Genomic DNA, 144,179 nt, shown 5'->3' on the forward strand with positions numbered 1-144,179 from the left:
ATATATAAAACTATACTATATTTGCTAAGTTTATACCCTACATTTGTTTTAATTAGATATAAGGTTTTCATTCAAATTTTTAAAATTTATATTTTTATGCGTTGAATAATATTTTGAATTTCATAATCTTAAAAAGTGTTATTAATGCTTACGAAAATAATTGTTTTTATAAAATATTTACAGTTAAAACATTATTCTAAATTAAATATAAAATATTCAGGTATTTATTTATTAACATATTTTTTCTTTCATTATTATTGATTAGTTTTGTAATGTAAATAATATTTATTTAATTTTTGAATAAATATTTAATTAGTTTAATAAATATGTAATTTAAATTTAATTAACAGATTACATTTTTAAATTGATGTATATAGTTTAAAAACGCTGTGTAGCCAATTTTGTATATTAAAAAGCTAATTATTTAAATCGTTTACTAATATCAAACAAATAAATGTTTATTAATTTGTTTACGTTCATCGCATATTTTTAATTTTTTGTAATTTATATTTTATAATTTAAATTAAATTTTGAATTTTGATAATTCTTTAAATAATGGTACATAACTTGCATTAATTTAAAAAAGTAATTAAGTTAAAAAAATTGTGTTAAAAATATGATTTGATAATAAAAAAAAAGAATAATTTATTGAAAGTGAAATTGATTTTAAAAAGTTAAATTGATTTTAATCTAATGTATTTTAGTATGCATTTAAATTAAGTTATTCATTGATACAGTAAATGTAGTTGTTCATAATTGAGTTTTAATATATTAAGTAGATGTATCAAATAACGAAAATTATGAATAAGATTAATTTTAAATAAGGTAAGATAAAAAATACATGTTTGTACTTAATTATCTTATATATTAATTTTTCATAAATAGATGTTTTTATATATACACATGTAATCAATTATTCAAACTGTCTTTATAAAATTAAAAATATTTGTAAATACGTAATAAGATTTATTGAAAATTCAACCTATGAATTGTTATGTTAATTTAATTAGTCAATTTAAAATGTCTTCACTATATACAATACTAATATAAACATATATCAAGATTTATGATCCAGTGAATTGTATATAATCTATAATATTTATTTATATTTTGAAATACTTTCATCACAAATCAATAGATAAATAATCAAAGATATATAAACTATCCTGCTAAATTGTGTATATAAGTTTATTCGTCATAACGTTGGAATAAAATATAACAGATCACTCTAAATGCTACTTATATAAATAGAATTTGTAATATTATTAAAATTATTAAAAAATTCATTATTTTATGCTTATAATATATTATAAAATTTACAATAAACAATATAAATAAATAATTAAAAATTATTAATAATGAAGAATATATAATTCATTTTAATTAATCGATAGTGTTTCAATTCCATTAAAACTTAAAAAAATTAATATAATATATTTAGAGATAAAATGAATAATAAATATTAATTATTAAATCAAAATGTATGTAGTTTTTCAATAAGAATTCAGGAAAAATAATTGTTATTTTGCTTGAACTTGTATTCTAATTAATGGTTATGCTCTATTTTAAGATTTATTATTTTTTAAAAATTTTACTTTTTTTGATTATATATTATAAAATATTAAAATAAATTGAAAAAAAATATTTATTTACAATATTGGAAATAAAATCAAATCTATATTTTACCAACTCATACAGTGTATTTCATAATAGAGATATTGCTTATATTCAATAAAAACAAGTTATATATATATATATATATGGAAGGATATAAAGATAGTTATACTCTTATATATTATCAAAAATAATTAATTCCCTGGGTGTGTAATTTATAATGTAAATCGTTAATTATTTAAATCATTATATTTAATTCCTTATAAGTTAATTTTTTTAATAATAAAATGTATTCATAAAATATTTCACACTTACATTAAAATATTGTTATTTTAATAATGTATAACAAGAAAAAATATTATTATTAAAAGAAAATCAGAAAAATTAACAAATAATATATTGTTAAGTTTTGTGAATTTTTACGAAATTTAATTACGTTACAAGATATTTTATATTTTTTAATTTATTTTATTATTATACTTAAATATTAATTTTTATTTATTACTTCAATTTTCAGTTAATTATTCATTACTACAAAACTTTTAATATTTTATTATTTAATATATAATATTAATAATTAATATTTGTTTATAGGTTAAAAATAATTAAATTCATGTCCAGTTAAAAAATTGATTTATCTATAAAAGTATTACTCTGTGACATTCTGGCAAAATAAATAGTAAATATTTACAAATTATCAAGTACATTATTTTTATTGTATTGTAAATGGGCTTTTTAATTATAGTATTATTATGCTAGAAATAATTATAATAGATTTTTTTATTCATGATTTTTAAAAATTTTTAAGAATTTTTTTATATGAATTTTTAATAACTCCCTCGACAATATGACAATTAATTCTAGTTTTTAAAAAATTTTATTATAAGTAACAAGTAATTTTTTATAGCTGTTTTTAATAATGATTATATGTTTACAACTTATTTCATCAACATTTTAATTAGATATTAAAAGATTAAATTATGAAGTAGCAATAAAATGGATACAAAATAACAACTTTCAAACACTTTTCAATAAGTTATTTAAATATAAACTATATAAATCAAAATATACAATCAGATATCGTTATTGTTATTATATATATATATATATATATATTATTTAATGGTATAGTGAGAATTAATTACGAACATCATATTTAAAATTTTGATCGCGTTTAATTCTAACATCACAGCTAATTTTAACATTAGCATAAAAAATATATAATAAAAGTAAGTAATAGTATTAAAACCATAAATTCTTAACTACAATTCATTTTGAAGTTTTCAATGAAATTATCAATTCATAACATATCGGATTGAATATGAAACACTATTCCAATTTTTAAAATTTTTAATTTTCTTATAATTAAATATTAAGAGAATACAACTATCAATCTTTATTAATTTTGGTATTTGTAAACACTTGTGTCTATTCACCATTTCAATAATTAATAGATAATTTATTTAACAAACGATGCATTCAAATTCATAAACATTACAAAATAAATTAATGTTTCTAAATTTGATTTTATAAGTATTATAATAGTACTAATCACTTTAAAAATGATTGTATTAAGTAGCTCACCACGTATGTTAATAAATTATTCCCAATTATTTGAGTAATAAATATTAATTAGAATTATTTAAAAATAATTTTAAATAAAATTGAAAAATTGAATTTTGTGTTGTACATAATGTTTTCGTGTATCGATGTATGAATTTTAATACACCATCATGCAATACAGTATAAAAAATTTTAAATAATTTACTTTTAAATAATGAACTTTATATTTAAATATTTATTTTAATTATTTAAAATATTTAAATAGTATAAATATTTTAGTTCTTTTTAATAATTTTACGATCATCGGCATAAATAATTCATCGTACCCGTAAATCAACTATTAAAATATTTAATTAAAATGTAAGAATTTCATCTTGATTATTAAAATCAATGCATTAATTATTGAGTTTTTCTGAAATCAATTCTTACTCCTTGAATATGTTAATAGTAAAATAAAATTGTTAAAATTAATATAATTATAAAAATTAATAAATACAACTTTAATATATGACTACGTGTTTACCAATGATTTCCATCTTTACCTTATATGTAACAGGTCTAATACATCTAGTAATTATTCTCATTATATTATCACCTAAAATATATATTTATTCATGTAATAAAAGGACGAAATAGTATACTGAAGATTATTTGCATTATTTTTGTGGTTTATTTATCGGTTAGTCCTCATAATATTATTGTCAGATTCTGATTAATTTTATTCTTTTTTCTTTACTTATAAATTTCATTTTGAATTTGCAACTATATTGTAGAACTCGTGTGGGTGTCTGAATATATTGAAACGTAATAGAGTATTAAAATTTCCGTTATTAAAAATACATATGAAACAAAATGTCAAGTTACTGTTATAATACATTTATTAAATGTTAAATTAAGTAGGATAAAACTTTGAAGAAATATATAAATATTAATTTAAATATAGATATTTGTTTTACTATCAGAAACGTATTAAAAACTGTATAAAATATATTTAATAGTAGTATCTACAAATTCAAAGAAAAATGCTATGATTTATTGCAAAAAGAAATATTAAATTTAATTCCATTATCCCAAAAAATTGTCTTTTAAATGAGAAAATAACTTCATAATCCTATAAAATTTTAAAGAATTACAGAAAATTACAGAAAAATTTGTTATTCAGTTAAGAGATAAAAATACAATTCATCATATCATTATTGAAACTATCTTATCACTTATAATAATATTAGAATTAATTTTTTTAACTGAAACAATTGGATAATTGAATAAAATTATCTGACACAACTATTCGCATGCATTGCTCTTTTAGTTAACATACTTTTCACAGGAAGATTATTGCGTTTCTTACATTCTAAATATATAGGCACTTTTGTTACGATTATATTATATCATAATAACAGTCAACAAATATAGTTGTGACTATGCATTTCACAATAAATACGTTTATAATCTTGTTATAAAAAAAATATAATTTTTAGGTTATATTTATAATAGTTTTATTAATATAAAATAAATTTAAAAAATAAGAAATATTTAAAATTCTAATAAAGATTATTTATACGGAATTTACAATCAATAATACGATACTTATTTATACTTAATATAATTATTCATTTATCTGTCAATTAAATATTAGTTATTGACAAATAATATTGAATAGAACTTACTCTTATCTAATAAAAAATTTTATTTTAATCAATCATATATTAATATATAATATTCGTTAATTAATCATGTATAAGAAAATCCGTAAAAATAAATTATTTTCCAATTCTTATAATTTCACAAAAAGTGCTGTATTATTAACTATTACGAGTTTTCACGATCATAAACACCACATAAAAAAAAAACATAACAATCTATATCGTATTGTTCAGGATTGACGCAGTTCCACGAATTTAAAAAAAAGTAGGTCATACGCGCTGTACAGCGCACGGCACGCGCTCTCGGACCGGGACGCGTGCTCGGTCAAATGTTTATAAACAAAACTCGACAAGTCCAAGCAAGTTTTACGATCTGAAATATAATATACTATAAGATCTCACAAAGGAAGAACGTCCACGAAACTTCTAGAAGTTTCATTTTCTAATGCCACAAAGAATTTTCGAAGTTAATATATCGATCGCACGAAGACTTATCATCAATTACTCTTGTGTGTGACTAGTCTTTTCTACTGCCCCCATAAATAATTCAAGACATAATTGATTACTGAACAAGTTCCATTAAACATCCAACACCATATCAAGTATAGTTATTCATACATCAAGCATACTTGATTCAAACACCATCTACTCATGCTACCTCATAAGCATGATTGACGGACTACACCAGCTGATATTTACAACAGCATTACCTCAATTACAAGACACGCATACTACAATAGAATACTCCTTTCTCAACAGTCTTGTAGTATTATTATAATTATTAACAAAGAATAAACATTGTTTTACTAAATACATGAGTTTTCAGCCTTGTCACTTATTATTTCCTTTAAAGTTATCCTGCCGAGAGACTAATCCACTGAACTATTGAATTGGTAGTTGGAGCCATAAACTAAACCTTTAAAATCGAACACGTATAATATAAAGTAAACATAATTTATTTATAAATTTCATAATTAATTCAAAATTAATACATTGATTAAAAGTACATTATTTTATCTGATACTTAGTATCAATCAATTAAATAAAATTATTGAATAATCATCATTTAATAAAATTAACCAATTAGACGAGCTTATTACAAACAAAAGCAATAATTCAAATTTTTAAGCAAAGTATACAATTTTTAATAATGGAAGGACAATTTAATACATTTTTTAAGATAAATTAAATTATTTATTTACATATCAAAATTATTGCATATCAGAATGGTAAGATAAATATCATTTTATGAAAAAGTAAACAATTCATATAACTTTGAATAAGTAACGTTAAAACATTATTATTCGTTGGAGTAAAAATATTATAACACATTCAACTATATCAATAATATAATCGTTTCTAAAGAAATAACAATCATTAAAATAAATGGCAGATAAACGTGATAATAACAATATTCATTATGACCTTAATTTATTTAATATTTAATATTTAATGATTTAATATTAAATTTAAAAAATAATTTCATCAAATTAAATAAAATGTAAATGATGCTCGATATCACAAAATGTTTTATTGCAAAATGTAATAACAATCGATTGAACCTGCAATGTATTTCATAAATTCTTTTATTAAATGGATATTATTTGTAACAGTTAACTATATATATAGAACTTTAAAATAGAAGTTTAGGTATTTTCTTCTGTATAAAAATAAGGTCATTTTAAAGATACAAATTAATTAAATATATAAATAGTAGCTTTATTCATTTTATCGAATTTACTGAAAATCGATGAATATCAAATAAAACCATACATTAAAAGATATTTAAAAACATTAACCGTATTAAGTATTTTTATCTACAGATATCTCGAAGTATATCAAATGTTAAAAATATGGGAATTTATTTAAAAACAAATTTTTAATATACATATAATTGCCTATATTTTAAAATTCTAACCTTAAAGGTTAACATATATTCATTAATTTAAATAATAAATATAAAAAGAACTATTGTTCTATTTTATCTGGACCTAATGTTATTTGTAATATAATTTGAACTATCTTCATATACTTTAAATGAATATGTAAATAATTATATAAAAAATTTATTAGAGTTAAAACATCTATAAATTGCATCATATAAATATATCACATTACATATAACACAAAGTATTGTAAACTCTCTAAAATAGAGTACCGGGCGAGGAGGGCCAAACATCTAAAATTAGGTGTAATTTAAATAAGGCAAGTGGACAGAATAGTGCATGTATTCAATAATAAATAGCTTTGGTAGTTGTAGTTTATTGCGATAATTTTATTAGTTGTATTATAATGATTTTTAATTCATGTTTGAATGCCTTCGTTTCTTGAGTTTTGTATTGCTATTGCCACAGAGCGGTAATGTGCGTTTTATGTACAGGTAGAAGGGCGTAACCTTCTGGTCATCTATACGTAATGCACGCGGTGGTAGAGTTATACACGTAGAAGAACAGGGTGTGCTCTTGGTGGCACTTCATCTTAGTCTGCAGATATTGTCGCGTACGGCGCCTCGTAAGTCTATCTTGTAGGAACTAAACTGCCCCTTATAGCATTTACAGATTGTGTGCGCTTGGTCGCTCTACAGTTTTTTACCTTGTGAGGCATATTGTGTATTATTATCGTTATTAAGGAATCGAACTTTTACCTTGTGAGTTCTGCAGATTTTGTGCTCTTGATGGCAGCTAGTGATGTCTGCAGGTTGTGCCTCGTGCGGCAGCTTCTAGTTTATGTTTCGTGTTTTGCTGGCTATACCTCGTATTGTTTGCTGAATTTATGTTATGCTCTGTGAACCACTGTTTTCTTGTTCACTTTTACTTGTCTTGCACTGCGGCGAGTGTATGATTTGATTCGCACTTATTATGAGTTGGGTGTGACTAGCCTTTGCCTCTTAATTCTTGGACTTTACTATGCATGTCTACATCCTTGTTCTTTGGTGTTTCCTTGGAGAAGAAGCCTTGCCGGCTTGTTTTGTGAGAAGAAGCTATTGCGCCTACCGGCGTCTTTCTTAAAGGCATTCTCGGCCACCGCGTAGTCTTTACGAATTGCCTTCTTCTTGGCGTTGCCAATCAGAGCGCCTCTTTCTGGGCGTCTCTAATCGAATTGATTCTTTCATTATTGGCGGCTCCAATCAGAGCACTTCTTACTTGCATCCCACCATGAGAGGGACTTCTTTGGCACGTTCTCGCTTTACTATACGAGCCACATGTAGCTGGGTTTAACAACAGAATATGTGTACAGTGTTGCCTTTAGTATCCCTTTTTCGGATGTCAAACGACATGGTTTTTTTGCTTATATTTTTATGACTTGATTATGCCAGAAGTATAATGACTTGTCGTCGATGAATACTTTATGGCGTGATCGCGTCGAATTTCTCGTCCCATTAGTTTTATGACGTGTTTCGTTAGACACTTGATCGCATATTCTCGCCGGATGGGTTTGAGTTGTTTTTCTTTAGATAATCAAGGATTTGCTTTTTCCGGAACTTTTATCTCGAGTTTTCCAGATGTCTAATGAGCTGGGAGTATTCGTACATTCTCGAACATAAACATAGTTAATATTAATCAATTTTTCTAAAGAAAAAAGGAAAATACATTACCTACTTTTAAAAATAGTAAAAAATATAAAATATACTAATAAAGTATAAATAACAATTGTAAACCTTTCAAGAGGAACTTACAGAAGCTGCATTTCTTTGCTTATCAATATAATAATATTAATTTATGTGATATGAATATATTATACTGCTCTTACTTAAATCAATACAATGAATGAATAGTTTATTTTAAATCATAATAGCTCTCTATCTTTTACTATGAAAACTGAAGATATAACACATAATAGATCAAGTGAAATAATGGAATCGTGCGTTACGCAATAAAAACGTATTTTTCTCTGAAAAGAAATAGGAAATGTATATTTTAACTATATAATATGAAAGGATATATATAAAAATAAACTGATAAAGATAAAATGACAGGAAGAAAAATAGCAAAACATAATCAAATTGAGAAATAAGTTTATCAAAATAAGTACTAAATTAGAATCAAATTTGGTAGACGTTAAAAAATAACAAACTTGTCAAGTACGAATTAGTATTACTATCATAAACTATCATTTCTTTAAAAATAAACTGTTAATACAGAATTTTAATAACTATTATCAAGACTAAATAAAAATTTAGTCTTGATTTAGAAAAAATGAACTAATATATTCTGAAGCTACATTATTTAAATTAAATTATAAGATTAAAGCAAAAACATTATTTTTTAGCTAAATAATTAACATTTTTTATAAAAAAATGATTTGACCAAACAGATATTGTCAAATCTGAAAAAATTATTAAACGATAATAATCTGTAATATTATTAAATTTGAGATATGGTTCTTTGCGTTCGCAATGAAATGAATGTAAGAAATTATAATAATAATGAGAATTACGATTATAAATAATGCAATGACAACAATAATTACCACATCAATCAAAGTAAAAAATAAAAACAATACTGATTAAAAAATGATAAATATCGTTTTCTCAAGTTCATATAATATTATCTATTATTAAAAGTAATGTCTACATATGTCATTTTTTTTAAACTGAATACTAAAGTTAAAAGATGTATAATTTATAATTAATATAAAGATTTAAAATAAAATTTTAAAAAATTTGAAATTAAAAAATTAGTAATTATAAATCAGGCTAAGTTGAAAACAAGCTATAAGTAAAACAGGCTAGACTAAAAATACCAAAAAATGTTTGTCTAATTATCCAATTTAGACTATGAATAAACGAAAGTTAAGAATTACAGTAGAAAAAATTATTTTTCAGTAGAAAAAAATATATAGTTATAAATATATATATTAGCGTCGATATATTAACTTCCAAACCAAACATGAACGATGAATTTAAATATAAAATTATAAAGTAATGAATTTTAGTATTAAAAAGTATTAATAAAATAAATAAAAACCTATTCAAGCATATAACAAATAATAACTTTATTATTTATTGATTCAATAAATAAAAAATCTATTTTTAATTAGTAAAAAATATCTACTTAATGATATGTGTATATACTAAATAAAAATTAATATATATTACAGCTTATTATTATTTTAAATGCCAAACTAATTTTAAATTAGGTTAATTTAGAGCCGAGGTGGATATACGAGTAAGGTATAATTTCGATATTTTTAATTTTCTCATGTCTCTGTTTATCAATATTTTTTATGGCTGTAAAGTATTATAATGGATTAAAATAATATTGAAAGAATAAATTAGGCAAATAGGACAAGGATCATTTTTGCTTGATACAAAAATATTACAAAGGATTTTATACAAAAATAATACTGCTGTCGGTAAAGCTATAAAATAAATACCTGACAAGATATAAATAGCATAATACTTTTCAAACAAAATAAGTAGCATATAATTCTCACTCCAAAAGACTACTATTTTGACATTTATTGCTTTAAAATCAATATGAAAGCTAATAGAAATAATACAAAATATAAATGCCACTACGTTAATAAAACTATAGGAAAATTTTTTTATTTTATACTAAGTGAATGATTAGTACTATATTAAGTTTTGTATTTTATTACAATTGTTTCGAATTGTATGCAAAAAAATGTTTTTAAGAAAACATTAAAAAAGTATTATTTACATATATTAAAAATTATAATTTAATTTAACTTAAAATCGATTAAATATCAAATAAAAAGTTCGTTGGGTATATTGCGATTAATAGAAATACAAAATCTAAATCAGAAATTAATATTAGTTTAATTATATAAATTGTATTAATATAATATTTACAAGATGAGTAAAAATTAAATTCTAGTAGATTTTCAACGAAAACCAAATATCTATTTTGAGCTGTTTGTGTCCCGAAAAATTCTGTAACTTTAATATTTATTAAAAATTTAATAAAACTATTCTTAGCGATATTTTATTTATTGTTATAGACAGGGAAATGCTTGAGATTGTTGCAATATACAAATAAGTAGCTATTGATTGTAGATATTGACTAAATTCAAAATAATCGAATATTTTTTGTATAGTTGCATAATTTATATTGTTTATATTGATGCATCAACTAATAAAAGTTGTTTAAATGAATAAAGAACATATCTATATTATTCAATTTGATCTTCAGTAATGGGAAGAGTAATAGTGATTATATTTAACGGCTTTAATTGTCCTTTATAGCAAACTAGGATCTGAATTCTATTTGGTATCCTATTTTTTATTACCAGTGTTATAATTGCTGGTAAATGGAAGCCAACAGCTATAAAAGGTAATGTTATAACTCTTGGTTTAACTAAAATATTTGCATTTCTACAAACAAGAAAAAATTTGTTAGGTAAATATCTTTCTAATAAACAGGTAACATAAATCTTAATTTTGTACTGTGGCCCAAAACCAAGTATTGAACATTGTAATGCAAGTGGCAGTAATTGAAATTGTTGTTCCACTATCAATATATTTTGCACTTTTGAAGAAATATTTAGGCGTAATCTTAAGAAACCTTGCTGAAAAGTTCTATGAATGTGTGTAGTTTCAGATTTTTCTCTAATGGTTTGTTCAATGGAAAGAGTTGTTTTTTTTGGAATAGTAAATTTAATATTATTTAAAGAATTAAAATTATTATTGAAATATGGACATATGCGAAAGTCCGCCGTACGTTTCAGAATTTTGATATTGAGTCCACCACCGAATGTAATCATTGCCATTGTGTGTTCTTCCTGTCCAAGACGACCGTACTGAAAATCAAAGTAATTTTATTACAATCTACCTATCTTAAAGTATTTTATCTATTCTACAAAGATAAAAAGAACTCTTAGTAAAAATTATAAATAAAATACACTTAACTTTAAAATTATTGTTAAATACTTTAAAATATTTAAATAATATTTACAAAATATAAAGAATATAATATTTATATTAAAAAAGTCATAAAAGATACTATAAGCTTTCTTCTAGAGAAAATGAGCTCTGTTGCAGTCTCTTCTTTCCAGTAACTTGCATAAAAAGAATTTTGTTACATTATTTTCATTGATCACCATCCTTCTTGTGCTATAAGTCTGTTAAATTAATTCTATGACAGTGGAAAATGAACGTATGATTACCTTAAACTATAATATATCAATATCATGGCGGGTTAGTTTATTTTACTTATTTATTCAACTAGTTACTCACAAAGAAACTTTATAGCTATATTATCTGATGTTTTTTAAGATTAAACTGGAAGAGTACAATTGTTTATTAAGCAACTACAAAAACAACGTACTTGTTCATTAATTAAATTATACTTATCGTAATTTAAATATTTTCTAATTACATTTTTAAAAAATTAGGTCATTTCAAATTTTCAAACATTTAAGTCTTATTTAAAATATAATCAAGTAGCGATCGTGATACATGTTTTGATAGTGGTTATGAGATTGCATTGCTGAGGATTTCATATTCAAAACGCATAAGCACTTTAAACTTCAAATATACTTTAATAAAATTATATCTAACAGTAAAATTTTAAAAATTTTAAATCGATTTACCTCATTCTGAGAATATTTAGTAAACTAAATTTTCATATGATTCTTAGATAAATTATAAATGTTATTTTATAGTTATCGATACAAATTATTAAATAAACAGTAGATACAGACAATTTAATTACTTTATTATATTTTAAACATATAAAGTTTAAAAATTACACTTCTATTTGAATAATTAATCTAATATGTTGAATAAAAATTGAGTTGAATGAATTATTATCTTTTATTACTTATATAACTAACAAAATATAACTAACAGACACGATGAAAAAGATAATTAGCGTTTCAGAAAATAAAATCTAGATAAATATACTAAGTGTTCTTGTTATCATTTGGGGAAAAATTCCAACGGCCATCATTTCAAGGAAAATCCTCAACGGTAATCATTTCGCGAAAAAATTCCAACGGTTATAACTTCAGGAAAAACGTCCAAAGCTCGTTGGACATCCGGAAAAGCGATTACATCCTAACAATCAAGTAGACAATCATCTCCATTGTTTCTCGCACTACTGCTTCTAGCACTATGATGGGCCCTTTGTTGTTAGCTAACAAAACTACCGCGTGGTTATTTAGGACAAGCGCACCACGAGGCGCGGCTGTAGACTTTCAATTATTGTTGCAGTCATTGACACTACTTAGCCATGAACTAGTCGACCAAGACGTTACTCAGTCAAGAGTTATTCAGCCAAAACGAGTCACTCGAGCCCTGGCATTCAACAGCTTTATACTAAGCCAGAGTCTCACACATACAGTGCCTCGAGGACGAAACTGTTGCTGGCCTTTCTCATCCTTCCTCGCCAAGAGATAGCTTAGAGGAAACCAGCAATCAAATTACCACCATGTGGCACTACACGAAGAAGTATCAAGAAACTTACGACCTCTCACTTTTCAATATTGTACTTCACCACCAAGCGTACAGCATCAAGAGAATCCGGAGATTTACGACTTCGTACCTCTATATGTAGTGCACGCTGACACCACGTGGCAACAACCAAAAAACTGTAAGATCTCGGCGATTCTCTTCATCAAAGTAGAGTCATTATATCATAGTTGTAAAATAAACGAAATACCAAGCACGAAAAGGAGATGTGTTGAATAATGAATTGAAGCGCTACCCCTTCCACTTGCCCACACTTTTCTCCCACTAGGCAATTGGTGGACATTGTCTAATTCTAAACAGTTCCAAATATTTAAAATATTAAAAATGACAAAATATTAAAAAAAGAAAAAAAGATGATTACATTACATCCAAGTACAATAATTTAAAAAATTTGTATATAGATTTTATAATATACGTTTTATATAGTTAAATAAAAATAAATTTATTGATTTGTATATAAATATAAATGTATATATATTCATTAGGCAATTCTCAAGTTGGAAAAAAACACAAGATTTACTCTCGTCTATTTTAAATGTAAAACATGATTCAAATAGAATACTGAAGTAATGAATATCATGATACATACATAATACATATATAACAAATTGTTTATATCTACATTCGTTGGTAGATATCTTACTAAACATATTTTCGATATTTTTATTTACATATGATATTTTTCTGCTTATCAGATTAAAAAATTTGTATTTTTTTTATTTTTACGTGAGCAATATTCATTCTTAGTAAGATTGTGATCGGAATTGGACCATTTTTCAAGAACGGAAGCTCTCGAAAATGTATGAGCCTTCTAGCTCTCGAATTTTGTAAACAGTTGATTCTGAGAATTCTCGAATATTCTAAAGCTTTACCTTGGAGCGTCCTACAATGTTTATTTAGTCTCCGCATAGCAACGTCGGTTGGAATTCTCCTATTTTCTAAAGGTTTTTCACATAGCAACACCTATGCATTGTTGCCAGCTAAGTAAGCTACCGCGTGGATATTTAAAGAAAGTACATCACAATACGCGGCTTAGTTAGTTAGTCAGTAAGCCAGTTGGTCATGCTAGTCAGCCAGCAAGCTATTCGCTACACACTCTCAAGGCAAGGCCACCGAAGAAGGAAGATGCTATCCCCTTAAAATCAAGAAAGTGCCAGACTACAACCACAGTTAATTCAACCACGCCGAACATCCGGGATGGTGAATCATTCATCACAGAACAATTCAAGGCTACTGTTCCTCTGTTAGTATACTAAGTCTAAGGCATAAATCATTGCTAATCCTTACAAGATTAGCATGATGCTATTATTAATATATCACAAACATACTCACTAATAAGAGTGTGCATAATCGGTTGCTGATTCTTACAAAATTAACAACAACATGAAGGAATATCTTGTGTAGGTAAACTATTCAATACAGACTCAGTTCAAGCAACTGAATCGTGATTGAACATAGTATATACTCTTCCATTACAGAAATCCAACATAACAATAATGTAATTGTGAATAAACCAGAATAATAATTATTGTAAACACCTTCCGCTTGACTCCTTCCCAAGAATCCATTAGGGCGGGCAGCAAATCATAATAAGTTATTGAATTTGGCAGATCGAGCCATGAAGACTTATCATCAATTACTCTTGTGTGTGACTAGTCTTTTCTACTGCCGCCATAAATAATTCAAGACATAATTGATTACTCAACAAGTTCCATTAAACATCCAACACCATATCAAGAATAGTTATTCATACATCAAGCATACTTGATTCAAACACCATCTTCTCATGCTACCTCATAAGCATGATTAATTGTCTACACCTGCTGATATTTACAACATCAGCATAACCTCAACTTTATGATACAGAGTCATATCCATAGAATCTACGATAATCAAGAGTATAAGGACACACCCTCAGTACTACAATAAAATACTTCTTTCTCAACAGTCTTGCAGTATTATTATTATAATTATTAACAAATAATAAACATTGTTTTACTAAATACATGATAGTTTTCAGCCTTGTCACTTATTATTTCCTTTAAAGTTATCCCGCCGAGAGACTTATCCACTGAACTATTGAATTGGTAGTTCGAGCCATAAACTAAACCTTTAAAATCGAACACGTACAATATGATGCAAATACAGTGTTTGAACTTAATTATAATATATTAACAATTCTATTGCCTCTTTTAAATTTATATTAGTCAAACTAAGTCGAAATGATTAATTTACATGCTAAAAATTTCATTTTAATGCGAATCAAAGAATACAACATTTTTTGACAATGGGAGTAAGTGAACTTTTATATAAAGAGCGCAATTTATAACGTCGTTTGGAATTCTCTAAATTTCTTAAGACGTGTTTTTCTTAGAATTCTCGAAACTTCTAGAGTTTAAGTTTTGTGCCTCATGTAAGATTCCAGTATAGCAATACCGATACTTTGTTGCCAGCTAAATAAGCTACCGCGTGGATATTTAAGGGAAGCAAACTATGCCCATACGCTCATTGTAATTTAGTCAGTCAAACAGTTATCAATCATTACGCTATTCAATTACGCTATTCAGCCAGTGCTTTCTGCCATACAACAGTCACTTACGTACACTCGCGCAATGAAGACGTCTCAAGGATACACGTTTTAATCATCGAGTGTGCTACAAATTATAAACAGTCAAGGGTGCTCACTGCATTACGAGAAACTATACGACTACAAGAAGCATAGTCTAAAGGTATTTCTTTACAATCTTTCAGACCACACGTCCTATATACGAGTGTGCGCATATTACTGCTAATCCTTACAACATTAACAGAAGCCACTTTATATTGTATACACTTTCATAAGCTACACGCCATTTTTACTGTATACATTTTCAGGCCACACGTCCTATATAGGAGTGTGCACATATTCCTGCTAATCCTTACGACATCATCACCATCAAAGAGCAACCACGTTAATGTGACAAGACTAAGAAGTCTCTGTAAGAAGACTACACTCTTTTATGAGAGGTGAATACTGTTTATTACTAATGTAATTATTAATAAACTATGAATTAACGAAGTCTGCACATTCTAAATATTTTTACAACCCTTTCACTTGACTTCCACACAAGCATTTGCTAGGGCAGGCGGCAAATTATTAAAGCTATCGAAACATTGGCAGTTCGAGCCAAGAAATCATACCAGTTTCGAACAATATTTGTCATATTAAAAATTACTGAATTTAAAATAGAATGTTTATGTTAATTTGTTAGTCATCTGAAATAGATATAAATAATAATTATATATTTATAGTTGTAATAATTGAAATACAAAGATGTCTAATATGCAACACATGTTCCTACATAATTATGAAATTTATAAAGAAACGATGCCTGAACTATATACTTTGCTATAAATAGTACATGAAAATCGGTTGTTCGAAATTGCAAGAACCCTTCATTACACAACCCGAGTCATTACACATCTGGAAAATCCAGGTCCTTAGGCATCAGGAAATTGGCGTTACTCCTAAAAATAAAAATCTAACAGTACACAGTTGCATACACTATTGTCAAATCTAAACATATTGTCGTTTACATAGTTAAAGCAAGGACACTTCAATCAGGGCCCCCTCTTAACGGAGGACGCCGTAGAAGACAGTCTGCCTTAACAGAAATCATGGAAGAGGTGCCTCTCGTACAAAGGACGCCACCGAGAGCAGATACGTACTCTCCAATGGGTCGTCAAGGAATAAGGAAACACTCTCAGAAGAAGTCACTAGTGCGCTCAGCACGAAGCAATTCAGGTTCGTCTAACACGAAGCAGTCACAGGTCTTTCTCACGCGAAGACTTCGCAGGCGTTCCTCACCCGTCCACACCACAAGACAACTTGGAGGAAACCACAATCAAGTTACCACCATGTGGCACTACAGGAAGAAGTGATTTACGATTTACGACCTCCTACCTCTGCATGTAGTGCATGCTAACGCCATGTGGCAAACACCACGGCACTACAAGATCTCAACGATTCTCATCATCAACACGGAATCATTATAGTGTAGCTTGTAAAATAAATGCATTAGACAGCATGAAAACCAGATGTTTTTAATATTGAATTAATTCGCTTACCTTCCACCTACTCTTAATAGTAACCTGGTCGACTTAGTCTCACTTTCAATTAAAGAAAAGAGAATTCCTCCCTTAGTGAAAATTCCAACATGGATGATATTATTTAACATATTTTGTATTTTGAATATTATATATATTTTTATATATAGTTTTTAAATATTAAATATTAGATAAATAGCTTTTAACATAATTTGCTATAATATGTTTTATAATTAATAGTGATATAAATCTTTCAAAACGTTTCTTTTGTATAATACTTTCAATTACTGATGCAAAAAAAATTTCCATGTAATACTATTACTAACATAATAAAATTGTTGACCCTCGTATAATTTAATAAATATATTCTTTTTTTGTAATATTATTCTTATAACAGTACACATTTATATAAATACTAACAATTAAATATTTTTTAAGACGAAAATAATAAAGAAATACTAAAAATTAAATATATCCTATAACCAAAACAACAAATAAATATTAACAATTAAATACGAAATTGCACTTTACAATGTGTTTCAAATTACTAATTACAATATAATAATGATATTAATTAGTAAATTCTACTCGATCAAAACATTTTGATACGTGGTTTTGGTAATAAATAAATGATTAAATTATAAATATGTGTAATATTAAAGTAAGTATTATATTTATTCTTGCAATATTATTAGCAATTCTGATCATTATATTAATATTTTCACGTGTTAAATTTGTTTAATGAATTGTTTTATTTAATTGCTATCATTTTGCTTATTAAATAAGAGAAACCAATTAGGCCATTAGTTATTAAGGAAAGTTTGCTAAAAATACCATTTGAACTTCAATATTCATTATCAATTATCTTATATCAGAACGTTCAATAAAAAAGTAAATATAACAATAATTTTATAATATTTGATAATATTGTAATAGTATAAAATTCTATATATTCCATTAGTTTATAAATAGTTACAATATAATAAGATTATTTATATCAATATTTGTTAATATATAATGAGGTATAATTCTTTTTACTTCAAAGATGAGCATATTATTTTAAATACCTTTAAAGATGCTACTGACTCCAAAGCTTTAATGGTATCAATATGATGTCTCTGATCATAAATTCGAACTCCAAACCCTGCAATACTAATTGCTAATAAAAATAATCCATTTTGTGGCAAAGGTAAACTAACCATATCTAAAGGATTTCCGGGTAATTGAACTTTCCACAATTTTCTTCCCTGTAATTAATTTTTTAATAGAAATTTAATAAATTAATATATTGATCTGATATTTATATCATCATTATAATTTTTATATAAATATATTGTTTTACTGATCTTATCTAATATTAAACACAAAGAAAGATTATTTTATTATATAGAACTTAAAAAGCAAACTTTTCAAAATAAATTGAAAAAATATCTGTTGAATTAAAATGTAATAAAAAATAAAATTTTATTACTTGTTTGGAGAAAGCAAAAAATGAACTATTCATAGTCACAACAGCAACTCCTTGTGAAGATAATATAGTCATAGCAACCGCTGGAGCAGATAATTTTTCCCAAGTTTTAAGTGTTTTACCTCGTTCTATAACTCCTATTTGACCATCTCGGCCAGTTAAAGCTATTTGTCCATCGCCAGCCCAAAGTCCAGAACTAGTAACAGCAACTGGAGGCCACCCGATGATATATTTTTCAACAATCAAAAAACCTCTGTAATATACCCGTTATTATTAAATACTTTTTTCATTTCTTAAAATTATATTTTTATTTATTAAATAATATAATATAAGAATAATAATATAAAAACAATAAACAATAAATAATAATAATAATTTTTTAATTTATATAGTATTTCAATAGTACATTTCTTCAATATTGTTTTAATTATGGTTTAAAATTACAAATAACTATAAATAAAAAAATTAATATATATAATTAATTGAAATAAAGAAATTAATTCAAAATTTATTTTTATTCTGATAAAATAGAAGTGGTTAAATAATATAACGTACTAATTCAAAAAATAAAAATGTAGATAGAAATTAAAACGTCTTTCACAAAAATCTAATTAAATAGTTATAAAAAAGGTATTATATTAAACAAAAGTAAATTTTAATTATTTTATAATTGCATTATTGTTCACTTCATTCAAAAACAAATCCACTTATATAACTATTAAGAGATCTCTGAATAAATATTTTTTCTTTATTTAGGAATGCTTAAAATAATTACAGTGGGTCATATATCTGCACGATGTTAGATAAAATTACAGATTTGGTAAAACGATTTGCATTTATAATTGATTTTATTAAAAAATGTATTGTATTATTATTTATAATTTGAAAACTGAACAAATTATATAAATTTTTAACGAACTATTCTATTTTCTTTTAACCATTTCATATATTTTATGTGTTTATCTATTCGCTTGTACAATTAAAAATCTTACAATCTGAGTATTTTTTATTAATTTTATTTAATAACATAATTTTAATAGAAAGAATAGAAAACTTTTAATAGAAAGAAATTTATTCATATAAAACTTATATATTATACACTTAACTACTAATAAAAATTGAATGATCTTATATTTATCCACTTACAAATACACGAACTATACTGCACACATTTTAATTAAAATTTCTTTCTAAAATATTTTTTATATTTAATTTATAATATAATTTTTTGTCAGTATATTTTTTACAAATCGACAAAAAGTACAATATTATACAATTTGATATGATTATAGTAATAAATATTTTTATATTATTACATATTTTGTATTTTGAGTCTTGCACTGCTTCGACATATATTGATTTTATCAATTGTCAAGACGTTTATCAAGAAAACATCATCGTAAATCAATGATTTTAATAAATTAGTCACGAGACGAAATGGCAGAGACTTAATCTAAAATTTTTAAAAAGCATTGCTAAAAATTAGCTATTTCACATTATTTCTTGTGAAAATCCGTTTTTAAATATTTAGTAACAAAGAAGATTAGTAACAAAGAATCAGAATCCCTTGAATCATTAATTTTAAGTATTTTAGATTTGAATTTTAATGATCTCATTTTATCATAGATTATATATATTATAGACGGTTATCCTAGAACGTTTTAATAACTTAATAAATTAATCATAAAATTATTTCAATTATTTACATGCTATTTATTATATATATCATATATGGACATGATTAGATACATTATTTATTTTCTTGAAACGCAAAATGAATAATAGATTGATAAGCTCTAAAAATATTTATATATATATATATATGCTTTATAGAATTCTAAATCAAAATAAACTTAATATTTATTTTTGGTTGTATATACTTAAAAATACTAACCTATGATCAAGAATTAGAATTTCTCCACCTTCAGTACCAACAACTAAATAACTAAAAGCAATTTCAGTCCAAGCATCTTTCCGAATTGTACTCATACTGGTAATAACATTAACTTTAAAAAGTGATAATTTTCGATATTGTTCTACAAAATTTTGACGAATTTCTGTTTTAAGTGATAGAAATTTGAGAGTGCGAGAAGAGATAGATGCGGCACCTATTTCCTTTAATAATATCTTTAAATCATCCTTGAGTGTAAATATATTTAATTCAGCATCCATATTAGTTTTATACCATATCTGAATAACATAAATTTAAATATATTTACATAAATCTATGTCAAGAATTTTGTAACAATTAAATAATATAAAATAATTTTACTATCTGGTTTTCTAAAATATAACCCTATTGTATAATTATTACAATTCTACAAAATTATTTGTAATTATAATATTTTTATAATAAAAAAATTATTAATATATACAACAATGTGACTATAATTTACTTGTAAACTTAAAATTTTGTATCAATGGGTGTATTAAATTTAAAAATTTTTTGTCGTAAAAATATTATAGTTAAAAGAAAAAAAGGTCTGTGACGGTGCTTGAATTCAATACTAACAACTTATAATATAAAATTATGCACAAAAAAATATAATCGTCAAATTGTAGGAACTTGATTATAATTCATAATTAACTTATTACACCGGCTATCAGTTGTTATTCGGTAGTAAAGATGTTATTTACAATTACAGATTGTTGATTTGTGTATGAAACATGAATTTATATATATTTACATGTTTAGAAATTCCACATAAGACATTAAGATTTGGTAATAAGTACTTTCTCAGATTCTAAAACCTGTATTTGTTCGAATTTTTATTAATTGTATTTTAATTCTTGTAATAAATTTTTTTTTAAGATATTACTTTTATATTACTACATAAACTATATAAAATTATTATACAGATAAATTACTAGAATTATTACAGTACAAAATATATTAAAATATATTGTAAACCAAATAGCAAATTAAAATGAAAAAACAATTAAAATAATATACGTAAAAAATATAATATCTAACATTTAATTCTTTCGGATGAGCAGGTATTAATGGTAAACAAAATTTAAAATGTGGTTTTAAATTTTTAAATATTAATATACTGGAACAACTTCCAACAGCAAGTACTGCTGATTTGTTGTTATTGTTCTCAGTATGAAAGCCAATAATTGAACTTGGAATATCAACCATTGTATATTCTGCTATTTGATTTGCCCCATTTAAGATCCGTAACTGTAAAAAAATATTATTAATTTATATAGTTTTACAGCTAAAATAGTATGAAAAGGATTATTGCAATACAAATAGGTTTTATAGAACATAATATATGATTTAAAAAAAGGAAAAAAACTAATATCGTACTCTATTTAAATGATTAAAGCTACCTTTATATCCTTCAAAGTACTGCTTCCTAAATCTAGAATAATAAGTTTAGTATCACCATCTCCAGTTAAATCAAGCATGTCCATTCCATTTGGTACATTATGTATTCGCGCATTTGGTTCCCAAATTGCATCCAACCAACGTGATGAATTTAGTCCTCTTCCTGACATCGTCATAAAACACAATTAGTACATCTAGAAATAAAATTAAAAAAAAAATAAAAATTCATAAAGTTCTAAAAAAAATGTTCAAATAAATCAAATTCAATAAATCAAATATTAATTTTATGAATGGTTATTGAAGTGTATCAAATATTTAAACAAATTTATTTATGAAAATAGCACTTTTAAAAAAAAATTCGAAATTTTTAGGGTTCAAGTTAATAAAAAACTATTATAAGTATATATGAACTATTATAAAAAATAAAAAGTTAATAAATAGGTGACAAATAATAATCAATAATTTAAATATTAAAATGAATAAACAATAGTTATTATTACCGTACAAAATACAACTCGTCGTTCCGACTTGTTTTATCAAGGCCGGTTCGACGGATACAATTTGATGCCGTTGACAACTCAGAGACCACGGGTGTTGTGTGGTAGCGATGACAGGTGGAAGGGATATTATAATAATACAAAAAGATATGGCTGAAGTATTGTATTTATTCTGTTATTTATTAATGACAAGGTTGACTAGTATTACTATTATTGCTTGTAGAACTAAATTCTTGAATTGAAGTGATGCGTTGCGGAGAGAAACGTACAATAATCTATGCAGCTTGATTGTTGAATATGAATGGTGAGTTTCATTCGTCGACACTAGCGCCTTTTGAACGAGCACGTGTGTGGTTGAGGTTATGAATGTGGCTTTAGGATTGAAAGATATCGCAAAGTGGCGCGAAACTGGATTGTCGACACTTGCGCTGGGTTTTGCTTACTTTCGTAAGCTTCCGAACTTGAACTAAGGTGAGGGTTACTAAATGAGACGCCCCTAGCGGGCGCGAAACTTGACGACGCGTACTGGAATTTATTCCGCACTGTCGTTTTATGAGTAGCTTCCTCGTCCTTAGTGCTTGCCGATGTAATACTCTGAATCTCAATATATATATAATTATTGTAGTAGATACTACTTATAAAGACTAATCGTTGACTCGTCTTCGGACTCTGATAGGCGGATTGTCGTAGCTCCCTTGGAACAAGTAACTACGGTTTCTTGAACTGCGTTAGTGGACATACGGGTTTATGTCGTAGTTCTTCCGAGGCAGTAACTACTGTTCCAGCAACAGTGTTAATGGACAATCCGAAGAAGTGTAAGTCGTTCCCGATATAGCGCTTGTTCGGAAAATAATCCCACAATTTGACTAGTCAGCCAAACGTGCAATAATTAACGTAGAACAATAAAACCCACTAGATGTTATGTGGGGTTGCCGGGCAAGTGAAGGGTGAATGCACTGATTAATAATTAACACATGTCTTTATTATTTCTATTTATTTGAATTGATTTACAAAAGGGTGAATTTCTTGATAATCTTGTGGTGTTGAAATATATTTACTATGAATGAAGCAGGTTATAATCTATTGAATATTATCGCTAAGAGGTTATCATGATTGTAGTGCTCTGATCGAACACTGGAATGCTATTGTGTTTATCTTAATACGTGTGTAGTTGCCTTTAAATATCGGTCGTAAGAGAGCCGAGATGGAGGAGGTTATGCGAAGCTGTGCGCCATCTGTGGCTGGAACAACTTGCAGTTGGAGGGATTGAGAAGCCAATGTGGCGTTTATAGCTGGTCTTGTTCAAGAGTATGTCCGGGAAGCTTCCGTAGTTGGACTTTATCCGTCCGTCTTCTACATAAGCCGAGAAATCAAGAATGAGTACTAGCTGTAAGGACTTACTTGCAGTGTATCGTGATTTTCCAGTCTCTCTTCGATGGCTTGTTATTACGTTCCCTTGCAATGTTGCAACCCTTCAGTTCTTCCTTGTCTCCAAGTGAGACCACAAGTGGTCAGGTCCCACGCAATCCAGTCTTGATGAGATCAATTCAACTGTACACTAATTCACAATAGTGGAAAGAACTTATTATTAAAACTCAGCTAGCTAAACGACTCATCTCTCCGGTCCTCCTCCGTGAGAGTTGGTCGTGACTTATCCTTCACTGTAAGAAGTATTTGGAAAGAGTAAGTGAGGGTACATTACGTAGTCCCTTCTTAAAATGATTCACTGATCCCGCTCCACTTGGGATCCCTTCTTCCTTTATTAATTAACCATAATTGTATGTATCGCGAGCATGACGCGAGATGTGAATTTCAATTGGTTGTATCGCGGGCAAACGCGAAATATGAAATTGTGTGTATCGCGAGCATAGCGCGAATTACAAATTGTATGTATCGCGGGCAAGACGCGAGATATGAAATTGTGTGTATCGCGAGCAAGACGCGAGTTGTAAATTTCAATTAGTTGTATCGCGAGCAAAACGCGAGATATGAGATTTTATGAAAGCCTGACCACGTGATTGATTGTCTTGTTCTAAAGGGTATGTGAAGCACAGAATCGAAACTACTAATGCTAGTTTTCGTAAAACTATAGTTTTTCTTCTTCAGCTAATACTGTCAGTAAATAATCGGAATGATACTGACACTTCTGTGTCGAATGTGTGGCCTTGAGAATGCTGATGTGATTGACCATACCTTAAGACTCGCGTGGTGTGGTAGTGTTGTTTTTCGTTATGCTATCTACACTCTTTGGACTATTTCAATAAATTGCTTGTTGCTCCCTTTATCTGTGATTAGCGACTTCGTGATTGTTGCAATTTATCAGTAGATGATTCCTTTCGACAGTGAACACAAGTTGATTTAATTCGTTAGTTAACCGTTAATTTCATTGTGATTGCCCTTTACAGTGAGGTAAACACTATTACAGATTATTCCCTCTTTTTAGTTTAATTATGTTTTTATGATACAACTTATTATTAGTGTTGTAGAATTTTCTTGATCTAATGTAAAGATGCGATTTCTTCAATGGTTTCTTGTATAGGAGGTGTCACTACACAAGATGTTCTTGAGATCGTTCAATCATGTTGTTGTAAGAGTAATTTTAACTAATTCCTTGTTTGATGTTCCAGTTGTCGAATGAATAGATGAGCTCCTGTACACTCCCATGCATCATCGATATTAGATGCTCTTAGACTCTTAATAACATTATCCATGTTATTCACCACCTTGATGAGCTCGAGGATGGTTCTGGGTTTTGAGGTGGCGGTAGTAAGGAGTTTTTGCATGTTTAGGTGGGCAGCTTGCTTGGGACTGTCACACCCTTCTGCATTGTTTGCGACTATCCTATTGACTTGTCCTGCTGCAACAAGAGCATGTCCGTTGGACAGTCTTTCTCCGGCAGCACTACAAGTGATTCTTGGTCCACTCGTAATTGATGCTGCCATATCATCATTGCTTCCCCTTTCTTGTACATTTTATGTGAAATAATCATGAGTGATAAATATCGATGGCCAAGTTGATTCAATGTACTGATGTGCCGTATTGGACATTTTATGAATTTCATCAATGGCTTCATTTATGCATATTATTTCATCAATGTCTGCCTCTAAGTGAGATGTGGGAAGACTTTCTATCAATGTTTTGATAATTGCTATCCGATTAAACTGTCCTAATGCCTTGAACATATGTTCGTTGGATAGTCTTTCCTTGGTAGCACTACGAGTGACTCTTGCTCCACTCGCAATTGATGCTGCCATTCATCACTGCTTTCCCTTGCTTGTTTAGTGATGTATATAATTAAATCTTGGATAATATGGATGGTTAAGATGTTTTTCTATTACTTGATAAATCGTTCTCTTAAGTGTGTCAATACTAACCAATACACCAACCTTCACTAATCCGGCTCGAAGGACCAAATGTTCGGAAAATAATCCCACAATTTGACTAGTCAGCCAAACGTGCAATAATTAACGTAGAACAATAAAACCCACTAGATGTTATGTGGGGTTGCCGGGCAAGTAAAGGGTGAATGCACTGATTAATAATTAACACATGTCTTTATTATTTCTATTTATTTGAATTGATTTACAAAAGGGTGAATTACAGACGAACTTTATATTTCTTGATAATCTTGTGGTGTTGAAATATATTTACTATGAATGAAGCAGGTTATAATCTATTGAATATTATCGCTAAGAGGTTATCATGATTGTAGTGCTCTGATCGAACACTGGAATGCCATTGTGTTTATCTTAACACGTGTGTAGTTGCCTTTAAATATCGGTCGTAAGAGAGCCGAGATGGAGGTTATGCGAAGCTGTGCGCCATCTGTGGCTGGAACAACTTGCAGTTGGAGGGATTGAGAAGCCAATGTGGCGTTTATAGCTGGTCTTGTTCAAGAGTATGTCCGGGAAGCTTCCGTAGTTGGACTTTAATCCGTCCGTCTTCTACATAAGCCGAGAAATCAAGAATGAGTACTAGCTGTAAGGACTTACTTGCAGTGTATCGTGATTTTCCAGTCTCTCTTCGATGGCTTGTTATTACGTTCCCTTGCAATGTTGCAACCCTTCAGTTCTTCCTTGTCTCCAAGTGAGACCACAAGTGGTCAGGTCCCACGCAATCCAGTCTTGATGAGATCAATTCAACTGTACACTAATTCACAATAGTGGAAAGAACTTATTATTAAAACTCAGCTAGCTAAACGACTCATCTCTCCGGTCCTCCTCCGTGAGAGTTGGTCGTGACTTATCCTTCACTGTAAGAAGTATTTGGAAAGAGTAAGTGAGGGTACATTACGTAGTCCCTTCTTAAAATGATTCACTGATCCCGCTCCACTTGGGATCCCTTCTTCCTTTATTAATTAACCAATCAGTGGTTGATCTTGGGTCGCACAATAGATTATGCACGCCTTCATTTCCACTTCCTTCCGGGCTCAGTTCCGAATTTGCTAATTGGGAAAGTGTCGGAAGGTGGCGAGCCTTTTCCATTGGTCACCTCTCTTTGGTTGCCTCATCCCTCTCTGGGACTTGGCTAGAAGAAGGGTCCGCTTGGGCGTGGTCAATTTTCCAATACGATCGACCAGATGTGGCATAGCCAAGAACAATGCAAGCATTGTCTTAAAGGCCGAGTGCGCACGTATGGTCATTGCATGTGTAGTACGTATGGGTTTTCGGTTGCAGTAAATATTTGTACTCAATGCTTCACGCATATCTGATATTCGTTTCGAATCTACTTTGGGGTTCTCCCGGCAGTAAACCCATTAGGTTCTACTGCACTGGGAGTATGAGCACGTTCCGCTAGAGTTTTCCAGATGTTTTATGACACTAGTACAAATAATTATGAGCAGGAAAGTTTTGAAGTCTTAAATACAATTTTCATGACATTACTTGTCAGATATTTTATTGCCTTATTAAACGGAGTCTCTTATTCTCAAACAAATATGATAAATGATGTTTCAAGTCATTTAAAAAGTCAGTTCTAATATATTGAGAGAGTATTACTGAAAGAGAGTGTTCAAGAATATAAGAAAACTCCCAGCTCATTAAACATCTGGAAAAATCGAGATAAGAGTTCGAAAAAAGGCAACTCTCGGCTACGCGAGTAATAACATTCAAAAACGCGCCTTGGATTAACTAAATCTAAACAATTCAGCAAAACTTCGAATATCTTAAGAAAATAAACTTCATAAACACATCTGGCGAGAACAAGGCTCCAAGTGTCCACCAAAACAAGTCATAAAACTAATGCTACGAGACATTTGACACGGCCTCGCCATAAAACATCTGGCATACACAAATCATCAAATTAGCCTGAAAAACGCAAGCCAGATGATACACTCAAAAACAATGCTACACCTAACCTTCACAACAATGACCGATCGCAACGCGCATGATTATAAGAAATGCATGCAACAATGCTAGGATGGATAGGGAAAAGCGCGGCATCGAGACCCCATCATGGAAGGGAGTTGATCAAGACCCGCTCTCATTGGAGCCTCCATCTTGGAAAGACTCACTGGTGGGAGACCCCACCACTCGAAAGGCGCCGTGATTAGAATTACCATAAACTAAAGAAGAATTCTGATTGGGCACATTCATAAGACTAAATCTTATTGGCAACGCCATGATCGACAAGACAGCTCTGATTGCCGACACCAAAAGAGAGGGAATTCTCACTGACCACCACGTGGTCGAGAGAAGGCTTTAAAAAAGGCAACGCCGGCATGGCACGATCACTTATCTTATCTTATCTAACAGAAAAAGAACAAGTCAATTAAAATACAAGCCACGTGCTCATATACAAGGAAGCGCGGGGGTTTACGACCTCGCTCTTCTGTGTGTATTATTCTATCTACACGTGTGTTACATATAGAGGACCAGCAAGGCATCAACTTCTTCCTGTGTATGCGACGTACGTGATAGCTCAGTGGCAATAAACATACAAATCAAGAAAAGCCAAAAAAATCAATTATAAAAATAAAACTAACTATAATCAACTAGTGCAATCATAAATAAAACAAACTAAATAACAAAACTGCTCTTTATTGAATACATGTACTATCTTGTCCACTAACCTGCAATCCTCCTATCAACATCAGGAGCTCACATCTAATCTTAGTTGTTTGGCCCTCCTCGCCCGGTACACTATTTTTAAACAGAGAGATATCAAAAAGAGAGACACTTCAAAAAGGAGTAATATCGCGAAAATACTACTAACTGAAAACTATCTAGAGTAAATATCAAGACAGTTAAATATCACGAGTGATAAGGATTAGGAGGGTTAAGTATCAAGAGTGAAGAGTATTGAAAATTGCGCCCCTTAAATACATTTGCTGACCATGAATTTTACGTGAACCCCTTCCCTTATTTTCTGTCCAATCAGAGACTCCTCCCTTATATTGCGAAGGCAGCGCCTTTTTTGGCTTCGAAGTTAATTAAGGGCCTAGTCGTCTCTGGGTCTTCATGATGAGCAGATCTCTCGTTGCTGCTGCCGCATGCGACATCATGTTCGCAGCAGAAAGGAGGGGCACTGCTGACACATTTGGAGACAGCATTGCAACATGTCGACAGCGGGAAGGGAAAGGAAGAAGGTCCGCTTGCAGTAATGCTTGATGTAGTTGCCGAGCGGAACGAAAATGCAGATGTCAAAACTATAAGTTCTCCCGTGTTTATGATAATGTTTTTCCAGATGCTCTATGACACTAATGCGTGAGAATTTTGAGCAAGCGAAGTTTTGAAATCCAAATACAAATTTCACGATGTTACTTACCAGATGTTTTATTCCACTGACAAAAAAGGGAAAAATGTTCTCGCATTCTCGAACAATTACAAATAATCTCAATAAATTTTAATTCGCTTCATTAAGATTTATGTAAGTATAATTTTTTATTATTTTGAAAAAAGAGATTTAGAAATTTTATTTATAATCGAACTCCACACACGGTATTGATAATAGTTTCGTAAACTTCACCCAAGATGTGTCAACTTGCATATAATAATAATCCCACCATATTTTTATGTTTTAAACTTTTATTTCCGAACTGATACCTGATTGTCATATTTGTCTATACTAATAGCTGCAAACTTGTTTAAAGTGTTATTAGATAATATTTTTTGAACAATAAATAAGCATTCCATTAAAACTTTTATCACTATTTTATGAGTAATTTCATTTTTTTATATTTGTTCAAGTATTTATTATTGTTTATTACTATTGATTTTTTTATTATTATAAACCCTATGAATTTGGCCGGATTGTACATTACTGTCGATTGAGTATTTAAAAAATAATAATTATTTTTGGAAAGTTAATAACAGATTTTAATATATACGTGTTTAAAAATGTTTTTCAGTGACAATTTCATGATATCCTTAAACTAAAATAAATAGAAAATACATTTGATTTATTGATCTATCTTATTAAAGTTTGAATAACTATACCATATTAGGAAGGTCTCTGCAAAACAAACCGTACTAATATCTCAACTTCAACATAAGAGAACTTATCAAGAAAACGATATTATATTACTGTGGTAGTAATTAGTACATTTTAATAAATATTTGTTGTATAAAATTATATATATGTTACATATAGTTTATAAATGGTTATTGTGTTATCAAATTTATGTATATTTACGTACACATGTTATTTATTATTATTGATAAAATAAGAGAAATAAGTAATACATAATTGTGTTAATGGTAAAAATTTAAGCAGCAAAAAAGACTAAAGAATTATATTATTTATATATTATAGAAGTCTTTATTTATTTACCTATTGTAAGTTTCAGAACTCGAATTTAATGAAAATGTTTTCTATAAATCGCACAGGAAATAAAATAAAATCCGATTATTATTTAATAGTTCACTTTTCTCATAAACTATACATATCATACGACCATTATTCATAAAAAAAACTATTATTGAATAACTAGTCTTTGAATAAATTATATTGTAAGCCAACACTCTAAATATCAAATACAATAATAACAAAACTATATTCTTATTATGTTACATTTAATATTTTTTCAAAGACAAATCAAAATCTATAAATTTATATAAAAATATTTCAATTATTAAATAATAACAATTTAAATGACATAAGATTGAATAATTGTCATAATTCTTAATTGAATATCATATATAAAGTATTTGATATAATATTATAATTTATATTATACTTATTTATGTGCTAATATTAACCTTAATAACCTTATTAACCTTAATAAAAAAAAAATTTATTGATACAAAAAATGAAAATAATAAATGGTGTTTAAATATATTGGATAAATATTATTTTTATTTATATAAAAGAGTGAAAAATTTTGTTCTAATAATATAATTTAAATTTATAATATAATATAATATAATATAACAATATATATATATAAATTTAATAATATAATATAAATCTAATAATTATAATATAAAGTAAAAACATTTTTATGAAAATTTAGCTAATACATTTAGTTACAAAATTATTAGAAATCCAACTATTATTATTATTAATTACTATTTATATTATTTCATATTTATTAATATTATATATAATAAATATATGTAATAAATATTTCATAAAAATGTTTATACTTTATGTTGCAAAATTTTTACTTTAAATAAATACCTAATTTTATTCTTTTAACAAGTGAAATTGTTTGAAATGTTAAATATTAAGAAAATAATTATTTTATTGAATTTTCAATCGCGTTAAATAATAAAATATAATTTAAGGAATCAAATAAATTTATATTTATATAGTAAGTATTCAAATTTATAAATTCAAATATTTACCTGAACTAAAGAAAATTTTATAATCATGTGATTTTAACAATTTAAATAGTAAATGATTTTTTAATTTTAAAATAAAAAATTTCTGTAAATATTATACATTAATAATAAATAGAAATATTTTTATATATTTGTAAGAAATACTAAATTAATGACTTATTTATTTCTTTAAATATAATTAAAAATTCAAAAACTTTTTTTTCTGTAGTGTATTAATTTATTATAATTATTTTTCATACACACTTTGAAATATTTAAGTTGAGTTTTCTCTGCATATGATAGATCACAAATATTTACTAGGGTGATTTTTTTTATTACGGGTGTGTTTACTAAAATGTTGCCTGGGAAACTTCTTTACTATAAAATAAATAATAATTATGTATTATTTGAATATTTTATAACTTATAAAGATAGTTAAAAAAATATTTTAATAACTATATTAATAATATTAAATTTAATATAATTAAATTTTCATTTAATAATATAAAATATAAATAAAATCAAATTTTTATTTAATGTTATGTAATCGATCAAAATATATATTGTATATATATATTTTTTTTACTATTTTATAAAACACCATTATTATAACTAGTAAATATATTTTTCTGTACGTACTAACTAACAATTTTTATTAGTTTAATTACATGATGATTTATTTTAATTCTATGATTAATTATTTGAATAAATTTTATGTTCAATGTAATATTTTAGTCTGTTTAATATAAATTAAAATATGAACAAGTTACAAGGGAAACAAGAAAGTTATTTTATACGAAAAAAATTATATTCTAATTTAATTATATTATATTTCTGACACTTAGAATATAAATTAAATAAAATTAAAATAAAGAAAAATAATAAAATAATAATAAGTTAATGCGTGCTTAAAATTGTTCCATGGAAATACTTCCGAAAATTTATTAAGCATAAAATGAGACATATTTATATTCTTTTTAATAAAAAAGTAAAAGCAATGACAGAATGGCTACTAAAATAAAAAATAAATTAGAAATAGTTAATTATTATTAAAAATTCAAGTCATTAATTACCTTTTGTAAAAATAAGTGAAGAATACAAATACAATTTACACTTAAATACAAATACAGTTTAAATTAATATAAAGTTATGATTTTAAAATTCATTTTTAATATAAATTGTTTAAATAGTAAATTAAATGTTAATTAAAATAATATTTAATAACAATAAAATAACAAATTATGCAAGCATTATTATATCAATAGAAGGTAATTGAATTATCAACTCGTGATAAAATACAAATTCCTTATTTAGTGCCTTTGGTGAAATCAAATCAAATTAAAAGACCGAAATATGTGAGAATAAAAAATCTACCAATGTATCAGTTTTCGATGTTTTTTAAAAATTTATTATGATACAGCAAGTTGGATCATATATCTTGAATATACAAACGAAAGTTGCACACTTTACTCCACGGTTAATCTTTTTTAAACGCTTAAAAATGCAGTTTTGATACTCCATATATACTTTGTTATTCAACAGCATACACATTTTGAAACGTAATCTGAAGCTGTACTCAACACTCACATTTTACTGTATTATTTTATAAAAAGTCTAAAAAGTTACACTTAACATAATGAAATTCTAATTGCCGCAACTATATTGCCGCGTTTATTATAATTGAAATGAAAGAGAAAATGTTTTGTACCACTGCTAAATGATACGATTTTGTTTGCGATGAAAATATCGTTTCTAAAGAATTCAAGGTGAATAATTTTGCAATAGCATATTTTATTTTTTATTATTAAATCTAATTATTTATTCATTCTTTAAAGTTAAGATAGATGATTAACTTACATTATAAATTATCATATTTATTAATGCTCTACGTTATAGATAGATTATATATATTTTACTACATTTTATTGTAATTAATTACATTTTCAATTTCTAAATGAAACTGATGAACAAACAAAACTTATGTCAACTAATCAAATACAGTTGTACGAAAACAATTTAGGTATAATCAAAAAAATTTAAAGATTTAAGTATTCATTAAACAATATGTTTGATTTATATATATATATAGTCGTTACGATGATTTCTTAACAAATATAAATTGCACTTATTTACGTGTAAAACAAAAATATACATAGGTAATATGCAATATTAATTTGGAGTACATGTTTTGATAATAGTAACTGACTAAACATTGTGAACCTCGCCTTAGTTCATTTCTTCCCTTTAAAATTTTAAAAGTTTTATTTTAATTTAAAAAATTGACGGTATAAACTGTTTCTTATAGACACCTAACTACTCCTAACTTTCAACCAATTATAATTTGTAAACAACTGTGTATTTAAAATTTATTTTATATAATAGAGTAAGATATATATTTTTTAGTCAATATAATATTTAATTCAATATTTCAGATTTTAATGAAGTCATTAAAAAAAATTATTTTATTAAATTTAGTTTTATATGAAAATTATAATTTACTTTGTAAAATGCTATATCGCAGCAATATATAATTTATAAATTTCTTACACTTTATTACTCTTCCTTGCTAAAAAAAACTGGTATAAATTTTAGCGGTTACCCACCATGTCCTTTCTATTGCGAATCTCTCGAGCTATAACAATTAGTTTCATGTATCATTCGCGATCTTTAGATAATTTTAATTTGAAATATAAATATTATTTATTTATCAATAATATTCATATATTTGAGTTTTTTACTCTTTACACTTCTTAACATAATCATTTTCGATAGAAAAATATATTGAAACAATGCAATACCAGCTACTAAATTTTATTTTTAAATACACTTTTGTAATTTAATTAATTTTATTTATTTATTATATTCTTCAATTCATTATTTAAAACTTTATGATAATTGAAATCAAACTTAAAGTATATACATTATATAAAAGAATGAAAATATGAAAAATCTGACTTCTAAATTTTTTTTAATAACTCATTTATTATAGTTTTTGAATTGTTTTCAAATTTATAAATCATTTAACCATGTAAGTAGTAAATACATTATTGAAATGATCATTAATGTTTTTTGAAATACAGTTGAAAATTAATGAATTTGTCATCAAATTTATAACAATGATATGTTTATATAATAATGATGTCTAAATGAGACCAATTTTAGCAGATTATTCATATTTTTCATTGGTTCTATGAATATATTTCATCAGTGTTATCTTATTGCAGAAAATGAAATTATTCAATTTATCAACATTATATTTTGAAATATTTTAAAAATATATATCTTTCTCATTTTTAAATTATTATTTATTCTCGAAAGTTTTTTATTGGTCGTAGAACTTGTGTTGTCAGAATTTTTAATAATTTGTATTCTCTACATATTGTTATTTATAGTCAATTTATTTTTAATAATCATTTCTTTTTTAACACTTTATGAAGTGTAATATGCAAAGAATAACTCTATAAAATATTTACATAAATATATAAAATATAGATATAATTAATTTTATTACAAAACCATACATTTTAGCGTTATAAATTTAACATAAAATTATAATTTATTTGATTATATCAATGAGAACTTTTGAATAAAATATATCCTATAATTTAAATTTTTATTTTTACATTCATTGAAATATGTACATTATTTGACAAATATTTTATTATAAACTTGTGAAAATACATGTCATGTCATGAGAGAGAATTTATAAATTTTGTCACAATTATTTTTGTATGATTATATTTTAAAGAATAACTATGAATTAATTATGGTTTAATATTCGCTTAAAGATTCTATTTAAAGATATTTTAAATGATTTAAAAATATTTTATTTCATGAAAAAATATTTAAAATGTTTTTTAAATAAAATAGTACTTTATTTTTACGACGCATGCGTATGATGGTTTGGTTTTTTAAAATAAACACAATATTATACTTAGTTTTTCTTTTATATAATATTCACTTCAATGACCAATGAGTAAAAACGAAGTAATATATTTTCGAGTTGGGGTGTACGATCTAATCACTTCGATACTTTGCAATTAAAGTTAATCATACAAATGTAATAAACTGTTGATTATCATTAAAACGTTGACCAATCACCAATCGACTAAGGCACAAAACTTGCTTCACCAGCAATATGGCTGTCAGTATAAATGTGGTGCTTGTAGGATGTATCCCTCTCCGTATTTTAAGAGAACAAAACGTCAGCAGCACCGAGCCCGGTGGCTTGATGTAATGCTAACCGGCAGCTCTAACGCATGGGAAACAGCAATGCGTGTCGGTTGATGGACATTACGAGTCAATTAAATTTTAACAAAATTTTCCCTTGTGTGTTTATTATAAATCTACAGGTGAGGGATACGTAAAATCACCTGAAAAAAATGTATACCAACATCTCGTGGGGTCAAGTAGCTTATATTAGTCGAATATTTTCAAGACTATAAGCTGTATAACTGTAGAAATTCGTAGATATGGACTTGATTAAATGAAAATTAATGAACTCGTACCCAGAACCCACTTGACCTCGTATGATTACATGCAACCATTAAGCCCCTTTCACCCTTCCCCCTCCTCATTATAATACAATAATTTAACAAAGTTTTAACAGATGTTGTCTCTTTAACTCTTACAGCCACTATAGACATTTTACTTACCTTCAAATATGACATCAAGGTTCGAAACTGTTTAGCTTATTTTTTTTAGTTTTGTAATTGCTTCTTAAAGATATCTGCAATTACAGATTGGATAGACTTTTCATATTGTTAGAAACTGGTACAAATGCAGTTACAAAACGTGCTGCAGCTCAACAGCTGGGAGAGGCTCAACGTTTACATCCCCATGAACTTCATCATCTTTTGGCTCGAGTATCTAACCTTCTTAAGTCAACTCAATGGGATACAAGAATTTCAGCTGCACATGCTGTTCAAGCAATAATTTCACAAGTACCTGTATGGGATCCAAAGCCAAAAAAAAAGAAATGTGACAATAGTGAGTTATCAATTTTTAATTTTTACACTTTGTAAATATATTGATATATAATTTATATTTATAGACAAAGAAGAATTATTACTAATACAAAAATCTAATCATAAATTAAGTCTTGACAATTTTGACATGACTAGAGTACTTGCACAAAGTTTATATCTCACTGGTTCTGAAGGCAGTGAATATGATCTTGTAGTAGTTGAAGGTGAATCAATAATAGTTCAAGATGAAAAAGAGTTAGCAGCAAAAATAGGTTTACATCCTCATTTAATGGGAGTTGATACAACTGATTTGTTTACTTCCGATGATTTAATTTCAATTACACCATCAACAGCATCAAAACTTCAATTAGAAAAAATATCTATAGAAGAAACATTACAACAAAGAACTGGCTTAAGTAGAAGAGAGATGAATCGTGCTCGAAGGAAAGCTAGGCAATCTATATCAAAACAACGTTCACGTGAACCAGATGATAACCCAGATATTGGAAATTGTTCAAATTCAACTCGTCAAATTCCAGAATCATTAAATAAAAAAATGAAATTAGAAGATACTGGTAGCTTAGGAGCTTGGTATAATTCTAGTAATGGTACTGTAATTGATTCTAGATGTGCTGTCCCAGATGGAACAGGATGTTGGCCAGATACTGCCATTGATTGGCCTTTAGAAGCATTTGCAGAAAATCTTCTTCAAGATCTCTTTAGTTTAAAATGGGAAATTAGACATGGAGCTGCAACAGCTCTTAGAGAATTTATAAGGCTTCATGGTAGAGGTAGCAATTTTAAACAATCATTTTTAATTTTTACCAGAAAATATAAATGTATAAAAATATTTATAATAAAGTAATTATGATATTTTTATATATAATTTAAATGTATTTTATGCAATGTAAAATCACTAAATATATATATTACATAAACATTTTCATTAACTATTAATATTGATTATATTAGTAATTATTAAATTAATATTAAAGTAGATCAAATTGTTCAGTTTATTTAATTTATGCAAAAGTAAAATAAAATTTTTTATTATAGATAATTTACTATATCTTTAAATATAAATTTTTTTTTTAAAGATCATAGATAATATGTATTAAAAATAAAAATTTTTAATTTTAGAATGTTTAGAAACTTTTTTTCAATTTATTTAATAACTGAATTAGAGTTATGTATAACAAAAAATATATAACATTGTGCAGGAGCTGGAAAATCAAGAAATCAAACATTGATAGAGATGGAGGAGAGTCATCGACAATGGTTAATTGATGCAGCACTTCGTCTTTTGTGTGTATTAGGTATTGATCGCTTTGGAGATTTTATATCTGATCAAGTAGTTGCTCCAGTACGTGAAACATGTGCACAAGCTCTTGGATCATTAGCTCTTTTAATCTCTAGCAAGAAAAAAACTAAAACGAAAGATTTAGAAAATGGTGTAAGTAAAAGCAGTGAGAAAGATGAAATAGAGCGGGACATGAATGGTAATCATCGTGATATTTTGAGTCTATTGTCTGTAATGCTGAGACTTTTGGAACATAATGAATGGGAAGCACGACATGGAGCCCTACTTGCACTTAAGTATTTATTAGCAATACGCAGTGATTTGCTTGATGAAATACTACCTAAAGCCTTTCCAGCAATCATGAAAGGTCTTTCAGATTCAGTAGAAGATGTAGGTGCCATGGCTGCCAGTGCTCTCATACCAGTTGCTTCTGATCTACCTCGACTTCTGCGTCCTACACAGCTAGAAACAATTATTTTAAGGCTTTGGCAACTTCTTAAGGAACAGGATGATCTTGCAGCAGCTTGTAATAGTTTTATGGGTTTACTAGCAGCAATTCTTTCATTACCTACAGCCAGAGCTTATTTAACTCCTCAGCCATTATCATTGGTTTGTAAGATTTAACAAATTATTCAAATATTAAGATTTAATTATAATAATATATTTTTATTTTCTATTATTGTTCAACTATTTTCTATTATGTTTTGTATTGAATGTATGTAACTGGTTAAAAATGTTATTGTTTTCTTTGAAACATACATTCATGTATTTTACTTAGTGTTAAATTAAAAATATATTTTGTTTTTGATTTTATAAAATTAATTTCCAAATCAATTTTTCTAATTTATATATGTATAAATGTATGAAAAATCTTATTCGCTAAAAATTCAATTTGCATGTATTTAAATATTAATTAATTGAAAATATAAAATAAAAAAATTTATATTTTATCTTTTTAGAATCTTTTGCAATTATACAATAAAATATTACTTTCTTTCACAGATACTGCCTCGTCTTTGGCCTTTTTTAAATCACTCTAGTTCTAGTGTACGTAAGGCAACATTACAAACATTAGAAACATTAACTGGTGAAGAAGGAGAGACTGACATTGATAGAGTTAGTCCAAAAGAACGTTGGGGTGAAGAAGGAGGGCTCATTCTTCAGGAAGCGTTACGTAATGTTTTTCAACGTGTGCTTATTGAACATTTGACTGGCATTCAAGAAATTGCAGAACGTGTTTGGAAAAATCTCGTGGTGCGAAGTGATCTAGAACTCTTGCTCCATGCAGCTTGCCCACTAGTTAGTACCTGGCTTTGTCTGGCTATGCAACCAGAACATGTGCCTTTCAATTCCAACCTTTTAATAAATGTGGCATCACAGAAATCTAAAAGCAATTATCAAGATAGTCAAGATTTATGCAGTAATCTTCAAATGAAATCATCATCGTCTTCATCTTCATCTTCATCAGAACTTAAGGTTTATATTGGTGGTATTGAAACAATTGCTCAGAGTACTCGACATTCAAATGTCGTACGTGCTCGTTGTATGGCGGCTCGAATGCTTGGACTACTCTCAGGTTATCTGGTTAAGCCAGCTCCTGGTCTTATTTATACTCCAGAAATTCCAAGTCCTTCCCTTTGTTATGCTAAAGTTTTACTTGCACATTTAAATTCGAGATCAGCATTACAAAGAACAGTTGTTGCATTAACAATGGCTCACTGGGCAACACTTGATCAGATGAATCCACCTACAATACCAGATATTCTTCGGTAAAATAATTATTTCTTATTGATTTTCTGTTATCAAGAATCTTGAAATTCTCAAAAATCTTATGAACCTTAAAATATTTTTCATTTCAAAAATATATCAAATTGTATTTCACTAATATAATTTTAATTCTTGAAGTAAAACTCAAACAAACTAAAATGAATCTAAACAAACTAATACATATTATGATTAGTTTGTTTCACTTTAATATTTCATTTCCAATAAATTAATTATGATTTTCGTAATTTTATTGTTTTTATTTAAGAACATTTTATATTACTGACATTAAACACAATGTAGCTGCAGATTTAAAAAAATCTAATTTAAGAATGTTAGAAAATATATTTTATATTAGTAAATACCTCTTTAATTTAAAAGATTCACTTTAATGCAATTAAGATAATATTTTAATGTTAAAATTTAAAATTAGAAATTTAAACTTTGTGATAATTTAAAAATATAAATAAATAATATAGAATGAAAATATTAGATAAATTATATAATATATAAAATTTTTCAAAAAAATTTAATGTTTTCTAACGTCAATTATTTTATTAATTCATATCTTATATAAAATAATTTTAATGTATTTTGTTATATTGTACTTAATTTAGAATGCATAATTATTAATTAAATTCTTAACAAAACAATTTATATAAGATACATCAATCTAATTATTTAATCGCATTATCAATATTAAGGATATTGACCATTTTAAATAATTAATAATTTTCTGATATTTCTTTGAATCAACTGAAAATTAGGAAACAGCTGTTTATCTGTTTAAATGAGTATATATATTATGATGAGATAGCAGCTTCGATGACTCGCTTACTACACGAATGTCGTGATTACACTGCTACTCTTAAACACTATAAGCTGTCTCTAGCAACCGAAATAAATACAAGCGGCGTAATGACTTTGGAACAAATTGCACAGTTAGCCTCAGCGGCTATACCAGGTTTACGAACTACCGCTTCCAATGGACCTATGAATTCTACAAATCCTGTTCTTGCCAAACTCAAACCGAAACTTATAGAAAGTTTGGAAGACCGTCGACGGGCATTAGAAATGGGAGCTTTAGCAAGTTCTGCTCAGCAACAAGCCATGCACATTACAGCAATGGCAGCTTTAGCTGGGGCAGCAACAATGCTTCATTGTCTACCAGAAGCACCACAACCCTTAAATCCACTGGTTAAACCATTGATGGAGGCTATTAAAAAAGAAGAAAATGAAGAGTTACAAAAGTTGGCAGCCAAGCATCTTGCGCATCTAGTTGATTTGTGCGTCAACAGAATACCTTGTCCTAATGCTAAGGTAGACATACTAAAACAATTAAATTATTTATATTTTTATGTTTATTAAAAAGTAATGTATAAAAATGAATAAAGATTTAAAGTTTTAATTATAAAATGAATAAAACAAATTTTAGAAGAATAAAAATGAAATTAATTAAATTCAATTATAAAGAAAGCTAAACTATTGTGTTTTCAAAAATAAATTTCTTTATAAATTTTCGATTTATGAAATAATTATAAAAAATACTAAAGTAAATACAAACGCATCTTTTAAATAATGTTCATTGCTGTCATATTTTCTAGAATTCAAAATTTCGGATAAAAGTTATTTTCTTCTATTCTCTTACATAAATGCATCAGTTCATAATGAAATAAATTATACAGTGAAATGAAACAAAAAATTAAATAGAAAATAAATTATAAAATAGTACTTAAAAAATTATGTTATTTTGGTTATACAAAAATTGTATGCTAGACCATGGAAAATTTTTTTAATTAAATTTTTAAATTAAATTTTAAATTAAATGAAAACTTCAAAAATACCTTGTAAAATAATATATCAAAATATTAGTAAAATAAATGCTGTATTAATTTTGTGCAATATATAGATATATATGTTTATTCCAGTTTTCTAAAAAATTGTAATTGGTCATCTTAATAAATTATTCATCGTTTAAAATAGTGTGTTAAAAAATTATATACTATTCATTTGTTTTTCTTCCTTTCCAAATTGAAAATTTCTCATTTAAAAATGAAAAAATTTATAAACTTGTTTTGCAATTTATAAACTTCTCTATAAATTTTTTATCTTTACAATTCTAATTAGATTAACAATTTTGTCCATAATTAAAATGCAAAAGAATAAATAAATATAATCAATAACAAGATAAAATCTAAACTAATATGAGTAGTATTTTATTTTTTAATCATAATGGAAAATATTAAAATCATTACTTTTATTGATAATAACTTATTAGTAAAACAATACCACATTCATTAATAAATTATATTTTTACATTATTATAGATAGTGACGAATCTGTGTACATTTCTTTGCTCGGACGTGGAGTTCACACCCCGTGTTACTATTTCTGATCTTGACTATGAACCTTTTAACGGTATTTTAACTCTCAGTAACAGACAAAAACATGCTGAGCGTTTAGCATATAATCGTGGTACTGCAAGTGGTACTGGAGGTAGCAGAGGACCAGGTAGACCACCGACAACAGACCTTCCATTGGAAGAACTTTTAGCCTGTGAAGAACCTGAAGCAAAAGCTTCCAGAACCAGAAGACAAGGAGCTACTGTTGCTCTTAATGCTATTGGTTGGTATCTAAATTATAATTAAATATTCAAAAATACTATATTAAATATAATAAAATAAAAATAAAATTTTTGAATAATTTCATTTTATGTAAGTTTACTTTCATTACCATAAAATTACATCTATTTGCAAAAAATTCTAATCTATATTATAATTACCCATACTAATTATCAATTAATTATCAATTATTAAATATTAAATAAATGGAAATCTGGTATTATAAAAGACATTTGTATTTAGTAGCTGAGCAATTTATCTGTAAAATTTTCTACATATTTTAACAAATAATTTTTTCTTCAGAAAATAATTTTGATTAAACAAGTTTGAATTTAAAGAAAATATTTTAATATTTATCTACTTTAACTGTATTTATTAACATTCATCAGTTTATTACATAATAAAAAAAATGTATACAAATATGCATGAAATAGATATAAAAAAGACTTAAGTTAAGACTACAATTTTATTTATACTTGTAAATTTAAATTCCATAATATTAAATAAAGCGGTAAGAATATTTACATTCAATTTATTTGTCTTAAAAAATTTGTTGTAAAGTGTTTAACAAAATAGTTATTATTGGAATAAACATTAAACCAGCTTCATAGTTTTTTTATATAAATAAATACTACATTCTTATTAATATAAGATAAATTCTTTAATCACTTACAAAAGATTTATTAAGTGTGTCTTACATTCATTATACTATTATTTTCCTATTTATAATAAAAAACATCAAATGATACTTAGCAATTTTACTGGGAGAACACCTGCCTGATAAACTACCACAATTATGGAATTTGATGCTACCAGAAAATTTAAAAAATTATGTTATAATGAATCAAAATTTGCTTTCTGCTGAAGAAGCTAATCAACTAGTTTTTAGTCTTCAAGTACTAGAAGTAATAGCTCCAAGTTTAAATAAAAAATTAATTGGACCAATAATAGAGTGTTTAAACAGCATGTGTCTACTTTTGGCCAATCCTTATAAAATCGTAAGACATATGGCATCACGTTGCATTGCTGTACTTGCATCACTTAATACCAAGGAGGTAAGGACTGTATAGTGATTTGAATATTATGGTAATTAATAATCTTCTGAAGTAAAAATAAAATTTATTTCATTTATATTTTTGTCTAAATTATTTACTAAAAATCATTGTATTTATTAATAAATGCATAGAATATTTAAGGACATTTTATGATAAAATAAGTTTTTAAATAAAACTATTGTATAAAGATTTTGTTTTTAAAATATTTTATAGTAATTAATACTTTACATTCAAAATAAAAACACTTCGAAAATTGACATAATTTCGACTATAACTAATCTAAAATTGAAAATGAAAACATTAAATTAAAAATTAAGTATTAAATCAAATTTAATATATTATCTGTTTTCAGACAATGAATTTTGTTGTTCATAAAATAATTGTACTTCTCGAGACCAACACAGTAGAACCTAGCAAGAGCAATATTATGACCGTACCTAACGATGTTGATGCTCGACGTCAAGGTGCTGCAGAAGCTCTGACATGTCTTGTTGAAAATCTTGGTGTTGGTATAGTACCTTATGCCGTACTATTCATGGTACCCTTGCTGGGAAGAATGAGTGATCAGAATCAAGCTGTTCGATTAGCTTGCAGTGCAACTTTCGCTACCCTTGTTCAACTACTACCCTTGGAACCCGAAGCTATTGATGCATCTCAACTTACGTAAATTTGATTCTATACAAAAAATTTTAATATTTTTAAGAACAAACTGTATTCAATGTAAATTTAAAAATTTTATTAAAAAATAATTTTTCAGTGAAGAAAAAACTCAGGAGAGACATTTTCTTGAACAATTGTTAAATCCTCGCAGTATTCCCGACACTGAATTAACAATACCAGTGGCTGCAGAATTACGTTCCTATCAACAACAGGGCCTCAATTGGCTCAGTTTTCTGAATCGCTATCAACTACATGGAGTCCTTTGTGATGATATGGGGTTGGGGAAAACCTTGCAGACCCTTTGTATTCTAGCACTTGATCATCATCGTAATAAACAATTGCCATCAAGCTTGGTTGTGTGCCCACCTACTCTTACAGGACATTGGGTTTACGAAGCCGAAAAATTTTTTGAAACAAAAGTTCTTTCGGTAATACAATACACTGGAAATCCTGTAGAACGTGAGAGACTGCGTTCCCGTGTCCTGCAATACAGGTAAATCATATTTCCACCCAAATTCTTATTACTACAAGTATATTTATAAGTATATGTTTGAGAATTCTGTTATATTTTAACTTCAAATATTAATATATATTGTTTTAGAATAATATAAATTCAAAAATATTACGTAATATTTTTAAAAATATATAAATTATAGTATTATATACTTTACTATAATAACTTAAATAATAGTGAAATGAAAAGTCTAAATAATGTAATTGACTTTGTAAATTTATAAATGTTGCTTTCAAAACTTTCAAATTTAATATCTAATATAATACATTTAGTTATCTCTTTATTTAATATATAAATATAATACATACAATATATGCATATATGTGTCAATGTATACATTTTTTTATTTTTTCTAACAATTGTTCTAATTTAATAGTTTAATTTTAATAGTTTATAAAAGTATCATTAATTAATTTCATATTTATACTCTATCTTATTTTACGTAAAGTTATCCTTATTAAAACATCTATTTTCATTTCCGTTTATGGATATGATTAATTATTCCATATTTTCTTAAAATATAATTAACATAATAAAAGAATAAAGCAATGCATTTAGTAATTTTTCAATAATGTCAGTCAATTAATAGTTAAAGATTCATTTTAAGTGAAACAAATTAATTTAGTTAATTAGGTATTATTACAAATACTTATTACATACTAATGTTTATATACTCCATTAATTTTACTAAATGTGCATATTTTGAAAAAAATGTTCAATAAAGAAGTTAACAAAAAAGTAATTTAAATAATGGTTTGAAATTCTGCCTTATGATTCTTCTGATTTCTGGCAAAAACTATTTTTATGTTTAATACATTTAATATCAAATTTATTTTCATATTTTTACATCATTTTTTAGGAAAATATATGACTAAGAAATGTACAAAAAAAAATAATAGAAAATTAACTTTAATATCATGCACAAAAACTTAAAATAAATAAAAGTAAAAATATTTATATATCTAGGTTAGTCGTTGCTAGTTATGATATAGTAAGAAAAGATATTGATTTCTTTGAGGCAATTCAATGGAACTATTGTGTACTTGATGAGGGACATGTCATTAAGAATGGAAAAACCAAAAGCGCTAAGGCAGCAAAAAAATTACACGCTCATCATCGTTTAATCCTATCTGGAACTCCAGTACAAAATGATGTTTTAGAATTGTGGTCCCTTTTTGATTTTTTGATGCCTGGCTTTTTAGGTAGTGAAAAACAGTTTGCTGCAAAATATTCTAGACCTATTCTGGCCTGTCGTGAACCAAAAGCTGGAGCAAAGGATCAAGAAGCAGGTGCCTTAGCTATGGAAGCTCTTCATCGACAAGTAAGTTAAATTTTTTATTACCTTAAAATTTCACCCAAGGAAATATTATCTTATAATTAGTATATTAATCGTTATACACGTTTTCACGTTTTAAAAACGTTCAAAACTGATTGATAATTTGATTAAATTAAAATAATTATTCTAGTATGATGCTCTATAAAATGATAGATTTTCAAAAATTCTTTTAAGAAAAATATTTTAATGAAATGAAATCCTTTTTTACTTTAAAATATTTGAGAGATACATAAATGTTTTTCATATTAAAATTAAGTATTAATTTTCATCAAAATAACTGGGTAAATTTATAATGTAATAAATCCCTTAACTTAATAATTTTTTTCTATAATAAAAAATTTTTTATTGAGTTTTGAATATGTATTTATTATAAACAGAAAAGAATAGTAATTAATATTATTTCTTTCTGATAGAAGCTATAAGTAACTGATTTCAGAATGAAATAATAAAATAACAAATGTTCAGTATCAGAATATTAATCTAAAAATATAATAGAAAATTTAGAAATCTGATTTTAATTCTTTAAATAATTAATTATGTATGTATTAAGTTTATGAGAAATTCTACTTAATTAAATTAGATTATTTTAAAAAAATTTTCCTACAAATAAAAAAGAAGTCACGGAAGAATATTTTTCATTTACTTAGTATATTTTAATATGGTTGATAATGTTTCCAAACAACCATTATATACATATTTTACCCAGTATAATATAGCCTTTAAATGAATTAAAATTGTCAGTTTTAATTATTTTTAAAAACAAAAGCATAAACTGCATGCTTTAAGGTTAAATACTTAATTTCTAATATAAAATTTTTATTCTTTTGCATCAATTATCTACATTGTCTATTTAATAAATATTTTTAAATTAATTTCAATAAATGGACTTTAAAAATTAAGTCATTCTTTTGCTTAGTATATATGGATGCTAAAAAATCTATAATATTGAATACTTGCTTTTAAACAAATGATTATAAATGATGAGTATTATAATTTGAGTAACAATTTTGTGATAACTCAATACACTGCTTTATTAATGAACTATTTATTGTAAATTTATTCAAATTTAATAGAAAATTATAAGTATATTATTTATCTACTTAAATAAGTAAATAATTATAAACAAATTTTGTACACAATTATAATAAATGAATTGATTAACAATGAAATTTCAAGTATATACTTTTAAGTTAAAACTTTCAGAAAATAGAAAAACACAAATATTTCATAAAAATAAATAATAAAAACTTTGTTGTAACATAATAATGTTTTAATCAATTTGATTTGAAAGGTATTGCCGTTTTTATTAAGGCGAAATAAGGAAGATGTATTACAAGACCTTCCTCCAAAGATAACACAAGATTATTATTGTGACCTCTCAATATTACAAAAAACTCTATATGAAGATTTCAAATCAAAACACTCTGTAGCATTAATTAATAATGCTACTTCATCAAATAATCCACATGGAGGACACGTATTTGAAGCCTTAAGATACCTTAGAAATGTTTGCAATCATCCAAAACTTGTTCTTAGCACAAAACATCCACAGTATCAAACGGTAATTAAGTTATTAATTATTGATATATCAAAATGATAATTTTAGTTTTAAATACATTGAATTAATAAATTGATTTTTTAAAAAAAATATATTTATTATATATTATATATTTAGTTACATTAAGTTCATAATTAAAAGATCTTTTAACGAAATTTAATATTATCAATTATATTATAATTTAGTCTGTGTTTTTAATTTTTATTATTTTATCATTTTTAAATATTTAAAAGTTTGATATAATAGATAGAATTAACTTACATATAATTTAATTAAAAATAATGTTCATACAAATTTTAATATAAATGCTTACTAGAAAGTATATAAATATTGATAATATATACATGTTATATAAAAAAAATATATTTATTTAATTTTACTATACAGTCTGACAGTAAAAAAAAGTTATAAGTAATCTTTACAAGCAAATATTCAATATTTTATATACTTAATAAATATAACAATCTTACGTATTCACACTTTATCTGATTAAAAAAAAATTTTTGTTTAGATAATTATTTAAATAATAAATATCTTAAGTGCTGTTTATTTAAATATTTTTAATTATGAATGATTTATACTTGATGTTAAATACTCAAATGTTATCCTCTAAGAAGGCATTACAAATATAAGATGAATTGCTTTAATTTCATTTTACCAATAATACATTCCTTTGTAAACTTGTCTCTAATTTGAAAATTAATTATACTTATAAACAACTATATAAAACATACTTTAACTATTATTTAAAGAATATAATATTGATATTTAAAATTAAAATATGTTTTGTTAAAAATAAATGTTTATTTTAATGAAAATATATTTTTTCAATTGATGTGCTATTAAAACGTTAATAAAAATGTACTCAGGTTATCAACATGCTAAAACAACAACACAGTAGCCTTGCAGATATTGAACATGGAGCTAAACTTCCTGCTTTAAAACAGTTGTTATTGGATTGTGGTATTGGCCATCCACAACAACAAACTACACGTAATTCTAGTGGATCAAATAATGATAATCAGCAACAAGCACAGCTTGTGAGTCAACATCGTGCTTTGATATTCTGCCAACTAAAAGCTATGTTAGATATTGTAGAACATGATCTATTACGCATACATTTACCAAACGTTACATATCTTAGACTTGATGGTAGCGTTCCGGCTGCTCAACGTCATTCAGTTGTCGCTCGTTTTAACGCTGATCCATCCATTGATGTACTACTATTGACAAGTCAAGTAGGTGGACTTGGGTTAAATCTTACTGGAGCTGATACAGTTATATTTGTTGAACATGATTGGAATCCTATGAAAGATTTACAAGCGATGGATCGAGCTCATCGCATTGGTCAAAAAAAAGTTGTTAATGTTTATAGACTTATTACTCGACAAACTTTAGAAGAAAAGATCATGGGACTTCAAAAATTTAAATTACTCACGGCAAACACAATTATATCTACTGATAATGCTTCTCTTGAAACTATGAAAACAGAACAGGTTAAATGTTTTATTGCTCTTATTAAGATTAAAAGTATTTTATATTTATTTTATTTTTTTCATACATAACTTTAAATAATAGATGTATACAAATTTTTAATAAAAAATATATAAAATATATATTATAAATGCCATTTGAAATTAAAAATGTTTTTTTAATTACTATTTTTTTTTTATTTTTTTAAGTTCATATAACTGAATGATAGTGATGAAATTGTTATGTGAAATTTACAACTAGAAATATTACAAAATTTTTAATCAATCATAACTGTTTTGAGTAGTGAGAATTTGTATTAAATAAATTTATCATTGATGAGTAATAATTAAATATCATTTATTGTTAATGAATATATTCTTCTATTAAATGTAATTTGTTGTTAATGTCTATTTATATTAAATATAATTAACAGATAAATAAAACATTGTCACAATATTTATATTTTGCAGTTATTGGACTTATTTTCATTGGATAATGATAAAAAAATACAAAGTGATACTATAGTAGAAGAAACAGGTGTTACAAAGATGAATACACTACCTGGAGTAAATAAAACAGTTTTAGATATTCTACCTGAACTCTGGGAACATCAACAATATGACGATGAATATGACATGGATTCATTTTTAACAACGTTAAAGGCTGCCTTTCAATAACAAAAACAAAAACAGCTCATTTGTAATGAATTACACAAATATGTGTGTAATGTTTGATGAATATTTTGTGCAAATCATTTTTAAAACAAATACTTTTATAGACACAAATTAAAATAGCAATTTCAAATTCTTAAATAAGTTTTTTTTAATAATTTACTGATGAAATTAACAAAATTTGTATTTATACAATTTATTATGGATTATTATAATATATATATTTGTAAGGTAGGTAGCTCTACAATAAATAAAAGAGCAATAATCTATGCATAATGAATATTTTTTGTGAGTAAGATTAATAAACCTCAAAATAAATATTTGTTAATGTGAATATTTGTATAATACTATTAAAGTCATAAATATTTTGAAAAAAGTTGTAAAAATAATTTTTTTTTCGTAAAGAAATTTGTTTTTCTTTAATCTAACAATGTTATTTTTCAATATTGTCAATTTATTTTTTAAAATTTCACTCTATTAGATTATTATACCATTGTATTTTTTGAATTTATAATTTTTCATGATACTTTAATTTTATTAAAGTATCATATTATGAAGAAAAAAGATGAAATATAAATATTTTATTAGCGTATACCATTATAATGCCTACAATTTTAATAGTAATTTAATATTAATTATTGAAAAATAAAAAACTTAAGTCTAGCTTAGTCTTAGTTAATAAAAAATATTAGAATACAAATATTTGTATAAATAGAAATTTACAGTACTGACTCATAATTTGTGACATTCCTTCAGAAGAATAAATAGTATACCAATTCTTATATATAATACAGACGTAATGGAAAATTGTAAATAATCTAACCTATGATCTATTTTATAAAAAAATATTAAATAAGTGTATTAAAAATAATTTATTTGAATTGAATATTTTAAGCAAAGAATAAAAATTAAAATATTTTAAATTATTTAGAAAATTGATTACAGATATACTATTTGTACAAAAGTATAAAATATAAATAAATATGCTGTATTTAGATTATCTTTAAATATAATTTAAAAACTATTATACAAGTGGTTGTACATATGGTTTGATCTGACATAAATTTCAGAAAGTAGTTTAAAGTTTTGCTTTAAGAGTGGAATCAAGATTATTAGTAGCAAAAATATTGTTTGGATCAAGATGTTTTTTAGTTGACCGATATAAAGACAAGCCAACATCACCTACCATTTCAGGATAAAACCTTGCTCTTAACTTTCCTATTCCATGATGATGCGAAAGACTGCCACCACAAGCTAATATTTCTTCTCTGGCCGATTCCTCAATTGCTTCGTAACAAGCTATAGGATCAGCAAGAGTTTCGTAATTAAATCCCATGTAAAAGTAAATGCAACATCCTGAATCATATGTTTGAGTAAGTCGACATGAAATCAAATAATGTACGATCCCCTTAGCATGACATTCTATTTCAACTCGTGCCTTGACATTACGACAAAGTGTAGAGGCTTGATTCCACGATACCGAAGTTTCAAAGCTTTCAGCAAGCACATGATAGTCGAGCCCTAAATCACGTATATATGCAATAACAAAAGTAAGGGTATAACCACGTTCACCATTTGTCTCTCCTGAAGGCACCCCCCCGTGACGTTTAGTTATTTCGTAAATCTTTGTCTCATGTAAACATATATCTTTAGTTGAATTGCCTTCAAACAAAAGAGTAGCTACACATAAAGCATTCCAGTTAAAACCTTTAATGCGTGTAATATAAGCTTGTTTAAGACCCTGCATAACGAGACCACCCCAACCAGTTTCCGTCCGTAACGCTTGGCCAAACTTGAATTGCTCATTATCCATTAAACGAATGCTAGCTGGTTGACATCGTTCCTTCGCTACCTATTAAATTAAAATTAATATTATAATTATTTTTGCAATAGAATTTTAAAATCATCTTTACAAATTTCACCCATAAATAATTTACATATTCAATCAATTGTTTGAATTAATAGTATTTTTATTTTTAAACATTTATAAACAATTAAATAATACTATAACAACGAATGAAAACATTAGCAAAATTATAATTAAATACATAAATTACTTTAATTATTAACGATTGAAATTACTAAATTATAGTTAATTATAGTATATTAATATTGGTTAGTATACTAAATAATTTATAAATTTATAAAAAAATTTTTAAAGAAATGAATATTCAAATTGTGAAATTAGTTACGTTAACGAAGTATAAAATTGATAAAATCTTTTTAAAACTTGTGTATCTTATTAAATTGTATAAAATGTGGAAAACAAAAAAGGTTCATAAAAAGATAAAGACCACCAGACACTAGAAAAAAATTTAAATGTTTATAGTAATTTTCAGAACGCATGTTAAAAATATTTTGTGGAATACTGAAATTATTATTAGTTATACAATTTTTTTAAATACAAATTTCTTTATTCATAAAATCGCTAGCATATTAAATTAATTTGATTTAATAGTTTAATAGATTTAATAAATGATTAAACAGTTTTATTTTAGTTCCTTTCATAATGTAAAACTAATAACTTTATTAGTTACATATTTGATATTTTTCAAGAAAATTATTCAGAAAAAAATTCAGAAAATTATGTCATGATGCTTTCAAAAGACAAAATAACGCAAGTCCGATATTTTTTATTTATTTTTATTTTATCGACATGTTTTAGAAATGCTTAACTACAATCAAATTATGAAAGAATTTTTTTATAACTGTTACATCTTAAATAAAAAATGATATAATTTAAATTCTTTTCCTGGCCTTTAAAAATAAATATGTAAAGAAGTAAATAACGTTACGTATACAAGTTAAAATTGAAGATCATAGAGTTCTACGTATAATTGTACTAAATAAAATTTATAAGTTCATTTCACAATGGATAAACTCCAATATAATTTTTTTATCATTATCGTTCTAATTTGATTAATAATAATATCCATAAATGAAACAAAATAATAAGAAAATAGAATCAGTACTGAGATAGAACAAAAAGTTATATGAGCAATATTTGATACTAAATTAAAAATGTTAAAATTCTTAATAATAATATACTAGTATAAGAACAGAATATTAATAAATTATAATATCTGTGCATGTAAAGATTAATTTATTTAAATATCAACTATAATACTTATTTAAGTACACATATAACCAGTATAGTATTAATATTATAAGTTTAATACGTCTACAATAAGCATTATAAAAATACATGATTTATGTAAAATATCATACAATTTTCCAACTAAAAATTAATTTTGTGACAAGTATTCTTTCCATCCGTATTTTTGTATTATAAATATGTATTTCTATACATTTTTAAGTACATATAATAAATAAACAATAAATAATAAACAGAAATAAAAATCTATAATTGATTGATTGAATGAAAATCTTTAAATGATTATCTATAATCATATAACACATCATATAGTATTTTAAAATTTTTGTTATTAGAATCTTCGATTAACTTATCAAACCTGTCATGAGTGAAGATTTGAAAAAATTTAAGTGATTTTCTAACTACAATTGCATTTCAACTATTTACTGCAATGCATTATTTAATATGTACTTTTTCAAGAAATAAAGTTATTTTTTATGTAATTTTAATGTAAAAAATAAATGGAAAGCAATTTTTGGTGTGGTAAATTTTTTCTTGAGAAATATAAAAAACACAAGCATGTAATAATTTATTTAGTAAATCATAAAAATCCGTAACTTCACTAGACAGTTGAACCATTTTTACCTGTCTAATAGAATGACTTTTTATCACTAACATATTTTTATCGATCAATCTTTAAATCCTAATTACATTAAAAAACCCAAAATATTTAACTTTAATATTTAATAAGATAAAGTTACTTTTGGATTTTGGAGGATTATAAGATTATATAAAAATAAAATAAAAAATTTAGTACTAAATGAATGCTAAATTGGTGCATTGTTTTTGCTAATCTTGTATTAAGTGCTTTTTCGAGATCAGTTACTAGATTAAACTTCTGGTCATACCATTTATTGATAAAGTGAATATAATACAAGTGTAACAGTTATTATTATTAAGAATTGTGGTTTATGCATAGTTGTAAATGCCGTCACTAAAGTACGATACTCATTTAAAAATAGACGGCCTCTTATGGTTTATGAAAATATTTAGTTTTTTGTAGATGATTTTTTTGGAGTTCTTTTAAATTACGTCTTATTATAATAGTATGATCCTATAAAATTTTCACCTGTCTGTACTGATATTGCTTCGATCTATTATGTTTGATTTTAATTCGGATATAAATTTTGTTTAATAAACTAACTTCTAAAGCGATTTATTTGTATCTTTATAGCTATTCATTCATACAGTACTTTTATTTTTTAATTAGCAGCTTTGCAATATCTTTTAAATGTTATTTTAACAATTACTTTCATCCAATTTCTATTTTTGACATAATTTTTAAATAATTTAATTGCCGTTTTTATTTTGTTATCACTAATGTGATACTGATGGAATATATAGATGTACCATTATAATAGATAATAAAAAATATTGGAATTTTTCGTTATAATTTCATTGTAACTTATCATTAAGGAAGATTTATATACTTGCAGCTACAACAATTGTTTTGTCTTTATTTGTGGACTTTCTTGAATAGTATAATAAAATAGATATTTTAAGAATAAAATTCAAATCTGTCAAAAAGATATTTAAAAATATTTATCATAACCTTAGTTAGCCAGATTTAATAGAGTTTTCAGAAATCTGCGGTTATATACATCAAATATATACCAGAAAAAGTGGTTCTTTTCTCAAAACCTCGATACACCCAAGTCGATCGAAATTTCATAAGTGTAAATAAATAAATTTCTCGTGTAACACATTTTACTCTTATTATAATTTTACTCATACTTGTTCATTTAATTTTATAATGAATTAAGTACATTACCATTAAATTATAAATTTACAACTCTTAATTAACAAATTAATACTTCTGCATAGGTATTAATTTAAAAAATTATATAAATATTTTAAAAGTAGTATATTTTTAAAAAATACATAAAAAAAATATTTTATTCATATACACGTTTTATCTATTAAATATGTAGATTATAGTAATATTTTATCTGTATTAAAATTAAAAAGTTATATTAATACTACTCAATAAATTAATAATTTTTTACATATTTTATTTTTATAAAAAATATACTTTTAATTGATCTGGTATTTTAAAAATATTTACTTTTTTATTTATGAATTATATACAAATGCAGACGTAAATATGCATATATCTTTTCATATTTATTATAACTATAATTTTATATTTAAATAATTAAAATATACGCTTCTACTTGCATACGTATTTTTTTATTTTTCTAGTATTAGTCTAGGTTTTAAGATTTTTATTATTACTATTGTACTAAAAATTATTTATGTACAAATATTTATAAATTATCGTAATCTTTTAATTCCTTGTATTTTTTTTGTGATACCTAATATTTAACTTAAATTCATAAATATGGTGGTTATTTGTGAATTTGTAATAAGTTTTTAAATTTTGATTAATAATCTGAACAATTTCCGACATAAATATATACACTAATAATGTCTAAAATAATCATCTGATTCTAATAAAATATATCAACAAATATAAAGACACAATGAATAAATTAAAAGATTCGAACATTTTTCTTAATTTATATTTATACCAAAATTACATTTGTTTTGAATATGATTTAATAGAATAAATTAAATATAAATATGAATGATTGCATAAAAAATATGAATATGATGAAAGATAGAAATTGAATAGAAATAATAAGACTATCATAATGATATAAGACTAAAATAATGATAGTAAGAATAATAATATATCAAAATAAGATTATGCGTCATCACGTAATATTATGCTCCAGTTCAAAAATATTTGAGTATACCAATATATTTTTATAAAATGAAAAACAATGTAACAGATGGAAAGTACAGTATAATCGAAGATAATAAAATACAACGTAATATAATAATTAGATAAAGAAGGAAAAATATAATATATCGTAAACTTAGATACAATGGAGATCTATGACTCGATAAATAATATACCAACAGGTAGGGTAACCGATTAATAATTACTTTATACCTGGGAATATATTTACATTTAATTACATAAATACTTACTCACTAAGCGCTGTTACAAATAATACTCATACGCTTAAATTAAATAATGAGCCTGTATTAAGTGAAAATTTACAAGAATAAGGAGAATTTGAACAAAGCTAACAATTTCAGAGTTAATCCATAAGTAAATCAAACTAGAGCTCATACAAAGGGATATAGCATTATGGTGTATAAGGATAGAACATAAACTTGGAATTATTTTTATAACGCGAAAGAGAAAGTGCAAAGAGACTATGTAAAGTAGATAACCGTAGTTGATATTAAGGAATCTAAATTTCATGAACATTTATATAATTAAATGCAACGGATCGTAATTCCATGCGATATATTTATACAAAAAGTACATAATTGAATATCAACAATTTCAGAATAATTGTAATCACCTTCAATATTACGGTAATTAAAACTTTTTCATAATTAATAATTTTATACTTTAATTACCATTTTCATTAGCTTGAAAATATTATCGATGTAAGAAGATGGTTTTGGGATAGTAGTAAGTGGGCTCCCGATTACGAATGTCCGATAAGTGCTGAATGGTCTTTGGAGTCAGCGCGCATTGATTCTAATGGCATTGTGAAGAGGATCGCGTCAATTTGGACAAGCGTGTCCTGATTTCTTCAAATGTCGTTTCTCCAATGGTGTGCCTTATGTAAAACTTGACAGAGTATACGGCTGCTTCCCATTTTCCTCTCAGGCGTAGTGGATAGATTTAATTCCCATAGAGAGTAGTCGTTCAAGATGGTCTTAGCTGTCTGTTATTGTTCTTGGGAACGATGTGTACAGTTTGTAGGATACTTTTGAAAAATATCGGAATGCCGCAATAAATCCGTCTCTCGGAATTTTTACTTCTCTCTATCTAGAATTTTATGGTTAAAGCGACTGGCATAGCCAACACCTGTGTTTGATAACGGTTTGATGGTTCACTCGAAACAGTGGTAATTTGCCCGTTAAATGTTGAGCATGGATTCCCTTTCTGTCATGCATATGTAATGCATCGTAGAGTGTGAGTTTATATTGAAGCTCATAAATACAACATGCTATCCTTGCCTTGTATGTTTTGTTTTCGTCCCTTGTAGTCCCTTTGAGTTATTCTTTCAATACCTTTAATCTGCTGTTGAATACGTCCTTGGAGGTGAATTCGTGTTTTTTCCATGGGAGATTTGCTTAGAGGGCCTGAATCTCAGTCATTGGTAATGTGGCGAGAATTCACTCAAGGTGTTGTTGAAAGGGTGAGTGCATCATCTTGAGGACTCCATTGTAAAAAATTTTATATTGTACAATTAGCAATACAATTTATACTTATTGTTTTCTGACTGCTTGATGGTGGTGAGGACAGCGCGATGAATTGGGTTTCCGGTTGTAGTGCAGTGTGTTCTCACCTCCAAGAATCATGATGTGTCTGCCATGCGTGATGAAAGCCACAGCCAGGGGAAACCTTTCACCCTAGTCTTCCGCCAATTACTTTAGTGTCCTGATTGCTATTAATGGAACAAATCTTGTGCCTTGGCTACAGTAGTCAAATGATTGACACTTCCTTGTGGTTGTCGATCCAATGGATTCCTTGTAGCTCCTAGTTGTCCTCGTGATCTTGTATCTGCAACTGGCGATGTCGGTCGATCCCGATTACCACGTCTGATATTTCTTTCTTCTATTTGAGATTGGCACCTGCGTGCTTGATGTCATTAAGACGATTCTATTATCTCTTCAGTTTGAGGGTTGAGATGACCTACAATTGTTTAGGTTGGACTCAAGTACTGATCGTCATGTGGTATGATCGTATATCGTCTGATGCCGCCCAGAACACCTGTTGCAATTTTTGATGTGGTGCACTCATAAGTGGAGTGGGGCGCTAAGCTAGTTAGACCATAGTCGTTGCTCTTCCTTGAAAGGTTTCTCTCTGTGACTGACAATTGCTTAAATTTGGGGCATCTAGTCACAGGATACTGTTGTTAGCAATACGTGTATAAGGTAGTGCCTTGCCGTCCTCGTTGGCCTTGGAAAGTGGCTGCAACAGGTGATTGGCATGCTCTCACTGATCGTTTTGTGGGTGGTTTGGTCTGCGTACGGCTTCCTGTTGTAGAAACTCGTTTTTATTTTTTGTAACGCTCTCACTTTTGTCATTATAAATGTTCTTTAATTGCTCGAACTTGGATTAGGTGTTGGATTCGCCTAATCATTCTTCCCGTGAGTTTGCGTTAGTTGATGGACAGTTATGCAGTCCCACGAATTGCTTTCCCGTTCTAGTTGCTGCAGACCCTTTAGTAGTCTTTTACGTCACAAATGAGGTCTTCTAGTGATTCAGCCTCATCTTCTACTCATGATGTGTTGGCACAAAGTTGATCTAAGTGGGATTGGCCGTATAATCGCAAATTTTCATACCTCTTAGATCTCAGCTTTTGGCTCTCGGCTCACGGCTCTTGGCTTGTTTTGAACTGACTTACTTACCTCCCAATGCAGCTTATCCTGTGTTGTACGCAGTTTTAGCTTCCTAGTTCTTCTATTTTCCAATTACAGGGATGATTATTGTTGATGAAGTTATAGAGGAACCCTTGTAGCTCTTTGGTGATTGGAACGTGGTGTTAGTGGGCACTTAGATGAAAGATTGTAAACTTCCTGATCCTCGTGACGTGGTGTCCTTGATGTTAGGTTACCCTGAGAAACGGGAGAGCGGGGAGGTTTTAAAGCTCTCGCCACTTCTTCCAGTAGTGCCGATGCTATGCCGTGGTAATGAGAGTATAGCGGAAGCCATAAGCCAGTATCGGCGCCCTCTTCCGTAGTCTGATAAGAATCAGGTTGCAGAGGCCTGACCAATATTATTGGCGCTGAGACGCAATAATAATAATATATGATACAAATAGATTACTGGAGATGCCAGTCTACGTCCCCTCAATGCGGTCTGACTATAGTCAAGTTGCAGAGGACGCACCGATAGCTGGCCAATAATATGGAATGAATAATGTAAACAAATAAGTATACCTTGCACGGATTTCCGTAGACAGTCGTGTAGAACTTTTGACTGTTATGACTTGCACTAATTTCACTTTGGCTTACTCAACAAGACTGCCTTTCTTCGTTATCTATTGCTCCTTATATATGATTGCGTATATTTAGACTTTTTATTCTTGGAAACTCTGGTGAATTCTCGGAAAGCAAGCTTTATAAGATTCGAGAATCTTCCTTTATTGCTATGCAGATACAGCATAAGGCTTCAATTTCATCGAGAATTTTCGTAGCGAATACTTCAAATATCACGCATTAATAATAAATATAAATGTAATTGAATCATATTAAATAAAGCAATAAATTTTCATTGCTGGGTAGTTCAATAATGAACGCTATACATAATTTTAATAAATGATTCAACAGTAGTTCTAATTGTGTACTTTATTTAACAATTAAATTTCGTTTTAAAAATCAATTACTTGCTATGTGTTAATAAAATGTTTAATATTTCTAGTCAATTTACTATGAAACTATTTACTTTTTATTGTGAGTAGCATGATTAATAACTTTTTATAAAAATGAAGTTCATAGAGTACAGTATGTAATCATAGTGCTTTACTACAACCTTTATTTACTTATAAGCTGGTTTTAGGCTTTCAAAATTATCTAATAACGTCGGAACATTTTTTATTCTTTAAATATAATATATGAAGTATAGAAATTATATAATAGATTAAATATAAAGTTTCCTTTATTGTAATGTATTATGAATGTATTTCTTCCTTTATTGTATAATTAATAAATGCTATCTTAACATACATTAAATTGTTGATAATAGTGGTATGGTTGATGCCGCGCCTTTATTACGTCGGTCATATCTATGAGGTATGGTTGATGCCAAGCCTTTATATCGATCTTATCTATGAATGGTATGGTTGATGCCGAGCCTTTATTATGTCGGTCTTATCTATAATATGTTTCACTATTATTATGCTTGATGTCGCGCCTTTATTACGTCGGTCATATCTATGAGGTATGGTTGATGCCGAGCCTTTATTATGTCGGTCTTATCTATAATATGTTTCACTATTATTATGCTTGATGTCGCGCCTTTATTACATCGGTCTTATCTATGAGGCATGTTTGATGCCAAGCCTTTATTACGTCAGTCTAATCTGTGATATCTTTCAATAGTGATATGGTTGATGTCGAGCCTTTATTATATCGGTCTTGCCTGTAATATGTTTTAATATTATTATGCTTGATGTCGCGCCTTTATTACGTCGGTCTTATCTTATATATGAGTTGCTTCGATTTATTTTATGTTTTCACTATTGTTTTATGGTCACTAATATGTTATCAATAATTTAAATAAATGTCACTATTTCTTTCGTAGATTATTACTTAATTGATTATTAATTATATATATTGTTATTTTAACTGTAGTTTCTGTAGATGTAGTCGAAAATATATAGTGCGTTTTATAATGATTGTGTAATGGTTAATAGACTGAGGCAAACTGAACTGCGCGTGAAGTGCAGCTCTTATATATTATCTCATTATTTCTCAAATGCTGATGTTTGTTACCATGACGATATTGGTTGTGACATCATCATGGCATAGCCTGGAACGATCATTGCTAGTATTTTGTTTACCAGCTGAATTGCGCTTTCATACCTCTCCCACTTTTGACTTTCAATTTTTTTGGTCCGTAACAATTACATTATATTTAATAAAGGAAAAAAAGGAAATACTGCATGTAGTATTGAATAATTGCATTGCCCCTTCCATTTACCAGCAACACCTCCACCCAACATCTAAGGAGGTTTTTAGTCTGATCCCAAACAAAAACACTAGGTACAGGAAGAACAATTAAAAATTTTTAATGGATTTTCTATATCAGGCACTATTATTATAATACTAAGGAAAAATTTTTGCTTAAAATGTATCTTGGTATTACTTAAAAAATTATGAAATTTTTTACTTATAGTTTTGGCCATTTTCAGATTAGCACCGTTATAATTTTTACCAATGCAATTCATATATTTTTTAAAATACTAATAAAAAATTCCAATATTTCAATTCTTTTAAGTAAAGGTTTTTACGATTCATCATTTATTACAATTCCTTTTCGTTTCTGAAAGAGAATCAATGCTTATAAATTTACGCATTAAAATAAACAAAAGATATTACAATAGGAATTACATGATACGATAGTGCCTAATTATTGTTAAATGTCAATATTTATTATTTTTATATATTTTTTATCTATAAATTACTGACCTGTAACAATAATTGTAGAGTAATATATTATTTCTCCTTCTATTATATCATTTTTATATAAAAACAAATTATGAACTTTATATTAAATATCTCATAAAATAAAAAAAAATTCAACTGTTTAATAGAAGAGTACGGATGCACATATCAAAATTTCAATTTGTTGAATACGGCTATTCTATAAATGGCATTTTTCCAACTACTTTTTGCAAATTTTAAAGTTGATTATTACCTCATTTAATAATATATGCCATTTTATAAGAAATCGATGGATTTTAAAATAAAAGTTAGAAAAATATGATTTAATTGTTTTTATATTTTTACGTTCTATTTTTAAAAGATTATAATCCAAACTTTTAATATTTATTTAAAAACAATAATTAAATTGTTCTTTTTTTTTTTTTTAAATATCACCTATTAAAATATTAAATCATAATTTAACATCATTTGAGTTAATATTGGTTAAATTCTACTATTTTTATGAGCAAAATATTTATACAAATATTTTTCATTGTGAAACAAAAAAATAAATGAGAATATTGTAATACTTCTCTAAGTGCACGGACACCGCTTTCGAAATCAGGAAATACAATACTGCCATACTTTACAATACTTGGAAGTGGTCTGATTTTGAAGACAATTTCAGTAATAACACCCAGTGTACCCTCGCTGCCTAATATTACATGATCAAAATTTGGACCACAAGAAGTACGGGGAACTTGAACCTTATGTTCTAGAGTAATTTCTGGTTCGTCAATACGTCCTGTAACCATACGTATACGTAGGACTAAATCTTCTATATTTCCATAAACATTTTTCTTCATACCACTTGCCCGTGTTGCTACCCAACCACCAAAGCTGTAACGAAAAATACTAATTTACTAACGAATTAATAATTTTACAATATTTGAGATTACTTAAAAATATATCCATTGTATTTGATAAAATATAAAATTCAACAATACACTAATAATACATTATATTTATTTACAGAATATGTACTAACGATACTTTTCAACTACGTAGGAAGTTAAAGGATTTTTTCAAAAAGTCGATTAAATATATACAACTTGTACTTAAAAATGACAAATTATAATGAGTAAATACTGTATATGGTTTACGTTTAATTTAAATATTGAATTTTTTTCAGAATTGGAACACTTTCCAAGACCTTTGGCTCTCGGAATTTTATAATCCTTCTAGCTCTCGAATTTTTTTAAACATTTGATTCCAAGAATTTTCGAATATTTCGATCGTTAGAATAGTTTCGAAACTCCTACAATCTTTATTTGGTCCCCGCATAGCCCCGCTAGTCTCTGCATAGCAACGTCTATCCATTGTTGCCAACTACCTAAAGTGTCGTGTGAATATATAAAGCAAGTACGCAATGAGCCTCGCTCTCTCTTAGTGAAGACGCCATGACACGAAAGAAGGTCGGTCTTAGCAGGATCATAATGGAATAGTCGCTCTCTATCAGCAAAGCCGTCACGGAGTGAACAGGCCTTCGGCTTCGTGTGCGTATTCAATGGGCTACTGTTATCTGAACCGTAGAAAAGAGAGCACGCTATCGATTACGCAAGTATTCAATAACCACACCTGCAAGGAAAAAATGCTGAAGGAACATTGCTGCAACCTTCACTCCTACCGATTAAGGGAATCTCACGCATCTTGAGAGAGCATTCTATCTGTCTCCAACCTAAGTAAGCCCAAGCACACAAGGCATTCGCAGGTAATCACTTCCACGATTACCACACACACACATTCAGTACCATCACGCAAATCCGTCTTGCAGTGCAACTACACGCTATTGCAGCACCATTACACATTACTAAGTAGCACTACACCAATAGGTAAATAGATTTACGACCTCTCATTTCTCAGTGTATTTACTCACTATCAATCGCACTACGTCAAGAGTATCCGGAGATTTACGACCCACCACATGTACATGTAATGCATGCTATCACACGTGCAACCACCATGGAACTGCAAAATTGTAACGACTCTCATCATTAACATAGAATCATTATAGTGTAACAGCAAAATAAACGCAACAACTGCACAATAAACAGACCTATTAATTACTGAATAGAAGTGCTATCCCTTCCACTTATCCTCACTTTTCTCTCACCAGTAAACTGGTGGCCATAGCCTAATCCAAACATCTTGGTCCTTCGACCACTGGATGACTTCGACACTGGAATCCTAAACAAATTTATTATTACTTTTTACTTTAAAGATATTGTTTGGAATTCCAAGTACCAGTACGATCACAGATCACGCTGGGTAGATTAGACTGTACTACCGGTTTAATGGTAATGGGGGGGGGGGGGATGAGTGAGAGGTTAACGCATTAATTCAGAGTAAACACAATTGGCTTTAGTGACCTTTATTTAAGCAGTGGTTACAGTGATGTTGGTGTTACTGATTGCAGTGAGAATTGTTGAGTTTGTAGTAATTAGGCATTTGACCATTACGTTGGAACGTCGTCTGAGAGTGCAAGTCTAAAAGGTGAATTGTGAATACTGGGCACATGCTTTAGTCCCTAAATTAAAGGAGTCTCTCCGGTTCGAGAATCATTAGACCATTGATTCGACCATGGTTTTCAAGAAAGCCCCGTTTGACTGGCGACTTTCTTGATGGCAATCAATTTGACGGCACGTTGTTCGGTCCGCGAATACTTAACGTTCGGTGAGAAATTAACGGCGCATGTTCGGCTCACGAATACTTGACGTTTGATTCGGTGATAAAATTAGCGGCTCGTTGTTCGGCTCGCGACTGCCTAGTTGATTGAATCGGCGATCAAATTGGTGGCTAGTTGTTCAGCTCGTGAATGGCTAGTCATTTGAGTCGACGCTAGAATTGTACTGAGCGTTATTCGGCTCGTGAAGGTAGTGGGGACTATTACGGATTGTCGACGCCCTCTTTTGTTGGTTTGATCAGAACCAACTCGTTGCGGCGTGACCGATAATATTATCGCTATGCCACAGTAATAATTTCGCGGGGACCACCAGTCAGTATCGGCGTCCTCTTTAGCGGTCTGATAAGAATCAAGTTGCAAGGGTCTAGCCGATAGTGTAGACGTGGGCCGCGAAAACTACGTGTAGGGTGAATCAATTAATTAATTAATTAATTAATTAACGAAAATTACGTGTATATTAATAAGGTCCTAGAGATACCAGTCTATGTCGTCGTCCCCAATGCAGTCCGACTATCGTCACGTTGCGGAGGACGAACTGATAGCTGGTCAGCAATAATGGAATAATCAATATAAACAAATGAATATACCTTGCAGGATTCCCTTAGACGAGTTCAACTTTTACTGGTATGACTGGCACTAATTTCACTTGAATTATTCAACAAGACTGATTTCCTTCTCCATTCGTTGCTTCTTAAATACGATTGCGTACATTTAGCGTTGTAAATTCTTGGAGGTTCTAGTAAATTCTCTGGAAATAAGCTTTAGTACGTTCGAGAAGCTTCTTCTGTTGCTATGCGGACAAAGTACGCGGCTAAATTTCCAGTGCAATTTTTGTAACGTGTAATTCAAATATTACGCCTTAAGCTAAATATAATGTATCGGAATCGTATTATAACAGACAATAAATTATTTTTTTTGTTAGGTAGTTCAATCCTGAACAGACATATATTTATAATATATTTATTACGTCATCTATACCATTTTTTTATTATTAATTCAATAATAATTTTTATACAAAACCAATTTTTTTTTAATTGGGTTTTTAAAATCCAAATAACATAATTCTCGTATGATACTGCCAATTAGATAACTTTTGTTGTGACCAACAAAGGAAAATAAAGCAATACTTTAATATATAGATTTATTAAATATATTATGTACATAGCTATCGAATAAAAAATTGCTCATGAATTTGCAAGCATGTCACTTACATCTGCAATTACACATACCTAGAAAATTCATAAGAATCTGGCTCGTGTCCAGAAGTCAACCCTCTTAGTCTAAGTTCACGTTCTAAATCTTGGCCAAGAATACCAGCCTCACAATAAGCAAGCAGATTCTCAGAATCAATCCAAAGTATTCGGTTCATTTGTGATGTATCAAGACTGAGAATTGTACGTTTTTCATGTTCAGGACAGTTAGCTGCGCCACTCACTGATGTACCGCCTCCAAAAGGTATACAAACAACCCCAAATTCAATGCACACTCGTACTATCCATAATACATCTTCATGATTTTCTAGTAATTAAACATTAAAATATATTTGTTAATCGTAAATAATACGAATGTTATTACAAAAACTATGAGAACAATATTTATATTTTCAGTATATTACATTATATTTTACAATAATTACTATTAAATTTTATATTTTAAGTACAATTGATTAAAAAAAAGAATAGATGTTAAATTTGTTTATTGTCTGAGATCAGACTAAATAACGCTTTCTTGAGATGGTGAAGGGAGGCTTGCTGGCAAGAGGAATGGACAATGCAATAATTCAATACTGCCTTTATATGACTTGGTTTTTCCCTTATTGAATAATAATGATATAATAAATAATAAGTGGTCTATTGAGGTAAGATTGAATGAATGATACAATGAATACGTGAGAGTTTCTTCAGGTGATATGAGTGATGATAATCTTATAAGTGTATTCTTGAGTGTGGTGCGTGACTCTCCTACTTGTAATTAGAACTCGTAGTGGTAGTGGGAGATGTACTGATAAAGGATGATGATGCCGTGAAGAGTGTCAGGGTGTGATAGGTGAGTGTTGACGCCCCGATTGCCGCTACCGATACGCTGGAGAGGCCTGGTGGTGGCGTTGGTGTGTGACGTCACTGTTGAGGAGAATTGATGCCGCCGTTGCCGCTACCGATGAGCTGGAGAGGCTTGAGTGGGGCGCTGGTATATGACGTCACTGATGAATGGCAATGATGCCGTGGTTTGGGTATTGCTGCTTACTTAGTTCACGGAGCCGTGTGTTAGTGATTCGTAAGAACATCTGTAATAGCGTAGCTTACGTGTGTGGAGATAGATCGTTGTGTATTGAATGTAACCTCTATGTAAGTGCTGTTTGACTTATAAGACGGCGATTTGTGTGAATTGAAGGCGATCTCTGTGTAAATGGCGTTGACTTGTAGGACAATAATTTGATCTTGATGATTGCTTGATTGAACTAGTAAGAGGACGAGAGCGTCATGTGCAGCTCCTTACAATATTCTCGTATAAACAAGCTGCGTCGAAATTGCATCGGTGGCCGTTGCTATGCCGATATTTATCGTGACATAAACAGGGCATAGCCACGTAGAGTTCATTTGTTATTACTTTGGAATTAGTTTTTACAAAACAAATGCTCGCACGCTCATACCTCTCCCACTTTTTATTCCGCTTAAAAACTACTGCAATCCGTAACAAATACAATTATTTACTTTCAAGAAAATTAATTAGTAATTTTTTTAATCAATTTGAATTAAAGATATTAAAATATTTTCAAGTAATACAGTAATAATAAATTTTTGAGACATGATTTTAAGACAAACACATTTAAAATTTTAAAAACTGAAAATAAAAATTGTCACAATTTTATATTACAATATTTATACTATTATTAAGATTATTCTAGTTTATATCTCTTCTTTTCTTTCAATTTTAGCCTTTCTTACTATATTAACTAGACACAGCTGCGATCATTTAAGTCGTTAAAAATGTAAGAGGTAGTACATGATTTATAATATTTTTATAACTTGAATAATTGAATAATAATGAACAAAAATAGAGTAACTGCGGCACTATAAAGAAAAAAATAAGCAGTTGTTTTAAAGTTTTTCATATTTAAATTTTCTACTCTTTAAATTTTTTCTAAAGAGTAAGAAACTATTAAATATAAATAAATTGGCTGAATTACTTTACGAAGTGTATCGCCGAAAAGCACTTGATCATAATTGAATGTTCCATACATCGAATGTATAAGTGGATAAATTGTTTTTTATGGCCACCCAAAAGCTGCGCTTCAGATTATTATAGTTAATGCTTTTGTATCGATTTTTGCTGGTTAATTTAAACCTTTATTTACAATGGAAATCTATTTTATTGTTTATATTCGGTTATCTCGCACACAATTTTTATTAATATACCCTACAAAATTTTCATACTTTAGAATTTTCTTTATAAAAATCACTAAAAGTTATTTAAAAGGCGTACTACTTTTATTAATAATAAATTTTTAAATCCTATATGATATTATTAATTATTCTGTATACTCTAAATATTCGAAATATACAAACATAAAATATATCTTTTATACGCCACCTTTATAAAATTCTTAAAATTGAAAACACAAAAATTTAGCTCTAACTTAATCATCAAATTTCATTTAGTAATAAAATATCTTTAATTTGGTTCAGCATTACTATATTTATTTCATAATTAGAGTAATTCTTTTACATAAATATTTTAAACTTAATCTAGAATAAATAATAGATATATAATACAAGTAAATGTTGTTTTGAAAAAAAAAATACAATTGCATACAATTGCGGTGTTCTTAAACAGTCAATTATAAATGAAATGAAGATTTATTTTGAATTAGGTTTTTTTTATTGAACAATTTATTTCTATCTATATTCAAGTTTACGATGATGCGCGAAGTCCGAATATTTTTTATATATCTATATACATTGTTTACACAATGTGTAGTATAAAATCTGAATAAATCGAAATCTTTGAAGATATATATAAAATAAAAATTGCATACTTGGCCAAAGAACAATATCTGGAATTCGTTTAAGTATACCCTTTTTGAGCATAAATATTTCTCGTAGAGAATGTCCGTGTGACCTTACAAGTCGATCAATTCCATGTAATGAATAATTAATGGATGAATTTGTAATAACTTCCAAAAAAGTATTGTTGATTATTGGCTCTGGGTATTCTTTTGGAAGCATTTTAGGTTTTACTTGGTTTGCCAAATTCACGTTAAAAGTATTTTTTACCCACGATGTGAAGTATGGTAATTCTTTGTTACCTATTGGATATCTGTATATTTATAAAAATATTAATACATTTTTTTAAGCTACTACACAATCTTTTCTATTTTAAGCACAAGCCAAAAAATGTAAGAAATTATAATTAATTTGACTTGATATTAAAATAAAACTAGTACAGTTACATTTTACGATTTATATATTTATATAAATCATATTATTATATTGATTCTTTATATTTTTACGATTACATTTTACAGACATACTAATTAAGTGTAAGAAATATAAATTTTACATATTTGTTAATACATATTTTACATAAATGTAGATATGTATTTAAACATCAATAATCTAACATTTAAAATAATGCAAGAACATACAATGATTTTAAAATATAAATTTATTTTATTTTGTAATTTTTATCCACAATACATAATTTTGCGCCTAGAATATAATGATCGCTCATCAAATATTTTAATAAAAAATCCTTCTTTAAAAATTCTAAATTAATTTTATAGATCGTTGTTAAATGAATCCAAAATTCCAAATACTGACACTATAGAAAATTATTTAACCTATCTGTCAGATTACTGTTAATCTTTTTTGTATTAATTTAATACCATTGATTCTAGAATCAATAAAACGCGTATAGCTTCTTGTTCGAGAATGTAAGAATACTCCCAGCTCATTAAACATCTGGAAAATCCGAGATAAGAGTTCCGGAAAAGGCGAACTCTCGACTACTCGAGAAATAAACATTCAAACGCGCCTCGCATTAACTAAAACTAAACAATTCAGCAAAACTACGAATATCTAAAGAAAATACATTTCATAAACACATCTGGCCAGAACAAAGGTCCAAGTGTCCAGCAAAATAAATCATAAAACTAATGCTACGAGACATTTGACACGGCCTCGCCATAAAACATCTGGCATACACAAATCATAAAATTAGCCTGAAAAACGCAAGCCAGATGATACACTCAAAAACAATGCTACACCTAACCTTCACAACAATGACCGATCGCAACGCGCATGATTATAAGAAATGCATGCAACAGTGTTAGGATGGAGAGGGAAAAGCGCGGCATCAAGACCCACCATCATGGAGGGGAGTTGAGCAAGATCCGTTCGCATTGGAGCCTACATCTTGGAAAGACTCACTGGTAGGAGACCCCACCACTCAAAAGGCGCCGTGATTAGAATTACCAAAAACTAAAGAAGAATTCTGATTGGACACATAATAAGACTAAATCTCATTGGCGACGCCATGATCGACAAGACAGCTCTGATTGGCGACACCAAAAGAGAGGGAATTCTCACCGACCACCGCGTGGTCAAGAGAAGGCTTTAAAAAAGATAACACCGGCACGGCACAATCACTTATCTTATCTTATCTAACAGAAAAAGAACAAGTCAATTAAAACGCAGTCAAACAATTAGAAAGTCCAAGCTAATTACGCAAGGTTATTCTATTCAACACAAGTGCTAGATAATCAAATCATACACTCGCAGCAGTGCAATATAAGTAAAAAGGGGAATCGACAATTACAAATATCATTTCGCACAGTATACAGAATCAAACTGCAGGGAGCCATACGAGGCAACTCAGAGAACAAGACAAAACATAGCTATACACAACGTGCAGACTCATGAGGTAACGTTCCATTCCAAATTAATACATAACTATATCAAGCTATACGCCAATCTGCAGATACGTAAAGCTATCTGCAAAACATAATACAAGCCACGTGCTCATATACAAGGAAGCGCGGGGGTTTACGACCTCGCTCTTCTGTGTGTATTATTCTATCTACACGTGTGTTACATATAGAGAACCAGCAAGGCATCAACTTCTTCCTGTGTATGCGACGTACGTGATAGCTCAGTGGCAATAAAACATACAAATCAAGAAAAGCAAGTACTCAATCTCTAAAACTCATTATAATTCAACTAATGCAATTATATAAATAAAATAAAACTAAATAACAAAACTACTCTGTATTGAATACATGTACTATCTTGTCCACTAGCCTGCAATCCTCCTATCAACATCTGGGAGCTCACACCTAATCTTAGATACTTGGCCCTCCTCGCCCGGTACTCTATTTTTAGACACTTCTCACAATTTTTTTTATATAGTTGAGTGTAAATTGTATTACATTATACGTTTTAATATTCTATATTTATTATTCTAATTAAGTAAATTTGAAAATACCATTTAATATTTAAATAATTTAAATAATATATACTTATATAATTATTAATCTAATTATGTATTTATTGCTAGTAAATATGAATAACAAAAATGCATCTTAAACAAAATGTTATATCGATCAACAATGACTTGTCTAAATTAATTAGTTTCATAATTTTTAATAAAATACATTGTTAATAATAAACTAGATTTATATTAATGAATTGTTTACTTAATTATTTTAATAAAAAAATAATTAATTGAAATAATAATATTTATAAATATACATTGTTTCTACATTTATATATATATATATATATATATCAAATATGAGGTAAAAAAGTATGTTTGTACTATTTCGAATGAAATCCAGAATGAAACTATCACCTAGTAGCAACCGTTGTCAGATGTGCTAGATAAGTAGATAAACAGATATAGAAATAGGTATAGGGTTTCTCAAATAAAATTAATAATTTTTCATTGAAATAAAATATTTTTTTAAATTATATTATTTAATCGATTGACTTTGTGTATAGCCAATTATTTTCGTAGTATTTAAGAATTTTGCCTATAATGAGCACATCTAAAATTTAGATTCATAATTCGATTAAGATTTTTAGCTAACACAGCTATTAGAGATGATATAAAATCACTATTATCTTACCAATATAGTCATTGACTATATAAATACTTATCTAGGTACAATTTAAGCTTGCATTAGTGTATCAAAGGTCATCTTCTAAATATAGATTAATATACTTTAAATAAATACTGTAGTACAGTATAAACAATTACAGTAATGTGCAATCAGTTAACTATCAAGTAAATATTATATAGTCTTCAATTACACATATGTCTCCATGGCAGGAATGTAAGAATCTAATAACTCTCATTGATAAGTTCCATTATAATATGTTGTTCGGATTTAAAGGGTTAGCTTTTGGCTCGAACTGCCAATTCAATAGTTCAGTGGATTAGTCTCTCGGCAGGATAATTTTTAAAGGAAATCAATAACGGACAAGGCTGAAAAATATAATATATTTATTTTAAAACAAGGTTTAATGAGTGTAAACAATTATAATAATATTGCACTGTTGTGTAGAAATAAATATTTTGTTGGATTATTCAAAATATGTGTTCTTGTGATTTTTCTGCTATAAAGGCTTCTTTGGATATTGCTGTGTTGCTTTGAGGTTATGCTGATGTTGTCAATGTCAGCTGATGTCGTCAGTCAATCATGCTTGTGAGGCAGCATGAGAAGATGGTAGTTGAATCAAGTATGCTTGATTGATGAATAGCTATACTTGATGTGGTGTCAGATCTTAAATGGAATTTATTATGTAATCGATTATGTCTTTGATTATGTACAAGGGACAGCAGTAGAATCTAGTCACAGGTAAAAACAATTAGAAGTAATATGTCTAATTCGTGAAGGATTTAATAATCCGTATTTGTAGAGTCTATTAGTCGATCTGTGTTGGTCATGTGTAACCAATGTGTGTGAACCACAGTGACTCTTGCGTCAGCTGTTCAGGGCCTGCACGGCTCCGAAGTGTTCTTCGGACGAGCGCTAGTGTGCCCTGTTTGTGCTAGCGGGCCTGTACCAAGTCGAACGGTTAGTTCGAGAGAGCGTAAGTGTGCCCGATCGACAATAGCGAGAGATGTGACTTGTTTATTTATTAATATAAAGATGTACCTGGTGAACTGCAGGTTGGATGTATTCGATGCTGTGTATGTAATGTTCCCCTTGATTACAATTCCATTGGCTTCACTGTAATCACTTCGAGAGAGCGTAAGTGTGATGCTGTGTATGTAATGTTCCCTTTGATTATAATTCCATTGGCTTCACTGTAATCACTTATTAAAGAATTGCCGATTATCTTTTCTATGCACGCGGGTACTCTTTACTAGGGTTGCCGAAAATGTGGCCACGCGGCGTCTTTACAGTATACTTGCACTGACCGGCAGTTACGCTTGATGGAGAGCGAAGTGAACTTTACGAGTGAGCTTATGTTGTCGAAAATGTGGCCACGCGGCGTCTTTACAGTATACTATGCACTGACCGGCAGTTACGCTTGATGGAGAGCGAAGTGAACTTTACGAGTGAGCTTATGTTGTCGAAAATGTGGCCACGCGGTTTCTTTACAGTATACTATGCACTGACCGGCAGTTACGCTTGATTGAGAGCGGAGTGAATTTACGAATGAGCTTATGTTGCCGAAAATGTGGCTACGCGGCGTCTTTACAGTATACTTGCACTGACCGGCAGTTACGCTTGATTGAGAGCGGAGTGAATTTACGAATGAGCTTATGTTGCCGAAAATGTGGCTACGCGGCGTCTTTACAGTATACTTGCACTGACCGGCAGTTACGCTTGATTGAGAGCGGAGTGAATTTACGAATGAGCTTATGTTGCCGAAAATGTGGCTACGCGGCGTCTTTACAGTATACTTGCACTGACCGGCAGTTACGCTTGATTGAGAGCGGAGTGAATTTACGAATGAGCTTATGTTGCCGAAAATGTGGCTACGCGGCGTCTTTACAGTATACTTGCACTGACCGGCAGTTACGCTTGATGGAGAGCGAAGTGATTTTACGAATGAGCGTCGCTTCATGGCGTGTTGCGCTTAAATGTGCATGCGGCGTCTTCAGCGCCGACAACAGTGTCGATGCGCGTCCCTTCCAGAAATTTTCCTTTGGCGTGAGAAAACGAAGCTTCTAGAAGTTTCGAAGGCGTCCCTTTTTGTGAGTGCTGGCAGTAAATAATATTTCAAATCGTAAACTTGCTCGGACTTGCCGAGTCTTGTTTGTAAACATTTTCTCGAGTGACCGCCTCGGTCCGCACGTGCGGATCAGCCTAGGCGCACGTGGTGGCCAGCCTTGCTGCACGCGCGGTCAGTCTAGGCGCACATGCGGTACGCCGGACTGCGTATATGACCTTTCTTTTGTTTGAAATTCATGGGACTGCTTCAATCCCGAACATATGTATATAGATATAAACATTAATTTAATATATTATTTATATTGAATACTATTTTTATTTTATTTTTATTTATTTTATTTTTATTTAAAATAATATTACAAATAAATAATAAATTTAATTTGGAAATAACAATGACTAACAATTAAAATTTATATTTCTAAATAATTTCTATCTTCCAAGATTTATTTATATTGATTAATTCTACCATTAATAAAAATAAATATTAATCAAAGAAACAATGATACTATAACAATGAGTTTGTTTTTAAGTAGTTTAAATTATAAGATAAAGATAATAACACTCTACTGATTCGAAGATAAATAATATATTTTATATTTTCCTATAAACAAAAATCCTAATATCAAAATCAATAAATGCATTTTATCATAGATAAACTATAATAATAATTTTTTAACATTTAGACATAGCAGCTCTTGAAAATAATGGTCTTTCTTTATTTATTGGCCTAAACAAAAAATGTGTAATTATATAAAATTACAGTAATATATACTGAGTTAAAAAAAATTATTTTCAATCAATTTATTATTTGTTTATGTAATATAATTATTTTAAATTAGCATACTTGAAAATATTGTATCATTTCTTGATTGACTTTATTCAATGGTCAAAATATAAACAATAATATAATTTATAAATTGATATTTAAATCCAATAATTAAACTGTAAATATACAGTAATTTATAGTACTCACAACTAATTATTTATACAATATATATATTGTAATGAGTATAGAATTAGAACAAAGGAAAATTGTACTTTGTCAATGTATCAAGCTAAATTTATCTTTTTAATTGTAAGCAATATTCATTAACATTTTGTGACTTTAATATTCATAGAATAAATAATTTAGAGTTTAATTTACATATAATTTATATATAATTAATAGTCAGTGATTTATAATTTTAAATAATAAAAATATTTCGTCAGTGATTAGATAAGAGATAAATATTTTTATTTATTTACATTACTAATTGTTATAAAAGATACCAGAACAACTCAATATTCAATCATTCGTCAACAAAGCATATAAAATGGCTATTTGGATCAAAACAAAAATAATGACATAGTTTATAAATTATTTTAAATAAAAATCTGGAAACTGAGAGGATCTTTCTTAATAAAGTTAATAAAATTATGTGACAGTTGTTTTTAGAAATTGTTTTTTAATTCCAAATTAAAACCATAATATAGTGTATCAACTATACTGAAAAATCATACACTATTCAAACAAGGCAAAAAATAAATGTAAAAAAATTGTCCTTAATACAAATTGGTATATAATAATCTACATACAGTAGGAGTAACACAACGAAATTATTGAATACTGTCATAGCTATTATATTTGATTAATGAGAGTAATCAATATTAATATAATTGAAAAACTTTTATTATATAAGAACATAAAACTCATACCTGATATTTCGTAAGTCATTTGAAATATTGCTCATAGTTGAAATATTTAATGATTTACATATTAAATTTAGTAATAAATACAGCACACAGACTTTTGACTAAAAACAGATTTTAATAAAATTAAAAAAAGAAATTAATATAAAATATTGTATGTACCACGTTCTCAAATTGTCAAATTTATTACAACAGCAGAATTGTATTATAAATCTAAATAGGACTTTCATTTATTCTTTTCTGCAAAAGGTATATGATATTACAGATATTATAATTATAAAACTTTTTCTAATTGAATTTTAGTGCTTCCTCTTTTTAGTAAGTTCTAAAAAGGAAATTTGTAATAAAAAAAATAGATAATTTATTTTTTTAATGTATTTGAATTTCACAACATATATTTTAAAGAATTTTTTACATTTTTCAAATAAATTTCTTACGTTATAAATATTGGAATTATTAAAATTAATTAAAGAGGTAAATTAAGTATCCAATATTACTTAAAATTAACCTAATCCTATAATAAAATTATATCATAAATTTACTAACTATGATTAGGACTCTGATGTGTTCAAAAGTAAAATAAATATCAATAAATGATTACATAACAAAGAACTGAATAAATATATTAATTAATTTATAATAAAATAAAAGATCTTGTGACAAGAACTCACCTATTACCGGTAAACTCAATCACACCTTTATTATTAACTCGAAATTCAGAATCCTTATAACCCCATCCATTCCATTTTAATAATTCTTGTCTACAAATAAAAATAATAAATATATTTATTTTTTTTTTTTATTATATACTTACTAAATATACTTTTCAGAAAATACTAAAATATGTATTAAATACTACTAAATAATATAATATTTCTAGAACTAACAAAATTAAATCTATCTGGAAAACACATTATGATTAAAGTCTTGTATTTTTTTGATATATAATTGTTAATTACATTTTTGATTATAACATTTCATGAATTAAATGTAACAATACAATCAAAATTAGTAAAAAATTTATAAACTCCTGTATTTTGCTTTATAAATAATGACATTTATATTTTGTCATCTAGTAGGTATCATAGTAAAAATTTTTTGATAATATATTTATAACTAAAATATTAAAATATTTATTATTTGTAATTATAATTTTAAATATATTAAAGAAAAATATATTCTTGGTAAATAATTCAAAATATTAAATATTAGAATTTTTTAACTAACGCTGATTCATGTTTCTTTAGTACATTCATTAAATATTAATTTTATATAAAAAGTTTTCTAACTGGTTTTTTTTTATTTTTTTTTAAGAATAAACCTACAAATTGCATTTGTTATTAATCAAGTCTATGTAATCTATGTAAATATTTTTAAAGCATATTAAAAATTTCACTTTTGAGAAACAAACATATTACAATTAAAAAAATTAAAGCAAAATAATAAAGATTTTATTTCATACTAAATTTGTAGATGTATAAATGATATTTTGAGCTATAGTATGATATTATCATTATTAAATTAATGGAATATCAACATTTATAATTTCACTATTCATTGCCTACTTTTTATGTTCAACATAAGAAATTCGTAAATAATAACAAAACAATAATGAGAAAATGAGGCTGTTTTTTTATAAGTTGTGTGATCCATTGGCGTCTTTCTTCGTGTTAATATAAGTTTTGTACCAATATTGTACTCGAAAAAATTAAATAAATTCAAATTAAATAAACATCTTAAAACGTTGTTGATAATAATGACTTTGTGAAATATATAATTATAAAACATTTTATAATTTACTGCTAAAAATACATGATGGTAAAAACGAATAAACATTAAATAATTATATACAGACCTAGTTTTAGGCACTGCGCTACACACTTCAGTGGGTTCAAATAAACTAAAAACTGTGAATGTCTTCTTGGCTTCCTCATTCATCATTTTAAAAACAAAGTTACGTGGAGTAATAGCGATTTTTTATTATTGAAGATTCGTAGTACGTGACGATGTACCCACCGATGCACTTTATCCTTACAGACTTACCACTACTACTATCATTTTTATAATTCTGTTTGTAGAGTTGCATCATTCATTAATAGGTCAGCTGATTAAAAACGCATGCGCAATTTCAGCTGCTAACAGACATTTTAAATTACTTAACTTTAATATGAATAATATGAATAATTATCTCCTTAATAATTTTTAATGAATATGTATTTTCAAATATTTAAAAAAAATATTTAAACAAATAAAATGCAGTATTAAATTTATAATAAAAATAGTATGCAGTACTTACAATTATAAAATATAATAAATATAAAATTATTAGTTTACATTTAAGGTATGAATAATGTTAGATCAATTATTGCTAATAATTACTACATAGCGTGTGTTAGTTTAATTTCAAATTCTCAAATTTGAAGATTAAATCATAGGATAACTTAAAGTTCAAAATTACTTTCTCTATGAAACAAATAAGAAATAATATCAAGCAGTAATATAATTATAATAATTATAGTGCTTCTTCATGACTGTGAACAGACTAAATTCTATAGACTATTGAATTCATCTTCTATCTAGTAATGTGTAGTTCCTACTAATTATTAAAAATATCAAATTCATCATTAAAATGGTAAATATTATATACTAACTATACATAATAACATTAAGAACTTATTTAGCATATAATAAATAATTATATATATATATTATTATATATATTTATCATTTTGAAAAATATTTGTTTATATATATAAGCATACATACATATATATACATACACCACATCACTTAGATTTGTTATTATATTATTTGTTATATATATATATATATAAACAATAATTATTTATTAATATTGAAATTAATCTTCTAATTACCTATATTATTACAAATCTACTTAGTTCTTTGTAAACTTTTAAAGATATGAGCTTTCCTTTATTATCAAAACATTAATAATTTTTTATTATTTTCAAATTCATATATACTTTTAAATGCATATTATACTACATTTTTACATAAACCATTCAATTATTATGTATGTGTATATAAATAATTAATTTAATTAAAATTAATGGATTATATCTGGATAAAATTATAATTGTTATTATATGCATTTTGTATTGATTATAAAATACAAAATTTTAAATAAAGCAAATAAAATATTAATTATGTATTTTTAAAACAAAATTCAGTTTACATATTTTGGTAATATTTTATAGTAATTTCTTTTTAATCTATTGTAAATTTTATTTTTATAAGTATTAATGTACATGTATGAAATAGCACACTTTAATAAGGTAATAAGGTATATTTCATATGCTATAATATAATAAAATATTTATAATTAGAATAATCATATCATCATCCATACACACTTGTAATCAAATTTTGAACAGTTTATTACTCTATTAGGTTAAATTATAATAGGAAAACAAACGTAAATAAATAAATTAAGGGATCTTAAAATATTCTAAATTTTTCTTCCACAATTTATTATATTATATTAGTTGATTCTTTAATTTATTATAGATTAAATGATTGTTTTTTACTGATATAATAATAAGTTTATAATTTCATAAAACTTAAAAAGTATTATAATGTAAAACTAAGTATCACCAGCATTTTTCAATATAGAATTTTTTTTTTGCAACTTAAGTTACCTATAAGTGAGTGATCATTTGAAAAGCAAAAAATCACTTGTATATACATAATACAAGTTATTATCAATACTTGTCTACATAATCAAATAGCAATAATTCACATAATTACAACATTGAGCATTTTCACTCATCTTCAAATCAACAAGATAAATCATCTATTATTAAGTAGTATAAAACAATAATTGAATTACATATAATTGAGTTTGCAATAATGTAGAATATTTTATTTTCTATGATAATACTTATAATATACAGCACATATTTGTCGTTAATTAATTCTTATTTTAAACTTAAACCAAAAAATTAATTAAAATAAATGGACCATCAAATATTTTTCATAAGTATATTTCCAAATAACAATTTTTAAAGCTTATACATTATTCACATATTAATTAAATTATAAAATTTTAATAAAATTATCCAACTATTGTATACTTTATTATTAACACATTTTTAATATTATGCATCGATTAATGTTATCAAGATATCACAACAGACATTGTTCCCTTATATGGTAACCAATCTTAAAGAAACCTCACTTGCATTATAACACAATAACAAATAATCCTTTACAAATACAAATTTAAAGTTATGTATAAAGTTATTTCAACATGAAAATGCAGATATATTACCAAGAAACTGTATAGAATACATGTAAATGAATATAAAATATTTATAAATAATATTTACAAAAATAGTACAGAAAAAAGAAATAAATATCAATATTTTAAGAAAATATTTTTTATAAACAATATAATAACAACATAGCATATAAATAAAACAATATTAAAATAATTAATTCATGTCTGTTTCATTAAAGTGCATTCATTTTTAAAATATTCTAACAATGATATAATAATTAAAAGTGAGTGCATCATTAAATTAATTTCTGTAAATTGTACTTCAATAAATAAAAAAATTCTTTAATAATGATCTTTTAAATAAATTTACTTAACTTATAATATACTTAAAAATTAGTTGTAAATATTATACATGATTTTTATATATTTTTTTTATATATAAACTTATTTATTGTTATATATCAAGCTTATCTATAATTCAAATGTTTGAACCTGTTTTGATTATATTTAAAAATAATGAGCAAATTTCATATAAACTGAATTAAAATTTTAATATCGATTAAATTTGAACTTGATAACATTTTGTAATAAGCCATTTAAATTATTCTGATTTATATTTTTGAAGGATAAGATATATTTTCACAAACTTATAGTAATATTAAATTTCATTAAGAATATAAAAGAAAATGAAATCAGGCATTGCAATTTAATAACTAATAAATATTATAAATTGTAAATATCTATTTTTATGCAGTGATTTATATTAAAAATACAAAAATTTTTGTTAAATTCAATAAACAAAATATATTTCCCATTTACGAAAAAAATTATTTTCAATCTTTTTATGATTTATTACAAACATAAATCAATTTAAACAATAAAAATATATCAGTAAAATCAGATAAGCAATTAAACAGAATAAAAATTGAATTATTAAAATTATTTTGGGATACATTAAATAAAACTCTTTGTACTTAACAATTATTTTAACTTTACAGAATTATAAGTAATATAAAAATTTAGTTCCAAAATCATATTAAAATCAAATTAAAATTACGCAAATAAAACACATTATAATTCAATAAAATTAAAATTAATAATAATAGTAATAAATAAATAAAAAATAGTATGTCTATTATCAGAAGAATAATTATTTTTCAATTACATTTTTTCAGACTATCACATTTTCATGTATTACTATCCATTTTTTAATAACATATATTTATTATTTATCTATCCATTTCTAAAGATTGTTGACCTGCAAATAGGTGACAGCTTTATATTTGAAAAAAGATTTTACAATTTATATTACTCATTGACCTTCTAACTAGATAACAATTATCGAACCAATAGTAAACAAAAATACCTATACTTTATTTTAAGTCAACGAAATAAACAACCATTTCTTTATCAAGCAACAGAATAATTAAACTTCGAAAAAGAATTTTTTTTATACTGAAAAGAATGATTTACTACAATATATTTTACCTGTGTGTTAGACACTTTTTTATTTCATTTATTTGCTTTATTAATTTAAACAATTATAATATATTGCATTTCATATGTTTATTATATAACTAATTTAACTTTACAGCTTCTTCTTAGCTATCTTACATTACAACATCGTTATTTACAGTAAACAACAAAACACTAGTGTAAACTATTGTAACTAGTTATATTGATATATTTATTGAAAATATATTGTAATATATACTTAATTGATTATTTAACCTCTGTATTTATATGAACTTTATATATATGTAATTCTTGCCATAATAACAAATAATATAAAGTGTTTTATATTATATATGTATTTTATGTTACACCAATAATATAAAGTGTTTTACTTTTCATAAGAAAATAAGTTTATAAGAAATAAGTTACATAAGTAAAGGTACATGTTACGGATTGCAGCAATTTTACACGGTAAACAAAGTGGGAGAGGTAAAGTCACCTATGTTTAGTTAGAAAAACTTGCGTCGAGTCATAAACAATTCTGCGAACTCGAAAAGCCTCACAACGCAAAATAGTCGAATGTACGACCATAATTCCGAGAAGTATTAACGCGTGAACCCTACAAAGCTATGCCCTATTGACGTTACGCCAAATAGCGGCATAGTAACAGCCACCGATGTGCTATCGGCGGATCGAGTTGGTCTGAGAATATTTAAGGAGCTGCACGTGCCGTTCTCGTCCTCTTACTAGTTCAGTCAAGCATTCATCAAGATCGGATCGACATTCTACAAATCGACTCCTGCTCAATGGAAGCCACGCTCATTCGGCCATCCAAAGCTGCACAGATCGACTCCATATCATACGTAAGCCAAGCTCATTCGGCTTACTACTACTACAGAGATCGACTAGAATCAACGGAAGCCAAGCTCACGGCCTACCAACGCTACTACACGGATCGACCTCAACACACGTAAGCCACGCTATTACACACGTTCTTACGTACCATCAATGCAACTGCGATCGACTCCACACACGTAAGCTACGCTATTACTAGTACACGGCTCCCATCAACTAAGTAAGCAGCAATACTAATAAGTGGTACACGGCACGAGGAATACTCCCACGTGTCAAGCAGAACGTGACGCGGATATCACCCCTCCACTAGATCGCTTCAGCGTACATCTCGCAAGCGGCAACGGCATCATCATTGCCCCGCATCAGTGACGTCACACAAGCGCCCCCCACACAGGCCGCTACAGCTTTTATCGGCAACGGCAAAGGCGGAAACATCGCTGCCCCCTTACAGCGCAACTCTCGCCACGGCATCATCATTGCCTCGCATCAGTGACGTCACACAGGCGCCCCCCACTCAAACCGCTATAGCTCTCATCGACAGCGGCAAAGGCAGCACCATCGCTGCCCCTTATCAGCGCGAATCTCCCACTACCATTGCGAGTTCATAACTACGAGTGGGAGAATCAAGCACCAAGCCATCAAGAATACACTTACATGATTCTTGTCGCTCATATTAATTGAAGAAACTCTTCTTTATTCATTGTATCATATATTTAATTCTACATCGATAGAACACTGACGATTTATTATACATTTATATTCAATAAAGGGAAAAGCACTACGTTCAAAGGCAGTGTTGAATTATTGCATTGTCCCTTCTACTTGCCAGCAAACCTCCATCCACCATCTCAGGGAGGTTTTTAGTCTGATCCCAGACAGTACATAACTCAGAAATTTCTAATCTAATATATGGATATCGTATATAAGAAGGTACCTAAAGTAACCTTTAACTTAATCTCTATAAATGAAACTCATGATAATATTTAGCTACTACATATTTCACTAAATAATTTCATTGAAGAAATATCAACTTTTAGTAGTTTTTATGTATCTTTTAATATAAACAATTAAATTTAAATAAAAAAATTTAAAGTTATTCTTAACGATTGATTTATCACGTATTTATACTGTTAAATCAGACTATTAATTAATATAAAGTTATAACTACTAAACGCTTCCCTGAGATGATGAAGGGAGGCTTGCTGGCAAGTGGAATGGACAATGCAATAATTCAATACTGCCTTTGTATGAGTTGGTTTTCCTTTTATTGAATATAATGATATAATAAATAATCAGTGGTCTATTGAGGTGAGATTGAATGAATGATACAATGAATGGGTGAGAGTTTCTTCAGGTGATGTGAGTGATGATAATCTTATAAGTGTATTCTTGAGTGTGGTGCGTGACTCTCCTACTTGTGATTAGGATTCGTGGTAGTGTAAGATGCGCTGATAAAGGATGATGATGCCGTGAAGAGGGTCACGGTGTGATAGGTGAGTGTTGAGGCCAACGATTGCCGCTATCGATACGCTGGAGAGGCCTGGGTGGGGCGCTGGTGTGTGGCGTCACTGTTGAGGAGAATTGATGCCACCGTTGCCTCTACCGATAATCTGGAGAGGCGTGGCTGGTGGCGTTGGTGTGTGACGTCACTGATGAATGGCAATGATGCCGTGGTCTAGGTATTGCTGCTTACTTAGTTCACAGAGCCGTGTGTTAGTGATTCGTAAAAAGGTGTGTAATAGCGCAGCTTACGTGTGGAGTCGATCTCGGTGCATTGATGGAACGTAAAGACGTGTGTAATAGCGTGACTTACGTGTAGTGAGTTCGATCCGTGTGATGGTATTGGGAGACTATCTCTGTAGGTGGGGGCGGTCTGTATGAATTAAAGGTGATCTCTGTGCAAGTGGCGTTGACTTGTAGGACGGTGATTTGTGTGAATTGAAGGTAATCTCTGTGTAAATGGCGTTGACTTGTAGAACGGCGATTTGATCTTGATGACTACTTAATTAAACTAGTATGAGATCGAGAGCGTCATGTGCAGCATGACATCGGTGGTCGTTGCTATGCCGATATTTGTCATGATGTCAACAGGGCATAGTCTCGTAGAGTTCATTTGTTATTACTTTTGCAATTATAGTAGTATATTCGAGTTTTTCTGTTATAAGCATTCTTTGAGTCCGTTAGTCATTTTTTACAAAACAAATGCTCGCGCGCTCATACCTCTCCCACTTTTTATTCCGCTTAAAAACTGCTGAAATTCGTAACAAAAGTTTTTAAGTGATTCGTAAATAATCTTTATAAATATTTATAATTTATTATTTATAGACATTTCTTGTTTTACTTCATTACTTTATAAAAAAATTAATTCAAAATCAAATATATATTTTAAAAAAGTCGAAATTAAAACTTAACACTTTTATCTGACACAATTTGGTATGATATTATATATGGATAATAGAAAATGATTGATAAATAATTTTTATTTTATAGTAAATAGATATTAATAACATTGATAATATTAATAATAGTTATTCAATAAAAATATAAATATAAAAGCATTGAATGATAAGTTTTGAATTACATAAATGTAACAAATCTTAGCAAAAATATACTAAACTCTTTTATCTTATTTGAATTTTGTCTTTAATGTAAATATTTAATTATTTTTCATTAGTTATTAATTTTATTGTTCACTTTCCTTCAGACTATTATGTTTTAAAATTACAGTCTAATATACCAATAATTTACTAAATAATAAAATATTATTGCAAAATTACTGTATATAGTTAATATGTTATTCTTTACTGTATGTTTCTATTCTGCAATTTTGCAATGCAATTTTAATATTCTATATTTTACCGGCTTTTTATACAATATTTAAAATTCATCAATATATTATCTACTTATGTAAAATGTAGGGAGGAAAACTTTGTACATCTTTTCAAGCAATTTTCCCATCATTATTATAGTATATAGTCCTGTTAATTAATTTTTTTTTTTAATTATGAAGTAACAAAGTATGAAATAACAAAATGTAAAAATTAATTTTCTATTTATTTAACATAAATAATTTGTAATTAAGTATATAAATGAATATATTTACCTATAGAAGTACTCAAGGTATTATTTTTAAATTAAGGTTGAATATGTCCGTAATTTCAAATACAATATTTATATAACACTGTAATGAAGGACATTAAAATTTGAAATTCAATGTGTTGTTATATTGTTCTTTATAAATATTATAAATTAAAATAGCGAAAGGCTACCATTTGTTCATTTATATTTTTTACTTTTTATAATATACATTTTTAGTTTGTATTTTATTTAAATCTAAAAATGAAATTATTTATTTAATAGTATTGGAAGCGATTGCATATTTTATTATAATTATCATTTTCCTTTTTCTTCAATCAAAATTTTTGATAATAATTTTTCTTTTAATTTTTATAATCATTAAATTTTTGTATTTATAAATAACGAACAAAAAAATAATTCAATATAACTGAAATACTCAACTGCTAGTCCTTCGTTATTTTAATTTATTTAATCAAGTACTTATAATGCATTTTTTGTGTCTGCTCTATTTTATTGAAAGTACTTAAGTATATATATTTAAATATATTTAAAATGAATGAACGACAAACGAACGATATTCTTTCAGATGTGCGTAACTCATAATTTGCAAAGTTTTCGAAAATATTCCGAATTCATTCGTGTATCAATCTAATATAAAAGTAATGAAAAATTAAGAGGTGAATTGAACAATTTATGCTGATTACATTAGCTATTCGAATTAGTTTTTTTCGTTATATTTTATAGATTTATATAATAATATTTTTAATGATTCTTAATTCTTGAGTACTTCAAAATGCTTAACATTATAACATTCTGTTGTATTATTAATTGCATGTTACTATACGCATTCACGCCTTATAGTGCAATTACAAATTGTAATAATTGGAATATTTCATATACAACTTTGTAATATTTATTGTTATAATGAAATGATATGATATGTACTTAAAAGGATTATCACGCTATAAAAGTTTATTAATTAAATTTCTAGATTTTGGAAATTATTTAAAATTTTATATAGCTAAAAATTGTAATTCTTTTACAGATTAAAAATACACATAAATTACAACATCAGTTTACGTTATCAAAATTAAGATTATCATATTATATTATAACAGAGAACTGTAGTAACAGATTAGAAATTTACAATTAAATACATAATCAATCAACATGGTCATGGCGGCATCTACAGAAGAATCGGTGGACAATGGATTGCATTCATGTAAAGTACTCATTGTTGGAGCTGGTATGGCTGGTTTATCTGCCGCTAATCATCTTTTGAAAAATGCAGAGCAAGATTTTCTAATTGTCGAGGCTCGTTCTCGTGTCGGTGGTAGAATTGTTGCTACAAATATTGGTAAGTAATTATTTATTAATTAAATCTATTTTCGTTTCATGTTTCAATATAATATTTCTTATTTATTCGTTATTATTATATTTAAATATATATTACCATTGTAACATATTTTACAATTACATTTTTAATTCCCTATTTGAAAATAAAATTTGTAATTAAAAATATGTTATATGCATATAGGAGATAAAAAAGTAGAGTTAGGTGCCAACTGGATTCATGGAGTATTAGGTAATCCAATTTTTGAACTTGCTATGACCAATGATCTTATTAGTATTATGAGTATATCAAGACCTCATAAAATTGTTGCTGCAATGGAAGATGGTAAACAAATACCATTTTCTGTCTTGGAAGAAATATATACAGCCTATATATGCTTTTTGAAAAGATGTGAGGAATATTTTTTAAGCTCTTATAATCCACCAGAAGGAATTCATAGTGTAGGAGAACATATTGTTCTTGAAACTAATCTATATTTGGCATCTTTATCACCAGAAGACAAAAAGATTCGACAATTGCTTTTTGATTGCTTACTCAAAAGGGAAACTTGTATAACTGGATGTGACAATATGAAAGAAATTGATCTAATGGAAATGGGATCATATACGGAACTTCAAGGTGGTAATATAAGTTTACCTGGAGGTTATAGTTCTATTTTAGAACCCATTTGTAAGCATATACCAAAAGAAAGAATTCTCACTAAACATGCTATTACAAAAATAAGGTAATATTTATTTAACTGCAGTATTTTTTAAATTAATTTTTTTAAATACATTCTAATCATTTTTAACATTTTGATAAAACTTTTAAAGTTTTTAGTATATATTTTTCACGGTTTTTCAAATATTTATGAAATCACTTAATCGATATATATTTAAATTAACATTTATATACCATTTCAATATCAATTTATGAATAAACTTGAAATATAAAAAATAATTATCTTAAATATATGATTACTAATTCAAGATTTTAATCTTTACTGAATTGCCTATAAAATCTAGTAAAAAGCTACTTAACATTTAATTTATAATACAAATAAATGTTTATCAATGAAATATAGCTGTAATTATATTATTCATAATACATAGTCAATATTAATCTAATTAATTTTATTTGAATTGTATATATAATTAAAAAAAGAACGATATTTTATAATTGAATTAATTTAAAAATTAAACAATTTAAACATTAATTTGTCTAATTTTATTTATGTAAAAAATATAATTTCAAAAAAATAATCTAATTAAGAATACAGATGAATTATGCTTTAGCAATTAATATTTATAATTATACAATATTAAAACAAATATATAAATTTAAATATGCACCATCATACATGATACTTAAAAATATTATGCAATACAGTTAAAATTTGAACAATGTATTTTAAAGTATAATATTTAAAAACTAGATCATATTTGTTTTTACTTGATCCACGGACCATAAAATGTTTTAAAAAGTGTGGATACGAAGATCAGTCTAAGATTAAAAAAGACTGCAGTAAATATTCTCGCTTTAAAAATATTTACTTGTGACAAAGAAATTATTATTAACAACTACTGTGCTTCAAGCAAATTGAGAAAAAATGAATTTTTGCACTAGTATCAAAATACTAAAATAAATATACTTAACATTTATAAATATCATTCGTCGTCTGAGAGTGCAAGTCTAAAAGGTGAATTGTGAATACTGGGCACATGCTTTAGTCCCTAAATTAAAGGAATCTCTCCGGTTCGAGAATCATTAGACCATTGATTCGACCATGGTTTTCAAGAAAGCCCCGTTTGACTGGCGACTTTCTTGATGGCAATCAATTTGACGGCACGTTGTTCGATCCGCGAATACTTAACGTTCGGTGAGAAATTAACGGCGCATGTTCGGCTCACGAATACTTGACGTTTGATTCGGTGATAAAATTAGCGGCTCGTTGTTCGGCTCGCGACTGCCTAGTTGATTGAATCGGCGATCAAATTGGTGGCTAGTTGTTCAGCTCGTGAATGGCTAGTCATTTGAGTCGACGCTAGAATTGTACTGAGCGTTATTCGGCTCGTGAAGGTAGTGGGGACTATTACGGATTGTCGACGCCCTCTTTTGTTGGTTTGATCAGAACCAACTCGTTGCGGCGTGACCGATAATATTATCGCTATGCCACAGTAATAATTTCGCGGGGACCACCAGTCAGTATCGGCGTCCTCTTTAGCGGTCTGATAAGAATCAAGTTGCAAGGGCCTGATCTATATTGCAGGTGCGGGCCGCGAGTGTAATAAGAATTTGGCGGGGCCACTAGTCAGTATCAGCGCCCCTCTTTAGCGGTCTGATAAGAATCAAGTTGCAAGGGCCTGATCTATATTGCAGGTGCGGGCCGCGAGTGTAATAAGAATTTGGCGGGGCCACTAGTCAGTATCAGCGCCCCTCTTTAGCGGTCTGATAAGAATCAAGTTGCAAGGGCCTGATCTATATTGCAGGTGCGGGCCGCGAGTGTAATAAGAATTTGGCGGGGCCACTAGTCAGTATCAGCGCCCCTCTTTAGCGGTCTGATAAGAATCAAGTTGCAAGGGCCTGATCTATATTGCAGGTGCGGGCCGCGAGTGTAATAAGAATTTGGCGGGGCCACTAGTCAGTATCAGCGCCCCTCTTTAGCGGTCTGATAAGAATCAAGTTGCAAGGGCCTGATCTATATTGCAGGTGCGGGCCGCGAGTGTAATAAGAATTTGGCGGGGCCACTAGTCAGTATCAGCGCCCCTCTTTAGCGGTCTGATAAGAATCAAGTTGCAAGGGTCTAGCCGATAGTGTAGACGTGGGCCGCGAAAACTACGTGTAGGGTGAATCAATTAATTAATTAATTAATTAATTAACGAAAATTACGTGTATATTAATAAGGTCCTAGAGATACCAGTCTATGTCGTCGTCCCCAATGCAGTCCGACTATCGTCACGTTGCGGAGGACGAACTGATAGCTGGTCAGCAATAATGGAATAATCAATATAAACAAATGAATATACCTTGCAGGATTCCCTTAGACGAGTTCAACTTTTACTGGTATGACTGGCACTAATTTCACTTGAATTATTCAACAAGACTGATTTCCTTCTCCATTCGTTGCTTCTTAAATACGATTGCGTACATTTAGCGTTGTAAATTCTTGGAGGTTCTAGTAAATTCTCTGGAAATAAGCTTTAGTACGTTCGAGAAGCTTCTTCTGTTGCTATGCGGACAAAGTACGCGGCTAAATTTCCAGTGCAATTTTTGTAACGTGTAATTCAAATATTACGCCTTAAGCTAAATATAATGTATCGGAATCGTATTATAACAGACAATAAATTATTTTTTTTGTTAGGTAGTTCAATTCGGAACAAATTACGGCTCAATTTTTTAGGCTTGAATTCCAGAAATTATTTTATTTCTTATTTAATAAATTTTGTTAAGAACTTAATGTATATAAATAAAGTACAATGATGTATTTTAATTATGTTAATATATTTTTTTTTTGTTAAAATATCAATATATATTTTGCCTATATTAATATTATATTTATTAATAATTCGCAAAACTTGAAATTGTTATGAAATAGAATAATCTTAAACATTTTTTTATTTCCTTGAAATTTTATTAATATTATTATAAAATTTATACTACGCAGTTGTTCGATTTTTAATGTTTTATTTTTATGGCTCCAACTGCCAATTCAATAGTTCAGTGGATTAATTTCTCGCCATAATGAATTAAGAAAAAAGAATGCACAAATGAAATGATAAAAGTATAATGTAATATATTTAAAGTCGATTATAAATTATTTGCTTATAAAATTATAATATTGTAGTGTTATTGGTTGCTTTTATTGAGATAGAGAATTATTCAATTGCAGTAGTGTGAGTTCTTTCTTGTATTCTTCAATTGTAATAGTGTAAGTTCTTTCTTGTATTCTTGATTATCTGAATTTTAATTGTATTTTTTGTTGGTGCAATTGACACTAAAGTGAAATAACTGAATAGATGTTTAAAACGTATAGTGAATGATGATTGTAGACTGACACCTTGAAGATTAAATAGTGCTCACGTTATAATGACTGCGTAATTGTTAATAGACTTGACTAAGAAAGACTAAGAAAGACTGAGAAAGACTGACTGCAGCATGTAAAGCGCAGCTCTTAAATATTATCGTACTATTGCTTGAAACGCCGGTGTTTTGTTATCGTCACGTCAACAGGGCATAGTCTGGAAGATTCGCTGCTATTGCTTTGTTAAAATAATTGAATTACGCGTTCATATCTCTGTCACTTTTGTATTCCGCTTTTCAACTGTTTGAATCCGTAACAGCAGTATATTGTATAATATATGTATTAGATTGTATAATAGAAAAAAAGTTCACATAAAATACATTAAATATATAATTTTGTGTGATATTTGAAAACTATGATAATTTAAAACTTATTTAAAAGCAGAACATTAATTGATTACTGATTTTCATATATTTTTACTTATGTATATGTATTCGCTCACTTTATCTTTTAATTGCAAAACACACTGAATTACAAATTATCAACCAATTTTCTTAAGAACTTCCAATTTTTTTTATTAATATAAAATAATGTTATGTTTAAGGATAATTTACGTAAGGATACAAATTGATAGTAAAATTATGTAGTTTATTTATGATCCGTTAAATTAAAAAATTATTAATTGAGGTATTTGATACCCTCATGTATTAAGAGCATCTTTGAAATGAATGTAATTTTAAATTGTATTATCAAATAGTTTGATACAATAGATACATTGGCAATGTGAAGTATTGTAATATATCAAATTTACAAATAAATGATTAATTTGACATTTTCAAATTTTGGTAATGAAATATGTAATAATTACTTTACATAGTCAACTAAGATTTTTAACTTCTGTTTATGAAGCACTTTCTTGGTAGAATCCAGAACAATCTAGTTCTAATATTATTAGCAATCAATGTGAGTACTGATTTTTAAGTATTGATTAAATTATTTTTGTTTTAAGAAAACTTGAAAATATATTTCATCACCACATTTTCTATTTATTTGAGTTTTCAAGATGTGTATAATTGATAAATGTTAAATAAAAATACAATTTTGTTTTATATAAAATCAGATATATTTATTAATTATATATCCCCCAGTTTTCTGTATTTATGATAATATATTTAGATAGTTCATTTTTCTAATCGTAACATAGTCAGAAAATTATCTGTTTACATATTTGACAATATTAGTCTATTTAGGTTAAAATATTGTAAATATTTAAAATTAAAATTATTTTAAATAAAAATATTTAAATAAAAAGATTCGATTGTCTTAAAAATGTAACATCCAATCGTAATTCACACTAGTTGGATAACATAAACAATTGTAATTTTATTTGAGAATTTTTTTTATGAGTAAAGTAAAAACAAAAAATAAAGTTAAAAGAGAGGGAAAAGGAAAAATTTATAGAGAAAATTTATTAATTTTCTTGAACGTCCATTATAATTAATATTTTGTATTTTTTGTAAATGCTAAAAATTTTAGTATTTACTATTTGTCTAATAATAGAGTATCCGGTTTGAAGGACCAAATGTCTACAATTAGAGTAAGCTTCCAGATGGTTGGTAGAAGGATTGTGGGTAAGTGGAAGGGATAGTGCATGTATTCAATAATTAACACATTTATTTTACTTGGTTTTTATTGCTATCTTCTTAAACTACATTATAATCATTCTAAGTTGATAATTGAATCTTAGCTCTCTTGCTGTTCCTTTATGGCTGCCACTTGGTGGTAAGGTGCACTACATGTATAGGTAGAGGGTTGTAAATCCCCTGATTCTCTTTATGTGGTGCGCGTGGTGGGGTAACTGTACACGTAAAAGTGCGAGGGCGTAAATTCCAGCGCTTCTTCGTGTAGTGGCACGTGGTGGTAGTTTGAGTGTTGCTTTGTTATCAGTTTATTGCTTACTTTGTAGACTTTGCACGTGTGCTCTTGGTGGCTCTTAATCTGCAGATTACCGGGTACGGCGCCATGTTGGTCTCTCTTGTGGGAACTAAACTTGCCCCTTGTACTTCTGCACCTTGGTCGCTCTACAGATTTTGCCTCATGCGGTAGCTTGTAGGTTTTGCCTTGTGTTGTGCTCTGTGCAGTACTGTTTTCTTGGCACTGCTGCGAGTGTGTATTTTGCACTTATTACGAGTAGGAAATGACTAGCCTTGGCCTCTTATTCTTGGCCTTTACTATTTATGTCTACATCCTTGATATTTAACGTTTGTTCGAGACTGCGAGAACATTTTTCTTGCCACAATTTTCCACGGTCGTTGGACACTCGAGAAGGTCAGTACATCTGGAAAACACTCGTGGATAGTTATTTTATTTATTCTCGCAAATCAAAAAACGTGCTCATGATTTTCTGATGCAGTTAAACGATCTTGTTGTTTACTGCCAAGAAGATGGAAAGTCTGAAAGAGTATCAAATATACGTAAACTATCGAGTACAAATCATTACCTAAATTTCAAAGCAATCCAAAACCCTGCACGTGCGCATTCGGCATCTTAAGACAATACTTACATTGTTCTCAATTACGCCGAAACTTGTCGATCGCGCTAGCCAATCGACCATGCCCTAAAGTATCCCTCATACCAATAAGTCCCAGAGAAGGGAGAGACAACCAATAATCGACGCACCTCCACCTTTAGACATTTTCCCGACTTTAGCATATTCAAGACTAAACCCGGAAGGAAGTGGAAGTGAAGGCATGAATTATCAATCATGCTGCCTGTTACTGATTGCAGCATTTTTAAGCGGAATATACGACTATAATTCCGAAAAGTAATAACAAATTAACCCTACAAGGCTATGCCCTGTTGACGTCACGACAAATATCGGCATAGCAACAGCCACCGATGCGCTATCGGCGCAGCAAGTTCGTACGAGAATATTTAAGGAGCTGCACTTGACGCTCTCGATCTCTTACTAGTTCAATCAAGCAGTCATCAAGATCGGATCGCCGTCCTACAAGTCAACACCACTTACACAGAAATCACCTCCAATATACACAGATTGTCTCCAACTAACACGTAAGCTATACACATTCAGCTTACTACCACCACACAGATCGACCTCACTACACGCAAGTCACGCTATTACACACGTTCTTACGTGCCATCAATGCACTGAGATCGACTCCACACGTAAGCTACGCTAATACACACGTTCTTACGTGCCATCAATGCACTGAGATCGACTCCACACGTAAGCTACGCTAATACACACGTTCTTACGTGCCATCAATGCACTGAGATCGACTCCACACGTAAGCTACGCTAATACACACGTTCTTACGTGCCATCAATGCACTGAGATCGACTCCACACGTAAGCTACGCTAATACACACGTTCTTACGTGCCATCAATGCACTGAGATCGACTCCACACGTAAGCTACGCTAATACACACGTTCTTACGTGCCATCAATGCACTGAGATCGACTCCACACGTAAGCTACGCTAATACACACGTTCTTACGTGCCATCAATGCACTGAGATCGACTCCACACGTAAGCTACGCTAATACACACGTTCTTACGTGCCATCAATGCACTGAGATCGACTCCACACGTAAGCTACGCTAATACACACGTTCTTACGTGCCATCAATGCACTGAGATCGACTCCACACGTAAGCTACGCTAATACACACGTTCTTACGTGCCATCAATGCACTGAGATCGACTCCACACGTAAGCTACGCTAATACACACGTTCTTACGTGCCATCAATGCACTGAGATCGACTCCACACGTAAGCTACGCTAATACACACGTTCTTACGTGCCATCAATACAACTGAGATCGACTCCACACACGCCCAGACACTGCCCAAAGTCGAACTCTGATTGGATACAAGAAACAAGAAGGGGTTCCTAGTGGGACCTGTTCAGTGAACTATTTAATTTATTTCATTAAATGGAAGCTTCACTTTCACGCCTGTGAGGAGAAATAAGGAATATCACACTACAACTTCAAGTAAGTCTGTATTAGTGTTAATTCTTCAGAAAACCGACCTACAAGCAGTTGGTGTCCAGAAACTTCTCACGCATGCTCACTACGCAAGTCCAGCAATTCGCGCCATTCAGTGGCGCGCATTTTCTCTAACCTCTATCTTAAGCTCGTGCTCACTTACACGACTTATTATTTAGAGGCAGCTGCAACACGTGCCAAGACCACGACGTAGACAAGAACCGTTGTGATCGTTCAAGAGTACAATAAACAGCCATAACCTCTCAAATCATAGTATTCAAAAAAGTCGTAATAGTTTTATAGCCCATTCCTTTCCACAGTAAATCATTATTTAACGTTTTTTCCAGAGGATCAAGAACTTCACAACCTTCTGGTTCTCCCATAGAAGTATACCACAACGCCATATTATTATTGAGAAACATAAAGGTCATTTATAATCTTATCACGATTAATAATCCCTAAATTGGAAATATATTGAAAATAATTAGAATAAACAGCAATAAGAATTATATGTTTTAATTATTAAATCAGTGGTTTTCTTAGTTAATTCTATAAGTTTGATTCTTCGAGCCGGATTAGTGGAATTAATTTTTTATACAACGTTCTTTATAAAAAGAAGCGGTTCCGCCTTGCGTGCGTATTTCTTTAAAGCGTTCTTTCGACCACTGCGTGGTCTTTACGACTTACCTCTTTCTTGACGTCTCCAATCCAATCAGCTCTTTCTTGGCGGCTCCAATCAGAGCGCCTCTTAGTTGCATCCCCACTATGAGGGGGACTTGTTGAAGTGTTCTTGCTTCACTATCCGAGCTACATTGTAGCTATATTTGACAACAGAGTATGCGTTGTGTGCCATATACTGCAATATTTGAATGTAATATTATAATAAAAAAAAAATAATAATACCCTTTTTCCAGATGTGAAACAACGTGGGTTTCCTTATATCTTTATGACTCGTTTCTCACAACTTTGAATTACATATTTTTGCCAGATGCTTAACAACTTGGATTTTCCAGAAATCTCACGACTTGGGAAGCGTTCTTACAATCTCGAATACTATTCTTGTTAATACTTTCTATTTTTATTCGCCTTGAATTGTTATTATTTATAGTGATATAAATAAATTCGATAATATCAATAATTTTTATTGAAACTACGAACAATCAGAAGTACTATCAGTTATGGAAATATAGCTAGTTAAATACAGCTTAATTAATATTTTTTTAGTAGTAAATAATCGCGTCTAAAGTGTACTTTTATACTAGTGATAAAAGAATTAGAAGTTTCACATCGTGCTTGATCTCAACACTGTAAGTAAAGGTAATACTCTAGTTGTAGTTGGTTTGCGTTAGAGAAACTATCTTCATTTCACAAATACATTCGTGGTGCTTTTCAAGCTATCCTAATTATTCTTAAATATCATTAACTTTCTATCACCCATCATCTATAATTTACAAATTTATTTTATTTTATCATATATGAAAATTCGATACTTTTGAAATTCATTTCAATATATCAATTACAAAAGTTCTTGATTATTTTTTAAACTTCTTTAGTTATCTCAGATGAATTACACTGAATTATTTGGATTTTATTGATATACAATTGGAATACTATAAAAATATAATACAAATGTAATAAATTAGAAATTTTTAATATTTTGTACGTGTAACTTATTTATTTTTATTTATGTCGATAAAATTTTTTAATCCACATTTTCATTAATTCCTGATTCTTACAGTTTATAAGATACAATATTAGTAATAAGAAATTGTGATTACGATTTTTCAATAACTCCTTTAATAATGATTCTATAATTAACAAAAATTAGTTAATGTAAAGGAAAGTCAAGTATATCCTAGAATTTATTTGAAATAAAGAAAATAATTATTAAATAAAATATAAGTTTTTAATTAGAATTAAAAATTTTAAATACATTATAAACATTAGTAAAATAAAATTATATTGCAGATGGCAAACTGATTCACAACTTAGATCTAATGGATCAAATGACGCCATAAAAGTTGAATGTGATAATGGAAAAATAATAAATTGTGAACAAGTAATTTGTACATTGCCTTTAGGAGTATTAAAAGAACAAGCTGCAGAAATATTTGTGCCATCACTAACAACTTCCAAACTTCAGGCCATCGACAAACTAATGTTTGGAACAGTTGATAAAATAATATTAGAATATGACAGACCTTTTTTGAATCCAGGTATTTCAGAAATAATGTTATTATGGGATGATAGGAAGTTAGCTGTTGAGGAAATTGCTGATCCCATTCAAAGTTGGTTCCGTAAAATTTATTCATTCATTAAAATTTCGGATACACTATTACTTGGTTGGATATCAGGAAAAGCTGCTGAGCATATGGAAAGTTTAGATAGTGATGAAGTCGCACGTGTTTGTACCAACGTTCTACGTAAATTTCTGAATGATCCATTTGTCCCTACACCAAAAACCTGTATTCGTACATGTTGGTATTCGCAACCTCATACGCGTGGTTCCTATACAGCTATGGCTGTGGGTGCTAGCCAAATAGATATTGAACGTCTCGCAGAACCCATTACAAAAGCTGGAGATTCTTCCAAACTTAAAATAGCTTTTGCGGGAGAACACACGCATTCATCTTTTTATAGTACAGTACATGGTGCTTATCTTAGTGGCCGTACTGCTGCACAAGCTGTGCTTGAATCTAGGAGGTGGGAAAAACAACTATCTCTCAATTGTGATGGTACAAGTGACTATAGTTCTTGGATCCAAGGAATTAAGCTGGATTAAGCTTTAATAATATTACATCGAAACGTATAATCTTTTAAATATCTACAAACTTATTTGTACATAGTATTATAATAATACTCGTGAGTATATACAAAATTGTGTTTCAAGTCCTTAAACAGTGATTAATATCTAGTAAATATGCCTTAAACAATCAAGCCTCTGTAAAAAATAAGAGATAAACTCAATATACTTTTTATTCCAAATTGATATATATTAAAATATTAAATAATTATATTTTATTTCAAAATGGTGATATATGAGCTATTAAAAAAATGTATTTCAAGATTTAAAAATAATGTATTAATGTCAGTTAATATTTATTATTAGAGTGAATTAATTGATTTAATTATTTTATATCAAACAAATTATGTACAATTTTTTAACATATTTGCTTACTAAATCAAAAAGCATTTAGTAAATCTAATTTTCGAAATAAAAATCAATGTAAATATTCTGATTAGAAACAGTATTTCTGAGAATGCAAAGCAATAATGTTTGAAAAATTGATTTAATACTAAACTAATAAAATATGTAAATGTTAAAAACTCACATATATCTAAATAATATGGGTGAAATCTTTTGCTTGACAATTCTTTCACAACGAACGAATATTTTTACGATTTCAAATTTAGCTGTAAATTAAATCCTAAATAGTCTAGTATATACCATTTTTTTAATATTAATTTAATCAACCTAAGCAATGAATGAAATTCAGAAGTTTCATCGAATTTTTTTTTTACCATAATACTACATTAGAAATTTAGTAAAATAATATTGTTGCTATTAAATCTTTAAATTTATCAAATTTATTTATATTTTTACAATATCTATGAGTTCAACGCTTCCTACCGTTAGTATTCATGATATATCATTCTGATTATAAATGAATAAATATACAATGACTGATTTTTTTACATTACTTTTAATAATTCATATATTATATATATATATATATATATATATATATATATATATATATATAATATTAAATTATTATTAATTACAACATTAATTTTGGATAGACTATATTTTATAATCCTATCATTGTTCATCTATTAAGACAATATTGCTTTTAATCATTTACAATCATTGGTAAAAACTATTATGAATGATGTGTATGTTTCACTTAATTTAAATATTACTTATAGTTTTATAATAGATAAAAATTGTATTTGCCTATTTAATTTCATTTTATAAAAAGGAATTCTTTTTAATGATGTTTAAAAAATGTATAAAGATTGATAAAATATGATTTATATTTTTTATTAATGTTTTATTATAATTTAGTTACTGTACAGAACGCATAGTAAATATCTTTTATTCCATTATTCTTAAAGTTTTTCTTACTCTATTAGTGCTTGTAAAATTTATATTAATTATTTGATCTCTTTTTAGATTTTATATATTTATTCTTGTAATATAATTTGATCATGTTTCTCAAATTTGCAATATTATCTCTACTAATTTCATTTGATTGAGTTGAATTTAAATATTATTATTATTATCTTACTTTAATTTATGATCTACATAATTATAAATGGACTATTTTGCAAGCTATTGTAATATAAATTACAATACCACCCAATTTTTATATTCCGTATAATTTGAAACAATGTAAAGAAACAATGTTTTAGAATAATTGTCATAATTCAAATGGTTTGTAATCACTGATGAACCTAGTAAAAGAATGCGTTTTTTAAGGTGATCTATAAAATTTCATTAATTCTTTGATGTATTTAATTTAATTAATCAAAATGTACATTTATACATTCAATTTTTCTAAAAATATTTTGTTATATCAACGACTTCATGAAATCTGTTAAGATTATATAATATAAATATATAAAATAAATATCCAATCAATTTTTTAACAATTATATAATATATACTTCCACAAATAATATTATGACAACTATTTCTGTTAACCATCTTATGAAACATAAAGTTACATTACAACATAGGTTTTAAGAAGAATCTTATAATATAATAGAACAATAGATTTAATTATTAAAAATATTATTCAAATTTTTCTAACATATATATTGTATGAAATATTCCATACGATAAAATATTGTTTTTGTAATTATAATCAAACGATGTAATAAATTATATATAAAATAAAAATTCCAATTGAAACGTGATTTAAATAAATATAAAAATATTAATATAATTATATAACTTAATATATTAAGATATAATGTAATAATAATATATTCATTTTGTTATTTATAAATTTTTTTAAGATTTTTTCAACAATCAGTGGAATTTCGAAATAAATATTTGATAGCAATATTTTTATAAATGGATTCCTTATATATTAATAAAAACTATATTTATCATTTTTTATTCAATTTCTTGTATTCTATAAAATATTAATGTTAAATATAAACATTAAGCAGTTTTGTAATTTGTTTATAAGTATTATCATTAGATAATAATTTATTATTAAACACCATTATAAAATAATGAGATAATATCATAGTACAATATATTTAGTATAAATGGAATCTTACAAATTTCTATTCCACACATTAAAAGATTATTGTGAACGTCTATGAACCATGTGCTTTCCGATATCGGCCTCAAATATTTCTATAGTATCTGGATGAATATAGATATTTACTACATAAAGTTGATTCGGTTTAAGTAACAGATTCAGATAAAGCTAAAATTATTAATCTGGTATGGAATCAATTCGCTTGATAATGTTTGTTTACAATTTGATTAACCGAAACTATTAGAACATGTGAGCATTTTAAAATTTGTTTCATTGTAGAAATATTGACAAAAAGTGCCTTTCGATTACGTAAGATTATCTCTTAATCATTATCTGTCACCATTTAATAATGACCTATTAAAAAATTTGTATTGTTTGTTTTATTTACATAAATTGCTTTTTAACTTCTATCGTGCAAGTAAAGTAAAATATTTTATTTTTTAAGGTTTATGTAGAATTATTTAAAATATTCTATATTTGTTTGTATTTTCTAATCTGGAGATCAGCATCCGAAGACAGTAGTGTTACAGAAAGCGCGTCGCCTTAACCGAAGATCAGTTGTGTGTGAGGTGGCCGTTTGCCATATATAGCGCGTTTCCTCTTAGTTGACTCAAGCAATAATGCCTTGTAGCTGGTGCCCTTTCATACACCTTCAACCATTCGCGGGTGAACTTTCAGCTTTGTAATCGTATAGTGCCTGTCGGAGCAGGTGCATTCGCACCATCAGTGCCGTACGAGGCCGGCGCGTTTATGCTATCAATGAATGGTTTCTCATTTAATTAACTTCATAGAAATTTATGTGTTTTACCGAATTCTGTGATGAGCGCGCAGGTAATACACTTCTTATTTCGTAATCACTCTTGGAATGCAATCAGCACTCTTGACTACTTGAACATTTGATTTTTAACTATTTAAGTGCACTTAAATAGTTGTTAAATGTATTGGCTTTACTATTGGCTTACTAGCTTATTGTTGCAGAGTCTTGCTGAATTATGTGCGGAAATTTAGTAAAAGGTGACTGACTGGTATAAGGCAGAGTTTAGTTTCTATGTAGAGTAATAACTAAAACTAATTGATTTAGAAATTTACAGTCAGCCTACAAGCCTGTTGAATACGTGTACGAAATTGAAGGCTTATTCGTTCCGTCGCGGCTTTGTTGAGATACATCACTATTTCATGACGGTTCTGTTAAGAGACCGTGATCCGTGCCATGGCATCTTCAGAAGAGAGAGAGAGCTAGACTTGTCGCGTGCGTCCCTTAAATATGCGTACGGCAATTACTTAGCTAGCAACAATGCATAGGTGTTACTATGCCAAGTCTTACATGACGTCAGAGATAATGCCCACTGAAAACGTTCGAGAATTCTACCGTAGTTACTATGTGGAGACTAGATAAACATTACAGGATGTTCGCAAGCAAAGGTTTTAAAATGATCGAGAAATTTCGAAGTCAATGTTTACGATTTTGCGAGCTATAACAATTACAAATTTCGAAGAATTAAATTTCTTGTAAGTGCTCCAAACCTAAACATATTGCATTATTAATTTGTCCAATATTATATATGTAAAAGTTTGATTCATATAATCTTTATAATATAAACTAATGTTAATAATATTATTTAATATATAATAATATTAATAATTTACTTAAATTGTTACATAATTATGAAAACTTATAAAATTAATATATTATTTAATAAAATAAGTACCATAATACAATTATATGAAACTGCAACATTTTTATTTATTTAATATGTAACATGTTGACATGTATAAATATCAAAAATTTACATAAAAATTTCTAATTTTGTATCTACAATTATTCAATTACAAAAATAAAATTATTAACTAACATTTTATACAATTTCAATGATTTAACTGCTAATTAGATAATTTATTTTATTTTCATTTTTAATATATTAAAATTTATACCACTTTTATTACTTAATTTCAATACTGTTATTTTTTAATTTTTAAGTAATTACAAAATAAAAAATAGTTTTTATAGGCTATAAAATAAATGAAAACAAATATTATGATTGATATATATGTATTATTTGTGCCTAGGTACTTTGCATGCACGTGCATGAATGTGTATATTCAAAATTAAACCAGTATGTCATTTTCTGGTTGATTGAACTAGTTAAAAAATATAATACTTTAAATATAAAAGTTCAGTAAATGATTTAACAGTACAGTAGAAATATTAACAAAATTCGTTAAAATGAATTCATAAAAAATTTTCATATGTTTTTTATTATAATATTTATATATAAATAATATTTATTATAGTTTTTGATAAATAAAAGGAACAATAACAAATTTATTATAATTTAAAAATATAAACAATTAATGTATGTAGGACTACAATGTTGAGTGCGTTTTTAAAATGCAAAATCAATTTGTAATATGAATTATCATAAAAATAAGTTTTTGTAAGTTCTTTTACTAGAAAAAATACAAAATATTATTAAAGTATTTCTCACCATAATTAACACACATCCATGCGCGCGCTTAACTATAGATACATACATGCACGAATACACGCGCAGCGCGTTTTTAAAAAAATAATTGAATGTGGCATCACTACAATTTATATTTAAGTTGCTGCCAGAGCTACATTTTCTTAAATTTAACATTAAAATAATTAACCTAAATTTGTCTTATTAAGTAAATGGTTTGATATTTAAATATTTCTTTAGTGCACGACATTAACTACCAAAAAAAAACAATTATATGCAATTAATTTCATTTCTTTTATTTTTTTTTATTTATCTAAAATTTTATGATATACTTTCATTTTTTAATTCTAGACATTAATTGGCTTATTTTAAAAACGATGTAATGTTGTTAGTCATGACACAATATTACAATTTTTACATTTAAATAGACAATTTAATGTCTAGAATTATTACATAAAATCTAAATAAAGTAATGAAAAAAATTATATATATAATAAGTGTATATAATATTTTTAGAATAATTTATTTTTAGAAAAAATAAAAACTTGTGTTAATGTTGTGCACATATTGAAATGTAAATGAACATGGAAATAATAAGTGCTTTCTAGTTAGTTAATTTAATAAATGAATATTAAATTTAAAAATATTAAATATTTAAACAATTTATGCAGGTATAGCGTTTCATTTTGAGGTAGACCACTATTCTGAACTTGAGGGGCAAATATTATTATTGAATTTTGTATTATAAAGGCATTTTTAAATGAAAAATATAAATTATTTTCTACATATTTGCCAATCTCAAGCACAGATTTCTCCATAGCTAATTTATTGTATATCTTGATAATTGATTGTTATAATTATTTAAAACGAAGACGTAATCGATTATTCTTAATTTTTATCGGTTACAATAATGATTTTTCATCATGGTAGTTTTAAACACTTGTAGATCTATTACATTTAGCAGTATTTACCCCAACCATTGATATTTTGTACACAATAACTAAAATTATTAGTTCTTTAAAGAGTATATACTAAAAATCATCTATTCCTCCATCAAGTACTCCAGATTTCACTTTATCTAACACTTTATTGACAAATTCTGTTGAGTGATTGGCTATCTTTACTTCTGATAACAAAAAAATATATTAATATTATTGATAAAATGTTATAAATAAATATTTCATTAATATAGATACTCACTGGTTGCATTTTTACAAACTTTTTCCATTTGCCGGGTAAGTTCTTCTTGAGCCTCAAGATTAGTTTCAGACAATTTAACAGATAATATTTGTTTTGCTTGTACTATACCATGTATAAGTCTCTCTAGAATTTAAAAAATAGAATCTTATACATTAAATAATATTATATAATTAATAATCAATCATGATTATTCCTTACTTTATATAGTGACTAAAAATTGAAATCTTAAATAATTAATTTTTTAGTTTATTTAATTATTCCAATGCTTTTTTCAGAAATAATAATTTGATGACAGTTATGATTTCAACATGCATGTTATTTATAATACCATTATTATTCAAAATATATTACATCATACAATTTTTATTAGTATAATTACATAGCATTTACATTATTTTAATTGTTAAATTCTTTTATTAATAAGAAATACATTAATAAGATATAATTCTATACATGAATTTCTTTTTTAATTTTATAATTCTTTTTAAATTTAACTTAAATTTGAAATCAATAATTTTAAACAGATGCCATTTTAAAATTAAAAAAAGTGTTTTGTATTTTTGAATATTTAACTCGAAAGTATTATAGATTTAATTAAAACATAATAGAAAATTTTTATTTTAATTTTTAATATAATTGAAAATAAATAAGTTTGGAGAATTTTCAATTGCAATATACTTTGTTTTTGATAATAAATATAAATTTTTAACGCATTTATAAATTTTCAATTATTTTAGTTTGGTAATCAATATATATTTATTTATATCATGTAACTTATTACAAGAATATTGAGAATGTTGTACAGAATTCCATATTTGATGTACTACCACAACTATTTATTTAAAACAAATTTTTTAAAAATTGCTATACATGGACGAAATTAATATATAATATTATGAAATATAAAGCAAAGTTTATTTAAAAACAAATAATTTGAAACAATTAAGTTTCTAAGTAATAGAAAATATTGAACAGATAATTACTGATTGTTCTTGTTGATTTATTTATAATAATAATATCAAGACATTTTTTATCGCGTCATTAATTGTTTGTAAGAAAATTGCAAGGACAGCAGTAATTGGAATAGATATAAAACAAAAAATAATGAGAATGGCTTAACTGTATTTGGTGATAAATCTTAGATGAAATGAGGCTTTTCATCTCTTTTTGGCATAATAACAATAATTGGATGGAATACTGGAAAAGTAATTGATAAAAATATAGAATCTAAATATTTCAATAATTATACATTTTTTAATTAAAAACATGAATATTAAGTTAATCATATAAAACTAAAGTCGACATAGTAGTAGAAATTCTGTACAATATAAAGTATATATTACATTAAATCTATTGATTCTATTTGAATTTGTGAAAGTATTTAAAATATGAATGCTTACAGAAATTAAATTTTTATTTTGGAAATTGGAATAAAAACGTTTGAAAGAAAATGAAAATTAACCAACAAACATTAATAATTTTTATATTAATTATTGATTGGTATTTCATTAAAATAATTTGTTTGGAAGATATGAAATAAAAAATGAGAAACTTAGCTTAATGCAATTATTTGGTCATACATCAACAACAATGTTTAGCAAAATAAATACTTTGAATATGATTGTACTTCATCAGTGTAAATATATGATGAACAAGTTTTAAGATTGCAAATTTTATTATATAACTATTACATCTATAAAAGTGAATACTTACAATATCTCTAAGATTTATTTCTCAATACAATAAATTAAAAGCAAAAGGAATCAAGGTAGAGTCAAATATGGTTCAAATGTTACAAACTAAAGATTAAAAAGATTCGACTGAACTCAGATTACTTAAAACTTGAAATACATTTTTTCAAATAAATCTTAATTAGTAGTTTTTAAAAACTAATATTTTAAATAACATTTTCTAAAACATAAATTTTTTGTTTGATTATTTTTCATTTATAATTTTTATAAAATTCAATTTTTTCATTAAAAATGAAAATGAATTCATTAAAATATATATAGAAATATATAAAAATCTTCAATATTTTTAGTGTATTTAAGAAAATGTAAAAATTGCTAGCATATCTTCATCTGATAAAAAAACCCAACATTTTTACAAATCTTTTTTTATATAGATTGAATTACCAACTAATAATTAACATTTTATAATACATAATAAAGTATATTACACAATATTAATATATATAAATATTTTTATAAATAACGAAAAATTTAAATATGTATAAATATATTATGTATTTATTAAATATTACAAATTCAATTATAATATATATATATATATAGCTTATTTTATTTAAATATATCATAAAGTAAAATTATTAATAAAAACTCGTTAATTTTAAAAGTATTAAAAATCATGATTGTCTATAAAATATATATAAATGAATTCATAAGAAAAATAGAATTAAATTAAAGCAAAGGGAATCAATAGAATATTACTCAACTGTGTTCTTGTTCTAGACCATGAAGTTTAATTTTATTTGCTTCATGTTGTGCCTTTTTCTTTAATCTGCAAGCTCGTGAAGCCAATTTATTCTTTTCTTTACGTGTCTTAGGTCGCACTGGAAAGGGCAGCTCAGAAACTGGTGTCATATCATTAATAATTCGCGACAGCTTGTCCAACTCCTTGCCTATACTATGTAGTTTGCGTGGATTTGGCGTTAAATCATTACCATCACCCTTTCTTGCTTTACCACTGTGCTTAATACCTCGCAATGCACATTGTGGACTGAAGACTGGATCTGTTGCCTCGTTTAGCACATGTGGATTTTCAAGGCGAGCTCGAGCAACTAATCTTTGACCCTTTGGTCCTTTTGCTTGTACATTGTATTGCCAAAAATATTTTTCCTTTTTTTGCTTATCTTTCGAAGGCGATTCACCTGATACTCTTCCACCTGCTATATGATCCTCATTATCACTTCCTCCAGATTCTGGAAACAATTGAGATTAGATTCATATTATTTTTCATCCTTAAAATTATATATATCTGCTTTATAATAGACCACAAATAAATCTTATAATTAAGTAAGTTATCAAATGAAATAAATCATGTTAAATATTAGAAATATTCAAATAGCTTCTATTTATATTTTTTGAAATTCATAAATGTTAAATGTAATAATTCAAATTTACTATTAAAAAAATTACTATAAAAAAATTTAAAGTAATAATTTTAAGCAGAATATTAGTCAATTTTTTATAATAGATTAAAAATAATATTGATACTTAATAATTATCGTGATAAATCAGTCATTTATCTTTTAAATTATATTTCTTCTTATAAATCCTTAAAACATTTTATTTACCATTTAATATTTATCATTTAATATCATTACCATTATCACTACTGTAATCATCATAGTGGTCACTATCATCATCACTATCCTCATAACCTTCATCATGACTGAGTGGATCAAGATGACCAAGAGGATTGGGGCTAAGTGCACCTCCAGTACTCAAACTACTTGTTGATCCAGCCTCTCCTAAACCAAGGCTTCCGGTACTTAACAGATGTTGTCTTGGTTCTCTGTTAGCCCAAATCTGTTCAAGACCCATAGATTGTGTCGGAGCTGACATTGACAGTCTTGAAATCTTATGTTTCATAGATGATGCACCACCTATTTCCATCTGATTTTGCATTGGAATATTTTGACCAATTTCACCTTTTCTTAACAAAAGTTCATGAAGTGTGGATTGTAAAATAGGTCTTATAGCTGGATGTGGAGAAGTTGAGGAGCTAGCTGTAGAACTACCTATTGAATAAAAATTATTATTTAACAATTTTTTTTTAACTGTTGTAATGAATTAATTTAAAGTAAATTTAACAATTTACATAATACACAGTACAATTTACATTAAAAAAATTATCAAATACAGAACCTGCTATATTACTGGTATTAGGACTTGGAAATGCTGGTTGACTGACAGTTTCTGTTGGATCAATGATACCTGTGAGACTGTTAAGGCCAAAAACAGAGGTACTAGCAAGTTGAGAACAGGTTCGATATACCTGCATTTGTTGTGGAAAGCTGCTAGGAGCAAAATTTCCAGAACTTACAGTCAAAAGTGAACTATTAGCAGGAAGTAGGTCAATGGTTCCTGCAGGAGTTGTTCGCATTGGTTGCATATTTTCATCAGGAAGAAGCAGATCATCAAAATTCAAATCACCAAGTAAGGTATCTTCATTTGCATTAAGTTCAGCTAAAGTTGGACCTTGAATGAGGTCTGCTTTATCAACCTGAAATATGTCATCATCATCCATTCTAAAAGAAAGTAATGGATCTAAGGATTCCTGGAGTTCAAGTGGATCTCCTGGACGACCACTACCCCAAATAGCTGGATTGGCTAATGGCGATGGTGAGAATTGATCATAGGCTGACCTAGCTCCTCTATGACCACCCGGAATAGGTACCGAGGCTGAAGATGGACCCATTTCCTGTGGTTCAGGCTGTGCTGAATCACCCATAATACTTATAATTTAACTGTACCAAACCATGATTTTAATATATAAGAAACAGATGTTTATTCTATGATAGAGCTATGAAGTAGACACGTGATTGAATCAATGATTACAGCCGTTGAGAGATCAATGTCAGATAAATTCAGACAAAATATATATAGAAACCAATTTAAAATTACGAATAAATGTACAAACCGTTTTGTCAGTTATGACTGTAATTCATGCATGTCTTATTTTTAGTTAAGATAAACTGCCAGTGCAAATCTATTTTTTATTGCGGACGGGGTTGCGCAGGTGCAACGTATTTATCTTAAAACCCTGCTTCCGACGTTTTTTTTTTCTTTAATGCTATTAACTACTTTAATATATCTCACCTTGAAAGCGAAATTCACTTGCATAATAATTTGATTAATCATTTATTTTGAACAAAGCATAAACTAATACTAACAACTTTTGCTTTCCATTTTATCTATTGTTCAGATATCATTAAATGACGCCAAACCACTAAATTTGACAGGTACTTTACAATTTTACAATCTGTCTGCATATATCAGTCAACTAAATAAATTTTCTAACAGTTCACATCTGATTACATTATAAATCATATTATCTGCACTACTTCGAATTTAAATAAGTTAATGATAATTAACAGTGACATATTATCGATTTATTTTGTCAATTGTCAAAATTTGTCCACACTAATATTACCAATGAATGTACATTCTTCTTTAATGACGAGCCTCAAGGCCAATTGTTTATATACGTATTTATTGAGCACATTTCTATTGCGCACGCGTAATCTGTGAAACAGCAAATTTATTCGGATAAATAAGAACTGTGTTGATTTTTCTAATTCAATAATTTAAATTATTGATTTAAAATAAACAAGATACTATAAAATCAATATTAAGTTTTTTTATAATCTAAATATTGCATTTAAATGTTTTATTTTAGGTTCTGATAAAAAATTATATATGTTTTATTTTTATCAGTCCGCTCACGTGCGATATTCACGCTCCCATACAGACATACCCAGCCAAATTTATTTAATTTAATAATAAATTTATATATTGTCATTTCAAAAATAAAAAATGTATTTAAAAAATACATTAAAATTAACTAAATTATATTGTTATTTTAATTATTTATTTTAAATGCCACTTAAGAATAAATATATTATTTTTTCTTTATTTTTTTATTCATTTTTGAAAATAAAATTTTAATGAAATATATATCATATTTATTTATCCTAAAATTTAAATAATTATTTAAAAACTATAAATTCATACATTTTCAGGCAAAATATAAATTTGTTTTTTTTTTAATTGAAAATGAGTAATATTAGTTTTTCAAATGATTAAATTAGTTTTAAGCAGCATTGGTGTCATTCGAGTGATGAAAAAATCTATTCATAACCACTTTACTACCATTAAATTAAATGCATCTATATTTTAGGAAGACAATTTTATTATTTCATAGATGCTTTTTTTAAATAAATACTTTTGACAACAGAAACTTTCAATTCAAAATAATTTATAAATAACATGTTTTTACAAACATTATATAATTTATTATACATTCAATTTACTTATTAAGAAAACATGACCATTATACAATGTTTTCTTTACTGCCAAAAAACAATTACAATTTTGTTTTAAACATATGTTTAACCTTTTGTAAAATATTCTACAATAATATTCCAAAATTCAAAGTAACAATTAAATTTCTTATTAAAAAATTTTTTTTAGAAATAGTCTTTATAAATTTGTAAGCGTTTCATGTAATTGTAATATTATAATTAAAATTGATCTTCACTATTAGATTATAGAAAATTAAAATATCTACAAAGTTTATTGAAGTCTGGAAAGGTTTAAAATAATTAGGAAGTTGATTTAATATTTACAATCACAAGTTTCATAATATTGTAGAAATATATATTTATTATTTAACACATAAATAAAATACATTAAACAATTAAACTAACCAATATTACTTTATCTTCATGAAATGGTGTCTTCAGTATGTACATGAGTTGAATAACTGTTTACAAGAATTAAATGTAAAAATATTCAGCATCAATAGTAAATATAAGCAATCTGCATCTTACGGTTCTATTATTATAATGTTTAGTTTCATTATCTTTTCATGATTGTTGCTAACATTAATTCTTTTAATAGCTTAATCACAATTATTTTGGATCAAATAAACATATCAAAATAGATATATGATACAATGAGAATTATATAAGTAATCAGTAGAAAATTATATTTCTACTGATTATAATCATAGATTTATCAAATACACAACACAATTTCATTTTATTTAATATCTATGGTAAAACAAGTAGGTTATACATAATTTGATTTTGATTAAAAGAAATGCTTTTTACATATTAATATTCAATATATAAAATATTGTGTACCTTATATATTTTTTTATATTATATATTTATTATATATATGTATTTTTAATTTTATTATTATATAATAATAATTAAAATAGATTTTTCATACGATAGAAATTCTTTTATAATCATATTGTGTTATCAAATACTTACAATATTAAATTAACAAAAAAATTATTAAAAAGTCAGAAAAATACAGAGAGAATATCACATATTTTTAAAAAAATTAAAGATTCTTTTTATTTTTTTTTAATATTAAACTTAAATATCTAAATATAATTATTTACCTTAAAAAATTTAAATCATGTATAGTAAAAAAAAATGTTCTTAATATTGTTGCAATATATAATATAGGTTATATGATAATTATTTACATGATATAAATTTTGTACAAATTACAAAACTTGTCATTTAAAACATTAAATGTATATTTAAAATATTATAGGAAGTAGTTTGTACCTGTAATATCAATTATTTCCAATAATTGGTACAATTCATTTGCAGCAATGACCAGAGTAATCTATGATAAAAAACATATTTTTATGGTAAAATTTATAATTATAAAATTTCTTTTTTTTTATATAGTGATAGTATATATTTTATAAACTGCCAATATAAAATAAAATATATACAATATTATTTATTTACATATTGTAAAGTTGAGAAAGGGTATAAATATATAGGTGTAATTTAATAAGTAAAAACTTATTTAAGAATTAAAAATATACTAGATACATAAATTTAATATAATTTTCAAAATTTATTTAAATAAAAATGTTTTTAAGAATTAATCATAGTCAATTGAAAAATCTAAATTAAATTTTAGGTTCTAATTTTTTGAAAGTGTTAAAAATAATTTTCATTTAATTTTATGTCAACCATTAAATAAATATGAAAATTAAACTTTTTTGAATAAAAATTCATGTATAGTAAAAAAAAGAAAAGATAAATCCATATACTTCCCTTAGTGAAAAATATCAATTTTTAATATTTGATGAATCTTTCAGGTAAAAATTTAACGCTTATAACATAATTTATTTATCAATTAAAAATTATATTGAGATTTTTATATACAAATGGAATTAACTTAATTTATATATTAATAAAATTTAAATATTTATATTGTCACTACTTTACTTTAAGCTAATGTACAACTTGAGGTTAAATTTTTCATTGATATGAAATTATCCATATAACAGAAATGATAACTTTTATAGATTCGATAGCCTTATAGATCTTTCGAAAATAAAAAATGATCCTAAAAAATAAAGTTATCTAGTTAACATCAAACAATAAAAAATTATAGAAAATTCAAATGCTCGTAATACAAGAAATTAAAAAAAATATTAAAATCCTTTTATTGTAAAATCAATATGAATTATAGGTTATTATTATGAATAATATTAATATTGAAATTTATTTTACAATATAATTTTTATGTAAAATTGTATAGTTTTATAAATTAAGAAGTTTAATATTATAATGAATCATTATTCTTTTATTGAAAAATTGAATAAAATTAAAAATAGTTATTTTGATAGAAACAATTATATGTAAATTTGATTTTTCATAATAAATTATTAATTAATAACATTTTTTTAATTTTGTAATAAATTATAGCTAGTTTGTTGGAAACATAGCACATTTTCTTATAAGAGTAAATTTAAAGAATTGAAAATTTATTAGTATAAGCATAATTTAAATGAATTATTTAATTTATTAAAATATTATATTATTATAATAAACAAATAAAATTATTATATGAATAGAATTCATTGAAAAAAATATTTGTTTATAACATTTTTATGTGACATATACAATAATAAAAGAACAAAAGAAAATTAATATATAGAATATTACCGAATGAAATGATTACCGAAATATTACCGAATGATTGACTGAAGGTCAAAATTTTGATTTGTTATATTAAAGAATTATAATTGAAAATATTTTGTTGTTTTTAAATTGAATAATTGAATATTTTTATTATTTATACTTTAAATATATTTAATTAAATAATGTATTTTAAATATATTATGTTTTGCAAAAAGTAAATAAATATTTTAAAGCAAATAAGTTAAATTAATTTTTTAAAACATTGTTTAACTTTAAAAAAATATACTTATATAGAAAAAAAATTATATTGTCAAGTAAAGTTATCAATTAGTAGCCTTTGCGAAGCCATTACGTTTAGCAGATCATTTTCAAATATGTAGTTTTTGTTCTTTATTGTATTTGACTTTCAAAGCTTACTTTAAACATAAAATGTGTATATATATTTCATTGTGTTGTTATTTAATACGTACATATCGTAGCAGTTCAGAATATATTATTTCATGTAGCAAATATTACATATTTTTTCGCATAACCTTATAATATTATTTTATTTTACTTAAAAATGTATTTAGCGTATTTAGATTTGTAAGAATATTAAACCCCTTTTCAATTGACTAAATGTAAATTTATTTATTAAAAAACAGAAACTTTTACATATTCATGGTCTGATAATATAGTGTAGACTCATGATAAATATAGTGTAAACGATTGAAAAATATAATATATATACAGTTATAAGAGTATATGAAAACAATACCGAAACTTTTATCAATGTAATACGGTTACAGTACTAGCAGAATTCGCAAAAAAACCACAAAAGACTGTCAACAATTGAAAATGCTCTTTATAATATAGTTATAATATCTCTATATAAATTAATGAAATGATTGAACTATATCTATCCTTGCAGCTTATAAAACTTATAAAAGACGATAGAGGAAAGGAAGGAATTTATTTTATTTAATACACGCAATTTAGTACATTTAATAATTCAACACATAAAATAATAATTTAATACACGCAAAGGAACTTTGAAGTGTATTAAAAACAAAGATTTATTAATATTAATATTTTTAAATCTTTAATTCTGAATATGTTCAACAATTCTGAATTGTTCATATTATTAAAATATAATAATTATCTAATAAAAAGTTTTGTATTTGAAAATATGAACGTATTATGATTTTTTGTAAATCATTAATTTGAATAAATTATAAAATTTAACATGTTATTTAGGAATTAATAATATTATTCTATTGGAATAGTATGTTATTATTTGCATTTATAGTTCTTTCAATTATGTTCAAATATATATAATTCATGCATATAATTATATTTTTAATTAAACAGCGAAAAGAAGTGGTAAGAATATAAGTATAATTACTTTCATTATATAATACTAATTCTTCTGAAGTGCATACTATCACTAAGAAATATGATTTACGTTTATTGAATATATATTTTAATTATTTATAAAAAAAATTTATTTAATATAGGTATTTGTTCGGGATTGAAGCAACTTCTAAGACCGTGATCATCGACATCACTAGTCTCTAGATCTCTCAAGTTTCTGTAAACACTTGGGCCGAGAGTTTTTCATATACTTGTTATGTTTTTCTTTCAAATGGCTCACAATGCTTATATAGTCTTCGATTAATAACGTCGCTTAGAATTTTCTAAGTCTAGTCTCTAGTCTCTAGTCTCTAGTCTCGCTCTTTAGCAGTGAAATTCTTGCAGTGAACTCACGCAGTAAAAATCTCTCAGCAGCGTCACCACGGAACTTACAAACCATCAGTTTTGTGCGTGTATTCAACAGGTTTGTACGCTCACGGTAGATTTCTCCATCAATCGGTTATCAATTATTATAATTCTACACAGCAATCACATTACGCCATATATCAGTCAGTCAGTTTTACTCATTATACGTATATAATTCAGTCAGACTCGGCAACAATAACCTAGTAAGCCAAATATAGTGAAGCCAATACATTTAATAAAAGTTTAGTGAGTTATAGTTCAAGCAGTCAATAGTGCTGATTGCATTCCAAAAACGATCACGAAATATGAAGTGTATTATCTGCGCACTGATTACAGAATTCGGTAATACACATAAATTTCTGTGAAGTTAATTAAATGAGAAACCATTTATTGAAAGCACTTACGCGCTTTGAGTTAAACTGCGAATGCACCAGCCGCAATAGGCATTGATTGAAGGCGCGAGCGCGCCAGCCGTCACGAACATTGCACGAAGTAGTACTACTTATATACGACCGCTTACTTTCAGTGTAACCATTTACCATCAAGCGCACTAGGTCAGGGATCAGAAGATTTAAAACCTCCTAGCCTTGCATGTGGTGCATGCTAACATCACGTGACAACTACCGCCGAACTGCAAGATGTTACAGATTCACAACACTATCTTAGAATCATACTTATTGTGTAGTCTGTAAAATAAAGGGGAAAACAGCAAGATACGCAAACCTGTTAATTATTGAATAAATACGCTAACCCTTCCAGTTGCCTCCCACCGAATACCTGGAAGTTTTTAGTCCAATCCTAAACAGTGTTTGTTATAATTATATGCAACAAGAGAATGGTATAATAATTTTCAAAATTCTATTACAACTTACAATATATTTATATCGTGTGTATATCAAAATATAATATAATTATACTATCAATCTTGTGATTGACTCTATAATTTATTTGTTGATCTATTTATCTACTTATATATTTAATCAACAGCATATATTAAATATAATTTTAATTCTATTGCCTCGATGGAATAGAAATACAAGGTGTAAATACAAAATTTATTACACTGCAGAATGGAAATATATGGCGAATGAAAATATTAGGCTTGGTATTCTTAAAAATGGAAGTAGATACAGTATATCGTAGATGTATTACCGTGGAAGCCTAACATTTTTTAAATATCAATACATTATTCGTTAAAAACGTTATTCTATTGCGAGTCTGCTTTAAGTAATTTATTTTAAGATAAATAAGCTGATGAAATGAAAACATCACAGTAGAAAAGAGAAATATGGGACATCTGTTTTATGTAGCTAATTATATATATATATATATATATATATATATGCATGTATATTTACGCATTTATTGTTTGCTTTTTATTGACCAACTGACTGAAAATTCCTTAATTTTTTTTCTAATAGTTTAATTGGTGCATTAATTTTTAGTACGATAGTATGTAATAGTTTATATTATATTAGCTTTTATTAAAGTTTATGAAATATATATTAATATTAATAAATGGTAAAGAATAAGAGAAGTGAATATTTGCATTATAAAATATTAATTTCATTTGTAAAATAGATATTAAATATGATTAGATTCCTAGATAACATTATAAATAAGTTATAAATATTAAGTTACAATAGTAAGAATTTCTAAGTTACATAAATAGCAATAACATAACTATTGACATTGTTCTAATAACGTAGTTACCCTTGAAACACAGAAATAGAATATGGTGATTTATTTTGTTTGTATTTTATTTTTAAATGATAGAATTTGGCATTAGTGTCATTAATATGGTTTTTACAATTTTTTATTTTCTACATTTTCGAATATGCTTTATTTACTTCTCACAATGTATTTACATTTTGTGTCTATTGATTACTCATTTCCACTCATAAGGAATCATAGAGAATTCAATTCTTCTATTCTCTTGTGATCTGATGAGGATTTATATTAAATCCATGAATGGAAGATTATAATTTTTGAATTTTCAAAATTTTAATTACATAATATTTTGTGTATTCAAATATTTAATCTAAATAAGATTCTTTAGCAGGGTAAACATGTATAAAATTATTTAGTGTAGTATAATATGATTTGGAATTTTATTTAAAATGTGATACTAATATAGAATTAAAAAAATCAAATATTGAAATCAATAATTTGTTAGAAATGAATGTGTTAAATTTATGAAATAATTTATGATCATACTTTATACAATTATTGAAATATGGAATTAAATAGTATGTATCTATTTTTACATTTAGAGACTGATAAATCTAGTATTATAAAATAGGTAAAATACGTTGTGTATTCAATTTACATTTGTATTATATAGTCAACAATGCATGTGTATATTTTGTTATATGCTTTCTTATCTTATAATTCATAATAAATCCAGTACATTATTTTTTATATATGTATCATCAAACAAGTAAAAATTTTTCACTTCTTAAATAAACGTTTAATTTTGTATATTATTTTTATTAAATTAAAATTAGATGATATTAAATTATAATTTATCTTTAATGATAAAATTTATTTAATAAAGCATGTTTAATTTTCTAAATCATTTCCTTTTAAATCCCTTTATAATTGTATGTACAGAGACTACCTTATTATTAAGGTGCAAATTGAAATGGATGCTTATAAACAGCAAAGTGTATTGGTTTCGTTTATGCGTAATAATTTCTTTAATTATCTATTGGTTTAACTTTATTTAATAAATCTATAAAACATGAGTGATTATAATTTATAATAATTAATTCGAACCTATTAAGTATTGTATTGTTATACTTGCAAATTTCATATATTTATATAGGCGACTAAAATTAATTATTAATAAATATTTAATTGCTATAAAATACATACTAATTTTCAACATTAGAGTCAATCAAAAATCTATTGAACAAGTAATTTCCCTTGTTGCTTGGCAAAGTGAAAATGCTCTTTTTAATAAATTTATAATTTTTTAATAATTATATTGTATTAATAATATAATTCTCTTGTTGAAAGAAATATTTTTATAATTAAAATTTGACCAAAAATTAATCTGTACATTTAATTGAATTAATCAATTAAGATATGAATTGTATCATCAATGTACGTTTTACTAATAAAAAATCGATTTTTAATTATACTTCATTTTATATTTCTGAAATATTATAAATGTGTGAATTATTTACTATATGTAACAAAATAAAATTATTGTTAACAAATTGTTTATCGATATAATATTACAATTAATTAAAAACTTTCAATTCATTATTGTTTTCACCATTTTCGTTTTATGGAAACAAATACTTCATACGTGTTAAACATAGGAAATTAAAAATATTTAATTTATGTATTAATTTTATGTCTAGAATTAAATATAGAATTTTTTTAGCTCAGATAATAATATTGAAATTTTGAATGAATAGATCGTGATCAGCTAAAAAAAGAATCTGTATCTGTAAATTCTAAAATTTGTAGATATTTTTATTCTCGTTCCTTTATTTTTAAAAATAAGAAATAGATATTTTTTTGCGAATAAATAAGCTCTTCGGAATTTCATAAAAATTAATTTGTAATATAAATCAATTTAATATATGTTAAGACACTATTAAAAATAATTATAACGATACGACATTTAATATCATGCAGATAGTAACGTAATAGTAGATTTTATTGCGCATGTGAAAATTTTGTACAGTATTTAGCAAAATTGATATGCATTTACTATGTCTATGGTCGTCTTACTTTCCCAGATCTATTGAACCCGCCATTTAATATATTTCTAACCGAATATTTCGGCAAAGAAACTATAAAAAGTATAGAACACTAAATTAAAATATTTAAAGGGAAGGCGTCGGAAAAAAATGTGAGTGAATACTTGAATAATATTGTTTGTAATCATTTAATTTATAAGAATTTATATAATTAAAAACATTATGTTAAGTATTCTTATATTTGTCAATTATTCGATAAAAAATCCTGTATTATAAAACATAATGCGTGAATCGATTCTACTACGTACTATCGCTTTTCATGTGATAATACAAATTTTTAATTAGAAGAGAAATGTACTAAGTAGAATTAATGAATACATATTTCATTCATTTTGTAAATGAAAATTTCTATTTATATTATTGAAATTGAACATTAGTTCTATGAATTTATAATTTCATATTAAAAATTAAAATTAAAAAAAAAATATATATATATATATATGGAGTATAGTTAATTTGAATATATGAATTAATTAATATTGAATTTGATCATGTTTAAAATAATAATATCATTAATAATTGACAAGTAAATATTTTTATAAATAGAATTTAAAATCATAACATGTATATGCGTATGATGGCAAAACAAAAAAAAACAAAAATTTTTGGACAAACAATTTGTGTTAAATGGATTTTTGTAAAAATGTAATATTTATAAATAAGTATAAAAATGTTCAATGATTTTATATATTTTTTTAAATCGGTAGTGTGAAAATTTTAATATAAATACTTGTAATACATGAACATCAATAATTATCAATGCAGTTCAAATAAAAAATTTATAATTATAAATATTTTTATATGAAGAAATAGCTTACTTACAAGTTTAAATGACTTTTATATTATCAAATCTTGTATTCATCATTTTCATAATTAAATGTTTTATAGAAATTATATTTTTTTATTTATTAATTATATATATATATATGTCTAAATATATATTTATAGTTATAATAAATAGATAAATTATTTTATGCGTATTGATTCCAATGAATATTTTACTTAATGATTTTTTTCTGAATGTGATAGATTAATAATTATAATTTTCATTTATTCAATACTAATGAATAAAGATTGTACCATGTGATTTTTAAACTACTTTTTTAAAAAAATATACATCTATTGAAAATAATTATTACATTCACTTAGATTATAAATTAGTTTTAAATCAATTATCTTTTATTTAAACCATTAAAAGAATAATTTATTATATATTTAATATAATTAAAAACATTTTAGAAAAAAATGTAATTTGTATTAAATAAAAAAAGTAGAAATTGTTTAAACTTGGTATATGTTCAGATTATGTATAAAGAACAAAACATTTATAAAATATTAGCATTCTAATTAGAATTAAAAACTAATACATTACTGTATAATATAAATATTGTATAATTAATATTTATTTAAATAATATTTTGAACAAACTACTGACGATTATAGAAATTTGTATAATTAGAAAGGACTGTTATAAGTGTAATAATAATTACATACAAATTATGACGAATGATATTGTATTAATGAATTCCACCAAATACCATTATCAGTACAAAGTATTCATACCTATAGACTGCTATATATATTTTTATTGTATATAACATTATATTTAATATTGGTTTTTATTATGTTTTATATTATTAATTGGACTTCATTTAAACAACTATATTATTTTTATATTTATAGATTTATAAAATGTCATCACGTTACAGAGAATGGGATCTCTCTTGCAAAGTTTATGTTGGTAATTTAGGTAGTAGCGCAAGCAAGCATGAAATTGAAAGTGCATTCAGTAAATATGGACCTTTACGGAATGTTTGGGTTGCTCGAAATCCCCCAGGATTTGCGTTTGTTGAATTTGAAGATCCTAGAGATGCTGAAGATGCTGTAAGGGGACTTGATGGAACGTAAGTATTTAAAATAAGCTGTTATTTAGTAAAATGGAGCAATAAATTATATCCATGCTATAAGCATACATTGTACTTAATGTTTACAATTTATATAAAAATAAATTTATATGATTTTACAGTAAAATTATTAATGTACTGCTTTATATGATTAAGGGCAATTTCTATCATTTTAAAAATATCGGAATATGATATAATCAGAAAAATATGTGATAATTACTCTGAAATACAATTTCGGATAAAAGCACTCAATGCTTATTTAATACAATTTATTTTTAAATTGAAATATAATGGTCCCTTTCATTGATTGGAACAAATTATTTAGCAACATATCTTTAATATTTGTAAGAAAATTGAAATAATCGATATACTAATGTAGGATTTATAAAATAAGATATAACTAAATTGATAATATTTAGAATTTATTAATAATCTTGAAGAATAATATATTTCAAATTAAATATTGTAAGAAAATATAATACTATCAGAAAACAATTTTCCAAATCAACTAATTTATTACAATTGTAAGTTAAATTCACTTAAATTTAATTTTTTAAAGAAAAAATTTTTGAAATATTTTTATTTTTGCTTATTTTTATATTTATTATATTAAAAGGTATTCAACTAATAGAATTTTGAAATAAAAATTTCAATGTAAAATTATAAAATGCATTTATAAGATATGATTTAACATTACATGCAATGTAAATATTCATTTATTATATATTCTTTTATATAGTGAGAAAAACATTATTTATAATAAATACATTTAGGAATAATAAATACGTATAAATATAAATAAAATGATAGAAATCGTTTTAATAACATTTTGAAAATTGCAAAATCCTTTATAGTTCTTGATAGAATTTTAAATGCTATTAAAATTCAAAGTATATTAGCTTAAAATTATTTGTTTTTCATGTTGATTTACATATAATTTGGAAACAAATGCTCTACAATCTCAAGTATCCATATTTAAGATAAAGATAAAGATAATTCTATATCTATATATTTAATTATTTACTTATATCTATTATTGAATAGAATTGACTGAATTTTTATTATGTTAAATAAATATTGATGATATTAAAATTTAATATATTTAAATAAAAAATGTATTAAACTGTTATATAAATATAAATTTGTTATATATATATATATATATATATATATATATATATATATATAACAAAAATACTGTTACAATTATATTTGTTGCTTACTTAAGAAGTTTTAGAATACCTAATTAATTAAAAAAAAAGTTTTGTACTATGTTTAATACATATTCTAAATATTATTTAAATTTACATCTAGATATATATTTGAATATTCCCATTTTAAGAAATTACAAGATAAATGTTTATAATTTAAAAAAAAAATTTGAATCCAAAAAATTATTTTGTTGTGTTTTGTTTATATTCCAATATACATCAATTGATGTATATTGGACAACAGTGTAACATAACAATAAGTAAATGTTTAGAACTAAATGTATAAATGTCTATAACTTATGAAAAACTAGTATAGCAGCATATCATTGTAAAAGTAGTGTTAAAAAAACACATGATTATTATTTAAAGTTGTAAAATAATAATCACCTAGAACAAAATGGTACTCAGAAATTGTTTTATGATAATAGAATTTCAATGTACATCCTTTGTTAGTGAAATCTTATAATATTTTCATAACTAATGATAAAATATTTATGATGGATTTTTATTTTAATAAATTGGTCTAATTCAAATTCAAAATTATTGTTTATAAAAAATATCAAGAAACTTATAATATCTAAGTAATAACTTAAAAATAAATTTTTTATTTATATTGAAATTAAGGAACTGTCAAGGAAATAATGATAAAACTTAATTTTGCATTGCACTGATAAAACATTTATAATTTGATCTTATTACAATTTTTGTCATTATTTTTATTTTATTAGTTTTCTTATCTAAAAAAAATTCTCAAAACAATAAATGATTCAAAATTAATAAGTATTTATATGTTTGAATTGAGTTTAATGATATCAAAAAACACTCTGTGAAATAATAAACTTATCTCTACAAATACTGAAATTATTTAATTATCAATATTTTGCATTTTTAAATATGTAATAATTTGTTATAGTGTCCTACTAAATCTTTATAGAGAATATGTAAAAGATGTTGAACTTTGTTTTTAAAACTCCCGATAATATCCCATAATTTAGAAAGATTAAAAAAGAAACGAATCATTGTCATTTTTAAGTCAATTATAACATAAAATGCTGACTGTTCATAATGCCATTGAATAAACACATGTACTCATGTATCAAACGCAGATGTGATTACATAAATAATTATATATATTTTTTTTTTTTTTCATTAGTCATTGCTGTGGAACTAGAGTTAGAGTGGAAATGTCATCAGGTAGAAGTCGTCGTGGTGGAGGAGGACGTAGACGTGCTTCAAGATATTCAAGGTAGGATATGATCTTTTTTTATTCACTCTCTCTCTCTCTCTCTCTCTATATATATATATATATATATATATATATATATAATCTTAGTAGTTAATAGAATTGGTACAGAAAGCAGATGGCAAGTACGTATAAAAAATATGTAGGCATTCTTAGATATTTGTTAATGTAGATATTTTACAGATATACAATTTCATAAAATTAAAATTAATGTACAAAATTTATGTAAATATTTATGATAAATATTTATGATAAATATTTTATTTCCAACAAAAATAAATGTATTTATAAATTGAATATAAATACTTTTATTAAGCAGAAAATAAATTTAATTTTATAACAGTTTTTGAGTCAGCATAATATGAAATTCAGTGAAAATAAATATTTTTTAAAAAATTCAAATTTATACAAATTATAATATTTTAGTTAAAATATTTGCTTTTAAATCAGTTACAGTTGATTAGAAAACAGATACACACACATAGAATATTTTTCGCAATTTCATTTACAAATAAAAAATCTGGGAATTTTCATACTAATTATAATATTTAACAAAAATGCAATTAAAATTTTATTTAGCTAACAAAAATCATACATTTTTAAAATTTTCTGGATTACTGGGTAAATGTTATGGTTCAGTTAATTGTTTTAGTTTAACATATTTTTAATAAAAGAATACTTAAGATTTTATTTATTTTTAAAACAATGTATAAATGATCTGATATTTAATAATACAAATTTAATAGTAAATCAGCTTAATCGTTCTATCCAAATTATTGAAATTTTGATTTTCATTACACTTATACATTTGTATTAGGCTGTGTACTATTATCAAAATTTGAATGACACCAAGTAATTATGTTCAAATTTACATTAATTGTAAATTAAAACATATGCTTTAATCCTAATTAAAAACATTAGCGATCCTATATTACATTTATAAAAAAAAAATTAAGCGACTATTATAAATTTGTATTATAAAGAAATAAAATCATCAAAAAACGCAAATTTAGTAAATCATTTTTACATAGAATTAATGAAAAATTTTATATTATAAATTTCCATTCAGTAAGTAATGTATACAGAATATTATTCCGTAACAGTGTATAAATCTTTATTTAGAAAGTCAATTTTTTTTAAGTTTTAAAAATATCAATACCATTTTAAAGTTTTCTGCTATTAGAAAATTAGTTTATTTTTAAATAACTATCAGAGTATAATTTTTTAAATATATATATAAGGTTTACTAATTACCGTCGTTACTTTATCGTAACATACGTAAAAGTTATTATTTTCCTTTTAATTTTTAGTTTAAAATGTAATCTTGATTACAATTGAACTTAAATTAATTGAATTAAATAAATTAAATATAATTAAACTTAAATATTAATTATTAATAAGAATTTCTTAAAACTAAAACATTTTTTATTATGTAAATTCGAAGTTTTTATTTAAATCGATGAAAGAACTTCAATATTTCAAGGAAATGATCTCAAATACATGTTTTTCTTCATACATAAACTAAATCTAAATATATACACCGTACAGATTAAAGAATTGACAGAGTATATTGATTTGCGGTTATATTATTAAATATATGTTAACCTCTTAATAATTTTAAAAATATTTTAATAATCATAATTATCGATTATCGAATTAATTGTTATTCATTAAGGAATCTATACATACTGAAAGTTAAAAAATTTTTATTTTTATCAAGTGAAAAATAATTATCGAATAGGTTCCATTGTTTGTTTTGTAAACTATTGGTCTTCTATAAAAACTTATAACTTAAATAAATTTAAAATTATAAACTTATTGAATTAATATAAACCTCTTTTAATTTATAAGCCATTAGAATATATACGATGTATTTTTTCTCTATGGCAAATTTGTAGATCCCGATCACGCAGTCCTCGCAAGAAATCAATAGGCCGATATGGAAGGTATGATAGCGTTTCAATCAGAAATTAATTATTAGTCTTTTCAGAGGCAAATTGATTCAGTAATACAATTACTCAATAAAAGGTTTGTTAATACTAATTATTCGTTAAAAATGCTTATATTTATATCTAGCTTTTGATCAAATAACTGTCAATATCAATAAGTAAGTATTCATTCGATTATTATTATCAATACAACGAATGTAAATAATTAAGTAAATCTTGTATATATTCAACATTTTAAAAATCTGTTGATGAATTGTAAGTCACGTAAGTATAATTACCAAAAATTTATTAGTTACTTTTACGACTAAAATTATGCTAAATAAATGTAAACTAGTTTTATCTATGCTACTTCTTTTGTACTATTCAATTATGCAATATGTATTCATCTTAGTTAAGAAAACTACTATAACTTATTTATTAAAATAGGTGGCGAATGAGTAGCTTTAAATATCAGTATAGTCTTAAAGTACTCTGAAAATTTTATTTAATATTTTGAGTTGTAACAAAGAATAATTATAACAATTTCAATAAATTAATGAAATACAAATTAACATTTTTTATTCGTATTCTAGCATTCTAATTATCGTAGAAACGATAATATATTTATACAATCAGAATTCATGTTAGATCTTAGAGTAAACTAAGGTTATACTGTAACAATATAGAGTAGGGAAATAGTGGATGGTAGAGAGCATAAGTGTAATGAGTGACAGAGGTTTGTTAATAAGGTTGATGGCTATATTGGTAACACTGACGTTTGCAGATTACACCACCGTCAGGTCGTAGCTCTGCTCATCTCTCCGCCACTACTACTACTACTGCTACTTCTACTACCACTACTACTACAGCCACCATGAAAAAAGCAATCAAAATCGAACAAAATATTGCCTGTCTGCCCACTAACCAGTCTCCCAACCAGTCACCATCAGTCACCACCAGTCGAACTCGTCAATCGTCATCACCGCATAGCGCAGCCAAAGTCGTACGATCGACAGACTGAATGTTCTCGACTGAACACTAAGTCTGGCAGTCGCTCGTTTCGCTGAAGTCAAGTCCCTCGGAAAAAAGTTTGAAAAAAATAAGAGAAAAAATGAACAAAAAAAGATAAATAACAGTATGTAGGGAACAATCATAGGAATTCTTCGATCAACGCGATACTTCGATAGTTCTTCCGTCGAAATAACGTCTCTCCTGACTTCTACCACTGCTCTCCAACCACTCTACAAAGTCATCACGTATTTAACTTGAGCTGTGACATCCGATCGCCACATCTCGTCTTCGAACTTCCGGGAAAGCAAATAAGCAATCACCACCTGTTATACACCAACTACCATCCCATCCAACTACCACCACCACCAACCACTACATTCACAGTTGCCTGGTATTTTTCACTGATTTACAAACATTTTAGTTTTTCTTATTGTCTGTTATTTTGTAACTATTATTTTTATTGCTATCACTATTGCTACTACTATTGCAACTAATACTACTTGTACCACTAATTGCTTAATACGGTTTTTATTTTATTATATTCTGATATTTCTCCTCAAGCTGACAAAGTCCATTTTATTATGCGATACTTTTATATTTTCTTGCAATGACTTTATTAGCTCGAAGGGTAATACTTAATAAAATTGATTATTATAATTTTCATTCAAATAAATGTTCTTTGTTTATTGTATTATTAATTTTTATTTTATTTGGTCAATAAATTATTTTTGCCCCTGATTATGCTGTGTCTAACTAGCCTTACCCTCTAGGAATATAGGATATTATCAAACTTCTATTTATTATATTGTCTTAGTCATAAATTAAAAATATATTTATATATAAAATAGGCTTACCCTTTTTGTTGGAATTTAGTAATTGTATTATTTTTACTTAAAATGTATATTTAACAAAGAACTATTTACAAAGAGGGCAGGTACGGCAAGAAATTTAAAAATTAAATAAAACTGTATAATAAAATTTTATTTATTATTTTAGATCACGTTCACGCAGCCCACGCAGGAGATCATTAACACGCAGTCGCAGTCGAGATCGTCGTTCTCGTTCAGACTCACGTGATAGACGGTATTAAATCTCAATAATACCAGAGATCGCAAATTGGACACACAAATTAGAAATATTTTGCCCTTAGACTTCACGCGATAACGTAAAATTTTTCGATTTATACAAATTTCTGTTATAAACGTGTGACCAACTTCCTAATATTTATATTTTCAGCGTCGAAGATATTTACTAATAATATCTGATTTTTATACATTTTTCAAGAGCGCCCAGAAAAAGAAAAAGTTTTGATAACTTAATGTAAACAATTAAATTTCGAAAGAAACTTCGATGCTATTATTATGCACATTTTTCTTTGTTTATTTTATTCATAAATATGTATGTATGTGTGCATTATTCATATACATAAAAATATTGTTCAAAATGAATATTACATGTGAATTATGTTTTAAAAAGTACGAATGGATACAGGAAATTGGAAAAATCATAACGAAAAAGCAAAATAGAATTGTATATACATAATTCAAGAGAGAAAGCGCTCATTTTACCTTCGATACAATTTTGCACAGTTTATTTAAAAATCAGACATTAACAGAACTAATATAATCGAATACGTATAGAAGTAAATGTCAACAATATTATTTGTGTTTATTGATTATCAAATACACGACTTGAATAATGGCATTTAAAAAAAGGGAATATTTTATGCAATTAAATAGTTTTTCATTTATTTATAATATTAAGCTATTCATTTATAGATTCATATTATAACATTAAAAAAAAATTACTTTAACTAAAAATGCTAAAAATATATTTTATGAAGTCAGATTTACAAATACATCTATGTTATTTATGTGTTTCCAATATGAAACTTTTTAGATAATTTAATTGTAAAATATTTAGATGACTACATTTTTTATAATAATTTACAATTTTTTAAATTTTGGTATAAAAATTATAAGCTTTAAATTAAATATATAAACGCGTAAAACTTAAAATAAACTAACAAATTTGCTTCAATGAAATTTTTATTTTTAAAATGCATTTAATAAAAAATATTTAAAAAAATATTAATTATAGTTAAAATAATTCAGAAATACATAAATATAATATAAATTAATGAAATTTTGTAATTTATAAAGCATATTCGTTTGAATAATCCTTAAGTTTTATATTATTTTTATTCTAGATCTATAATAAAACAAGTATATTAATAAAGATAGTTTACTTAAATCAATACAATATTATATGAATTAACTAAACACTTCTATATTGGAAACATTGGGTAATATTGATTATTAAAATGTTTCATTATTAGTTATTTATCATTTATATTAATTAAATACATCCAATTTTAATGAATCAAAATTTGTCCAAATAAAAAAGGTCAATTATATACTAAACGCAATTATATTATTTTTCAAAGTCACTGAACACAAAATGCTGAAAATTAATGTAATATTACAAATATAATAATAGTAACTGGTAAATTAAATGATTATAGTTATTTAATATTTTGTAGAATTTAAAAAAAATTGTATTATGTAATAGTTTTTTATTATAGCAGTTACACTAAAATTTTCATTTTAACATTATGAGTAAATAAAGATATTATATAAAAGATAATTTTTTTATTTATCCAAAAATTATAAATAATGTTATATTTTTTCGTAAGTTTTAGAACATTTCCATAATTTAGTAAAATTTAATATTAAAAAGTGTACATGACTATAGTGTATATTTAGTTTTAGTTTTTATAAAAAAAAGGTACATATTGTAGTATAGATTTCTATCCTTCTTTAATGAAATACGTTATACTGTATTTGCATATTTTCCTTTACAGCAATATTACTTATTTCATTGTATACCATAAATTATGTCTACAAAAAAATATATAAAAGAAATAGATTTTCATTATTAAATTTAATTGAATTTGTCCCAATCAATAAAGTAAATTGTACATATACAATATTAATATTAATATAATTTTATAAATATGAACTAATTTTCATACATTTAAAAGTAAATATATCTGTATTGTTAAAATATGATGAATAATAAGTAATGTGACTATCAAATAGCATTTTAATATGTTGTCATTTGTCAATAATTAGAAGTTAATCAAAAAATTATTTTATATTTTCATTACAGATTATTAATATCTTTAATTTAATTAAAATTAAACTATTGCAATCTGTATTATATTGCAAAAATTATATATATTTAATAGTTTATTATACGAATTTCTAACTTGTATTAAAAAATGGAAACGGATATGTTGTATAAAATATTTTTTTTTTAAGTTAAAAGTTAATAAATTTAATTTGAACACTTCAGACTTCTCTATATTCTACTATATATTTTATTTTCTATTTTTATTTTATATGTTCATCTATTTGTATCTACCATTTATTCTGAAACTCTAATTTTAAAATTGGTAAGTATAAGCAATTTTAAGGGTAAGTTGTCCAATTATTATAAAAGTAATTTAAAAGTGTTTATAACAAAATAAAAAATTTTGTTTAAAGATTTCCTTGTATAATTATAAAACATTTTAAAAAGGTAAAAATTTATTCGTATATCACTGAAATTAAAATGCAAATATCCAAATAGTTCGGATACCTATTAAAATTTAATATAACAAGTAAAAATTAAGATACTTTTAAAAATATATACAATAAATAAATTCAATTTAAAAACTATTTTTAATATTTTCATTGATAAAATAAATATCAAGTGCAAAATTTTCTTTAAAATACTCATACATAACTTGGCATGTAGTATAAACAGTATTCAAAATAAAACAATATTTCTAATAGCATATGTTATTACTTATTTAAATATTATATATTTAGAATCGATCAAATTTAAGTAAGGTGTGAATTGATTGTAATTATTATTTTGGTCTATTAAGATTATATTTAATACTGATTCTTTTATCATTTAACGATTTTAGATTACGGAAAACGTATTTAACGGTAATCCCAGTTTTCAAGCTTCTCAAATCAATGCACCTTCTTTTCTTGTCTTGCTTTTATTTTGATAGCTCTCCATGCCATTATAATATACAATTCTTCCTTCATACTCATAAAGAAAGCTTATAATGTCTTATAATAATATCTTTTCGTTTATTTATTACTTAATCTTCATTATAGTAATTTTAATTTTTAAAACAAAGATTTATCCAATGACAATAAAATATAAAATATCAATATCTATATATATATATATATAAATATATAAAGCATTTTTGTCAAATAATCAATAAATTTTTTTCATTAAAGTTAACATCATTGTAACACAAAAATATAACTTAATTTTACACATTCAGCAAAATTGAAAATGAAATAAAAATAATAAAAGCATTAAATATAATAATTTTTTATAAAATCATTCCTTAATACTATTCTTATAAAAGAATTATTTATGAAATTTAATAAAATAATTAATAAGACATGTCATTAAATGAATAAAAAAAATTAACTTAAAGGCAAATTAAAAATAAATTTGAATATTTTTTATCAAATTTTATATTCCAACTTATTTATTTTAGTTAATTATGTTACATAATATTTATTCTTATCAATTTATAATCTTTTGAATAACATTTATATGTGTCAATTGTATATATCATATTTATCCATTTAATTTATTCTCTCTTTTTCTTAAGGTATTTATATTATTATTTACCTACCATAATTAATCACGTTAACTCGAACGTATGTTTAAAGTATTTTCACAACATTAAAGTAAAACAATGCTTTAATTTATGTTTAATTTAATTTAATTTTTAATTAAAAATTTTTTTGTGAAAATTCAATTATTAAAAATTCTTGTTTATTAATAAATATTAATATATATTTAGCAATGTAACTATGGACGTGTTTGAAAATATATCATATATATCATAATAAATTCTGGTTGAATTGATTAAAGCAAATAAAAATATTTGAAAAATATTACCGTAAATGTTATCATACTTTATTGATTATAGCATTTTTAAGATGAATTTGTTTAATGTACATGTAGCTGTTTGGTTATCTATTGTGCAGAATACCATATTTTGGTTTAAAAAATTTGTATGTTAAATTTAAAATTATAAGAATAAATATTAATGCATACACTGATGTAAATCTATTTTTCTTTTTAAATAATTACATTTTTTGTCACTACGCATGATGAAATAAAGTATATTTTTTATATAATGTTCGAAACTAATACATTTTATTGTGAAGTAAAGTAATGATGGTCTGAACATAAATCGTTAGAATATAAAAACGAATACAAACATTCTTTTTTGAAAATATACCCCCAGAATAAATATTAATAATAATTTTGAAAATATTATTTTCAAAAAATATATACTAAAATAGTGCTAGTAAAGCAGAGTTACATTTGAATACATAAAAAAAATTTGTAAAGAAAATTATTTCTAGATCATGAATGAAATAGAAATAGTTCCAAATAATTCATTTTATAATCAATGTTCATAAATTAGTATCAAATGCAATGATATTATAATTTCAAATACATAGCTTAGAAGTCATATATACCAGAGGATTGTATATAAAAGAATACATCTTTTTGAACGTTGGATTTATAGATTTTCAGTTTAAACTTTATTTACCAAAATAGTTTTTTAAAATCAGATTTAAACTGTAGTCTATTAAAATAAAAATTTATTTAGATAACATAAATACTTAGTATTAATAAATATTTTTATTAAATTTAAATATGTTCAAATAGTTGGATTAAATACAGAAATAATTATTGTAGTTGTTTCTTAGTTTTATATACCACTAGAACTTTTACTTCAATTCTACTTTAATTAATATACATTAAATTGAATTAATAAATTTTATATAACTTCTAATTATTTTTCTAAATTTATAATTTATATATTGTATATTATATTATTATTTATTTATTTATATATATATATTATTATCTTGTAAAATCTGATTAAAAAAAAAGTATTAAAAATAATATTTTATAACAAGCGAGTTTATACCTAAATTCAAACTGATAGGTAAAGAGTGTGAAAAAGGAGCTTAAGTATGTATTATATAAATTGAACGTACAGATTATCAGTTTTAAGTTATAAATTTATAAATAATTTTTTTACACTTAATATTTTTAAAATAAATTTTACAAAATATTATGTAATGTATTAAAGAAAATATTCTTTATTTTTATTTAAAAAGCACAAATTATATGAAAATGTTAATTAATTTATTACTTATAATTTAAAAACAGAAAATATTATTTTTGGAGTTTTAATAAATATATATGTAGAGAAAATATATTCAATAAACAGTTGATCCATTATTTACCAGTAAAACAATTAATAGATTACAGTAAACATTGTAATTTCGTTTATATGACAGTGTTAAACTTTTAATAAATATATTACTGTCTAAATAATCGTAACCAAATTTATTATCATTCCATTTATAAATAATATTTGATTTTTACATTAGAAATTAAAATTTGATATTTCAAATTACTAGTAAATTAGCGTATTAAAATATTTTTCATATTTCATATTATAAATGTGTAGTAATTTATGTTAAATATTTATTAGAAAATTATAGAATGGCTAAAAAAATGAAAAAATAATTTTATAGAAAATCTATTACAATATTAAAAATATATATGCATGTGTATATGATTATGACTTCGATTTAGATGTACAGTATTTATAGAAAATTATAGTGCATGTTTAAGGAATAATTTGAAGATATATGTATACACATTACTATTCTAAACAGAAAAGCTGTCACGAGACATGTACGAATCTCATCTTTTCTTCCAACACTACCGAATACCTCCGAGAAAACCCGAATGATTACGAGTTTCTGGTTAGTAGAAGAATGTGTCTCGAGCGTGGGAAAGTTTAGTATTGCTGGTATTTTTAAAACAAAGGTAGATAGTTGTTTTTATTATAATTTTTACTGTGTAAAACAATACAATATTAAAAAAATTATATGATTAATTCTACACTAATGGTTTCATCTAAGAATCATAAGAAATAAAATTGTTAACAGATAATAGTATAATTTTCTAGGCGTTTACATATATTCTATATAATAGCACTAAACTGGTCGGTAGTAGAGTAGAGCTTGATTGTAAAATATTTTACAAGGGTGAGTGAGGACGACATACTAGATCACATAGTACTCGAAAATATTTCGAAGAATAATTTATTTAGAAAATTTCTTTTATCAGTTAATGTATATATGTGAAAAAAATATAGATAAATATAAAGCAGTAAAAAGTGTGACAAAGTAAGAAGAGCATCAGGATACAGATCAATTTACAAATCATGAAGGCGATGGTAGCAAGTCCCGTTGGAAGACGAGTGTCATCTACAACGAGGAGAGTTTTCATTACTAGAGGTCGGAAAAACCTCGAAGCTGAAGGAGTTGCCGCCTACTTTGGTAAGCTACGCGATCTTGTTCCACATATGCCACGCAAGCGAAAACTTTCTAAGCTTGAGGTTATTCAGCGCGTTATTCAATATATTTATGAACTTGAAAGTACTCTGGAAGAGCATAATAAGCATGATCATCAAAAAGAAGAGAATATTGATCATCAACAGCAAGAAAATGATAATCAATCTCAATTGACAGATAATGAAAACCCTTTAAAGCAACGATGACTTATGACAATAAATAAGGGTAATTAATATTAATATGTGTAACAGACTTAATTTTTGGAGTCGCTTACAAAAATTATAATTGTGGTGTAAATAATGAAGATACTGTGAAAACTAGCGATTCTGTTTTACATATATTATGTTACATATGCTTTACATAAGTTACTTTTAACAAATTAATTAATTTTACATGTTTCTTTTAATAATGTATCTTTTGTATCCAGATAAATGGCCATATTTATACTATTTTAAAATAGCATACGTTGAATTTTATTATATTTTAATATAAGATCAATATACATATTATTTTTATAAACTATATCATGTAATAAATGATTAACATTGTTTTGTGAACATAAATTTTTATTATAAAATACTTATTGAATTATTCATATGACACGGTTAAAAAAATAGTTTAAAAAACAAATGATGAAAACACTTATGAAATCTTACTCTATGACATGTATTTACTACTTTACGAAGTATTAAAACCAAATTTATGAGTAAATATATTTTAATTATGTTTTATTGCTCAATTATAAATTAGCTCAGCATTAAACTATTATATACATTTCTAGATGTATTATATATATATACAAATATATACATTTAGATATTGGTTGAATTAAATAAGCAAAATATGTAATTCATAATTAAAACAATTAGAATAAGTACAAAAATTAATCAAAATAAAGGAAAAACTTCTCAATCTATTTTTTAACTTAATTTTTTATTATTTGATTTTATTAACAACCTTGATTATGTTTTTAAAATACGTTTATTATATTTTAGATATCACTTATATAAAACTATTTATGTATCAAGTTTTAAAGTATAAAAGATTTATTCTTTTTTAAATTAATATCGCATTATTCTTTTTAATTTACAATTAGTTACGAGATTTTATTTAAAAATTTATGTAAGAAGTTCTTTTGTGTTTTTATAATTAAAATCAAAGGAAATTTTTTGTTTTAGTAATATAAAATTTATATCGTAATTATTTTAATTCAAAAATATAATGAATAAAAGTTTTGAAAATTCTTTATAAAATTAAAGTTTGAAATAGAATTTTTAAAATTAGTAATTACACGATGGAATAATTTTTTTATCATGAATATATTCATATATACGTGTAAACAAAATGTAAATTAAATTTATAACTTTAATTTTAATAAAAAAAAAAAATTAATCATTAATCATATAGTGATTTATCATAATAGATTAAAAGGTACTTTTGATTACATCGAATCAACTCTACAATATTTAAAAATTATTACAAAGCTTAAGTTAGTATCGAAAATAATGAAATATTAAAATACAAACTAGACTTTACTAATAAATTAATTATCAATAAATAAAGGTAGCAGCTACAATATATCATACAAAATAAAAAAAATTAAATTACAATGAAATTTATTATTTGAAGCTTCCTGATTAAAGTAATGAAAATATTAAATATGAGTTAAATGATGATTAAATAAATTACAAAAGTTTATATTATTTGTTTAACTTCAATTATATTTTATTTAAAAAAATGTATTAATTCATATTGAAAAAAGCTTTTTCATTATTAATACAATTTCAGTGATGGAAATATTTATTGATCTTATATCCACATTTTTTTACATATGTCAATAGTGCTAATTTTATGTTAGTATATATATTCAAAATTTATTAAGGTTATACCATATTTTTTTATGTTCTGAAACAAGTAAAATTTTTAAAGAAATTTATTAAAATATTTGTTTAAATTTTTAAAAATTTTAATAAGTTATTATAGAAATGTTTTTTAGGTACAAATAAAATATAGAACTAAATAATTGTGTTTAATCTATAAGCTATCGCCATTTGAATACAAATTATATTTTATTAAAATTAAATTTCACCATTATGTATTCATTTTTAATTATAGGTAATAAAGAAAATGTTGAGTCTAATGTAAAAATAAATATTTTTTATTAGGTTTACTTTCTGCACTTTTCTGAAGCTATTTCATAATTAGTAATAAACTTTTAATACAATACTTCGAAAATCGATAATTCAATACCGCGACCACATATAACTTAAAATATTATTTGAAATCAAATGGAGAGCATTTTATAACGATGATTTTACAATCAATTATTCTAGAGTTGACATTTCATAAATGAAATTTTGATAAAACGTGATCTTACAAAAGTAATGGAGAAAACTATCTCTCTTCAAAAGAGAACTACATATATATTTTTGTATTAGCGGACCATATATTTATGAATTTATTTATGAATTTATAATTGAAGGACATATTGCAACAATGAGTGCAGAAGACGAAGAGTTCTTTCCTTTCTTGATTTACGAGATTCGATGACAAGTCCTATATCGAGTGCAAACTGTTTACAGTTTTTTAGGTTTATGATGTAAAAAAAAATATTAAAAAAAAGTGCATTCAACATTTATCAAATTTTATTTATTCAAATATATCTTTAATTGTCTTAATATTTTTATTTTCAAATGTTTTATATTTTTGTATTTCTATGATTTTATGTTAAATTATTTTTAAAAATTACGATTTTAGATTATAAAAAAATATATAATTAAATAATATATATAAATTAAATAAAATATGATATATATAATGAAATAAGCAAATTATTTAAAAAGAATTTGTTAAATTTTTTCAAAATTTTATTAAATTACATGAATATATAACTATATTTACTGTTTATACGCACAAGTAAATTTAAAAAATAAAGATTTTTATTCTTATGCAATATAGATTTTATGATTTTTGTTCTATATACACAGCATATTAACTAATAAAATTCTATGCTCGTTTTCAATAAATATTTGGTTTTATTTACTGATATAACTGTTTGTAAAGTAAAAATTGAAAAAATTGTTCTATAAAAAATTTGATTTTATTTATTTTTTTGTTTTTAAATGGTTTGTATATTTTTTAGTAATGAATATTTGTCAATTTTTCAATTACGTAGTTTTATGAACATCAAAGTCACACAGTTATTAATATATTTGCATATACATTAGTTTTGCAAGGCATTAGTTTTCTATATTTACTTTACTAGACGTTTATAACATTAAATATATACAAATTCTATGTGCGTGCGCATATGTATCGAACTCCGAAATCCTAGTTAGTTTGAAGAGAAAATCGATAAGTACTTGTAGAGTCGTACAGATTGCGAGTGCCCAAAGAACATTGATGTTGACTTGTAAGGACTTTTTGCATCAGTTTCAAAATGTGTATATTATTATGGATTTACTTACTGTTAATGCATACAGCTGCAAGCTGTCCTAATTTATGCATCTGTAAGTGGAAAGCTGGTAAGGAATGGGTTGAGTGCGCATCTCGTGGGTTTCAAGGTCTGCCACAAGGTGCGCGTGAGGAGACACAAGTCTTTGATCTATCAGGTAACCAGTTGCTCAACCTTTCATCTGATTGTTTCTTTATCTTACGGTTGTTCAATTTACAAAAACTTTATCTTGGTCGATCACATATTCAATATGTGTCAGCTCGTGCCTTTACGGGTTTACAAGGTTTAGTAGAACTTGAACTCTCAGAAAACGAACTTGATCGAGTACCTTCAGAAGCATTTATTTCAATAGGTAATCTTATGCGATTAAACTTATCAGGTAATCCTCTGAAAGTATTACAACACAATAATTTCATTCATTTAAGTCAATTAAGTTTTCTCGATTTAAGTCATTGCCAGCTCTCGCAAATTGAATCTGGAGTTTTTGCAAATTTACATAAACTCGAATGGCTACGGTTAAATGATAATCTTCTGACAAGCGTACCAGAAAATGTACTTCCATTATCAGCCAGCTTACACGATTTATCTATGCATGGAAATCCCTGGCGATGCGATTGTTTACTAAGCACATTACGCGACTGGCTAATGGCTTCCCAGATTCAAACATCACAAGAAATGGAACCGAGTTGTGCAGAACCACTAACGCTGATGAAGCGGTCGGTGCGAACACTGAAAATCCAAGACTTAGCTTGTATTCCAAGGGTGAAACTCATTGATTACTTAAATATTTATGAAGGAGAAAATGTGACTCTAAATTGTGAAGTACAGGCTGTGCCACAACCTGCAATTATATGGTTATTAAATGGCAAACAACTTAATCTTGAGAATAGTGCAATAAAAGAAGAAAAATTCAGGTGTGTACTTTATAATTAAACATAATTTTTTTTGTAAATTTGTTCCATTAGGAAGATAATTATATTTTGATGATTGTTGTTTAAAACAATCTAATCTATTTAAACATTAAATATATTTTTAATAGTTAAAAATAAAAACATAATATAACACATATAATATAAATTATGATAATTCAAAAACTTTTTAGGAAACACATAAAGATATTGTTGCATTAAAAAAAATCTTTTTAACAGTTAAAAATGAAAATATTTTATTAATTAATTCATATTCTAACAAAGATTAAAGGTTTCGAAGTACTTAATATTTCGCATTCCAGTATGTATTAAATACTTTACTTCTTATAAAATTCTTTTTATCAGATTTTTTTTCTTAAGGAAAAAAATTTATAAATAAGATTTTTATTTCATTGTTTATTTACTTTGATTTAAATGTTGTGTGGAATATTAATAAAGTATTAAAATTAATATTGATTTTATTTTATAAATGATGTTTTATTGTATATTAATAAAAATCGTTATAAAGATAAATTTATTATATTATCGTAATTATATATATTATAAAAAATGTATTATTTTTCAATAATAACTTATTATATATTTATTATATTCATTAATTCTTATTATATATTATCTGCATAAAATTCTGAAGATAACAATTTCAAATAAAAATATTTAACAATATATTTATTAATAAGTGAACAATTTATTAAAAATTTATATTTTATAAAAACAAAGAAAACTATAGATATAAACTTTTATTTAATTTATCATGTTGATTTTTATTAATATTAATTATGTACAATTGATTGAAGGTACTTATTATCGATTAACTTTGACAATTGAAATAAAAATATTATTTAACTCTCTCTCCCATGATTCAAATTTATTTTTTGGTTATAATTATTTTCTATTTTTAATATCATAAAATAGTATTGTAATCTTTATTTAAAAATATACTTAGGTATATTTATGATATACTTACTATACTATTTTTAGATTTTGAAACGCTGAAAAAAATGTTAAATAAATTATATAATTTATAAAGGATGTTAATGTTATATATAAAAATAAGACAGTAATAAACTATAATTAAGTATTAACAATTGTTCAGTTCAAGATAAGAACGTGCTATAATTTATTCAGCAGTAAGAAAAATACAATATTTATTTCAGTTGAAAAATATTGACATACTACAAAGAATATATTCAATGATGTATTTATTATTAGGAAATACGCATACAAAGATATCAGTAAAATGTTTTAAAATATTTCTATAACTTTGATTAGCTATTTCTTTATAGCTGTGTCTATAATAGTACAATCCTTATTTTTCATTTCCATTTTAAATGAAATTTCAATCATAATTTCTTGCTTATCACAAGGGATTTTTCCTTTATTTTTTATTACCTTTATTTTTATTAAAAACGTTTTTTTTTAATTTAACTGTTTTTAAATTTTATTGAATCATACGATTATACATTGATTTTCATTGGCAAAGCTATTATATAAATTATGTAACTTGAAGATTTAATAATATAAGATAATATATGTTTTACAATTAAAATTGTAGATAGGTAGGATAGTATCTTTTGTTATTTAATATTGTCTAAAATTTTATGCTTGAAATATTCTAATCAATATGTCAATTAACTTAGATAAAATATGAATTTAATTATTTATATAACTATATTATTTATTCCAATATCATATTCTAATATTATTTTTTTGCAAATAAAATTTTCAGTCAAAGTTTTATTATTATTCATATTTATCCACCAATACTCAATCTAATCTAGAATATAATTCTCATAATTCTATCTTGAATTTTTATCACCTTCGTTATTCGATTATTTTAAAAATAACCTCAATTTTTAAAAACTTTATTTCTGAGTGTTATGGTGGAATTTAGTATCTTTAATTTGTCCGATATTGTTTATAAATTATAATAAATAACAATTATTCAGAATTATTTAATTATTTAAATTTTTATATTAAAGCTTGTCATCTATCTGTTTTGATGCGATGTATGTCAAAGTTCTGTATTACTTTATTATGTTAATGCTTCCGCTATATCTATTCCCACAGATTTGTTAATTTCTTTAAATTTAGTATGTAATGCACTATTAATTTTTTATTTATTTATGTCTATCAGAAAAAACAAATATAATTATAATATATACTATATATATATATATATATATATATATATATATATATATTTATTTCTAAAAATAGGATGAATAAACTATATATATAAATATATAATATCATCAACTTAATTATAAGTTTTATTTTAATAAATTATTAATAATATAATATAGTGTATATATAGAAATATATATTAGTTTATGTTTCAGATATACCTACAGCCAGTACAGTAAGAGTGGAAAGATAATTACTAGTTTAAACATTTTAGATGTTAAAGAATTAGACGAAGGTAACTTTGTTTGCCAAGCAGAGAATGCGGCAGGTATAGCTTCGGATAATTTGACACTCTTTGTCTTACACAGTGAGCACAATACAATAGATCCCTCAATTGAAGATTTTAAAACTGGATATGTTGCTGCCATAACTACAAGTGCTCTACTGGGCAGTCTATTAGCATTAGGTTGTCTTTTTCTAGGAATTTTTTTATATGCCCAAAATTTGCGAACGTATTCAAAAAATAATTCAAAAGTTTTTTCCATTAGAACTGTTACTTCTTTATCTATTTTTAAAAAAAAATCTAATAAATCACCGAGTAAAATACATAGCGTACATAATTGTACCTATACTATGAATACTAATTCAAAATCAAATGATACATGTTTGCAAAATACGTCTGACCAAGTTGAAATAGTATGCCGTAAAATTGAACACTTGCCGCAAAAAAGTTTAATAGGTCCGGATATAATTCATGAGCTAAGAAATGATAAATATTTTGAATTTAATTATCAACGACCTTATCAACTTTATTCTGAGCCAGTTTGTAGCTATTTAGATTGTGATGGATATCCTTTAAATTTTGGGTTACCAAAATTAGGTTCAGACGTGACTCATGTACGAACGACTCATCGTGGAACGCATTTTGCGCATGAAGTTGAGCTTATAGCATATGCTCATACTTATACAAATAATTCAGTCATCGAAATGAATGACACACACACAATTCCAATGCCACTTATACGCTCACGATTTACAGAGAATTATAATAGTTCAATAATGCTATCACCTTACTCAATGCTCCAACCGACAGTCGAAACAAACGTTAGAACAATTAAGAACCTAGCACTTATCGATAGTCCAAACAAAGTAATACCATTAATTGGGGTTCCAGAGACCCTAGAAGTGCGTGAGCACACAGAAAGTCCTGATGAAGGTTATGTGGGCGATGTAATGGATATATAATCAATGAATATAAATTTTTTATAGTAATAAAAATTTTATTTTCAATTTATAATATGGTATTTATTTTTTAATTAAATCACTTGTTAAAATAGGCATTAATTGAACAAAATTTATTTCTGTAAAATCTAATTAGAAATTTTTTTTAATAAAAACTAACATCAAAATAATTATCAATTTTAGATTATAGTAAAATAATAAAGATAAACTATTTATTCTTTCGAATTCATAGTTCTATTTTGAATTATTTAATTTGTTTTTTCTATTAGTTCTAAACAAATTTTTCATGTATATTAAGTAAAGAAAAACGTGTCTTCAAAATTTAGAATATAATTAAAAAATGAATAGAGTTCAATAAATTATTCGCATAAATATAAAATAAATTCATAAGATTTTATGTAATAGTTGACATATTTAATAGTATTTAAAGTGTATACAATGGTTAGAAAAACAAACTTTACAATAATAAAAATTAGTGCTAATTCTATTTTATATAAATTAAAAAAGAATAGAAAATAATCACTAGTGTTCAATTATTTATAATATTTTTACCGTTATTTATAATGAAAATTTGTATTATAACAATAATTATTATAGAGTAATTAATTTAATAAACAATATCTCATTGTTATATTAATATTATTTACTATATATTATTATAGAATTCCAAAATTCAATGTCTTACTTTATTAATTATATTTTTATTCATAAATTAATTTATTCGTCATTATCAAGAATATTGTAAAAGTATGCTTCAGATGGTTATCTTTTGCAATACAAAAAAAAAGTATATTAAAATTTATTAAAATATTTTATTAATTTTTTTAACGTTTTGTTTGAATAAAAATTTTTGAAGATAATAAAATAATGAAGATAAATAGTAACTGTATATATTTATACTTATATATACATATAAAAGTTTAATTTTCACCTAAAATAATTTTAAAAAATTAACAATAATAATATATTTATAATCGTGATCACTCATAAAGAATAAAATAAATGCTTCCACCTTAATAACGATATTGCTACAAATATTAGCAAAATTACGAAGTCCATAAAAAATGTAAACGAAACAATAAGCGATTCCCATCTTTTATTTTTTGGCATTGTTGATAGAGCCTTTCTATCATCTCATTTCTTGTGCAAACTGTATCATAAGCAATTGGTGTACAAATGAATGTAAAATGAGTACTTAATACTAATTTATTACTTCTAATATATACATTGTAACCACATAATAATAATTTATGTATATTTGTTAAATTTGATGTTATATTTCTTCATTTAATAAATTATATTTATGTTCATATTTAACTATGAATTAGATATAAATAATTTACATCGCCCATTAATTGGATATAAATGTCTTCTTAGTTTTATAGCGTTAGTTAGTTATAACTATCGTCTATAATTTAGAGTTCATACCAAAGAAATATACTTGTACTAAATAAAAAATAAGTTATTTTATGTATAGTTTTGTCCCCTTTGTGATCGTCCTTTTTAAACATGTTACATTATTTATTTCAAACGTGGTCAAATTCATAATTTAGATAGAGGTACGTTAAAAAATGATAGAATTAAAAATTAAAAAAACTTAGACTATAAAGGAAGAATCAAAACATTAGCAAATAGTTGCAAAATTAATTTAACATTATTAAATTACGTCAATTTAATATTTTTTATATTTTATACAGCTACTACTTTTTAATATTAAACATATTCCTTTGCATTAATTTTTATTAATATTGTGAAATTATATTTTATATTATTTATGTTTTATATTATTTAGTTTATTTATCTATTTTTTCATTTATTGAGATTTTTTAGTATTAGGACAATAGGTTACTGAAGAAATTCAAAATTTTCCTTTAATTTAAAATTTATATAATAAATGTTATTGAAATTATTTACTTGGTTAATCTGTCTATCAAAAGGTTATTATAGGACCTATTTATAATTATATACTATCAGTTTCTTTGAAATTTTAGAATTTACAATTGAGTCAATTTGAGATTGTTTGAACAATCTTATATAGGTCTTATATAGATACATTCTATATATGTTCACTCTGAAGTATCTGAGCATTCTATGTAATTAATTTATTGATATTATTTTATAATTAAACTGCAGATTATTATTTTTTTAATTCCTATATAATAGTTATACTTCAAGAAGTGCAGACTTATATTTCTATAGTTAAAGTTTTTAGATCATCTTTTTTCATAATTATTACCTAAAGGAAATATGTATTGTAGATGAACGAAAGAAGATAAAGTAATACAATAATAGACTTATATAATAAATATCAATATATTATAAATATCAATTAATTAAAACGTACAATTGTACTTTTTATTGTACCAATTTTTATTAAAATTTTGACAGGCAAAACTTTTTTATCATTTGATAAGTAGTTATAACCGTTTGATTTTTATAATCGGTTAATTGAAATATAGTTCTATTTATGAAAAATTATTTTGTAATTATATAGTAACTAATTGTATTTGCATCATCATTATTTATAAAATATGATCATAATAAATGTTTATAAATGTATTTCCATAATACAATTTGTAAAAATATTTTTAATGATTTTGATCAATGAAACTTTGATTATAAATTATTTTAATATCTATTACATATTATGCATGTTGTAATGTAATACATATCTTTGAAATGTATTAAACACATCTTTTGGAATTTTGAGCTTATTTTTATATAATTGTTTCATAAAGTTCTACAATTTATTTTAGTTAAATCGTCATTTGAATTAAAATTATATTATTTCCTATATCATTTATCATAGAATATCATGTCATAGCTTTTTCTTATATCTTTTATTTATTCTTTTTTTTATTAAAAAAAAATTCATATATTTTTCATCCAAGTTATTTATTGTTTATTAATAATAACCATTATTTGATTATTATTAAAAAAGATTTTTGTAGTACATTGTTTTGTAATTTAATTAATATTATATATTATTATATATAACTATGTATTATAATATATTATTTTATTCTTATAAAACTAGTTTTATTTTTGTGCTTGTGTCAGTATTTGAAAAAATCAGTTTTTTAAATTTCTTCCATTTCCTAAAACTTGGTAATTTTTTAAAATTTATTAATAGATTAAAAGTATTTTTTATTTTTGACGTATTTAATTATACGTATTTCTCAAATTTCTCAATATAATCTATATTATGCCATCATAAATCATTTCTTGTAAATGTTAGAAAAGCTCAGATTGATTGATATAATATTTATAATGTATATATTTTATCAATGCATTAAATAAGTAAATTATCACATATATTTTTTTAATTAAGGAATTCTATATAGTAAAATTGTTTAAAGCTTTCAAAAATATATATGTTAATTGTTATTGAATTTTTTTATTATGTTATAATGGTCGGTGTAAATCTTCAATAACTAAATTAATGTTCGTTATTTGATAATGCATCGATGTTATTATTTGTTATCTTTCTATATTATGAATTGTAATTATTAGCCACTATCCAATTTTATGAATATATTAATTATTTTGAAATTTTATATTGAAAGTAAAATTAAAATATTCATAATAATTCTTTATCTCATAGATAATTATTTTATATTTAATGTATTTTTAAATTAAACGAAAGAATTTGTTTTTATATATTTGGAACTATATTTGTACGATTTACATAAATATAGATATATTTAGATTAGTATACTTCATTAAATGTTTTGATTATCACTTCCTAAGATAATTTTCATAAATGTATATTTATTATTTAAATTTTAAATATTTCATTTCTATAAATTTACAATTTTCACTTTGCGTACATATTTTTATTATTTAACATAGTATTACGATTTTAATAAATTTTATTTTGTATTTATTGCATAAATCAGTCCATAAATTTTGATTTGGAATTTTTTAAATTAGATCGTTTGTATAATAATAGTTATATTATATTATATAATAATAGGAATAACATCTATAACATAATAGTTATCATTTATGATATTATAATATAACATAAAATTGAATGTATTTAAATATAAATTACAGAATCAATATGGCAATATATTATATATAGAAAATTTTATTTTGTTACAATGAATTGGCAATTTTATGTAAATGACTATTCATATAATGAATTATCATAAAATACATTAGATATTATTATTAAATATCTTTAGTAATTTTTATATGTAACACATTTGAAAAAAGTTATATTTAAAATTAACGAAAAATTGCAGGACGTTTAAAAGCTTATAAATATTAGAAATTTTGTTATTTTCCAAACTCCTTTAGATTGATTTTCTTTCTTTTTAAGCAGATAACATACACGATTGAAAACACGATTGAACTGTTTTCTCTTATATTTTTATAAAAATAAATCGTTTTGCATAAATATATATTCTCAAATATTGATCATAATGGTTAATATTTTTATATTGTAATATAAAATTGTAATATAAATAGTAACTATTATATAATTTATGAATACAGTCAATATATTTGAAAAGTATTAAGTTATTTATGTAATAAATATTACTTTATAAATATTTGAATATATTTTTATATTTTCAAGTAATACTATTCAATAAGTGAAAAAAGTTTAATATAAATGACATGGTGAAGGTATGCTTTGATTGTTTTTTAATTATGCTATATTTAAAAAAAATATAACATTTGTATTAAAAATAGTTGATGGAAGTAAATAAAATTTTTGTATAAAATATATACATAATACATCGCAGATAGATAATTAAAACTCCAATAAATAAATTAGTTTTTATTTTTACAAACAAGCTACATTTTTATAAAGTTAATTATTATGTTTGAATGTCATTTTTGTTTCTTGTAATTGCTTAATATTATTTTATTATTCTAATTATATTTTTAGTTGTCTAAATAAATTATTTTTAAATATTTAATAATTTGTTTTATAAATGATCAAAATTTTAATACATGCAAACAAAGAACAATATGCAAATGAATGAAAATTTTTTAAGGTTTAATCAATTTGAAATATAATTGCAGAAAAAAGAAATATAATTAATTTTAAATATACAAATAAAAAAAATTAATAAAGTCGTACGAAATATTGATTTCGTATTTTTATAAAGAAATTGAAATAATTCTTTTTTCATTATATTCATGATCAAATAAATACATGATAAGGAAAAACAAAAAAAAACAGTTAATT

General features: G+C 25.9%; 8 protein-coding genes across 12 annotated transcripts; 5 read left to right on the forward strand and 3 right to left on the reverse strand.

The window, feature by feature from the left end:
- Positions 1 to 10,679: 10,679 nt before the first annotated feature.
- On the reverse strand, positions 10,680 to 22,334 carry LOC105360706 (Bardet-Biedl syndrome 1). The gene is made up of 6 exons (XM_011497688.1): positions 22,145 to 22,334; positions 21,783 to 21,992; positions 20,703 to 20,998; positions 18,812 to 19,061; positions 18,408 to 18,587; positions 10,680 to 11,582 (listed from the first exon to the last, which is right to left on the reverse strand). The coding sequence occupies exons 1-6, from the start codon at positions 22,316 to 22,318 to the stop codon at positions 10,956 to 10,958; spliced, it is 1,737 nt and encodes a 578-aa protein (XP_011495990.1). The 5' UTR covers positions 22,319 to 22,334; the 3' UTR covers positions 10,680 to 10,955.
- Positions 22,335 to 35,516: 13,182 nt separating this feature from the next.
- Positions 35,517 to 49,438, forward strand: Hel89B (histone acetyltransferase 1). Its single transcript, XM_011497689.1, has 15 exons — positions 35,517 to 35,753; positions 36,035 to 36,075; positions 36,143 to 36,380; positions 36,445 to 37,159; positions 37,589 to 38,277; positions 38,671 to 39,437; positions 40,200 to 40,752; positions 41,760 to 42,057; positions 42,807 to 43,108; positions 43,461 to 43,771; positions 43,866 to 44,261; positions 45,249 to 45,603; positions 46,910 to 47,179; positions 48,046 to 48,672; positions 49,120 to 49,438. The coding sequence occupies exons 2-15, from the start codon at positions 36,065 to 36,067 to the stop codon at positions 49,324 to 49,326; spliced, it is 5,739 nt and encodes a 1,912-aa protein (XP_011495991.1). The 5' UTR covers positions 35,517 to 35,753; positions 36,035 to 36,064; the 3' UTR covers positions 49,327 to 49,438.
- Positions 49,439 to 50,311: 873 nt separating this feature from the next.
- On the reverse strand, positions 50,312 to 82,901 carry Agps (alkyldihydroxyacetonephosphate synthase). Its single transcript, XM_011497849.1, has 7 exons — positions 82,861 to 82,901; positions 82,635 to 82,772; positions 74,943 to 75,032; positions 67,435 to 67,715; positions 64,628 to 64,916; positions 61,246 to 61,555; positions 50,312 to 51,172 (listed from the first exon to the last, which is right to left on the reverse strand). The coding sequence occupies exons 1-7, from the start codon at positions 82,899 to 82,901 to the stop codon at positions 50,399 to 50,401; spliced, it is 1,923 nt and encodes a 640-aa protein (XP_011496151.1). The 3' UTR covers positions 50,312 to 50,398.
- Positions 76,820 to 96,208, forward strand: LOC105360708 (peroxisomal N(1)-acetyl-spermine/spermidine oxidase). Its single transcript, XM_011497690.1, has 4 exons — positions 76,820 to 76,903; positions 84,945 to 85,256; positions 85,437 to 85,977; positions 95,236 to 96,208. Exons 2-4 carry the CDS (start codon positions 85,070 to 85,072, stop codon positions 96,047 to 96,049), a joined length of 1,542 nt encoding a protein of 513 aa, XP_011495992.1. The 5' UTR covers positions 76,820 to 76,903; positions 84,945 to 85,069; the 3' UTR covers positions 96,050 to 96,208.
- A 5,403-nt stretch (positions 96,209 to 101,611) lies between these two features.
- Positions 101,612 to 106,743, reverse strand: REPTOR (repressed by TOR). Of its 2 annotated transcripts, XM_011497691.1 has the most exons (5): positions 106,099 to 106,743; positions 105,555 to 105,971; positions 104,664 to 105,149; positions 102,209 to 102,331; positions 101,612 to 102,134 (listed from the first exon to the last, which is right to left on the reverse strand). In XM_011497691.1, the coding sequence occupies exons 1-5, from the start codon at positions 106,682 to 106,684 to the stop codon at positions 102,040 to 102,042; spliced, it is 1,707 nt and encodes a 568-aa protein (XP_011495993.1). In that variant the 5' UTR covers positions 106,685 to 106,743; the 3' UTR covers positions 101,612 to 102,039. The 2 variants fall into 2 exon arrangements, with proteins under 2 accessions (XP_011495993.1, XP_011495994.1); XM_011497692.1 differs by lacking the exons at positions 101,612 to 102,134; positions 102,209 to 102,331 and adding an exon at positions 103,274 to 103,405.
- Positions 106,744 to 116,273: 9,530 nt separating this feature from the next.
- LOC105360710 (RNA-binding protein 1) lies at positions 116,274 to 125,506 on the forward strand. Of its 4 annotated transcripts, XM_011497693.1 has the most exons (6): positions 116,274 to 116,544; positions 118,136 to 118,356; positions 120,721 to 120,813; positions 122,709 to 122,756; positions 123,523 to 124,140; positions 124,746 to 124,823. In XM_011497693.1, exons 2-5 carry the CDS (start codon positions 118,145 to 118,147, stop codon positions 123,614 to 123,616), a joined length of 447 nt encoding a protein of 148 aa, XP_011495995.1. In that variant the 5' UTR covers positions 116,274 to 116,544; positions 118,136 to 118,144; the 3' UTR covers positions 123,617 to 124,140; positions 124,746 to 124,823. The 4 variants fall into 4 exon arrangements, with proteins under 4 accessions (XP_011495995.1, XP_011495996.1, XP_011495998.1 ...); XM_011497694.1 differs by lacking the exon at positions 123,523 to 124,140 and having other exon boundaries at positions 116,280 to 116,544; positions 124,746 to 125,506; XM_011497696.1 differs by lacking the exon at positions 122,709 to 122,756 and having other exon boundaries at positions 116,280 to 116,544.
- Positions 125,507 to 130,796: 5,290 nt separating this feature from the next.
- Positions 130,797 to 131,521, forward strand: emc (Basic helix-loop-helix domain-containing extra-macrochaetae). Its single transcript, XM_011497697.1, has one exon. The coding sequence runs from the start codon at positions 131,095 to 131,097 to the stop codon at positions 131,428 to 131,430; it is 336 nt and encodes a 111-aa protein (XP_011495999.1). The 5' UTR covers positions 130,797 to 131,094; the 3' UTR covers positions 131,431 to 131,521.
- A 3,142-nt stretch (positions 131,522 to 134,663) lies between these two features.
- LOC105360850 (immunoglobulin superfamily member 10-like) lies at positions 134,664 to 138,979 on the forward strand. Its single transcript, XM_011497850.1, has 3 exons — positions 134,664 to 135,592; positions 137,950 to 138,437; positions 138,828 to 138,979. The coding sequence occupies exons 1-3, from the start codon at positions 134,664 to 134,666 to the stop codon at positions 138,977 to 138,979; spliced, it is 1,569 nt and encodes a 522-aa protein (XP_011496152.1).
- Positions 138,980 to 144,179: the final 5,200 nt, after the last annotated feature.

This window comes from Ceratosolen solmsi, unplaced genomic scaffold (assembly GCF_000503995.2).
Source record: "Ceratosolen solmsi marchali unplaced genomic scaffold, CerSol_1.0 scaffold47, whole genome shotgun sequence".
NCBI lineage: Eukaryota > Metazoa > Arthropoda > Insecta > Hymenoptera > Agaonidae > Ceratosolen > Ceratosolen solmsi.

What these genes read in the sequence shown, in the direction of transcription:
- LOC105360706 (XM_011497688.1), bottom strand. Translation starts at nt 22,318, where the DNA reads ATGACGATGTCAGGAAGAGGACTAAATTCATCACGTTGGTTGGATGCA. An exon ending in ATTCTAATTCTTGATCATAG is followed by an intron (nt 19,062 to 20,702) that starts GTTAGTATTTTT and finishes GGTATATTACAG; the next exon opens with AGGTTTTTTGATTGTTGAAA. An exon ending in TTTTTGCTTTCTCCAAACAA is followed by an intron (nt 18,588 to 18,811) that starts GTAATAAAATTT and finishes AATTAATTACAG; the next exon opens with GGAAGAAAATTGTGGAAAGT.
- Hel89B (XM_011497689.1), top strand. An exon ending in TACCTTGTCCTAATGCTAAG is followed by an intron (nt 40,753 to 41,759) that starts GTAGACATACTA and finishes ACATTATTATAG; the next exon opens with ATAGTGACGAATCTGTGTAC. An exon ending in AAACTATGAAAACAGAACAG is followed by an intron (nt 48,673 to 49,119) that starts GTTAAATGTTTT and finishes TATATTTTGCAG; the next exon opens with TTATTGGACTTATTTTCATT.
- Agps (XM_011497849.1), bottom strand. Translation starts at nt 82,901, where the DNA reads ATGACAAATATCGGCATAGCAACGACCACCGATGTCATGCT. An exon ending in ACGACCACCGATGTCATGCT is followed by an intron (nt 82,773 to 82,860) that starts GCACATGACGCT and finishes CCATTTACACAG; the next exon opens with AGATTACCTTCAATTCACAC. An exon ending in AGATATTGTTCTTTGGCCAA is followed by an intron (nt 64,917 to 67,434) that starts GTATGCAATTTT and finishes TTTAATTACTAG; the next exon opens with AAAATCATGAAGATGTATTA.
- LOC105360708 (XM_011497690.1), top strand. Translation starts at nt 85,070, where the DNA reads ATGGTCATGGCGGCATCTACAGAAGAATCGGTGGACAATGGATTGCAT. An exon ending in AATTGTTGCTACAAATATTG is followed by an intron (nt 85,257 to 85,436) that starts GTAAGTAATTAT and finishes ATATGCATATAG; the next exon opens with GAGATAAAAAAGTAGAGTTA. An exon ending in CATGCTATTACAAAAATAAG is followed by an intron (nt 85,978 to 95,235) that starts GTAATATTTATT and finishes ATTATATTGCAG; the next exon opens with ATGGCAAACTGATTCACAAC.
- REPTOR (XM_011497691.1), bottom strand. Translation starts at nt 106,684, where the DNA reads ATGGGTGATTCAGCACAGCCTGAACCACAGGAAATGGGTCCATCTTCA. An exon ending in TAATACCAGTAATATAGCAG is followed by an intron (nt 105,972 to 106,098) that starts GTTCTGTATTTG and finishes TTTATTCAATAG; the next exon opens with GTAGTTCTACAGCTAGCTCC. An exon ending in AGTTTGTAAAAATGCAACCA is followed by an intron (nt 102,135 to 102,208) that starts GTGAGTATCTAT and finishes TTTTGTTATCAG; the next exon opens with AAGTAAAGATAGCCAATCAC.
- LOC105360710 (XM_011497693.1), top strand. Translation starts at nt 118,145, where the DNA reads ATGTCATCACGTTACAGAGAATGGGATCTCTCTTGCAAAGTTTATGTT. An exon ending in GTAAGGGGACTTGATGGAAC is followed by an intron (nt 118,357 to 120,720) that starts GTAAGTATTTAA and finishes TTTTTTCATTAG; the next exon opens with TCATTGCTGTGGAACTAGAG. An exon ending in CGTGCTTCAAGATATTCAAG is followed by an intron (nt 120,814 to 122,708) that starts GTAGGATATGAT and finishes GCAAATTTGTAG; the next exon opens with ATCCCGATCACGCAGTCCTC.
- emc (XM_011497697.1), top strand. Translation starts at nt 131,095, where the DNA reads ATGAAGGCGATGGTAGCAAGTCCCGTTGGAAGACGAGTGTCATCTACA.
- LOC105360850 (XM_011497850.1), top strand. Translation starts at nt 134,664, where the DNA reads ATGTGTATATTATTATGGATTTACTTACTGTTAATGCATACAGCTGCA. An exon ending in ATAAAAGAAGAAAAATTCAG is followed by an intron (nt 135,593 to 137,949) that starts GTGTGTACTTTA and finishes TTTATGTTTCAG; the next exon opens with ATATACCTACAGCCAGTACA. An exon ending in CCAAGTTGAAATAGTATGCC is followed by an intron (nt 138,438 to 138,827) that starts GTAAAATTGAAC and finishes TCCAACCGACAG; the next exon opens with TCGAAACAAACGTTAGAACA.